At 44.4% G+C, this 144,179-nt stretch overlaps 1 protein-coding gene across 4 annotated transcripts; it reads left to right on the top strand.

Annotated features, from left to right (window-relative positions):
* Window positions 1-58,835: 58,835 nt before the first annotated feature.
* On the top strand, window positions 58,836-139,323 carry wipi1 (WD repeat domain, phosphoinositide interacting 1). 4 transcript variants are annotated; one of them, XM_078225623.1, is made up of 13 exons: window positions 58,836-59,082; window positions 68,473-68,555; window positions 98,510-98,679; window positions 102,417-102,513; window positions 105,117-105,214; window positions 106,572-106,664; window positions 110,295-110,365; window positions 112,755-112,862; window positions 117,373-117,540; window positions 125,986-126,093; window positions 130,561-130,682; window positions 131,042-131,142; window positions 139,131-139,323. In XM_078225623.1, the coding sequence occupies exons 1-13, from the start codon at window positions 59,009-59,011 to the stop codon at window positions 139,182-139,184; spliced, it is 1,347 nt and encodes a 448-aa protein (XP_078081749.1). In that variant the 5' UTR covers window positions 58,836-59,008; the 3' UTR covers window positions 139,185-139,323. The 4 variants fall into 4 exon arrangements, with proteins under 4 accessions (XP_078081749.1, XP_078081750.1, XP_078081751.1 ...); XM_078225624.1 differs by having other exon boundaries at window positions 58,869-59,082; window positions 98,513-98,679; XM_078225625.1 differs by having other exon boundaries at window positions 58,869-59,082; window positions 131,042-131,194; window positions 139,131-139,253.
* The last annotated feature ends 4,856 nt before the right edge of the window (window positions 139,324-144,179 follow it).

The raw sequence follows: 144,179 nt of genomic DNA, 5'->3' as shown, positions 1-144,179 counted from the left end.
AGCAGCACCCAGAGGAAACCCACATGGGGAGAATATGCAAACTCCAGACAGACACTGACCCAAGTCGGGAATCGAACCTGCGTCCCTGGTGCTGTGAGGCAGCAGTGCTAACCACTGTGCCACCATGCCACCCATCAAGTTAAGCCACAACATATTAACCTAAAATTATGGGGTAAAGTGAGATGAATGCTTCTGTTTCCCTCTACAAAACAGTGTCATTTTGCTGAGCTTGAGTCTATCATGTTGGATGGGAACATTGCAAGATCATGAGATAGATAGGGATGAGGAAGGCCATTCAGCCCATCCAGAAGGAATCAATAGGAAGGAATCAGTCCAAAGATGTGTGGGTTAGGTTGATTGGCCAAGCTAAATTGACCCTTTTGTCAGGGGATTAGCAGGGTAGATATGTGAGATTACAGGAATAGGGCCTGGGTGGGATTGTGGTCGGTGCAGACTCGATGGACTGAATGGCCTCCTTCTGCACTGTAGGGATTCTATGATTCTATGATAATATCCTTGTCACATCTTTAGGTTTTTGCCGCAACTAGCCTACCCAGGTGTGCATTCCCCAGATTCCGTAACCAACAGAGCAGGTGCATGTGATGATGAGCAGCACCTGACATTTAACAACTCTCCATATAAAGGGGCCACGTTCTGGGGCATCTTCCAGAGATGTCAGAAAAGAGAGAGCAAGCACAAGGCTCAATGAGGGAAGGCTGCCCCAGGCCTTTGGGGCACCACTAAAGATAATTCTACAGGCTGTGAGTATCCAGTAGAGAAACACGGTTCCCAGTAGACAGGAGGGAGGGGCCTGCCTCTGAAATTGAAGCAGGGATGGCTGGAAATAGCTGAAGTGGTGAGCTGCAGGCGTGTGGTCCCTCCCTCATGGATACAGTGCGAAAAGAATGCAAATGACCTCACCAGATTTGGAAATGTGAGTGACATCCTACATTCAAATGGAGACCCCCACAGATTGAAGTCTCCACCATCTTCCTGCACTGAATTGTGTAGGCCAATGCAACTTGCAGGTCTAGCTGCTTCACTCCCTCAAGGCACCTCCCAATATGTTGATCTGAACGGCTGACACTGACGCTCAACTCCATCTTATTGCAATCTCACACGAGACCACACCATCACCCTCCATAAATGTCGTTCACTCTTCCTCTTAAAAACCTTCCATTTCACACACTCCCTTTTCTCTCCTTGCAGGAGAGCGTGCAGAATCCCATGGAGAAACTGAACTGGGCATAACTGTCCAGTCATTGTCCCTTAACTGCTGTGGAGGAGACGATGGATACCCGCAAAATGCTTGACCATTGGAGATCGAAAGATGGGGCTCTTCAAGATATCTAGTGACAGAATTAGATATCATAAAAGTTTCATGGCACACAGCAATTGCTCACATTGACCTGATGTCACCAGCAACTGAAATCTGATCATCGTCACAATGATCACTCTGAACCCTTTCCCCTTATCAGTTCTAACTTATGTCTTTCATTTCCCACAGGCCATTCAGGTTTGACGCAGGAGATTGTGCAAGTTCGATGAGTTCCCCAGAGGAGGTTGTGCACTGTGAGGAAGCACCATCACATGACTCATACATACCCTCCACCAGCTTAGACACATCCCACTCAATAGCTAGTCTGTCACATGGTGAGCCAAACATCAAAAGTGTGCAGGAGAAGGTGCTGGAAACAGGCACAGCGATAATGGATTCAGGATGGTCCAAGCTCTCTCTGCTCCGCTGGAGACAGATGCTGAGCCTCCGGGGTGATTGGCCGTTCTGGAGGTGCAACAGAAAATGTGTGAGTTTTTGTCAGCATTTTCAGAGGCATTGCACACTCCTGGAGAAAGATTGGAGAAGTCTGTCTCTACCAAGACTACCATAATATCTCAGGCCTTTGCTGTGATTTCCATCTCCATGAAAAAGTGGTCACCTGCCTGAAACATGAGTCTTGGAGGCAACTGAGTGCATGCTTGCCCTAACCAATGGCCTGCATACTCAGTTTAAATAGGATGGAGCCTTGCCTTGCCCATTTAGTACCTCACTGAGGCGTAGCAAACTGATCTCCAACTTTGACTAGCAGGGAGGTGTTATATGGTGGCCATTAGGGGGAAGGTGGAGAAAGGGCATGTGGAAGTGTGTACTCTACTCAGGACATTCCACCCACCCCTCCCCTTGTCCTATCCCCTCAGTCAGTGCCCTGTTTGCTCCTATTGGTCTATCCTGGGCGGGTGGAGCAGTCCTTGACAGAATGAACATGGGTCCCATAATCCTGAGGAGATCAGATATGAGTTTCTCCGCAGTCAAAGCAGAGGAATAAGCAGCTGCTTCTTGCTCTGCTAAAGCCACAGGGATAGTTTTAGGTAGAAGTGATAAGAAACAAAAAAGACTTTGTAGTTTCAAAAAGAGAATCACTTTAGTGTTTATGAGAATGTGATGGTGTCGATTTTGTTACATATGTGAAAGAATCATGCACATTATTTCAAATTTCCATTGTCCAGTCACCTCCATTGTTACCTCCTGCTTGTCGAGTGACCATCAGCGTTAAGGAGAATGGAATGACCCGAGTAGAGGAAGAGCGATGGGTGTGAAGGAAGTGGCAGGGTTATTGGGGTGAAGGGTGGTAACGGTTCAGCATTGATGTGCCACATGACTGCACATGTAAGAGTGCATCGCAGGCACAGTGGATAGCTAAGTGGATGGTTGCAGCCGCCCTAACCACATCAGACTTTCCCAACTCCTGCCACACCTCATCTTCCTCCGCTCTTTCGAGGATGTAGAGGGGCCTTCACCTTTCACCTCCTGCAGCTCCATAACAGCCCAATGCTGTACAAGGTGTTTAATGGTTTGTTCATTATATTTTTAGGGTACACAGATGAAGGGCATTGTTCAGTTAGGTACTTTGAAGACATATAAAGAGAAGACCTTCTGCAACGTCTGGGCACTGCAAGGGGTTTGCAGTGATTCATCAGCCCCAAGAATGACATTTTGTTTTAGTTTAAGTTTCTTTTATATCCTTATCCTTTCAGCACAGTGCCCTCTAAGGGGCTGTCAATTTATTTAATTGGATTTATTAGCCTGGTTAATTTCACAGGTGCTCAAAAGGGTATAAATAAGAGGATATCTGGGATATTGGATGTGAGGGGAGGGCGACAAGACGGAACAAAGTCAATAAAGTCTCTCTCAGTAAAGAACAGCTTTGTGTATTGGTTTTGGCTTCACCAACTGGCTTAGATTCTATTAATACAAGGCAGCAAACCGTTACGATTTGGTGGTGTCATTACCTTGCATACTGAAGGACACCTTCAGCTTATAACCTGAATCACATCTCAGGCAAACCAATGGCTTTCTCAATGGCTGTTCTTGTGCTCGGACAGCGCCGGCTGCACCTTCCTTAGTGGGTAGGCCGGAAGCAATGGCTCTGCCATTTGGTCCGCTTATTCAAGGAGAGATAATTGGGTGAAATCTCACCTGCTGGATAAGCTGCTGAAGTGAAGGCCGGCAGGTTCAAAGAACAAAGAAAAGTACAGTAAAAAGCACCAGGTTAAAGAAAAGTGTTGTGAGACTTCTTACTGTGCCCACCCCAGTCCAACGCCGGAATCCCCACACCAAAGAAAAGTACAGCATAGGAACAGGCCCCCCAGGCCTCCAAGCCTGTGCCGATCATGATGCCCTAACTAAACTAAACAAAACCTTCTGCCCTTAGTCCCATATCTCTCTATTCCCTCCCTATTCATGTACCCATCCAAATGCCTCTTAAAGTGCAGGTCAAAGTCAGTAAAAGTCCATGATAGCAGCAATGACTTCTGCAGTTTTGGAAATCATCTCTAAAGCAGTGAAGGGACACTCTCTCAGAACAAGAACTTTCACTTAGGCAAGGAAACAGCGGTGCTGTTTCAGTACTTAAAGGCTTTCTAGCCTGTCAATTTCACAGAGCCACCAATCATTGCTGTGCTCTCGCCTTGTTGATCCTGATGTGCGTACTGCCGTTTGCAGCCAGAATGCAGTGTTAAATCTTCATTTGAATACCCCACTTTACATGTTATAATTGTTGACACAACAAACCTGCGCAACCTCCCCCCCCACCCCATCCCCTCCTTCAAACACATACCAGTTAAATGTCGAAATGAATGGGATGATGTCATGTCTGACATGCTAGCAGTTTTTGATGTTTTAACCATCTGCATTCAATAACTCCAACCCTCTCTGTCATGCAGCTAAAAGTTGCCCCCGTGAAGGGGAATTCTATAGTATTGGGTATGTCGAGACCTATGTCAAAAGAATAAGGAACGTCTTTTGCCACCTTTGAACCAAATGTAGTCTCAATGATGCATAGAGCTGAACAGGATCTCTCATGCATAAAAACTACAAGCTTATATATTTTTACAGAGTTAAGTTAAAGACTGAAAAATTCAGGCCAAGCAAAACAAGTACGTATGCTTTCAGAGCAGGTAAGCCTTTACTCGAAGCTGAGGCAACTCTGAGTATCTGAGACAATAGCGGAAAGGATAACATGTTGTACAAACAGTATTTACGTATACTTTAAAAAATGTGACCTGGGTTCATAGGGGTCAGGAAGCGGCTGAATCACAACAATATGTTTAGTCTAGAGAGAGTAAGGCGGAAAAGGAATTCAGAGAATAGTAAGGAACAGGAAGCACAAATCAAACGGGGTAATCGGTCACAAGGGTCAAAGGTTTGTAAGGGAACATGCCAAAGGAAGAACGCTTCTTATCCCAGAGGAGTTAAAGCTTCCTATGAGGATTACTGGTGAACAGTTGTTTTTCAGATTGAAAGGAAGCGTGGGGTGGTATCCCTCTGGGATTAGTGTTGGGGCCACAGTTCTTTTGATATATAGTAACATCCGGAATTTGGGTATACATAAGTTAGTCATAGAATCTTAGAAATATGCAGCACAGATGAAGGCCTTTCCACCCATTGTCTCCATGCTGGCCAGATAGAGCTATTCAGACTAATCCCACTTTGCAGCTCTTGGTCTATAGCCTTCTAATACAGTGCTTTGAATGCATTTCCAAATGCAGTAAGGGTTTCTGTCTCCACTGCCCTTTCACGCATGAGTCCCAGACTCCCACCATCTTCTGGATGAAAAATCTCTCCATTTCTTTTTATTCATTCGTGGGCCATGGGCATCACTGGCTGGCCAGCATTTATTGCCCATCCCTATTTGTCCTTGGAGGGTAGTTCAGAGTCAACCACACTGCTGTGGCTCTGGAGTCACATGTAGGCCAGACCAGGTAAGGACGGCAGATTCCCTTCCCTGAAGGACATTAGTGAACCAGATGAGTTTTTACGATAATCGACAATGGTTTCGTGGTCATCAGTAAATTCTTAATTCCAGATATTTTTTATTAAATTCAAATTCCATCATCTGCCGTGGCGGGATTCAAATCTGGGTCCCTAGGACATTAACAAGTTTCTGGATTAATAGTCCGGCAATAATACCACCAGGACACCGCCTCCCCCTATGCTATGTCTTCTATTAATTATTAAAAATCTGTGTTCCGGTTATTGATCTTTCTGCTAATAGAAACAGATCCATCCTATCCACTATGTCTAGACCCCCCTCATCATTTTATACACCTCAATTAAATCTTCCTGCAGCTCCCTCTGTCCAAAATAAAACATGATGTGGAGATGCCGACGTTGGACTGGGGTAAACACAGTAAGAAGTTTAACAACACCAGGTTAAAGTCCAACAGGTTTATTTGGTAGCAAAAGCCACAAGCTTTCGGAGCCTTAAGCTCCTTCTTCAGGTGAGTGGGAATTCTGTTCACAAACAGGGCATATAAAGGCACAAACTCAATTTACAGAATAATGGTTGGAATGCGAATACTTACAGCTAATCAAGTCTTAAAGGTACAAACAAGGTGAGAGGGGAGAGCATTAAGACAGGTTAAAGAGATGTGTATTGTCTCCAGATAGGACAGCCAGTGAAATTCTGCAAGTCCAGGCAAGCTGTGGGGATTACAGATAGTGTGACATGAACCCAATATCCCGGTTGAGGCCGTCCTCGTGTGTAGACCAGTTCTGGGATGGGTGGGACCTGTACAAGATGGATAGGTTGCATCTTAGCAAAACTGGGGCTAACAGCTTTGCTGGGAGATGTGTTACTGCTGTTGGGGAGGGTTTAAAATAGATTGGCAGAAGAATGGGAACCTCAGAGAGAGCCCAGATTTGAGGGAAGAAAAACCGGGAAAAGGAAGTAGAAAAGAAAAATAGAAGACAGGCAAAGCATAGGCAAGCATCAAATAGGATCAGAATAGAGCATAAAGTTAAAAAGGCAGAATTGAAGGCACTCACAAAAATGTTGGTGATTTGAATGCACAAATTGAGATAAATGGATATGATTTAATTGCCATTAAGGAGAGATAGCTACTGGGTGACCAAAATGGAAAACTGAATATCCAAGGATATTCGAGATTTAGGAGGGATCGGAAATCAGGAAAAAGAGGTCCGGTGGTGCTCTCGGTAAGGGGTGAGATCAGTACATTAGTGAGAGAGGATCTTAGATCCAAGGATCGAGATGTAGGCCGGAACTTTACCACCCCGCCCACCATGGGAATCGGAGCAGATGAGGGTCGGGCAATGGAAAGGTCCATTGAACTTGAGTGGGATTGTCCGGTTTTGGAGCGAGCATGGCTGGAAAATCCCACCCATAGGATCAGTTTTAATGGAGCTAAGAAACTGCAAGGGGCAGCAAACATTGGTGGGAGTTGTTTATAGGCCACCAAACTGTAGTGTTAATGCTGTAGTGCTAATCAGAAAATTAGAGGCTATCTAATTTGATGCTACTGTGCCTTTAAGAAATGTATTTGTGTCATGTATCTTGTGCAGGATTTGTTTTAGTAATCTGTTCTTTTATCGGTGCCGCTTTGTCTGTAACCGGCAGCCCCTGTTGTTACTGCAGCAGCATAATTGTTTGTTTTAATCTGGATTAATGCAGTGTTTTTTTTCGTGTTTTGCCCTGAGGCTTTTCAGAATGGGGTTAATTAGGTTGATTAATAAGTAAGATTATATGACCGGTCATCACAGAGATAATGAAACAAGCTCAGATGGGAGTTATTGAAAGAAGTAGTTCTCTTTCTCTCTCCGGAGATTGGAGACTGGGATTTGCCAGAAAATAGGTCTCTTTCTCTGAAGTTCTTCAGTTCGAAGGTAACTCTTTCACTGGAGACTGTATGGGAGTCAGAAGACAGGTCCCATTCCAGGTATCAGTTTATGTAAACCTCCTCTGAACTGCCTCCAGCACATTTACATCCTTCCTTAAATAAAGAGCCCTAAACTGCACATGGTATTTGAGATGTGGTTTCAATCATATCAAATATAGCGACCTCATCGACCCTCATCAACTGTGCCCCCCCCCTTGTTATGTCGTTGCAAAGTTCAATCAAGTTCGTCATATACAACCTTTTCTTAACAAATCCACACTGACTGTCCTTGATTAATCTGTGCCTTCCTAAAATACTGAATTATGCTGTTCCTCAGAACCTTTATCAGTAATTTTCCCTCTGCCAAAGGTTCAGCTGAGTGGCCTGTATTTCCTTGTTCTATCTTCATTTCTATTTTTAAACAACAGAAGAAGGTTAGCAGTCCTCCAGTCTTCTGGAATCATGCCTCCGGTCAGGAAAATGATGATCAGAGCATCTGCTCTTCTGCCCCTTTCTTATCTTAACAGCCTGTCATACAGGTTCTGGCGACTCCTCTGAAAATGTCTGTCCACTAGATATTTCCTGAATCACTTGCTTTATCCCATCCAATACTTCACAATTCACCCTACTTACAATGTGAGCAATGTTCCCTCTTTTGTTAAGGCAGGCACAAGGTATTCATTAATAACTGTGCAGACATCTTCCACCTTCACACACAAGTTGACTGCTACTAAACCCTATTCTTTCCTACAGCACCTGCAGGATTTTTCTCCTAGTCTTTCCTTTGTTACCCCTTTCCTCTTTATTCATCAAATATTTTTTGTTTTTCTTGATTTTCTTTGGTATTTTTTTCACCCCTGTATTTTTAATATTCCTCTGGGCTTTTTGCTGTCTTGAGCTCCTGGCATCTGATTTTAGCTTTCGATTTTTGCCTTAATTCTACTCTGTATGCTGCTTGACATCCAAGGCGATCTAGATTTCGGGGTTCCACCCTTTCCTTTGTGGGGACAAATTTGTTCTGTACGTTCGCTTTTCCCAGCTGAGGGCTTTTACTCCTGGTCTATCTTTGTCCTTTTCTTTAACTACACCAAATCTAATGGAGTCGTGATGACTACCGTCAGCCTCTCACTGCTCTCCCATCCACGTTCCCAGCTTCATTTCCTAAAACAAAGTCCAAAACTGTGCCTTATCTTATTTGGCTTGCAATGTACTGGCTAAAAAAATCTCCTGGATAGATTTTAAGAATTCTGTGTCTTTTATTCCTGTGCTTCTTTAAACCAGGTTTCAGGAATATTGTCTCCCCGGGTCTTTAGTTCCTTATTCACCCGACTCCTTATATTGAAGTATATAGCATCCAGCATTTGCTAACATCTTTGTTGTCTATTTTCTATCCTTTCTCTCCTCTGCCTTCCGCACTCGCTGACTAATTTTCCGCCTCCTATTTCCAGCTTTGCTTCTCTCCCACCTGAATCCCCTCCCGGGCTCCCATCCCCCTGTCCAGCTGCTTTAAACCCTCCCAAGCAGCATGAGCAATGTCTAGCAATGGATTTTCCATAGAACAGTAAGAAGTCTCATAACACCAAGGTAAAGTCCAACAGGTTTATTTGGTAGCACAAGCCACATGCTTTCGGAGCGCTGCCCCTTCATCAAGTGACTTTTACTATGCTTACCCCAGTCCAATGCCGGCATCTCCACATCATGTTTTCCGTAGAATCCCGATAGTGCAGAAGGATGCCATTCGGCCCATCGAATCTGCACCGACCACAATCCTACCCAGGCCCAATCCCCATGACCCAATGTATTTACCCTGCTAACCCCCAGACACTAAGGGGCAATTTACCGTGGCCAATCAACTAAACCCGCACATTTTCTCCCAGCCTTGTTCAGCTGCACCCTATAAGACTCGAACTGGACTCTGAACTTGTCCCGGTTCCATAGGAGTCTAAAGCCCTCCCTCCTGCACCATCCCTCCAGCCACATAATCATTTGTATCACCTTCCACTTTCCGTATGTGCTAGCATATGGCACCATGAGCAATTCGGAGATTACTGCTTTTGAGATCCTGCTAGCTGGTCTCCTATCATCCTACTGCTCATTGTGTAAGGACATAAGAACTAGGAGTAGGTGTAGGCCATCTGGCCTCTCGAGCCTGCTCCGCCATTCAATAAGATCATGGCTGATCTTTTAGTGGACTCAGCTTCACTTACCCGCCCGCTCACCATAACCCTTAATTCTTTTACTGTTCAAAAATTTATCAGTCCTTGCCTTAAAAACATTCACTGAGGTAGCCTGAACTGCTTCACTGGGCAGGGAATTCCACAGATTCACAACCCTTTGTGTGAAGAAGTTCCTCCTCAACTCAGTCCTAAATCTGTTTCTCCTTATTTTGAGGCTATGCTGCCTAGTTTTAGTTTCACCTGCCAGTGGAAACAACTTCCCTGCTTCTATCTTATCTATTCCCTTCATAATCTTATATGTTTCTATAAGATCTCCCCCCCATTCTTCTGAATTCCAATGAGTATAGCCCCAGTCTACTCAGTCTCTCCTCATAAGCCAACAATCTCAAATCCGGAATCAACCTAGTGAATCTCCTCTGCACCCCCTCCCATGCCAGTATATCCTTTCTCAAGTAAGGAGACCAAAACTGTACACACTACTCCAGGTGTGTCCTCACCAGCACTTTATACAGCTGCAACATAACCTCGCTGTTTTTAAACTCCATCCCTCTAGCAATGAAGGACAAAATTCCATTTGCCGCCTTAATTACCTGCTGCATCTGCAAACCAACTCCTTGAGATTCCTGCACAAGGCCACCCAGGTCTCTCTGCACATCAGCATGCTGCAATTTTTTACCATTTAAATAATAGTCCGTTTTGCTGCTATTCCGACCAAAATGGATGACCTCACATTTACCAACATTGTACTCCATCTGCCAGACCCTCGCCCACTCACTTAAACTATCCATATCCCTTTGCAGACTTTCAGCATCCTCTGCACACTTTGTTCTGCCACTCATCTTAGTGTCATCTACGAAATTTGACACACTACACTTGGTCCCCAACTCCAAATCATCTATGTAAATCGTAAACAATTGCGGTCCCAACACTGATCCCTGAGGCACACCACTGGTCACTGATCGCCAACCAGAAAAACACCCATTTACCCCCACTCTTTGCTTTCTGTTAGTTAACCAATCCTCTATCCATGCTAATACATTACCTGTAACACCGTGCACCTTTATCTTATGGAGCAGTCTTTGGTGCGGCACCTTGTCAATGCCTTCTGGAAATCCAGATACACCACATCCACAGGTTCCCCATTGTCCACTGCACATGTAATGTTCTCAAAGAATTCCACCAAATTAGTCAAACATGACCTTCCCTTCATGAACCCATGCTGCGTCTTCCCATTGGGACAATTTATATCCAGATGCCTCGCTATTTCTTCCTATGATGATAGATTCAAGCATTTTCCCTACTACAGAAGTTAAGCTAACCGGCCTATAGTTACCTGCCTTTTGTCTACCTCCTTTTTTGTATTCCCTTGTCTTGTTAGTCTTCTCAAAATGCACCGCCTTTTTTTCTATACACTCGTGGGATAAGGGTGTCGCTGGCTGGCCAGCATTTATTGCCCATCCCTAGTTGCCCTTGGAGGGCAGTTGAGAATTAACCAAATTGCTGTGGTGCTGGAGTCACATGTAGGCCAGACCAGGCAAGGATGGCAGATTTCCTTCCCTAAAGGACATTACCCTCACACTTTCCAGTTGCTTTCTTTTTCTGAGGTGCCTTGCCGTGCCACTATTTAAACTTAGAGAAATAAACTTAATAGATGTCTCAGATGTGGGTAAAAGAAACACACACACACTGGTTACTCAATTGGCTCCTTAATTTTAATGTGTTGAGGTAACTTGCTCCAGGCCAGGGTGTCAGTGCCAGGGGGCAGTGTATTGTTGGCACTGCCAAAGTGCTTGGCCTGAAGGGAAGCTGAATGAGAGTGTCTGAGGGGGAAAGGGGCCTGAGTTGGGTGTCAGGTCTGATGAGCCTCACGCCTGCGTTATGTGGGGGAGGGGATGCCTCTGAGGGGCTGGTGGTGCTTCCTCGACCCTCAGGGTCCAACACATCAGGTACTCTCTTGTGAGGGCCTGTACCAAAGCCCCCCAGTGCAGAACCTGTGGGGGAGGTGGGTGAATAGCGAGAGCTATTTGACTCAGGCTGCAAGTATGGGTTTGAATGTGCACCGGGTTCCCGCCGCTCTGGCCAGAACCGAATCGGTGGCAAAAAAATTTGAAGTTTATTTATCAGTCACAAGTAAGGCTTACATGAACATTGCAATGAAGTTCCCCTAGTCGCCACACTCCGGCGCCTGTTTGAGTCAATGCACCGAACTAGCATGGGCGGCACGGTAGCACAGTGGTTAGCACTGCTGCTTCACAGCTCCAGGGACCTGGGTTCGATTCCCGGCTCGGGTCACTGTCTGTGTGGAGTTTGCACATTCTCCTCGTGTCTGCGTGGGTTTCCTCCGGGTACTCCGGTTTCCTCCCACAGTCCAAAGATGTGCGGGTTAGGTTGATTGGCCATGCTAAAATTGCCCCTTAGTGTCCTGGGATGCGTCGGTTAGAGGGATTAGTGGGTAAAATATGCAGGGATATGGGGGTAGGGCCTGGGTGGGATTGTGGTCGGTGCAGACTTGATGGGCCGAATGGCCTCTTTCTGTACTGTAGGGATTCTATCATTCTATCAACACGTCTTTCAGACCGTGGGAGGAAACCGGAGCACCTGGAGGAAGCCCACGCAACCATGGGGAGAATGTGCAGACTCTGCACAGACAGTGACCCAAGCTGGGAATTGAACCCAGGTCCCTGGCGCTGTGAGGCAGCCGTGCTAACCACTGTGCAGCCGGGGCTAGTTGCAGCGGATTTGGCGATCGGTGTAAAACTTTCCCACCGAATCCCGATTTTCCGGCGCATCACAATTTGCGATCAGAGCCAGAGGGCCCCGAGAATCCTCCCCGTAGTGAAGAGTGAGCAGGTCAGTGACAAACTCCACAAGGACAAGACAGACTTGTGAAATGGGCAAAGGCATGGCAAATTAAATTTAACACAAGGAAGTTTGAATTGATGCAGTTTGGTGGAAGGGACTAACAGGCAATATAAACTAAATTGTCAAATTTCTGAGGGGATGTAGAAACAGAGACACCTGGTGGTGAACATGGGCAAGTTGAGTGGACAGTTTCAAAAGTATTTTAAAAATGCATTTAAAAAGCATTCTTGGTTTTGTCTCTAGCAACTTGAGGAGAATTCAGTTCATTTTAGATGTTAAAAGTTTTTAAAATCTGAAGCCTGCCTCCCAAACTTTCTCCCATCCTCCCCCCCCCCTCCCCCGCCAACCCCACCCCTGCACATCTGGGTTTGACAGAGGTGAGGCCAATGGGCCCCAATCTGATCCTGGGGGGTGGGTTGGCAATTTGAGTGTTTTGATGCGGCTGGCAGTCTCGGGCTTAACCTGCTTTAAAGGTTTTACAGCGGGCAGCCAGGTTTCCCAGGCACCTGGGCTGGAATGGGCCAGCTTCAGAGAGAAGACAATTGACTTTGCAGCACTGCTTGTGGGCCAGGAGGAGCAGCGTGCTTCTTCCAGACCCTGTAAGTACGCACTATCATGCGGCCTCTCTCCTCCTGCCCACACAAAGGACCTCGAGGTCGAGGATCAGACCTCCAACCCACCACCTCCAGGATTGGATCCCACCCCATTTGGCTAGAAATAAGACTTCACTTCCCAAGGGACTGAACTCCCCTCTCCTTCACATCCCAGGACGGACCTACCTGGTCGTCTGACCTCCCCCAGTGTTTTCGGTGCATGACTGGAAGCCAAGCTTGTCAATCAGACCGAAGTCCAATCAGGGATCTGTTCAGGTTTCCCATTCAAAACAAACACCCGTCACTCCCCCCCACCCCCCCCCCACCCCCCCCCCCCCCCCCCCCCCCCCCCCCCCCACCCCGAGGGAAATGATGAAAATAAATTTTACACCGTGAATTGTAATGATCTGGAATGTATTTTAGGAAGGGTGGTGAAAGCAGATTCAATAACAACACTTAGTAGAGAATTGGGTACATCAGTGAAGGAGGCCGATTTGTCAGGCTATCGGACTCATCGGACAACTCTTTCCAAGAAACAGCACAGGCATGTCCCTATCCTTCCATTCTGTCCCACCCGCCTCTCCATCCATATAATTCATTATATTTCAGGATCATAAGACCATAAGACATAGGAGCAGAATTAGGCCATTTGGCCCATCGAGTCTGCTCCGCCATTCAATCAAGGCTGATATGATGCTCATTCTCCTGCCTTCTCTCCATCACCCTTGATCCCCTTATTGCTCAAGAACCTATCTATCTCTGTCTTAAAGACACTCGATGACCTGGCCTCCACAGCCTTCTGTGGCAATGAGTTCCACAGATTAACAACCCTCTGGCTGAAGGAATTCTTCCTCATCTCTGTTTAAAAAATGGCCTCCCTCTGTGCTGTATCATTCTAAGATTCTGTGGTCACAAAGAGTAAACGTGCACAAAAAGTGAATGATTTCAGCAAACTCATGTATGATGCTGACAACTACATTGATACAAAAAAACCTTAGTGAAATGGTCTGACTGATGCCAGCAACAACAGACGCAGCCAAGGACACGTACAACCTCAACAATTCACTGAGAGGGTAGAGAGTCAATGTAAACTTTACACTGATTGAAAAAATGTTTATGAGCCTTGCGGCAACAATCTAGCATTTCCCATCACTCAATGTAACCAGTTAGTTCAAATACCATCATGATCTTGTTAAAATAGAATTGTACAATTGCACGCACATGTATTGACTCATTAGCCACGCTCAATCCATACATAGTCTAATGATCTAATACAGGAAAGTAAAACAGCACCACCCACACAGCTATTTCTGAATGCAAAAGGGGAAAAAAACGGTTCTGTAGGAATTCATGATGCATCAGTAAATCATCAAAGTTTTGTAATAAAATCAAAATAAAACACTGCCGGTGCTGGGAATCTGAAATAAAAACAGAAAATGCTGGATAAACTCAGCAGATCTGGCAGCAACTGTGGAGAGAGAAACACAGTTAATGTTAATGAAGGGTTTGTCCTATGAGGAGCGGTTGAGGAGTCTGGGTCTATACTCGATGGAGTTGAGAAGGATGAGGGGGGGGGATCTAATTGAAACTTACAGAATACGGAGAGGCCTAGATAGAGTGGACGTGGAGAGGATGTTTCCACTTTAGTGAGAGAGGCTAGAACTCAGTGTGAAGGTACGCTCCTTTAAAACTGACATGAGGAGGAATTTCTTCAGCCAGAGGGTGGTGAATCTGTGGGACTCATTGCCACAGAGGCCTGTGGAGGACAGGTCATTGGGTGTCTTCAAGATAGAGATAGATAGGTTCTTGATCAATAAGGAGATCAAGAGTTATGGGGAGAAGGCAGGAGAATGGGGATGAGAATCATATCAGCTTTGATTGAATGGCGAAGCAGACTCAATGGGCTAAATGGCCTAATTCTGCTTCTGTATCTAATGGTCTTATGATCCTGAAATGTAATGAATTATACAGTTGGAGAGGCAGGTGGGGCAGAGTGGAAGGACAGGGATATGTCGGAGGAAAGGAGTGGTTGACAAAGATGTCATGGACATAAGGCAAAGGGAGTGTTAATGGTGCCATTAGGGACTGAAGAGTGCTAATAGTGGCAAAAATACCAGATAGCAGAATGTGTTCATAGGAGAACAAATGTCTCAGTGGGAGCAGAGCTGAACAACACAGGACAGGTGGCCATGTGGGGGCAGAGTGGGATTATATTGGGGCAAGCCAAGCAAATCGAAAAACAAATGGGGGGGTCAAGGTGGAGGGAAAGTTCACAGTCTAAGGTTGTTGAACTCAATGTTGAGTCCAGAAGGTTGTAATGTGCTGAATCAGAAGATGTTCCTCTTGTTGCGTTGGGCTTCACTGGAGCATCGCAGCAGGCCGAGGGTGGACATGTGGGCATGAGAGCAAGATGCTGAGTTAAGATGGCAAATGATCGGAAGGTTGGGGTCAGTTTTGTAAGTCAATTGATGAAGACGGGATCCTATACAACACCAGTAAAAGAACAAGAGTCACTGGCCATTCCAGAGGAAAGCTTGTCATCATCTTCTCAACAAAGCTAAAGACTGGTGATAGATTTGGCTTTGCACCAACCTTTCCCGCATTGCAATAATAAATAAAAGGAAAAGCTGTTAGAGATGCTGTGAAGAGGTTTAACATACTTATTGGTGCCAAATGAAACTAGCCAGGGAGCTACAGTGATCGCTCAAGGCGGCTACCTTCACATCAGCTTCATTTGGCTAATGGTGGCAATCAGCATAAGGAATACGGATGAAAGGGATGTTGGTCTCTGAAACCAAGATGGCAAAGTTTCTTGGTTTTTGCACTAACAAAACGAAGGGCGAAGTTGCAAGATACCCGAGTTGTACAAGCAACTCAGAACACAGCAGTTAATTCTTTGGCACACGCTCCTTTTTAAGAATGCGCATGTGATCCGGCTCCCACTGGCTTGAGCTGGAGAAACACAAACAAAGAAGGACACCAAGAGTTAAAAAGAGGTTAGATAGTCTTGTCTGGAATGACAGCATGAAGATGTTCCTTCTCCCACCACTTGCTGAAGATTGCGGTGAAAGCCCCAATGATTCCAGCCTCGTTTCCACCATCTTCCCAAATGTGAAACAAAACAAACACCTTGGCCGGAATTTTACCGACCCACACGCCACGGGGATCGGAACGGGCGAGGGGGGGAGCATGGGAAGGCCCGTTGACCTCGGGCAGGATTTTACGGTTTTGGGATGAGTGAGGCTGGGAAAATCTCACGCTTGGTCTTCATTACAAATCAGTACATTTGAAAAATGTACCTCTCCAAACATTCTGAACCCTGCGGCAGAGAAATCCAGTTCGTAATGGTCATTTTTAAACATTAGTTCCTGTTCTATTACTCATGGAGGGGGGGGGGGGGGATTGGGGAGGGGGTGGGAGATCGGGGCTGGGGGCTAGGGGGTTGAGGCTGGCCCGGACATGTCCAGGAGACCAGCAATCGGGCCGTGGGGGGGTGTTGATTAGGCCAACATTGCAGGGGCCACAGTGTGGTCAGTGATTGAGCTGGCCGACAATCAGGAGGCCAGCAGACAGGGGCCACTGCGCACGCGCCGATCTCGGCACTGACAGATCTGTGCATGCGCAATGGCCCGCTCAGCGCTATGCTGCCGGCCTCTCCAGCGTCAATAGGCCCCAACGGGATTTACGCTGAGGCAGTCTGCAGTGAATAGAGTGTGGGAGATTCATTTTTAAACTCCCGCTGAAAGAAACAGCGTGATTTACTCTAGTTTCTATACAAATTCGACACTTCTTTTTGGAGATTCACCCCCGAGGGCTTTGATTTTTAATAGACAGCAAACAGGGCGTTTACATTTTTATAATCTCTCCCAGAAATGTCCTTCTCCTTTAATATCCAACAGAGATTTAACAGTCAATCCTTTATGATTGACAAGAGATTTGTTTATGTCTGTGACGCACTGCTGGTCTTCATCAGCACAATCTGAGATTAAAATCCTCTGTGGATTGAGAAAACAATTGTAGCGTTTAGGATCTGTTAGATTTCTTGGTCTGTTTCAGTTGCTGAATTAGCCAGTGACAGTCTGAGTCAGCTGTTCTTGGCACCAGAATTAAAATGAATGTTGCACAAACTTCCCCTCACGCACTGTACTCCAGCACTCACCGATGATTTACAAAGATCTCTGAGACAACTGAACCTATTTTCGTGTCCAATTTTCAGCCAGTCAGCCAGCATCAAAGTTGGACTAATAGAAAAGGGACTGAAAGACAATTTGTTGTCCTACAGGGTGGCACAGTGGTTAGCATTGCTGCCTCACAGCGCCAGGGACACGGGTTCAATTCCGGCCTTGGGTCACTGTCTGTGTGGAGTTTGCACATTCTCCCCTTGTCTGTGTGGGTTTCCTCCGGGTGCTCCAGTTTCCTCCCACAGTCCAAAGATGTGCTGGTTAGGTGGATTGGCCATGCACCTTAGTATCAACTAGTCAGGTAAATACGTGGGGTTATGGGGATAGAGCCTGAGTGGGATCGTTGTTGGTGCAGACTCGATGGGCCAAATGGCCTCTTCGATTTGATTTATTATTGTCATATGTATTAGTATACAGTGAAAAGTTTTGTTTCTTGCGTGCTATACAGACAAAGCATACTGTTCATAGAGAAGGAAAGGAGAGAGTACAGAATATAGTGTTACAATCTTAGCTAGGGTATAAAGATCAACTTAGTGCAAGATAGGTCCATTCAAAAGTCTGATGGTAGCAGGGAAGAAGCTGTTTTTGAGTCAGTTGGTACGTGTCCTCAGACTTTTGTACCTTTTTCCCGGTGGAAAAGAGAATATCCAGGTTGCGTGGGGTCCTTGATTATGCTGGCTGCTTTTCCGAGGCAGCGGGAATTGTGAACAGTGTCAATGGATGAAAGGCTGGTTTGAGTGATAGACTGGGCTTCGTTCATGACGCTTTGTAGTTTATTGAGGTCTTGGACAGAGCAGGAGCTACACCAAGCTGTGATACAACCAGAATCTGTGCATCTGTAAAAGTTGGTGAGAGTCGTAGCTGACATGCCAAATTTCCTACGTCTTCTGAGAAAGTAGAGGCTTTGGTGGGCTTTCTTAACTATAGTGTTGGCATGGAGGGACCAGGACAGGTTGTTGGTGATCTGAACACCTAAAAACCTGAAGCTCTCGACTCTTTCTACTTTGTCCCCGTTGATGTAGACAGGGGCATGTTCTCCTCTACGCTTCCTGAAGCCGATGACAATCTCCTTGATTTTGTTAACATTGAGGGAGAAATTATTGTCGCTGCACCAGTTCACCAGATTCTCTATCTCATTCCTGTACTCTGTCTTGTCATTGTTTGAGATCTGACCCACTACGGTGGTGTCATCAGCAAACTTGAAAATCAAGTCTGAAAATCCTTCTGCATTGTAGAGATCCTATCATATCTTCTATGATTCTATGGTGTGCATGATGGCGTTGGCTGCATACTAAGGTGGAATCTTGGCCCTATTAAGAATAATTGAGGAGTAGGACCACTTCCAGGTCCTAACCCTGCATTTGCTGTCACTGCGTCTGCCTGGGGGGGGAATCTTCCTGGAGGTGGCCAATTAAGAGGTCCTACCACCCAAAAAGGAAAGGTGATTGGCGGGTTCCTGAGTCTGCAGGCCCAATCAGATAGCCTGCAGCCTTGGAAGGACAGCAGCTCCCACTGGAAGAGTTGGATGCTGTTGCTGTGAGGTGATCATCCTGAGAGTACCCTGCCAGCAGATTAGAATATTTAAAATTGAGCAGCTGCCAGGCCACCCGGTGGAGAGGAAACCAGCCAACAAGATGGCCTCCAACCTATGGCCTGTGGGGGAGGGGGGAGGCATGGTTAGAATGGGGCCACTCTACCAGCCTCTGGCAAGCTGCCTCTGAGAAATCCCATAGGCAGCAGTGGGACCAGAAGATCCCACAGCCAGTGAATGGTCCGCTGCCTCCCGCCACGAGAAACGCACAGCGGGGAGGCCAGAGAAACCACCCAGAGTCCCAGGACTGCCAATTAGCTTTCAACAAAAGAATAAAACATTTATTAAACATGAAAAGACCGACTATAACACAATACTCCTTCAGCCCACACAGATCTTCACAGATTATAAAGGATTACACAATTTACCTAGCTCCAACCGCCTTAGGTCAAGCTTAAAGAAGATTCAAAAATTCTTTCTATCGTAACGTGGTCCCTAGTCGCTAAGCAACAACCTCATCCTTCTTTAAGCTCTATTTGCTTTCACGCTGTAAACCCTCTCTATCACAATGCCGGCACATTATGAAATGAAACTAAAATCCCTTTACATGAAAGCGCCTTTGTTTAACGCAAATAAAACTTAAGTTTTAACTCTTTCTTACGCAGAAACACACAATTAACACTCCTCGATCTATACCCTGTTTCCAAAACCCAAAAATACAAATATAGACCATTTAAAACCACCTCTGTTTCTTGATAATAATCCCAGCCAGCTGATGACAATGGAGAGGTGTTGGAGGACAGTGAGGTTAACCATGAAAAAGGCTGCAGACAGCTGGAACGGGATGAGGAGGAATAGATTATCTTTGTCAAGGTTATATAAAATATAATTTGTGACTGATAAGAGCTGTTTTTGGCACTGTGACATGGGAGGAAACCTGATTCGAGGAATGCAACATGGACTTCTGGGGAAAATGGGAATGCATTTGGGAGGTGACAGCATTCCAAGGACTCCAGAGAGGGAAGGGAAGTTGGAATCTATATATCCTTGATAACTCACTTTTCCTCTTGTCTACAGGGCGGCACGGTGGCACAGTGGTTAGCACTGCTGCCTCACAGAGCCAGCAACCTGGGTTCGATTCCCGGCTTGGGTCACTCTCTGTGCAGAGTCTGCACGTTCTCCTCGTGACTGCGTGGGTTTCCTTCTCCAGTTTCCTTCCACAGTCCGAAAGACGTGCTGGTTAGGTGCATAGGCCATGCTAAATTCTCCCTTCAGTTGTACCCGAATAGGCGCCGGAGTGTGGTGACTAGGGAATTTTCACAGTAACTTCATTGCAGTGTTAATGTAAGCCTGCTTGTGACATTAATAAATTAAAACATATAGTATCCCCCGATTGCTCTTTGGACCTGATTCCAGTTGTCGGTACATTCCTCTCTCTCTTTTGCTCACACCATTTGTTATGGAGCTTTCATCCATCTTGATGCTACAGTCTGAAATGCCCTTTCCAAATTATTCCACCTCTCTTTTCACCTTTAAAAATCTTGTTGAAACCGACTTCTTCGACCAAGTTTTCAGTTATCCCAACTCATTCCTCTCTTGCAGACTCAGTGCCTGTTTTCTCACATTTATGTGTAATGCCTTTGACACATCACCAAGGGAGTACATACACTTCTTGAGGTATTGCATAAGAAATCCAATATCTAATAATCAGCTGTGCTTCAAAGGGGCAGAAATTATAATTTGTCTGTAAAATTTTTAAACTTAAAAAATGTTTGCAAATGTATCTTTTTTTTCATTTACGTGATATTTGATTTGATTTATTATTGTCACATGTATTACGTACAGCGAAAAGTATTGTTTCTTGCGCGCTATACAGACAAAGCATACCGTTCATAGAGAAGGAAAGGAGAGAGTGCAGAATGTAGTGTAACAGTCACAGCTAGGGTGTAGAGAAAGATCAACTTAATGCAAGGTAAGTCCATTCAAAAGTCTGATGGTAGCAGGGAAGAAGCTGTTCTTGAGTCGGTTGGCACATGACATCAGACTTTTGCCTCTTTTTCCCGATGGAAGAAGGTGGAAGAGAGAATGTTCGGAGTCCTTGATTATGCTGGGGGCTTTTCCGAGGCAGCGGGAAGTGTAGACAGAGTCAATGGATGGGAGGCTGGATTGCGTGGTGGATTGGGCTACATTCACGACCTTTTGTAGTTTCTGGTGGTCTTGGGCAGAGCAAGAGCCATACCAAGCTGTATATATAGTGAGCAATTTCAATCTAACACACCCATCAGGCTGTCAGGATCGTGTACTGATTTTATATATTGTACCCAATCTTCTCTCCATTGAAATGGATGGGTAGTATTACTATCAACTTCCTGCTGGATAGGTAAGGTTAAAATTATACCCTCATAGAGCTGGCCTGGAAAGCCAGGGTGGACCCCGCCCCTGCCATTTGGGAGACTCCCAGATGAAATTTGGACCCACCCAACAGCTAATTTCCTGTCCCTTTAAAGACAGGAGAGAGTCTCCAAGAGCTGCCGGCCAATTGGAAGACTGGCGTTTCTTCAGCCTCAGTGGCACCACCCACAGGGATTTGGCAGCTGCTGGGATAGCACACAGCTGAGAGACCCAGGGATGGAGGCCACACTTAGAATAAGCTGAGTGGGGTCAGGTATCATTAGGGCCAGTCAGGCTGACCCTAGTGGGGTAATGGTGGGGGGGGGGGAACTTGATAAGGGTGGGGTGGGCGGTGCCCCTCAGCAGCCATTGCCACTGGTGGAGCCCTCCATGTAACACAGAGTGCGCAAATGGGAGAGTACCCCCTCTGAATATGTAGCACCTGAAGGAGGGCCCACCCACCACTGATAAAACACTGTTGTCTGCAGGGAAAGGCCCCACTGGTATGGGAGACTGACTTCTACCTTTCCCTGTCACTGACATAATGCCATAGTGATGGGAAGGTGACAAACACTCCCCACAAACACCAGCAACCCATCCACCACACCCCCCGTCCACCCACACTCCTTACTTGCTTTCCATCACCAGTTTATAGGTATCCCACCCACCACCCCCCCTACCCCACGACATTCCAGTGCATCCCAAGAGTGCTGCTAAACTCCCACTTATTGCTTTTCATGAGCTAACTGAGCACAAAGGATTCTCAACCTCTGTCATATATGCACATAACAATCTGAACTTTAACTCCAACTCAAGATCGCTCACGGGATAGCATGGTGATCACCTGACCCAGTGCCCCAAACTATGAAGATAACTAAAGTCCAGGCAACTGTGCTGAATCATATGTTGCCAAAATGCATTGTGGTGGCGGGTTACAGCCTCAGAAAGTCAAAGCTGCTGTGGCAACGTGTACTTTGGAGCTTTAGAATGTGTTGGGAGAGACTCGAACTTGCTTTCCATCACATGGCTGACCAGGAATCTTTCCCGCTCTTACCACCTGCTATTGGCGTGTGTCGGAAGGTTGATACTCAACTGTTTGGCTACGTGATTATAAGACTATCAGACAGGAGCGGAAATAGACCATTCAGCCCATCGAGTCTACTTCAGCATTCAATGAAATCAAGACTGATCTGATGTGATAATCCTCAACTCTGCTTTCCTGCTTAATCCCCATAACCCTGGATTCCCTTACTGAATATAAGACCATGGTGAACACCACTCCCATGGCAATCAAGTCCCAGGGTGGGATACAAATCAGAAGCTTCAGGCTCAGAAGATGGAATGCTACCCGCCATGCCACAAGACCTCCAAATACATTGTACTTGAATCAATAAACATTCTTTCCCACTCATCTGAAGGTTGAGAAGTGATTAAATTGAATGTTATAACTCCATAACACTCTCGACCCACCTTCAAAAGCTTGACATCATCCAGGACAAAGCAGCCTGCTTGATTGGCACAACATCTACAAACATCCATTCCCTCCACCACCAACGCTCAGTAGCAGCAGTGTGCACTATCTACAAGATGCACTGTAGCAATTCACCAAAGATCCTTAGCCAGCACCTTCCAAACCCACAACCACTTCCATCTAGAGAGACAAGGGCAGCAGACACTTGGGAACACCACCACCTGCAAGTTTCCCTCCGAGCCACTCGCCAACCTGACTTGGAACCATATCGCCGTTCCTTTGCAGTCACTGGGTCAAAATCCTGGAAATTCCCCCCTACTGGCTTTGTGGGTCAACCCACAGCCCATGGACTGCAGCGATTCAAGAAGGCGGCTCACCACCACCTTCTCAAGGGCAGCTAGGGATGGGCAATAAACGCTGGCCTACAGCCAGTGACGCCCATGTCCCATGAATGAATTTTTAAAAATGCAACCAAATTAATATTCATCCCTTTTTAATCCATCACCAAGGCTATTGACATCCATCTCCATGTTATTGGCTCCCTTGACCTTACCTCACCCATACCACTCCATTTTTCATGTCTTCATTACCTCCAGACTTAACTTGTACAAAATACTCCTCCCCCATCTCCTGGACTCCATAGCACATAAAATCAACACATCCAAATCTCCACCACTTCCATCTTATGCTGGCTAAATCCCTCTTTTCCGTTGCCTGTGGTCTTTGCCAGTGTTCACTGATTCCCTATCCCCCAGTACAATTACATTCAAATCCTCAACATCATTTGCAAATTGCTCCCTTGCTTCATTTTTTTTTCAACTTTCAATCTGGCCTCTTGTGTAGCTTCTCATACCCTCTGCACCATCACCATGGTGTCAGAACCTCAGCTGTCTTGATCTTACTCTCTGGAACTGCCTCCCTACACTCTGGACCCACCTTGAAGTTTATTTATTAATCACAAGTAAGCTTACATTAACACTGCAATAAAGTTACTGTGAAAATCCCCTAGTCGCCACACTACCGCACCTGTTTGGGTACACTGAGGGAGAATTTAACATGGCCAATGTACCTAACCACCACATCTTTGGAGTATGGGAGGCAACTGGAGCACCCGGAAGAAACCCACGCAGACACGGGGAGAAAGTGCGAACTCCACACAGACCAGTGACCCAAGGCTGGAATCGTACCCTGGTCCCTGGCGCTGTGAGGCAGCAGTGCTAACCACTGTTCAAAGGCTTTCTCAATAATCTACTTTTTGATGATATTTTTGGTCAACTATCCTAAATCTTCTGTTCTTTGTCTCTACTCTTGAACTGTCTAAGGATATTCATTATGTTAAAGGCATCATTTGTCTCTTCTCAATTCAACGTCAATTATTTCAAATTATCCGACAATTAAGAAAGGTCATCACTAAATTTTCACTTTGCCATATGATTTATGTTGCTGAATTTAAATAATCGGATAGTTCAATTTTTTTCACTTTAAAAATTACCTTTAAATGATCAGAAATAAACAGTAAATGCAAGTCATGGTTCCAACTAAATGCAACTGACGTGCACAATACTGAATATATATGCTATAGAACTGTTATCATTTAGGAACAGGTTCTATTGAACCCAGGAAGAAGCAAGGCTGTGAAAACACCCGACTGATACGAGGGCATAGCTCTACTATCTCTGTATAACCAGCTGGTTATTTAATTTCACCTGGAAATACAAAGGTTTTCTCACAAGGCTTTGACAAGATGGGGAGATGGTGGCGCATTGGTAATGAGTGGAGCAGTAATCCAGAGGCCCAGGCTACCTCCTTGGGGACATGGATTCACACCCCACCAACGCAGCTGGTGGAATTTAAATTCAATTGATAAAATCTGGAATTGAAGGTAAGTCTGAGTAATGACGGCCATGAGAATTATCATTGGCTTTTGTTGTAAAAACCCATCTGGTTCACTAATGCGCTTTCGAGAAGGAAATCAGCCGTCCTTACCTGTTCTGGCCTGCATGTGACTCCAGACCCACAGCGATGTGGTTGACTTTTAACTGCCTTTGAAATGGCTGAGAAAACCATTCAACTGAAGAGCAGATAAAGATGGGGAATAAATGCTGGCCTTGCCAGTGATGTCCATGTTCCATGAAAGAATAAAGAAAAAAAGTTCTTCATGAAATGCTCTTGTTCAAATTTCACTTCTATGGAACTAGGAACACACCATTAAATTGGATCCAGCACTAACTAACCAAACAGAAGACAAAGAGCAGTCTATAATTGGGAATCTCCTGCGGATGTCCTCTCTGGAATTCCTTCAGGGAACTGTGTTGGGATCCTTACCCTTCTTGGCATACATAAACGACCTCCTTAACAAATTAAAAAACAGGGCATGACTATTTGCAGATGATTTCCAAAAACCAAGATGATATCAATTTATGGCAAGATGATCTTCAGGAATTGCTAAAGTGACAGGACCAATGGGAGATGGCATTCGCTGCCGAAACGTGTTATGTCAAGTGCATCACCAACAAAACTAGTCCACCAACAGATAGTGCTAAGTTTGGAATCAAATTCTTCATCTGGAGGTTCATCCTAGAAACACTCTTCAATGGGTATTCCACAGTTAGCAGATAATATACAAAGCAAGCAGGGTTTTTGGATTTCTGAGGAAGAATCAGAGTTATAGCTTACCAAACATTTATTTGTCCATTCCTGACATACACAAGTTATGTGTGGGATCTTTATATGGTGAGAGGTATAAATATGATTGGAGCAATCCTTGCTGTATGATTTTGCACAAATCAGTATGGGAAATACACCAGAGTCACATTCTGGGTCAAAGAATTGGAGTGGGATTCAGCACAGCAAAAGAAGGAGAAAAATAGACTGACGCTGAAAATGTGGAATGGACTGGTGGCAACTGATAGAAACAGTTACCTTGTGCCCTACCTGGCAATGACAAAACATCCACACCAATGACAAAGATCATTTGTTTCCAAGACAGTGACACAACAATCTTTCTTCCCAAGGACAATCCCACATGGGAACAAGTTGCCAGATGAAATAATCACGAGTCCCATCATTGGAAATCTTCAAGACTCATCTTTTGATCATCTCCATTTATTTGTTTCTCATTATCATGACCACCATATCATAAAGTTTTTAAATTTATTTATTAGTCACAAGTAAGGCTTACATTAACACTGCAATTAAGTTACTGTGAAATTCCCCTAGTCACCACTGTCCACCGCCTGCTGGGGTCGACGCACCTAACCAGCACAACTTCCAGAATGTGGGAGGAAACCGGAGCACCCAGAGGAAACCCACGCAGACACGGGGAGCACGTGCAGACTGCGCACAGACAGTGACCCAAGCTGGGAATCGAATCCGGGTCCCTGGCGCTGTGAAGCAGCAGTGCTAACCACTGTGCTACCATGCCGCCCCATGCATCAGGTCATGTCTGGTACAACAGGCACTAATCACATTAATAAACACCGGTTGAGTATGAACAGTAGTCTGTGATGCTGAAACAACAAAATCAAAAGCACAATTTGTCTTAGGAGTGTGACCCTTTAGATTGCCGAATACCATTTATACCAATAAACCCTGTTTTTAATTCCTGAACATAATTGTCTCTGTGATGTTTGATGTGACAACATAATCAGCCATTGCCGAGAGTGAATTACTTTGTTTGTGGTGTGCATCCTAGATCAGTCACATTCTCCACACCCACCTCGTCTTCAATCCTGCTTTCTGCTTGTCAAACCACAAGTGATATGAGACGGTGTGATTCTTCCATGGATAGCAACAGCTTTCTGACACCCTTTGCAACTGCTCATGCATCATGTGTCCAAACCAGATAGTGTCAGCAGCATTGCACACCAAGGGTGAACACATCTGAACATGATCCCGTTGCTGTCACTGCTTAGAGGTCAGGTGTTTCCCCTCTCTAACCCAGCAGTGCTGAAGTAATTTGGAAAGCCCCTGGCTGCTGCCTTGGCTGAGTTTCGGGCATCCCAGACATTAGGGATATTGAATATCGGACATTCTGTTCCCACTGCTCAGCTGTGCACTAGAAAACCTCACTGGCCCACAGGAAGGAAGCCAACATAGTAAGACTTCTTAGGTCAATTGCTAAACTTATCCTTAAAATATATTCCAAAAGTTGGAAATCTCAGAGTAAGTGGTAAAGCTCCGAGAAGGTCAAAAGTATTAAAATGTATGACTCATTCCTGCTTCAGAACCATAAACTGTGAAGGCAGGAAATCAGGTCATCCAAACATCTGCGTCAGCCAGTGTGTGATTTAATTTGACTTGATTTCTCTCTAATCTTGTCTGGAAACTGATGGTATTAGTTATGAGGTCTGCCTGTGGAAGGCAAGATGCTAATAATGAAGATCTCTTCCTCTTGTCTGGCCCTCAATAAAGAACTGATGGAGGTTCTGGACCTGAACTCTGCATGAACTCTGGCCTTTGGGTTGTAACTTCTTTGCAGTGTGAATTTAAGCCGACTTGCGACTAATAAATAAACTTTTACTTTACGTTTTCTCACAGAGTCTTTGGGCGACACGGTGGCACAATGGCTAGCACTGGTGCTTCACAACGCCAGGGGACCCGGGTTCAATTCCAATCTTGGGTCACCGTGTGGAGTCGGCACCTTCTCCCCGTGTCTGCGTGGGTTTCCTCCGGGTGCTCCGGTTTCCTCCCACAGTCCGAAAGACGTGCTGGTTAGGTGCATTGGCCGTGCTAAATTCTCCCTCAGTGTACCCGAACAGGCGCCGGAGTGTGGCGACTAGGGGAGTTTCACAGTAACTTCATTGCAGTGTTAATGTAAGCCTACTTGTGACCCTAATAGATAAACGTAACCTTATGGGGCTTTGGTGAAACCAGGCCAGCAGGATCATTGATATTTGCATTGGTGGGAGTGGGGGGGGGGAAGGGGCGGGTTCGTTGGGTAGGGTGGTCAAGCCAACAGGAATTCTGTCAAAATGAGGGCAACTACTTGCCCATCAGGGCGATGGAGTGCAGTTGGTTGGATCGAAATACAGGTGAAGGCTCTGCTGTCTGAGCTACACACAAAAGAGAAGCACCTCGACCATGTTTCCTACAATATGCACACATTCACATTATACTTCCGCTATTTTGATTTTTAATAAATTTAATTGTTCTTGTCTAAACAATGCTGGGACCGTACCAGTGCACGCTCGAAAGAGCAATGTCTGTGAGCCCTTCCGTATCATGTTGCAAGTTCAAATACATCCTTTTAAATTGTGCGCAAGTAGTTTTATTTCTGAACTCTCTGAGCATTCAGAATGAATATAAACATCAAATAAATGTCTCCTCTGCTCATTTCCAGCAGTGTGCTACTCAAAGAGAAAGCAGAGTGCTGTGGGGACGCTGACCACAGGCCAGCTCCCCTCTGAGTTAAGCACTGACCCTGATATTATGCTATCGTGTGAATAAACCATCCTTTCAGTGGGCAGATTGATTGTGCTTTTAGTTACTGGAAAAGACACATAAACGTGACTTTGGTAAACACTCCCTGAGCCTTTCCTCTAAAAAGTTAAATATTAACCCGTCCAAAATTTATTTCAATGTGCTACATTCTAGAATCAATAACGTGTGGTGTATTATAAAGTGGAATTAGAAAGGAGCAAACCGAAACTCTTCAAAGTGCACATTCTTTCTTAAATTATAAATGTAAAAACATGATTTTTGATATTCTTATTTTAACTAAAGTCTAAAATTATATATGAAGTTAAACTCACCCTAGAACCATTTGTCTTTTGCAACTATCTTCCCATCTCTAACTGTCCTTTTCCAACCAATGTCCTCAAACATTAATCTCACTATCCAGCTTTGTGCCTGTCTCTCCCTAAGTTTCCTGTTCGAGTCCCTTCAGTCTTCCTTTTCATCGCATCAAAAAAGCCCTCACCAAAATGATGAATGACTTCCCCTGTGACCGTGTCCATGGTGCAATATTCCACTTTGGCCTTTTCTCACTCTCTGCTTCATCCAATGTAATTGACCTGCCCTCACCCTCCATTGTTTTTGCTCAGTTGTTAGCTCAGCGGACTGCTCTTCTTGGTTCAGTTCAAACTTGTCCGAGTGCAGTACATCCATTTCCAGAACTGACTTCTCTTCCCATCCCCTCATCTCCGGAATTCCTCGATGATTTTACCTGTGAATCATTCCTCTTCCCTACCAGCAAGCTGTTCTCAATGGTATAACGTTCAGGCAGACTATCAGTATCTACACGTGTGCCGTTTATACTCTACTGCCGGAATTCTACTGCCTATCCCGCCCCGAGACCCGTAAGATCCCGCCTGAGGCCAACGGAGAATGCCGTTCTGCGAGCCTTGCCCGCCCCGATTCTGGGGAGGGCGAGGCAGTAAACGTCCGGCCTGCTTCACCATTTGTCATGACCTAATGACCATCATGATGTTTGTCAGACAATCTGCCCAACATCAGCCTGTGGATCAGTCAAAGTTTGCCCTGACTTAATTTTGGAAAGACCAAAGCAACTGTTTGATTTGATTTGATTTATTATTGGCACATGTATTGGGATACAGTGAAAAGTACTTTTTCTTGCGTGCTATACATATAACGCATACCGTACATAGAGTACATGGGACAGGACATATCTGTGAAAGTTTCCACATTGTCCAGTCGATGCCAGTGTTGTAATTGCACTGGAATACCTTCGCTAAAAAAATGCGTAGCTAGTTCTGGAGCAGAGCTTTTCAGCAATACTGCCGGGATGTTGCCAGGGCCCATATCCAGTCTGTTCAATTGTTCCTTGATATTGGCCACAATCTTGTTGAGGCTTTTGGAGAGCTGGCAAGGGACTGCACTGCCTCTTTTCTGGAAGGCTCGCCAAACCACGTGCCAATTAAGCAGTGGCCAGGTCAAGAGTGGAGCCTTCCTCCAGACTCAAGTCCCTGAGGAGAAGACAGTGGCTGCTGCCGACAAATAACACCCTGGAGTCGCAGGATCGCAGGGCAGCCCAGAGTAAAGATAAGGGCCGGAATTTTCTGACCGTTCATGCCCCACTGCCGCTTCAAGCAAGGACGGAGAATTTGGCGCTCAGCCTCTCTTTCCACCGCAGTGGGACCAGAAAATCCCATTGGAAGGAACAGCCGGAAAAGTCCTCACATGAAGTTGTGTTGCATGGCGGCGGAGTGGCGGGGGGGGGGGGGGGGCGGGGGGGAGTGGGATTGGGGGCTTGTGGGGCAGGGATTGTGGTGAGAGAGGTGCAAAGGGTTCAGAAGTAAGGGCAGGGCATGATTCTCAGTCGGGCACTCCCTTCCCAAAGTCCAACACCTCGTTCAGGCAACCACCCGCCCTGGATAGCAGCCATCTTGCAAGCCACATAGTGACATGCCTGGCAGCAGCTAGGTTAATCCCAGCAGCAATGGGATGAGGCCTTTATTGGCCATTCAAAGACCTCAATTGGTGGCGGGGCAGGTAGGTCCACCAGGGGCCGTCCTGACCAGAAATTAATTCGGACGGAGGCGGGAAGGCAATGGGGTTCTGGAATGACACCATCCCCTAAGTCCATGCCCTGTCTGCCTCCAAGCTCGCCACCAATGAGAGCACAGGACTCTGGAGTGCTTTTTCTTTAACCAATTCTTTATAAAGAGTGCAGCTCCCCTTTAAGAGAAGCTGCAGTTTTTAAGGGTTGGCTGGGACAAGGGGAAGCTGCTGGGATTTTCTGCTGAGTGTTCCACCAGGCGGCAGCGAGCGTCACCTTCACCACAACGCTCCAATGGAATGAGCAAGCTGCACGATGTCTGAAGGCTGCCTGCCCCCTCTGGGTGGAGGCTGATATCCAATCACAGAACCCCCCCTCCTGAAAACCGGGGCAAGTCGGTTGTCAGGCCGATATCTTTTCATTGCTGTGGACGTTGGGTTAAAAACAGTTCCCCCAAAATGCTCCTCAGGCTGCCAGCAATCACTATCTCTGCAGCACATGAAGGGTGATCCTGGGTGTGGTACTAAAGGGTTGCTGTGAGTCTGCGCATTCAGCCAAGGAGTGGAAAGAATTAAGAAAATGAATCGAAGCCAAAATAAGTAATATCTATTTTACCAAAGTATTTGTTCAATGACTAATACATTTAATTAAATTTTTAAAGTTTACTTATTAGTGCCACAAGTAGGTTTACATTAACACTGTAATGAAGTTACTGTGAAAATCCCCTAGTCGCCACACTCTGGCACCTATTCAGGTACACTGAGGGAGAATTTAGCATGGATAATGCACCTAACCAGCACATCTTTCAGACTATGGGAGGAAACCGGAGCACCCGGAGAAAACCTATGCAATCACGGGGAGAACGTGCAGACTCTGCACAGATAGTGAGCCAAGCTGGGAATCGAACCCGGGTTCCTGGCACTGTGAGGCAGCAGTGCTAACAACTAAATATGTTAATAAACAGGCAACAAGGAGTGCATTTTCCTTCACTGTTCGATACTGGTGGATCATGTTGGAAACCATGAGGATTAAGTCTATTGATCTTTTTGCCCCTATTGAGATTTAACCTGCACATGCCCCTGAACCAACTATTTCCCACCTATCTTGTGCAAATAGCAGTCCAGGGACAGGGCCCAGATTTTCTGCCCCTGTTAATGCTGGTAGCCAACCCCTCCATATGAAATGCAGTGAGCAAGGCCCAGAATTACCCCACCAGAGAAAGATAACCTGATAGTGGCTGTCGCTCCCTCCAGTTGGCTCTGAGATTGACCTGCTGATGGCCTAGCCCAATGACGCCCAAATCCCATGAAAGAATAAAAACAAAATCCTCCTTGTCACTGTCTTAAATGGAAGTACCCTTACTTTGAAACTCTTAGTTCTAAGTGTTACATTGTGCACACTAAGAAGCTCTTCATTGACATTGGGAAATGTAATGGGAGCTTCCTTTGCACTTGCACTGTCCCCGATCCATGAAAATAGGAGGGGATGTTAATTGTATCTCAAATATGTTTACAGGTGGAGGATATTAATTGAGGTTTCATTTTGCCTCATGTGCCTGCTGCTCTTGTCCTTCTTGGTGGCAAAGTTCACAGGGTTTGGAAGGTGCTGCCAATGAAGCCATGGCAGGTTGTTGTAGTGCATCTTGCAGACAACGCACAATGCTGCCGCGAGTGAATGATTATTGTTGTGGATGGGGTGCCAATTAAACAAGCTGCTTTATCTTGGGTGGTGGTTGGGCTTTCTGAGTGACTCATCTTGTCAAGCAAAACATATTACAGCTGACCCCTGACTTGTACCTTGTAAATGGTGCTTAGGCTTTGGGGAGATAGAAGCCGAGACCCTCGCTGTAGAATACCCAGCCTCTGACCCGTCAGTATTTATATGTTTGTACTTGTGGGTGGAGGATATTAATTGGAGTTTTACTTAGTGACAAATGAAGAGGTACTTACTGAGACTGTGTGGGGTTGAGTTAGGAGGTACATGTTTGCAATGTTTCGCTTTGTAATTAAATATAAGACTAATTAAAGATTGGCTCCAGTATCATGTATCACCAACTGGTTTTCTGGATGAGATTAGTGGAAGTTGTTTCTGGTCAATGTGGACCTTCAGGAAGTTGATGGTGGGGGTTCAGTGGTGGTAATCCCATTGAAAATCAAGGGTAGGTGGTTAGACTCTGTTATTTTGCGTCATTATCTGGAACTGGTGTAACATAAACGTTATTTGCTACTTATCAGCTCAAGCCTGAATATTGTCCAGGTTTTCCTGCAAGCAGGCACAGATGGCTTCAGTATCTAAGGAGTTGTGAATGGAACTGAACACTGTGCAGTCACCGGTGAACATTATCACTCTGAACTCATGATGGACATAAAGTCATTCATGACGCAGCTGAAGATGGTTGCACCAGGTTGGGCCCTGCTGAACTCCTGCAGTGATGTCGTGGAGCTGAAATGATTGATACCCAACAACCACACAAGAGATTAATGAGCAAAATTAAAGCTCATAGTATTGGGGGTAATGTGTTGATGTGGAAAGAGAACTGCTTGGCAGACAGGAAGCAGAGAATGGGAATAAATGGGTTATTTTCAGAGTGGCAGGCAGTGACTAGTGGAGTGCTGCAGGGTTCAGTGCTGGGACCCCAGCTGTTCACAATATACATTAATGATTTGGATGAAGGAATTGAGTGCAATATCTCCAAATTTGCAGACGACACTAAGTTGGGTGGCAGTGTGTGCCGTGAGGAGGATGCCAGGAGGCAGCAGGGTGACTTGAACAGGCTGACTGAGTGAGAAAATACTTGGCAAATGCAATATAATGTGGATAAATGTGAGGTTATCCACTTTGGTGGCAAAAACAGGGAGGAAGATTATTATTTGAATGGTGGCAGTTTAGGAAAAAGGGAAGTGCAACGTGACCTGGGTGTCATGGGGGAACAGTCGCTGAGGGTTGGCATGCAGGTACAGCAGGCGGTGAGGAAAGCTAATGGCATGCTGGCCTTCATAGCAAGAGGATGTGAATATAGGAGTAAGGATGTCTTGTTGCAGTTATACAGGGCCTTGGTGAGGCTACACCATGAGTATTGGGTGCAGTTTTGGTCTCTTAGTCTGAGGAAGGATATTCTTGCTATTGAAGGAGTCCAGCGAAGGTTCACCAGACTGATTCCCAGAATGGCAGGACTGGCATATGAAAAGACACTGGATCAACTGGGCTTGTACTGACTGGAATTTAGAAGAACGAGAGGGGATCTCATAGAAACATAAAATCCTGATGGGACTGAACAGGCTAGATGCGGGAAGAATGTTCCTGATGTTGGGGAAGTGCAGAACTAGAGGTCACAGTCTAAGAATAAGGGGTAAGCCATTCAGGACTGAGATGAGGAAGAACTTCACTCAGAGAGTTGTGAACCTGTGGAATTCTCTACCACAGAAAGCTGTTCGGGCCAGTTCGTTAGATACGTTCAAGAGGGAGCTGGACATGGCCCTTGCGGCTAAAGGGATCAAGGGGTATGGAGAGAAAGCGGGAGTGGGATACTGAAAGTGCATGGCATGATCAGTCATGATCATATTGAATGGTGGTGCAGGCTTGAAGACCTGAATGGCCTAATCCTGCACCTAATTTTTATGTTTCTAATCACATCCTTTGTACTAAGTATGACTCCAGGTGGTGGAGAGTTTTACCCCAGTTCCCATTGACTTCATTTTCATAAGTATTCCTAGATGCCACAAATGCTGTCCAGATGTCAAGGGTTGTCACTCTCACCTCACTGCTTGAGTTCAGCTCTTTTGTCCATCTTTGGACAAAGGGTGTAATGAGGTCTAGAGCCAAGTGGTCTTGGTACTTGAAATATCATAACATTCAAGGATTTGGCACAAGTGCAGAAAATGGGATTAATGCGCCTTTAGTGGTAGTTATCGTTGGTGCAGACTCGATGGGCCAAAGGGCCTTTTCTGCGCTGTAAGACTCTATGGTGGTACTCACACTGAGCATTGGTGAGCAACTTTATTGCTGAGTTAGTGACAATGGTGGCTCTGGCAATGACATAGAACATAGAACATAGAAAAACTACAGCACAAAACAGGCCCTTCGGCCCCACAAGTTGTGCTGAACATATCCCTACCTTTTAGGCTTACCTATAACCCTCCATCCTATTAAGTCCCATGTAGTCATCCAGGAGTCTCTTAAAAGACCCTATTGAGTTTGCCTCCACCACCACTGACGGCAGCCGATTCCACTCGCCCACCACCCTCTATGTGAAAAACTTCCCCCTAACATTTCCCCTGTACCTACCCCCCAGCACCTTAAACCTGTGTCCTCTTGTAGCAGCCATTTCCACCCTGGGAAAAAGCCTCTGAGAGTCCACCCGATCTATGCCTCTCAACATCTTAGATACCTCTATTAGGTCTCCTCTCATCCTACGTCTCTCCCAGGAGAAAAGACCGAGCTCCCTCAGCCTATCCTCATAAGGCATGCCACTCAATCCAGGCAACATCCTTGTAAATCTCCTCTGCACCCTTTCAATCTTTTCCACATCCTTCCTGTAATGAGGCGACCAGAACTGAGCATAGTACTCCAAGTGGGATCATTATCCCCGGACTCCTAAACTCAATCCCTCGATTGATAAAGGCCAGCACACCATACGCCTTCTTAACCACCTCCTCCACCTGCGGGGCCGATTTTAGAGTCCTATGGACCCGGACCCCAAGGTCCTTCTGATCCTCTACAGTACTAAGAGTCTTTCCCTATATATTGTACTCCTTCATCCCATTTGACCTGCCAAAATGGACCACTACGCATTTATCTGGGTTGAAGTCCATCTGCCATTTCTCTGCCCAGTCTTGCATCCTATCTATGTCCCTCTGTAACTTCTGACATCCCTCCAGACTATCCACAACCCCACCAACCTTCGTGTCGTCGGCAAACTTACCAACCCATCCCTCCACTTCCTCATCCAGGTCATTTATGAAAATGACAAACAGCAAGGGTCCCAGAACAGATCCCTGGGGCACACCACTGGTGACTGACCTCCATTTAGAAAAAGACCCATCTATACCCACTCTCTGCCTCCTTTGGGCAAGCCAGTTCTGGATCCACAGGGCAGCAGCCCCTTGGATCCCATGCCCTCTCACTTTTTCTAGAAGCCTTGCATGGGGGACCTTATCGAACGCCTTGCTAATATCCATATAAACCACATCCACCGCTTTCCCTTCGTCAATGTGTTTAGTCACATTTTTGAAGAACTCCACCAGGCTCGTAAGGCACGATCTGCCTTTGACAAAGCCATGCTGAGTATTCTTGAGCATACTAAACCTCTCTAAATGCTCATAAATCTTGTCCCTCAGGATCTTCTCCATCAGCTTACCAACTACTGAGGTTAGACTCATCGGTTGGTAATTTCCTGGGCTATCCCTGTTCCCCTTCTTGAAAATAGGAACCACATCCGCAATCCGCAGCATGTCCAAGATGCATCAAGTTCAGTAAGACGAAGAACTGTTATTAAAAATTAGGGCTATCATCTCTCAGTCCTTTAAATAAACATGCATTAATCTAAAACACGTGACATTTTGACATCATATGATTCATTTCAGACATGCCTCCCAAATGGGCTGTGTATTAAATGTTTATTTATTAGTCACAAGTAGGCTAACATTAACACTGCAATGAAGTTACTGTAAAAATCCCCTCGTCATCACACTCCGGCGCCTGTTCGGGTAACACTGAGGGAGAATTCAGCATGGCCAACGCACCCTAACCAGCACGTCTTTTGGACTGTGGGAGGAAACTGGAGCACCCGGAGGAAACCCACGCAGACATGGGGAGAACATGCAGACTCCACACAGACAGTGACCCAAATCGGGAATCGAACCCAGGTCCCAGCATGACACCATTCACCTGCACTTTGCCAAGCTGAGCCCAATAGAGGGTGATGAGCCACTGCATTGCTTAACCTCATAAATAATGAATCTGCACTTTTAAATTAATGTATCAGTTGAATAGAAATTTTGCATCCGTGGAAACGATTAAAATATTACAAAATCAGTAAATCTGCTGAATAATTTAGTTTTTACTTTTTGCTATTGCATATATGGGTATATAAGTAAAATACAGGCACAAATTGAGACCATTGGAAGGAATGTTTAGGTCGATAGGCCTAGAGTTAAAATAATCCTACAAACTAAAATATAATGAAAAATAATAATTTTGTTCAGCACCACTGCTTTGTTTCATACTCAAACACACCAAGAAAGGCAGACAAGCGGTTCACACTTCATTAAATGTGAGAAATAGGTCAGAAATTTTAATTACATTAAAATCCCAAAGGTATTCATCCTGAGGCAGGAGAGCTGATTTCTCCAAAACTATTTTACATTTTCAGTCAGGAAGAAGGAATTATTAATGTTGCACTGGAGATGCAACTCTGGAAACTCCTTGCTCAGTTCGACAAATAACTACATAAAATACAAAGAGCTATTTATATTGTAAGAAGAGGTTGCATTATGTGAGTCTGAATGGTCACTTGATTCGCTCTTATTTGAGAACAAGACACACAAAGTCTCAGGCAAATTCTAAGTCAAAAGATTACAAATTAGGTACTTGATTTCTAAAAGCACTTTGTGTTATTGTGCCACTGGAATTATAAATCCTAGTTTTTGCATGTCCTTTCCCTGCACATGTTTGAAGTGTGTATGGGCGGGTGGAGCGGGGAGCAACATTTGAATCACTCAGACAGTTTCAGTGCAGTTCCACTCTAGGAGAGAGATAGAGAGGGAGATTTGTGTGCAACTGTGTAAGGGGGTCGGAATTTATTTTATGGAAATACCACTTGCTCTTTTCTCTGATAGCTTTAGGTATTTCATGTTCAAAGGCTCACTATGAACTCACAGCCCCTGTTTAACCCAAGAGGATTTGCTCAAGATGTTTCCCAGGGATAGCCAAGTGGGCAGTCAAAGTTTATAATCGTGTTTAAAGGTAATAAAAATTTTATAAAAGCTTTAAAAAGCTTTTAAAAATGTATAAGTTTCTTTTACAAGTGTTTCAAATGTCTAAAATTGTTTGAAATCATAATAAGGCACTCATAGAATCCGACAGTGCAGAAAGAGGCCATTTGGCCCATCAAGTCTGCACCAACCACAATCCCACCCAGGCCCTTTTCCCATAGCCCTACATATTTACCTTGCTAATCCCCCTGACATTTGGGTCAATTTAGCGTGGTCAATCATCCTAACCCGCACATCTTTGGAGTGTGGGAGGAAACCCATGCAGGCATGGGGAGAATGTGCAGACTCCGCACAGTCACCCAAGGCTGGAATTGAACCCGGGTCCCTGGTGCTGTGAGGCAGCAGTGCTAACTGCTGAGCCACACTCACCTGTCATTGAGCAGAAGACTTGACTTCAAGGGGTCATGGCGTTGCTGGGAATGGGCCTCACAGTTATCCCTCGCTAATCCTTTTGCTGGTGGTCATGCTGCAGCAAGTAGTGGAAATCCTCACCGAAGACAACGTATTAGGCAAATTCATGTTTCTCTGCGCAGTCTGCAGAGATTACCGCCATCTCTGGGATAATTGATCTATGCATCTCTGACCAGTATCCAGTCCAGTCACAGTATTAGGCCAGGTCATTGAGTGTCTTTAAGCCAGAGATAGATAGGTTCTTGCTTAATAAGGGATCAAGGGTTATGGGGAAAAGACAGGAGAATAGGGATGAGAAAAATACCAGCGATGATTGAATGGTGGAGCAGACTCAATGGGCAGAGTGGCCTAATTCAGCTCCCATGTCTTATGGTCTTATTATATTGCCACGTGGTTCCCTGTGTCTGCAACTCACCAACCTTATTTATCACACTGTGCATTCACACACATGCACAGGGGTAAACCAAATTTAGATCTTTATTTACACTCTTACACATACTCCATCCATGATGTGTAAGTGTGAACGTGGGGAAGATGTTTCCATTAGTAGGAGAGACTAGGATCTGAGGGCACAGCCTCAGTAAAGGGTTGGCCCTTTCGAATTGAGATTAGGACGAATTTCTTCAGCCAGAGAGTGGCGAATCTCTGGAATTTATTGTCCCTTTGGAGTTCAGGTCATTCTGTGTATTTAAGATGGAGATAGATTCTTGATTGATAAGGGGATCAAGGTTACGGGGAAAAGGTGGGCGAATGGGGTTGAGAAATTTATCAGCCATAGTTAAATAGCGGAGCAGACTCAATGGGCCCAAATGACCTAATTCTGCTCCTATATCTCACGGTCTTATACACCAACTAATACCTTTGTTTTTCCTCTCTAATGTTACCTTATCATCCCCATTCCCTTGCCAAGTTCATTGAACCTGCTCCAACAGCACTAGCAAAACACATTATAAGGACATTGATCCTGGATCCTTGTAACCCCTCTGGCCTTTACTGGCTCCCTCATCGCCAGAATCAATTCTAATGTCCCAGAAATCTAAAGCCCTCCCTCCTGGATCATGTCTCCAGCCATGCATTCATCTGCTTCATCCTCTTGTAAACTCATTAGCGCATGTCACTGGAGAGGACTATCTCTGAAGTCTTGCTTGCTAGTTTATTCCCTGGCTTCAAAAGGTCTGCCTGCAGGACCTCGGCCCTCTTTCTATCTATGTCTATGGTACCAATGTCAACCACAATGTGGCTGTTCACCTTCTCTCCCTCAAAGTATGCTGTAGCTGTTCAGAGACATCATGGACTCTAGCACCATGGAGGCAACATATCATTGTGAATTCACTCTGTGGCTACAGAAACACCAGCGTGCATCCCAAACTTTGAAATCCCCAATTACTGTTGCCTTCCTACTCTTCTTCCTGCTGCGCAGCTGAGCTACCCTTGATGCTGTGGACTTGACCTTGGCTGCACACCTTAAGGGAAGCATCAATGTCATTAACATTTAGAACTGAATATCAGGTGGAGTGAGGGGGTTCCTTTCATTACCTATCTGGTCCTCCTTGAAGGCCCTGGCAGTTATCCATGCCGTCTCTGGTGGTATATCCTTCAGTGAGGAGGCTCCGTTCAGGAATGTGCTATGAAACTCTCAACCTTGTGATACACCACAGTGATGCCAATTACCACTGATTCGATTTATTATTGTCACAGGTATTGGGATACAGTGAAAAGTATTGTTTCTTGCACGCTATACAAAGCATAGGGGAGGAAAGGAGAGAGTGCAGAACGTAATGTTACAGTCATAGCTAGGGTGTAGAGAAAGATCAGCTTAATGCAAAAGTAGGTCCATTCAAAAGTCTGATGGCAGCAGGGAAGAAACTGTTCTTGAGTTGGTTGGTACATTACCTCTGGCTTTTGTATCTTTTTCCCGATGGAAGAAGGTGGAAGAGTGTATGTCCGGGGTGCGTGGGGTCCTTGATTATGCTGGCTGCTTTTCTGAGGCAGCGGAAGTGTAGACAGAGTCAATGGATGGGAGGCTGGTTTAAGTGATGGACTGGGCTTCGTTCATGACGCTTTGTAGTTTCTTGCGGTCTTGGGCAGAGCAGGAGCCATACCAAGCTGTGATACAACCGGAAAGAATGCTTTCTATGGTGCATCTGTTGAAGTTGAAGTTGGAGAGAGGTGTACCTGACATGCCAAATTTCCTTAGTCTTCTGAGAAAGTAGAGGTGTTGATGGGCTTTCTTAACTATAACATCCATATGGAGGGACCAGGACAGCTGGTTGGTGATCTAAACACCTAAAAACTTGAAGCTCTCGACCATTAAGTTTCAAAGTCTGGAGCTTGAGCTTCTCTAGTTGAAGACTCATGAGGAACGTGCTGGAGTTCCCACATGGAAGAGGACATGTACTCCATGCCTGTGTTTATTAGACTATTAACTGACGTAACAGAAATGAACTTAAAACTTAATTAAATAAAATCTCAACAGCTACTCACCAATCAGGCTCTTCCTTTTATCGTGGTACATACAGGAGTGGAATTAATTTAAACAACCCCAATTTCTCCTCTCATCACTCATCTGTAAACAGAAAGATCTTTTTGATTTTTGGTGGCACATTTTCCCCAGCCCTTCATTTGGAGTGGCCCAATCCTCTATTAATAACCCCACAGTAAACCGAGATGCGATAACATACGAGTGATGGACTGTGACACGCACGCACCAAAACATTGTCCGTGTATACCACCACTTTGGGGATTCCTTCTAACAGGCTCCCCATAGTGCTTTGACAAATAGCACAGGCTAACAAGACACCAAATGGCAATCGGATGTATTGATATAACCCCTTGTGGGTATCTATTGTAACTAACTTTCTGGAATCTTCTTAGTTCCAGTTGTTGATAAGCATGACTTAGGTCTAGCTTGGTAGAGTTGAGGGCCCCTACTAACTTAGCATAGAGGTCCTCTATCCATAAGATGTAGGAGCAGAATTAGGCCACTCGGCCCATCGAGTCTGCTCAGCCATTCAATCATGGCTGATTTTTTTCTCATCCCCATAACCCCTGATTAATCAGGAACCTATCAATCTCTGTCTTAAAGACACTCAATGACCTGACCTCCGCAGCCTTCTGCGGCAAAGTGTTCCACAGATTCACCACCCTCTGGCTGAAGAAATTCTTCCTCATCTCTGTTTTAAAGGATCGTCCCTTTAGCCTGTGGTTGTGCCCTCTGGTTCTAGTTTTTCCTACTAGTGGAAACATCCTCTCCACGTTCACTCTATCCAGACCTCGCAGTATCCTGTAAGTTTCATTAAGATCCCCCCTCATCCTTCTAAACTCCAACGAGTACAGACCCAGAGTCCTCAACCGTTCCTCATACAACAAGCTCTTCATTCCAGTGATCAAGCTTGTGAACCTCCTCTGGACCCTTTTCAAGGCCAGCACATCCTTCCTTAGATATGGGGCCCAAAACTGCTCATAATACTCCAAATGGGGTCTGACCAGAGCCTTATACAACCTCAGAAGTACATCCCTGCTCTTGTATTCTAGCCCTCTCGACATGAATGCTAACATTGCATTTGCCTTCCTAACTGCCGACTGAACCTACATGTTAACCTTAATCTTGAACAATGACTCCCAAGTCCCTTTGTGTTTCTGATTTCCTAAGCATTTCCAATTTAGAAAATAGCCTATGCCTCCATTCTTCCTTCCAAAGTGCATAACCTCACAATTTCCACATTCCATCTGCCACTTCTTTGCCCACCCTCCTAAGCTGTCCAAGTCCTTCTGCAGCCCCCCGCTTCCTCATTACTACCTGTCCCTCTACATATCTTTGTATCATCTGCAAACTTAGCAACAGTGCCTTCAGTTCCTTCCTCCAAATCGTTAATGTATATTGTGAAAGGTTGTGGTTCCAGCACTGACCCGTGAGGCACACCACTAGTCACCGGCTGCATCCTGAAAAAGACTCCTTTATCCCCACTCTCTGCCTTCTGCCAGTCAGCCAATCCTCTATCCATGCCAGGATCTCACCCTTAACACCATGGGTACTTCACTTATTTAACAATCTCTATGCAGTACCTTGTCAAAGGCCTTCTGGAAATCTAAATAAATCACGTCCACTGGTTCTCCTTTATCTAACTTCCTTGTTACCTCCTCAAAGAACTCTAACAGATTTGTCAGACATGACTTCACCTTGACAAAGCAGTGCTGACTTAGTCCTACTTTATCATGCACTTCCAAGTACTCTGCGATCTCATCTTTAATAATGGACTCTAAAATCTTGCCAACAACTGAAGTCAGGCTAACCGGCCTATAATTTCCCGTCTGCTGCCTCCCTCCTTAAACAGCGGTGTTACATTAGCTACTTTCCAGTCCTCTGGTACCCTCCTTGCCTCCAGTGATTCCTGAAAGGTCACCATCAATGCCTCCACAATTTCCTCAGCTATATCTTTTAGAACGCTGGGGTGTAATCCATGTGGTCCAGGTGATTTATCCTCCTTCAGACCTTTCAGTTTCCCCAGAACCTTCTCCTTGGTGATGGCCACTACACTCACCTGGAGCTCTGGCATCCCACTGGTGTCTTCCATCGTGAAGACTGATGCAAAGTAACTATTCAGTTCCTCTGCCATTGCTATCCACGGAATGGGGCAACGATCCAGCTATGCTCCTTTCTTTACCATTATTTAGTAGTCTTCGCAGATCCTCAGTGTCGTCTGGCTTCAGGACAGGGACGATGGATGTAGCCCATTCGGAAAACTGCACAGGTTTTGTGATGCCCAGATCTTTTAACTCTTCTACCCCTTCTTTCTGGTGTAACGCATATGGCACTGGGCGATCTCAGAAGAACCTAGGTGTAACTTCAGGGTTTAAGTAAATTTTATCTTTAACCCATTTATCCAACCCAGTTCTCGCTGGGATACCTCCCGATATTTACATAGGAGCTCTATGAATCCCCCATCCTGGACATTGAATATTTCCGGACAGTTCAGTTTTATTTGTTTTAACCTGTCCCATCCCATGAGACTGGGCCTCTGTCCTTCAATCAGCATGATGTGTAGCTGAGTTGACTGGTTCCTATTGGATATAGGCATGGAGATTGTCCATACAATTTTAGTGTCTCTCCAATGTACGTCACCAAAATAGCCTCAGAATGGCTAAGACGTAAGGGTTGCAGTCCTGTCTGGAGATGTTGGAATATTTTTTTACCTATAACAGTGGCTGCAGTGCCAGTGTTTACCATTAAAAAAATCTCAGTGGGAGATATCTTGCTAAATTGGACCTGACTGCATGTGTAAGCCTCGGATTCCTCTTTTGGTTCTTCTGCCAGCTTATTCAAAGGGGTTGCCTTCATCACTTCCTTCTTTAGTTTGGAACATTCCGTGCAACCTGCTTCACTTTACACCTAGCTTGCTGGTGGCCCTTCTTTTTGCATCAGAAGCAGATAAAATTCTTGCACCAGCATGTCTCTTGGGGGTGGTTCCGAAAACATGCTTCAGACCCTGGTGCTGAATGGCTCCTCTGCGCCCTCATTCGGGCTGTTCCTAGCAGCAGTCGGTTCCCGCCACAGCTCATTCACCTCATTCCGCATGCCTTGCAGCTCTCACACGCCTTGCTCAGTGCACCCAGTTGCGTGGGCCGTCCTGATGCTTTATCGAGTGAAATCGTAGTTCCAGCCAGCAGTTTCTTTTGGATATTGAGGTTATTGATTCCACAAACCAAACGGTCCCTCAACATGTCTCCCAACAAAGGCCCAAACACACCGTGCTCAGCCAGTCCCCTCAGACGACCACAAAAACTGTCTCTCCTGGCTCCCTAGTAGCAGAGTGGAATTTTTTAGTTTATTTATTAGTGTCACAAGTAGGCTTACATTAACACTGCAATGAAGTTACTGTGAAAATCCCCTAGTCGCCACACTCTGGCGCCTGTTCGGATACACTGAGGGAGAATTTGGAATGCCAATACACCTAACCAACACGTCTTTCAGACTGTGGGGGAAAACAGGAGCACCTGGAGGAAACTCCCACAGACACGGGGAGAACATGCAGACTCCGCACAGACAGTGACCCAAGCCCTGGCGCTGTGAGGCAGCAGTGCTAACCACTATGCCACTGTACCTTTGCATGATGGTGGAAGGTTGGGGGTTATCGTGATCCTCAACTAAAATGACTGGTCGAAGGTTTGTGTGTCTGGAGCTTCAGGTGATGTCAAACTCCTCTCCAGGTTGTAAGTCTATGGGCACAGACTGAACAGAATCACTTTCTGCTTCTCCTTGGCCATTAGTTCATTTGCCACAAAGAAATAATGCAGTCTCCAAATTTACTGCCCCAAACTCACGGCTTCAGGATCAAATCGCTCTATTTTCCTGAAGAGTGACATCTTTAAAACTGAGTCTGTACCTTTCCTTCTTTGAACTTCAAGTCACCACTCTCTTCCCCCTCTGAGTCTGTACTGCGGGCTTTCAACAACTGATCTGGTTTACCTCATCACCAGTGTAATAACGCGAGGCGACTCGATGTGGCAAGTAAAAAGACCAAAAGATTTATTGACTGAGAAGAACTAAGTACAGACTAAGGGTTTAACAGCACAACTATACAGATCCACTCCAACAATGCCCGTACTCCAACTGTAGCCTTCCAGCTTCAGAAATATGTGCCCTTGCTCCCCTTCACGTGCATCGCGTTCCATTGGTTCTGGCCGGTCACATGCCCTGCGATGAATCACCCATTAAAGGGGCCACGCAACCTCACCTTTCCAAATAGCACTCTGGGTACATCAACATCAGGTAGACTGCAGCTGTCCAGAAGATGGCTCGCCATCACCTTCTCAAGGGCAATTAGGGATGGGCAATAAATGCTGGTCTTCCCAGCGATGCCCACACTCCACAAAATATATTTTTAAAAAGTGGTGCCAGTTAATGGGTATCTTGTCCAAGTGGCTGTGTGGATGCACCTGCTGGTGTATTTTACTGAGATTGCTTCTTTCACTGACCCCAGTTGATAGAGCAGCTGATGACTGAGCAGAATATTAAGACTTGTGAGTATAATTAGCTGCATTGGTGCTATTTCTGATTCCACCTACTCTATCTATGCTTACTGATGCAAATGTAAGCACAGGGTTGCCACCCATCTGTTTTACATTGGCAAGAATCTATTTTTGAGCAGGTTGTCCATTTTATGTCTTAATCGGAACCAGGTGATAAAAGTCTAACTTTCTTGAAGTGTTGTCTGGGTTTTTGTCGACAGCAGCCATTGTTTTTTGGCAAAATCAGCAGATGATTTAAACTCCCCATGATGACTCAAGGAAGCACCACGTCAGATGGCTCCTGTGCCTCATAACTTACTCATTAGCAAACATGAGACTACCCACAGCTTTCCAATAGTGAGACTCTGCAACTGCACTGCAAACATCTGTTGTTCTCTTTGTTGCTGGCTAAATGCCAGTGTTCTGGCCGGCAGCCAGCTACAACATCTTGTTATGATGGTGCCTTTAACTGGATAATCTTGCCGTGTTCCTGCACAGATGAGCAAAGTGTTAAGACCCAGGCCAGAAACTCCAAGGTAGTTTATGAAGTTAGCCTAGACCCTAAGTTTTACATTTGAATTTGGCTTCCGTGTTCCACTCCAGGTATGATTCAAGTGACCCACGAGGAAATTTTCATCAAACAAAGATTATTTAAGATCACAGTTAGAATATAACCAAAAAAATAATATAACCGTTACCAATTACAAGATTTAAACATGATACAGTATAATCTTTAACAGCTAGCTATCTCTGTTGTTCCAAGTCAAACACCATCCCTCAGACATACACCCTTCTCCAGACTTAGCACAATAAGCAAGTATACTCACATGATGCTGGATCTTCAGCTTTTTAACACCTACTGTGATTTGGTCCTTTTAATGGTGGATCCAATCTCTGAGGCTACCTAGTCCTGGAACATTCAGGAAGCCCCTGGAGAGAGAGAGGACAAGAAAGAGACACTGCCTTCTTCCACTAACTTCGAACAGCAACTAAAACTGGACTTTCTTTGAAGCATAGCTGTCCCGAGCCACATAATATAATTAGCCCTAATCAAACTCCACTCTGCAATCCTAAGGGGCCATTAAAACCACTGGACACTGCATTAGTCCTGATTAAAATCAACAAGATGTCAATTATACTGCCTCGGCAGCACTAAAGTACACCGGCTACAGACAACACAGTGCTGACAAATTGCCAAGGACTGCAGAAACATTCTGCAAAGAAATATGATTAAAATACATTTCTTAAAGGCACAGTATTGACACAAAAGCATAACAAGGAATAACATGAGAGCTTGGGAAGATGACCAAAAGCATGTTTGAAGAACTAGTCTTTGGGGATGATTTTGTAGATATGAAGACCAGAAAAAAGCAGAGAGGTTTAAGGGTAGAACTTCAAGGCAGCATGGCTGAGACCGCGGCTATGGATGATGGAACATACTTCGGATTTGCACAGGAATCCAGAGTCAGCACATTATGGGCATTTAGAAAGGAATAAATTCATTAACGATAGTCAGCATGGTTTTGTGAGAGGGAGGTCATGCGTCACTAACCTGGTGGAGTTTTTTGAAGAAGTGACTAGAATGGTTGATGAGGGAAGGGCCGTGGATGTTGTCTATATGGACTTTAGTAAAGCGATTGACAAAGTCCCTCATGGTAGGTTGGTGCAAAAGGTTGGATCTCATGGGATAAAGGGGGAGGTGGCTAGATGGGTGGAGAACTGGCTTGGTCACAGAAGACAGAGGGTGGTAGTGGAAGGGTCTTTTTCCAGCTGGATGCCTGTGACTAGTGGTGTTCCACAGGGCTCTGTATTGGGACCTCTGCTGTTTGTGATTTATATAAACGATCTGGAAGAAGGTGTAACTGGGATGATCAGTAAGTTTGCAGACGACACGAAAATGGCTGGACTTGTAGATAGTGAGGAACATTGTCAGAGGCTACAGAAGGATATAGATAGGCTGGAAATTTGGGCAAAGAAATGGCAGATGGAGTTCAATCCAGATAAATGCGAAGTGATGCATTTTGGTAGAACTAACATAGGGGGGAGCTATCTGATAAATGGCAGAACCATAAAGGGTGTAGATACGTAGAGGGACCTGGGTGTGCAAGTCCACAGATCCTTGAAGGTGATGTCACAGGTGGAGAAGGTAGTGAATAAGGCATATGGCATGCTTGCCTTTATAGGACGGGGCATAGAGTATAAAAGTTGGGGTCTGATGTTGCAGTTGTATAGAACGTTGGTTCGGCCGCATTTGGAATACTGCGCCCAGTTCTGGTCGCCACACTACCAGAAGGACGTGGAGGCTTTAGAGAGAGTGCAGAGGAGGTTTACCAGGATGTTGCCTGGTATGGAAGGGCTTAGTTATGAGGAGAGATTGGGTAAACTGGGGTTGTTCTCACTGGAAAGACGGAGGATGAGGGGTGACCTAATAGAGATGTATAAAATTATGAAAGGCATAGATAGGGTGAACGGTGGGAAGCTTTCTCCCAGGTTGGTGGTGACGTTCACGAGGGGTCATAGGTTCAAGGTGAGGGGGGGGAGGTTTAACACGGATATCAGAAGGACGTATTTTACACAGAGGGTGGTGGGGGCCTGGAATGCGCTGCCGGGCAAGGTGGTGGAGGCGGACACACTGGGAACGTTTGAGACTTATCTAGATAGCCACATGAACGGAGTGGGAATGGAGGGATACAAAAGAATGGTCTAGTTTGGACCAGGGAGCGGTGCGGGCTTGGAGGGCCGAAGGGCCTGTTCCTGTGCTGTATTGTTCTTTGTTCTTTGTTCTTATTAAAGAGCAAAGGTGGAGTTTGCGCATTTTCCCTGGGTTTCCTTTGGGTGATCTGGCTTCCCCCCCACAGTCCAAAGATGTGCGGATTAGATTGATTGGTCATGATAAATTGACCCAAGTGTCAGGGGATTAGCAGGGTAAATATGTGGGGTTATGGGAATAGGGTCTGGGTGGGATTCTGGTCGGTGCAGACTCGATGGGCCAAATGGCCTCCTTCTGCACTGTAGGGATTCTATGATTCTATGAATATCTGGGACACGGCTGGAGGAAGTCACATGTGTAGAATTAAACAGATAAGTGCATTTTTAAACAAGGAACAGGATTTTAAGTTTAGTGTATTGGGGGATGCAACCAATGCGCATTGGCGAGAATAGCAATGATGGTCCAGCAGGATTTCATTTCTTTCATGTTCATAGGATGTGGACTACAGACCATTCATAATTGCCCTTGAGAGAGTGATGGTGAACCGTGTCCTTGAGCCGCTGCAGTCCATGTTGTGCGGATAGACCCTCAGTGCTGGGAGTTCCAGGATTCGGCCTAAGCAGGATGTGGGCAGCACAGTTCCAGAAAGTTTAGAGCCTGAGAACCTGACAAAGTGTGTGGTGGAGAAGTTGAGTACGAGGCTCATAAAACAGGGGAAAAGTTTCAAAGGTATTGGTGGTGAGGTAAGGACGAGGGCAAACCATGTGTTGGTGATGGATAGACTCAGTTTAATTCATCTCTCTGACGAACAGGAAGAACACCAAGGTTGTGCATTTGTTGGAGTCAGCTTGAAGAATGAAAGCTGTTGAACAATGGTTGAGATGCACTTAACTTTTTCAATATATGAACAGAACAGATCTCTATTCACTCTCATACTTGTGTTCACTCAATCAGGTGAATTCATCTGAAAGAACCTGCCCCCTACCATGTCAAAATTTGTTACATCCAAACAAAAAGCAACGATAAGAACAATACAGCACAGGAAACAGGCCCTTCGGCCCTCCAAGCCTGTGCCGCTCCTTGGTCCAACTAGACCAATCGTTTGTATCCCTCCATTCCCAGGCTGCTCATGTGACTATCCAGGTAAGTCTTAAATGATGTCAGCGTGCCTGCCTCCTCCACCCTACTTGGCAGCGCATTCCAGGCCCCCACCACCCTCTGTGTAAAAAACGTCCCTCTGATATCTGAGTTATACTTCGCCCCTCTCACCTTGAGCCCGTGACCCCTCGTGATCGTCACCTCCGACGTGGGAAAAAGCTTCCCACTGTTCACCCTATCTATACCCTTCATAATCTTGTACACCTCTATTAGATCTCCCCTCATTCTCCGTCTTTCCAAGGAGAACTACCCCAGTCTACCCAATCTCTCCTCATAGCTAAGACCCTCCATACCAGGCAATATCCTGGTAAACCTTCTCTGCACTCTCTCTAACGCCTCCACGTCCTTCTGGTAGTGCGGCGACCAGAACTGGACGCAGTACTCCAAATGTGGCCTAACCAGCGTTCTATACAGCTGCATCATCAGACTCCAGCTTTTATACTCTATACCCCGTCCTATAAAGGCAAGCATACCATATGCCTTCTTCACCACCTTCTCCACCTGTGTTGCCACCTTCAAGGATTTGTGGACTTGCACACCTAGGTCCCTCTGTGTTTCTATACTCCTGATGACTCTGCCATTTATTGTATAACTCCTCCCTACATTATTTCTTCCAAAATGCATCACTTCGCATTTATCCGGATTAAACTCCATCTGCCACCTCTCCGCCCAATTTTCCAGCCTATCTACATCCTGCTGTATTGCCCGACAATGCTCTTCGCTATCCGCAAGTCCAGCCATCTTCGTGTCATCCGCAAACTTGCTGATTACACCAGTTACACCTTCTTCCAAATCATTTATATATATCACAAATAGCAGAGGTCCCAGTACAGAGCCCTGCGGAACACCACTGGTCACCGACCTCCAGCCGGAAAAAGACCCTTCGACCACTACCCTCTGTCTCCTACGGCCAAGCCAGTTCTCCACCCATCTAGCCACTTCTCCTTGTATCCCATGAGCCTTAACCTTCTTAACCAACCTGCCATGTGGGACTTTGTCAAATGCCTTACTGAAATCCATATAGACGACATTCACGGCCCTTCCTTCATCAACCGTTTTTGTCACTTCCTCAAAAAACTCCACCAAATTTGTAAGGCACGACCTCCCTCTTACAAAACCATGCTGTCTGTCACTAATGAGATTGTTCCGTTCTAAATGCACATACATCCTGTCTCTAAGAATCCTCTCCAACAACTTCCCTACCACGGACGTCAAGCTCACCGGCCTATAATTTCCTGGGTTATCCCTGCTACCCTTCTTAAACAATGGGACCACATTCGCTATCCTCCAATCCTCAGGGACCTCACCCGTGTCCAAAGAAGCGACAAAGATTTCCGTCAGAGGCCCAGTAATTTCATCTCTCGTCTCCCTGAGCAGTCGAGGATAGATGCCATCAGGCCCTGGGGATTTGTCAGTTTTAATGTTCCCTAAAAAACCTAACACTTCCTCTCTTGTAATGGAGATTTTCTCTAACGGGTCAACACCTCCCTTCGAGACACTCCCGGTTAACTCGCCCCTCTCCTTCGTGAATACCGATGCAAAGTATTCATTTAGGATCTCCCCTATTCCCTTGGGTTCTAAGCATAATTCCCCTCCTTTGTCCCTGAGAGGTCCGATTTTCTCCCTGACAACTCTTTTGTTCCTAACATATGAATAGAATGCCTTAGGATTCTCCTTAATCCTGCCTGCCAAGAACATCTCGTGACCTCTTTTTGCCCTTCTAACTCCCCGTTTGAGTTCTTTCCTACTCTCTCTGTATTCCTCCAGAGCTCCATCTGTTTTCAGTTGCCTGGACTTAATGTACGCCTCCCTTTTCATTTTAATCAGATCCTCAATTTCCCTGGTTATCCACGGCTCTCGAATCCTACCTTTCCTATCTTTCCTTTTTACAGGCACATGCCTATCCTGCAGCCTTATCAATAGTTCCTTAAAAGACTCCCACATGCCAGACGCGGATTTACCCTCGAACATCCTCTCCCAATCAACATCCACCAATTCCTGCCTAATCCGGCTATAGTTAGCCTTCCCCCAATTTAGCACCCTGCCCGTAGGACAGCACTCATCCTTGTCCATTACTATCCTAAAGTTAACAGAGTTGTGGTCACTATTTGCCACATGTTCCCCTACCGAAACTTTGACGACCTGACCGGGCTCATTTCCCAGAACTAGGTCCAGTATAGCCCCCTCTCTAGTCGGGCTATCTACATACTGTTCCAAAGAACCTTCCAGTACGCATTTTACAAATTCCTCCTCGTCCGGACCCCCAGCTCTAAGCACTTTCCAGTCTGTGCCAGGGAAATTAAAGTCCCCCACTACAACAACCCTATTTTTTCTGCACCTATCCAGAATCTCCTGACATATCCTTTCCTCCACTTCCCGTGGGCTGTTGGGTGGTCTGTAGTACACCCTACTACAGTCAAGAGTAAGCAATTCATTCAATAAGGATACACTTAAATAAATTCACCGAGAAAACAATTAATAGTTAAGGTTGGCAAATTGTTGATTTTAAGACTCCAACATTTAAAGAAGGAAAGGCGATGCTGGACAAGCTAAAAAGATAAAGACCAAAAAACCCAACCAGGCCAGGGAATGGTCCCTGGTGATTGAGCTGGGAGAGAGATCCTGTGATAGGGAGGGCTGGAGAGGAAGTCAACAATCGAGGTGGGGGCAGGAGAGAGGTTGGCAATTGGAAGGCCTGGGTGTAGGACATCAATCAGAAAGGTTGTTGCGGGTGGTGGGCACGGTGGAGGCTGGTGATTGGGGACAGGGGAAGCCAAATGCTTTCTTGAAGAGTTGGGAGTACCTCTGAAGCTCCCGCCTCCCTTTCACTGCCGAGCTTTCACTGGCTGCTGAGTCTAAATCAGACTATCGATTTCACTGTGGGAACTCTAAATTATGCCGATGAAATGTCCCACCCCTCCAGGGCAAGGCACTTAGACAGATTGATATCTGCTGCCGTAAAAAGGTGATGGGACATGTGCAGACATCAGTAGTCTATGATTAGGGTGGCACGGTGGCACAGTGCTGCCTCACAGTGCCAGGGACCCAGGTTCGATTCTTGGCTTGGGTCACTGTCTGTGTGGAGTCTGCACGTTCTCCCTGTGCCTGTGTGGGTTTCCTCCAGATGCTCTGGTTTCCTCCCACAGTCCAAAGATGTGTAGGTTAGGTGCATTGGCCATTGCTAAATTCTCCCTCAGTGTACCCGAACAGGTGCCGGAGTGTGGCGACTAGGGGATTTTCACAGTAACTTCATTGCAGTGTTAATGTAAGTCCACTTGTGACACTAATACTTAAGTTTAAACTTACTAGTAAAAGTATAACATCCAATACATAGCTCCCTAATGAAATATTTCTAATATGTAGCCAGAACTCTCTTTTTAAACTTGTACCAATTAAAAATATTTCACATGAACATAGAACATATGAACTTGGAGCAGAGTAGGCCATTTGGCCCCTTAAGCCTGCTCCTCCATTCAGTAAGACCATGGCTGATCTGACTGTAACTTCAACCCCACATTTCTGCCTACTGATAATCTTTCACAAGAATCTATTTAGCTCGACCATAAAAATATTCAAAGACTTTGCTTTCACTGTCTTTGGAGGAAGACAGTTCCAGAGCTCATGACCTTCTGAGAGAAAGATTTTCTCCTCATCTCTGTCTTAAATGAGCGACCCCTTATTTTTAAACAGTGACCTCTAGTTCCAGTTTCGATCTAATTCTGCCCATTATGAGGATAAGTCCCATTTTCAGAGAAGGATGATGAATTATTTGCAAAGGTGGTTTATGTTTAAGCCCATAGCTGATACTTGAAATATTTCCTGTACGTTAATTTTGTGGTTATACCACTGAACCAGTAATGATCTTCCTCTACACCCTATCTGTGATTGCGACACTCTATTCTGCACCCTCTCCTTTCCTTCTCCCCTATGTATTCTATGAAAGGCATGTTTTGTCTGTATAGCTAGCAAGAAACAATACTTTTCACTGTATCCCAATACAAGTGACAATAATAAATCAAATCAAAATCAAATCCAGATGCCCGAACTAATGATTTGGAGCCACAATTTCAATTCTCACCATAGTAACGAGGCAATTTAAATTCAACGTATTAAATACATCTGGAATAAAAAGTTAATATCAGTAATGGTGAAACTGCTGAATTGTCATATCTGGTTCACTAATTTTTATTCTAACAAAACAAGAGAACATTCCATCTTTAGCAAGTGATTCCTGCCTCACATCAATGTAGTTGACTTAATTGTCCTCTGAAATGGCCTGGCAAGACTCTCAGTTGTATCAAGCCACAACAAAAAGATCTATTAAATAAAATGCAACGACCACGCAGCATTGATCCAGACACCAGAAATGACAAAGGCACACTTGCCCCAGTCAACCCTATGAAGTTCTGCTTTGCGAACATTTGGAGGTTTGTGCCAAAATAGGAAGATCTGTCTCCAACAAACTAGTCAAGCAACAGCCTGACATAGTCATACTTACCAAATCATACCTTTCAGCTAACGTCCCACGCTCCTCCATCACCATCTCTGGGCATATCCGGTTCCGCTAGCATAACAAACTAACCAAGGGTGGTGACAGAAAGGTTCAGTCAGTTGGGAGTGTCCCTGGGGAGTCCTCAGCAATGACCCCAAACACCACAAAGTCTCATGATATCAGGTCAAACATGGGCAAAAAAGCTTCAGATTGATTGTCACTTACTTCCCTCCCTCCCTCAATTGATAAATCAGTACTCCTCCACATTGAACGCCACTTGGAAGAAGCACTGAGGGTAGCAAAGACAGAGAATGTAGTCTGGGTGAGGGATTTTAATGGAAGAACTAATGCGGGGGGGAGTTATACAATAAATGGCAGAGCCATCAAGAGTATAGAAACACAGAGGGACCTAGGTGTGCAAGTCCACAAATCCTTGAAGGTGGCAGCACAGGTGGAGAAGGTGGTGAAGAAGGCATATGGTATGCTTGCCTTTATAGGACGGGGTATAGAGTATAAAAGCTGGAGTCTGATGTTGCAGCTGTATAGAACGCTGGTTAGGCCCCATTTGGAGTACTGCGTCCAGTTCTGGTCGCCGCACTACCAGAAGGACGTGGAGGCGTTAGAGAGAGTGCAGAGAAGGTTTACCAGGATATTGCCTGGTATGGAGGGTCTTAGCTATGAGGAGAGATTGGGTAAACTGGGGTTGTTCTCCCTGGAAAGACGGAGAATGAGGGGAGACCTAATAGAGGTGTACAAAATTATGAAGGGTATAGATAGGGTGAACAGTGGGAAGCTTTTTCCCAGGTCGGAGGTGACGATCACGAGGGATCACGGGCTCAAGGTGAGAGGGGCGAGGTATAACTCAGATATCAGAGGGACGTTTTTTACACAGGGAGTGGTGGGGGCCTGGAATGCGCTGCCAAGTAGGGTGGTGGAGGCAGGCACGCTGACATCGTTTAAGACTTACCTGGATAGTCACATGAGCAGTCTGGAAATGGAGGGATACAAACGAGTGGTCTAGTTGGACCAAGGAGCGGCACAGGCCTGGAGGGCCGAAGTGCCTGTTTCCTGTGCTGTACTGTTCTTTGTTCTTTGTTCTTTGTCCATCACCAAGATTAACTCAGTAGCATCACTACTGACCAAACAGCCTGAGTCCTGAGGGACATAGCTTCTAGACTGGGTCCATGGTAGGTGGTGAGAAAGGGAAGAACCTACTTGACCTCACCCTCACCAATCTACACGTCTAAGTTGTATCTATCCATGACAATATTGGTAGAACACAGTGAGGACAAATCACAAAGTTACGTCACAACAGGAGGAGTCATGTGGGTGATTATACTAGTATACTTCTAATTTAATTTAAACCAATCAACCAGAAAGTAAGATTAGATCAATTAATTAGAATAAAAACAAAAGCTAATTTGATCATTTATGTTTACAGTCATTGTTCTATTAATTGAACACATTTATGGGGATAAAGTTTAAAAATAATAACAAAGGACGGTAACACTAAAGGGTTCTGAATAGAGAATAGGTCAAAATCTGAGGTATTTAGATAATAAGTGTTAAGAAAAAACATTTAACATAACCTTCGTATTGTCTCATCTAGAAGATAGAAAATGAATATATATATATGTCAAATATAAAAGCAAAATAGTGCAGATGCTTGAATCTGAAACAAAACAGTAAATGCTGGAAAATCTCAGCAGGTCTGACAGCATCTCTGGGGACAGAATAGAGCCAACGTTTCGAGTCTGGATGAAGCTCTGATGAAAGGTTAGCCTGACTCGAAATGTTGGCTCTATTCTCACTCCACAGATGCTGTCAGACCTGCTGAGATTTTCCAGCATTTTCTGTTGCGTGATATATATATATATATGTCAGCCTGGCTACTTTATGAAACTATTTTTAAAAACTGGACAAATGGCTGGATTGATTAAATGGCTGCTGCTGGTCACAAGATGGTAATTCTGGAAGTTACTGAACAGTTTAAAAATGACAAAAGTCAACATATAAACCCCCTGGGATGTAACACTCCATGCATTGTACAAACATTCCAGCCAAGATAATACAAAGGATAGTAGATGAGATGTCTGTACCAGCCAGCTTAGGACAGAGGCAGAGCTATTTGTGACACCTCATCACCAAATTGGTTCTGAAGCTACCTGCTCAAAACACAATGGGGGGATTTTCCGCTCCCGTTTTCAGAGGGGGACAGGATCGGCAGTGGGAATGGGAAGTTCCATGGAAGTCCCAAAACATGGTTTACGTTGGCGGGATTTCCCGTTCCAATGGTAACCCCCCCCCACCCCCCCCCCCCCCCACCCCATGGTGTAACAGGAATCCTGACATGGAATGTCAGATTCCCCATTTGAATGCTTTTAAATAAATCCAATAAGAGTTTTAACAACACCAGGTTAAAGTCCAACAGGTTTATTTGGTAGCAACTGCCATTAGCGTTCGGAGCGCTGCTCCTTCGTCAGGAGGAAGGAGCAGCGCTCCGAAAGCTAATGGCAGTTGCTACCAAATAAACCTGTTGGACTTTAACCTGGTGTTGTGAGACATCTTACTGTGTTTACCCCAGTCCAACGCCGGCATCTCCACATCATTTTAAATAAATCAGCAGGTCTGACAGTGTTGACTCCTCTCCCCAACCCCCCAATTCACGTTGGTGAATCATGGCAGGTCCTCTGCAATGTGCACCTGGCGAGCAGAACGTGCTTGGGGTGCGCGCATTAGTACTGCTTCCAGGGGGGTTAGGGTCATGCCCAGGTAGGACCCTGGCACTGCCCAGGCATTATCCCTAGCACAAATCTGCTGTTTAAATGTTAAACTGTATTGAGAAGGTTAGCCAGAAAAGAAGCTATTTCCTCTGGTCAGGAATTTGGGGCCAAGAGGTCACAATCTGAACGGTAGTGTTAGGCCATTCGGGTGTGAAATCAGGAAGGATCTTTTCATAAGAAGAGACATGGAAATGCGAATTATCTTCCTTAAGCGGCTGTGGATTCGGAGCTCATTGAAATGTTTAAGATTTAAATTTTTATCAGGCAATAGTATCAAAAGATATGGATCAAAGTTAGACAAATGGAGTTCAAATACAGAACATTGATGATCTAAGCGACCAAACTCAAGGATTTGAATGGCCCACTGTTGTTCCTTTGTTCAAAAAAAAGGTTAATTATTTATATGGGTGCCTGAACTTTGAGTGTCAATAGGTCAGTAAGTAAAGGAATGTAACCCAAGCTTGTCAAGTCTCAGCATAACATGGAGCATTAAACTGAGGTATCAAGCTGAATGGGCTTTCTCCTAGATCAATATATCCTTCTAAATGCTAAATCAGATATTTAAATTATGGTCTGATTTAGATTTGATAAAGGTATTCAAAATCATGAAGAGTCTGGACAAAGTAGTAAGGGAGAAACTTCTTATTGGTGGAAGGATTGAGAACCAGAGGTAACAGGCAAAATGAAGGCTTTTAAGTTTATTTATTAGTGTCACAAATAGACTTACATTTTTTAAAAGTTTATTTATTAGTTACAAATAAGGCTTAGATGAACACTGCAATGAAGTTAGTGTGGAAATCCCCTAGTTGCCACACTCTGGTGCCTGTTCGGGTACACTGAGGGAGAATTTAGCACGGCCAATGCACCTAACCAGTACATCTTTCGGAAGAAACCGGACACCCGGAGGAAACCCACGCAGACGCGGGGTGAACGTGCAGACTCCACACAGACAGTGACCCAAGCTGGGAATCGAACCAGGGTCCCTGGCGACGTGAGGCAGCAGTGCTAACCACTGTGCCACTGTGCCGCCCACAAAAGAGGCAATGGTGACAAGGTGGAAAACTTTTTCACACACAGACCTGGTATGGTCAGCCTCAGTTGGTGGAGGCAGGTTTAATTGAGGCATTCAAAAGGGAATTAGGTTATTATCTGAAAAGGAAAAATGTGCAGGGCAATGGAGAAAAACAGGGGAATGGCACTAGGTGAATTGCTCCTTCAGAGGGCCAGCACGTACATAATAATCTATGATTCTAATCGGTCAGTAGCAATGATGTAGCCAGGCCCAACATTCCTTATCAAACATGCACATAGGTAATTTTAGTTCAAGAGGAAGGATGCTCAACTGTTTTAACACATTGACAGCCCAGGTGTTTTGAGGTCAAATTTGGTTCAGATCGGTATTTATAGAGACAGGAGGTCAAACCTAGGATCTTCATGGTCTGTCTTGCTGAGTTTGTCAATGGTTAGTAGCCCTACCCAATGAACAAAGACATTTCTCCAGAAGGCAAAAGCAGAAAATGCTGGAAAATCTCAGCAGTTCTGACAGCACCTGTGGAGAGAGAATAAGAGCCAACGTTTCGAATCAGGATGACCCATCGCCATTTCTCCGGAATGCTGTTCTGGTGGAGTTCAATGTGAAATCTGAGTCAAGCTATTGTGAACATAGCCCAGTCCATCACGCAAACCAGCCTCCCATCTACTGACTCTGTCTACACTTCCTGCTGCCTCGAAAATGCAGCCAGCATAATCAAGGACCTCACGCACCCGAGGCATATTCTCTTCCACCTTCTCCCGTCGTGAAAAAGATACAGAAGTCTGAGATCACGTACCAACTGACTCAAGAACAGCTTCTTCCCTGCTGCCATCAGACTTTTGAATGGACCTACCTTATATTAAGCTGATCTTTCTCTACGCCCTAGCTATGACTGTAACATTACATTCTTCTTTCCTTCTCCCCAATGTACTCTATGAGTGGTATGTTTTGTCTGTATAGCGTGCAAGAAACAATACTTTTCACTGTATACCAATACATGTGACAATAATAAATCAAATCAAAGGTACATGAAGAAATTTCTTCTCTACAAATTTTGTTCCCAAAAGTTATAAACAGTGGTTAATTACTTTTTAGAGGCAACATAATTAGAACCATTGAGTTTTTTAGTTTCCATTATTCTTACGAAACTCACCTCCAAACTCTGTGGCCTGAGCCTCGGCTCCTCCCTTTGCGACTTCTCTGAACTTCCTAACCCACAGTTCATAATCAGTAAGGATAGGCAACAACACCTCCTCCACGATCATCCTCAACACTGGTGCCCCACAAGGCTGTGTTCTCAGCCCATTACTATACTCCTTATACACCTATGACTGTGTAGCTAAATTCCCCTCCAACTCGATTTTCAAGTTTGCTGACGACACCACCGTAGTGGGTTGGATCTCAAACAATGACGAGACAGAGCACAGGAATGAGATAGACAATCTGGTGAACTGGCGCAGTGACAATAATCTCTCCCTCAATGTCAACAAAACAAACGAGATTGTCATCGACTTCAGGAAGCGTAGAAGAGAACATGCCCTTATCCATATCAATGGGGATGAAGTAGAAATGGTTGAGAGCTTCAAGTTTTTAGGAATCCAGATCACCAACAACCTGTCCTGGTTCCCTACATGCCGACACCATAGTTAAGAAAGCTCACCAATGCCTCTACTTTCTCAGAAGGCGAAGGAAATTTGGCATGTCAGCTACAGCTCTCACCAACTTTTACTGATGCACTATAGAAGGCATTCTTTCTGGTTGTATCACAGCTTGGTATGGCTCCTGCTCTGCCCAAGACCACAAGAAACTACATAAGGTTGTGAATGTAGTCCAATCCAACACACACACCAGCCTCCCATCCATTGACTCTGTTTACATGTCCTGGCAAAGCAGCCAGCATAATTAAGGACCCCACGCACCCCGGATATTCTCTCTACCACCTTCTTCCATTGTGGAAAAGGTACAAAAGTCTGAGGTCACATTCCAACCGACTCAAGAACAGCTTCTTCCCTGCTGCCATCAGACTTTTGAATGGACCTACCTTGCATTAAGTTGATCTTTCTCTACAGCCTGGCTATGACTGTAACAGTACATTCTGCACTGTCTCATTTCCTTCTCTATGAAGAGTATGTTTTGTCTGTATAGCGCGCAAAAAAACAATTTTTTCACTGTATACTAATACATGTGACAATAATAAATCAAATCAATAAAGGAGTTGGGGAGGGGCAGAGCTATGTGAATGGAGTAAGACAATAGACCTTTGATGGACATAGGACTGGACCAATGGCCAAGCTCTCATTCTGCAATAGGGAAAAGGCCGGTGAGGAAAGTAGCCAAGGGACTGCAGCCAATCAGATTCAGCCCTGCTGGAGGGAGGCGGGGCTACGTGGAGGCTGGCTCACCACGTGACAGTCGGCATTGGCCAATGGGAGTGGAAGGTGAGGGCGGCCGCTGACAGCTGTATTGATTGGGGAGCGGCGGGCGGAGGGCGGAGGGGCCGCTGGATGGCGAGTGATCGGCGAGAGCGAGTTGCCGCCGCTTAGAGCGGGCGCAGAGCCAGGGCTCGGATGCGGAGTGCCGACAATGAGCTACAGTGATGCCGGCGGGGAGGGAGCCAGCATCGCCCCTCTGTGCGCCTCCTTCAATCAGGACTGCACGTAAGGAAACGGGCCGCCTCCCGCTGATCGGCTTTTGTTTTTGAGAATTGTTTACAAACAGCTTGGAGAGCTTTCTCCTCAGCAATGTCCTGCTGGGATTAAGCTGCACCCAGTTTATCCAGGGAAAAGATCCATACAGATGTTGGTGGGGAAACAGTGGCCCTGGGTGTTTATGTCTGCAGGGTTAACTTTCTTGTTTTCACCGTTAAGTGTCAGATTTTACACTCCATAAACATCCAGGTGATGAAATATTGTTGGAGGAACCCAATATCAATGCAACAACTTCCAATGCCTCACTAACTGACCTTCTGAAAGGCGTCCCATCCAGTCAAATAACCATTGTTGCTTTTGCACTTTTGTTTTTCTTTTGGCATGGACCCCACATTGTGTCAAACCTGAAAGTTTAGTCAAGGAATGAGGTTTTTTTTTACTGCTAAAGGTGCTAATAAAATATGCCTTCTTTCATTTCTTTAATGTGGAGGTGCTGGCGTTGGACTGGGGTAGGCACAGTAAGAAGTCTCACAACAGTAAGAAGTCTCACAACACCAGGTTAAAGTCCAACAGGTTTATTTAGTAGCACCAGCTTTCGGAGCGCTGCCCCTTCATCAGCTTTCGGAGCGCTGCCCCTTCATCAGCTTGTGCTACCAAATAAACCTGTTGGACTTTAACCTGGTGTTGAGAGACTTCCTACTGTTCATTTCTTTAAAACAAGCATTTCAGTTGTCACACTTGGTTTGTTGAAGGAATCTCAGCTGGTATTGTGTCCTCAGACAACATTCATATTGGCACACTAATTGCACTCTGAGAAGCCATGTTGGTGACATCAAATCCATCATATCTGACAGTTGTTTGCAGGATGTTGCTGTCCTGTGTCCCTCTTACCTTTCAATGCAATAACTTCTTACCCTCTGTTTCAGGTTTTTTTACAGGTTTGGACCGTCGTTGAGGAAAGTTCCACGTTCATTTGGGGCCCTTGGTTCCTTGCAGAATGGCAATTATCTTTTTACCTTTTAGCCAAATGAATGTTGGCGAGCTGTTCAACCATGAGTTTTATGGGCTGGTCTTGTCCTTGCCTAACAACCACTTGTACTGTCCAGCAGCAACCAAAAAATAATGATCAGGAACGGTATCTAGGCTGATGTATTCTCCGCCATTCCAGGTGCAGAGACACAGTTGTTAGCATCTTAGTGGCACAGTGGTTAGCAGTGCTGCCTCACTGTGCCAGGGACCTGGGTTCGATTCCCAGCTTGGGTCACTGTCTGTGTGGAGTCTGCACATTCTCCCCATGTCTGCGTGGGTTTCCTCCCGTAGTCCAAAAGATGTGCTGGATAGGTGGATTGGCTGTACTAAATTCTCCCTCAGTGTACCTGGACAGATGCTGGAACGTGGCGACTAGGGGATTTGCACAGAAACTTCATTGCAGTGTTAATGTAAGCCTACTTGTGACACTAATAAATAAACTTTAAACTTTACACTTTGTTGATAACAGTTAGATGCAACTTATTGGATTGAACCTGGGGCCTTCTGACATTTTCTCAGAACGTAAGAAGTCGGCCAAACGGCTGCACAAGTCTCTTGCAGCATTCTATGAAATCATGACTGATTATGCCCAAGAATTTATCAATCCCATTCTTGAATATGCTCAATGGCTGAGCAACCACAGCCTCCAGGCTAGAGAATTTCAACGGTTCACAATCCTCTGAGTGAAGAACTTCCTCACCATCATAGTTCCTAATTCCAGATCTTCAGCCAAGGGAAGAATCAGCCTCTAGCATCTCCCCAATTGAGCACCTCAAAGAATTTTACATATTTCAGTGAGTGGATCTCTCATTCTTCTGAACTTCAGAGAACAAAGGCCTCTTCTACTCAATCTGTCCTCATGGTACAGCCCTCTCTTCCTGGGCGTCGGCCTTTGTCCAGACTTGACAATTCCAACACATTCCTGACTGGCGCCTCGCGTTGTAATCTCTAATTTGAGGTCATCCAAAACTTTGCCGTCCAAGTCCTAACTCATACCAATCCCATTTACCTACTACCCTTGTGTTTGGCCTACACATCCTTCCGATTAAGGAAAATCTCTTTGAATCTTTTTCCGTGGCCTTGTCCCCTCCTATCTCTGTAATTTTCTCCGGCCCTACAGTCCCCCGAGACAGCTGCACTCCTCTAATTCTGCCTTTACTTGCTCTATCATTGATAATCCTGCCTTCAGCTGCCTGGGCCCTACAGTCTGGAATTGCTTCCCTAAACCTCTCCACATCACTTTCTTCCTTTTGAGACTGTCTTAAAAACAACCTCTGTGCTCAAGATTTTAGTAATTTGCCTCAATATTTACTTGCGTGACTTTAGTTCATATCTTGTTTTATAATAAAACACAATGGGAAATTTTAATAGGTTAAATGCGTTATATAAATGCAAGTTGTTGCAGTAACTTGAAGACCAGTATATCCTTCCACAGGGAAGGAGACTGAAGAGTATTTCAGGTGTGATCTCTGGCCATATATTGGATTTCCTTATATCCTAGCTTCAAACTGGTCCAGGATAAATCTACCACGTAATCATACAGAGTTTAAGAGCGACAAGTTGAAAGAGCATTGGGAGTTGAACATCAATTTCTGCAGGATTTTACAAGTTGAATAAAAACGGTTTCTGTCAATTGCTCATCTGATCTGCCTTGCACCCATGTGCATTCTGCAAATATGATGAGCATAGTCATCAACATAGGGCAGATGTATTGCAGTTCCTTGCAATGGCTGGTGCACCATAACATTCATCTTAAATAGCCACACTGACATTGGGTGGTGGCTGATAAACCAGCATTGACAATTCCTTTGGTGCTGCAAAACTTGCCAAATTTCATGGCATCCTTTGGAATGATACTTTCTTGAGCTGTGGATAAGTGTTTAATGGTAATCAGGAATGTGTTTGGAAGTGTTAAGTATTTTACCTATCTTTGTCCACCTAACCAGCACTTAAAGTGGGTTTAAAGACAGTCCTGTACACTGCACAGGTTTTTGCCTAGCTAGTTACTTGTAGTACCAATTTGTATTGAGATTTTTTTCAACTGCCTGCTGTTATTGGATCTTCAAAATCTTTTTTAAAAAAAAACTACTTCACACCTGTACTTCATTTGTTTTTCTTGCTGATTATTTGACTAATTGAGCGAAGTTAAGAACATAAGAACTAGGAGCAGGAGTAGGCCATCTGGCCTCTCAAGCCTGCTCCGCTATTCATCGCTAATCTTTTTGTGGACTCAGCTCCACTTACCCACCCGCTCACCATAACCCTTAATTCCTTTACTGTTCAAAAAATGTATCTGTTATTAATCTCAGCTTTACACTCCTCAGAGCAGCACTGATCCTCCCTTTGCAATCCCACCTCTTGTTGCGGGCTTTGATGTCAGCCTTTTAATTGATCACAACTTTATCCTTCAAATAACTAGACCAAGTCACAGAGTTCTCTTAAACAGCTGTTTCGATTACAAATGATATCAAGGAACTGTAAAGCTACAGCTCAGGTTCTGTAGCTAGCCAGAGTGCCGTATTCCGCGATACGTAAGCAATTCAAGTTTTAAGATTTGATTACGAGTAATTAGCATATACCAATCACAATCGCTTTATGCTTGCTTCATTATAATATCCAATCATGCGTGATTGTTTTCATCATAGTCCAGCTCGTTCCTGTGTCTGTAGGTCAGTCCCTTTTTCTAGTACAGATGTCTGATTTAATGAGCTTTGCCCAGACAAATGGCCTTGGTGCCTATCTGTGAAAGCTCTTATAAGAAGACCTTTTTTTCATTGCCACTTGTGTGATTTTTAAACTTGTGTGATTATTAATCCTTTCAGCTCTCGTGGAAGCTTTGATGCTTTTCTGCTTTCTTGTCACTTGCCTTCACTACTGATTCCTGTTCCTCCCAATTTGAGTGGTGCAAGAGGGCTCTTGAGGCATCACCCTTGTCTACATTTTAGAAACATGAACAAGAAGCTACATTAGTAACATCCAAGACAGTCTTCAATGAGGATAGCATGTCTGCATGTTTGGGAGGAGTGGGATATGTGGTGGTGGGAGGAAGGAGGGGAGATTGGCAAACACAGCTAAAAAAAAGCCCAAGATTGGTGCCATATGTACCATATTGGATTGGATGTGAAGGAAGTAGCAAGTGGTTCTATTTAAAGCATTTTGCTGCAATCAGGTGAAGAGAGGAGAGACTTTTTTTCCCATCTTCACGAGCACAACAGGTTTTTTAAAAAGAGGATATGCTTGCCAATTCAGAGTTTAACTGTTTACATACAGTGATGGTAAAATCCTTAGAATCCTTAGTGCAGAAGTAGGCCTTTTGGCCCGTTGAGTCCGCACTGACTCTCCGAGAGAGCACTCTACCTAGGCCCACACCCCTGCCGTATTTCCGTAACCCCATGCATTGATCGTGGCCAATCCCCCTATCCTGCACATCTTTAGACCCTAAAGGGCAATTTAGCATGGCCAATCCACCTAACCTGCACATCTTTGGACTGTGGGAGGAAACTGGAGCACCTGGGGGAAACCCATACAGACACGGAGAGAACGTGCAAACTCCACAAAGACAGTCAGCCAGAATTGAACTGGGTTCCTGGCCCTGTGAGGCAGCAGTGCTAATCACTGTACCACCCAAAAGGCACAAACAGGTTTCCTTGCATATTTTTGAAAAGAGAAGAGGATAGTTTTCTTTGTACTTGAGCAGGTCTAAGAAAAATAATAAAAATACTCCAACTTTCATGCACATACATGCACACGTGTTCAAGTTCACACAAACAAAATTAGATTACAAAGTGGGAGGAATGATTGAGAGCATTTTCAAGTCCAGTAAAGATTAACATTATATGGGTTCTAATAGGTTGATGACTTGGGTGGATCCGGGCAAGCTCGGTGGTCATTCTGGTTTTGATGTTGAGACGGTTTAAAGATGTAGATGGACAATTTATCTGTTCCTGTGGAATCAGCAGCTGCTGAGTTGACTCCTTTAAAAATATCTCTGCTGCAGCTTATGCATTGTCAAAATCAGCAGGCTGGGTTCGAGCTTTTATAAATAGGTAGAGAGGGAGAGGCCCACACAAAGATCTTCTCTCCTGCTCATTTCTAGACTGGCTTCTTTCTTTCTCTGGTGCTTGGAGTATGAAAAATTGGTTATCTGAAGTCAGTTTTGATAGGTGACGTCGGCACTCGCAAACACACACTTGACAAAAGTGCCATTGAATGGAGGGGCTGATTGCGAGATATTTGCTGCAACATTGCATCCTGAATTAAAAATCACATCGCCAAATTGTTTGGTCCAATCATAAATACCCATCCCATGATCGGATGCCCAATTTAGATAATTTGCAAATATGCATTTTAACAAGAACCACTTAATGACTACATTCTGATCAAATGTTATTACCTGTAAACAATGTGGCCATTGGAGTTACAGTACTAAGGGGATATTCCTTCTCTGGGTTTCAGAAGGGTCTTGAACCTGTGCTTACTTTTGTAACCCAGTAGCTAAGAATTGTTATGGCTTTTGACAGGAGGCTCCCAAAATTTGAGGTCAGGTCATGTTTTTAAAGCTAATAGGTATTTAGAATCTTGCAGTGTAACTAATTAGCTGTCAGATTCCTTTTTTCCACTTCATGGACAAGGAGATCCCAAAGCAGACAGTGTTGTCAGAGTTTATTATGGGCTTCAGATGCTTGCTGTTATTACTAAAACCACATGGAGTTAGTTTAGTTCAGTGCTTTTTCTCTGTGTACCCTGACAGGCCTGCCTGGAAAATAGTAGTTTCCTCTGAGCCTGCACCAGATGAATTGATGTCATGTGATTATAGTCATTCTGCTGTAAAGGTATAATAAGAGTTTATCTTTAATCAAAATATTTGGATGGCTTAGCAACCACACTGAATTGTTCAACTGTGTAATAGTAATGTAGACTCTATAATGATAGATGATATGTGCAAGTAGTTGTGACTAAGACTGTATATTTTTATTGCAGATTATGCATCTGTTTCACATTCAGCAATGCTAGCATGAACCGTGGTTCATGAATGGATCATCCATAATGCTGATTTTTGATTTGATTTATTATTGTCACATGTATACAGTGAAAAGTATTGTTTCTTCAAGCTATACAGACAAAGCATACAGTTCATAGAGAAGTAAACGAGACAGTGCAGAATGTAGTCTTACACTCATAGCTAGGGTGTAAAGAAAGATCAGCTTAATGCAAGGTAAACCCATTCAAAAGTTTGACAGCAGCAGGGAACAAGCTGTTCTTGAGTCGGTTAGTACATGACCTCAGACTTTTGTATATTTTTCCCGACAGAAGAAGGTGGAAGAGAGAATGTCCGGGGTGCGTGAGGTCCTGAATTATGCTGGCTGCTTTACCGAGGCAGTGGGAAGTGTAGACAGAGTCAATGGATGGGAGGCTGGTTTACATGATGGATTGGGCTACATTCACAACCTTTGTAGTTCCTTGCGGTCTTGGGCAGAGCAGGAACCATACCAAGCTGTGATACAACCAGAAAGAATGCTTTCTATAGTGCATCAGTAAAAGTTGGTGAGAGTCGTAGCTGACATGCTAAATATCCTTAGTCTTCTGAGGAAGTAGAGGCGTTGGTGGGCTTTCTTAACTATAGTGTCAGCATGAGGGTACCAGGACAGGTTGTTGGTGATCTGGACTCCTAAAAACTTGAAGCTCTCAACCCTTTCTACTTCGTCCCCGTTGATGTAGACAAGGGCATGTTCTCCTTTATGCTTCCTGAAGTTGATGACAATCTGCTTCATTTTGTTGACATTGAGGGAGAGATTATTGTTGCCGCACCAGTTCACCAGATTCTCCATCTCATTCCTGTACTCTGTCTCGTCAATCGTTGCTGCTTGTGGATGATTGTAATATTTGGCTGCTAAATTGACCTGTCACTTAACAGCCACTGCTCAAATATCTCCCTCGCAGAATTCAAATAATTGCACTGCTTGTGAATTCATAAATTGGCTTAAAAGTTCAGAAAATTATATGCAAGTTTTAGATGGAAGACTGGAATGTTGTTTTGTAATGAAGTGCCATTGCAAAATATGCCAAATGTGAAATACATTTTTGTACTTTACCTATTGCTAATATAAAAGGACAAAAATGACACACACTGGGTTTGACTCAACTGCAAACGTGTGGTTTACTTTTTTTTAAAACCCTCCTAATGCCCATCTACAAAGAGCTTTAAGCTAGTGTAAATAACACTACACAACACCTATTCTCTGTATGGACTGCCATTAGCAACTCTCAGCCTTTCCCCTTGTTTTTGTGGCTATGACTCATCTTTCATTCCCTCACCCTGCAGTATAAATGTCTCCCACTTTCTCTGCCTTTTAGCTTTGACAAAGAGTCATCTGGACTCGAAACTTCAGCTCTTTTCTCTCCTTACAGATACTGCCAGACCTGCTGAAATTTTTCAGCATTTTCTCTTTTGGTTTTCTACGCACTAGCTCAATTGGTTAGTCCAATTTAAATCCCTGCCTAATTTAACCTCCGCTCCCACCTAAACACACAGTCGCCTTGACTTACCGGAAAAGCCTTGACCAAAAAACCACAGGCAAAACCCCAAATTGCTGCCTGATTTGGGTGTTTGTACCCCGTGCATTTGGCTGATAACTTGCAATCACCATGCAGTTGGTTTTTACGGTGTGAGTTGTAGGTCTGTGAATGAGGTTGACTGTTCCGGACCCCCCCTCCTTGATTGCAGTGCCAGACCCTACGATATTGTTCTTTTTATGATTGGAATATCATCAACACGTTTCCTGAAGCCATCCTGCTGGATGATCAGTGGTTATCACCTTTCAATCTTTTCAGTCTGTTACATGCCTTGGTGCAGACAGATTCACTCAGTGCTGATATTATTTCCATAACTGAAAACAATGGTCTTCATTATGATGAGGTATTCCTAGCTCCAAAGCCAATATGTGTGTAAAAAGTGTCTCTGTTCCTTGCTTGTGAATACTGTTGTGTGATGGCAGTTGGCTCGAGCCGTTTGGTTGTAACAATGGCCTCCTCAGCTTCTTAGGTTATCTTGATAGTTAACTTGCGCTAACTGTTGTGATAACACCCCCATTTCTGGTTCTGCTACAATTTTTGAATGTTCGAAATTAACTTACTGTTTTTTATCATTGCCTTTCAATTGTGGACAAATTTGAGTCATATGAATTCCTCCTTTTAGGAAGAAAGAAAACCAGCCATATAGAGAGTAACAACAGCCACTTGGTGGTACTGAACTTAAATATGACTGAACAAAGAGACATGTTGCCAAAGTTTTTCATTTTGCACTCATCAGAGCAACATAAGAATGCCAAATTTCAAATGATTGCAGTAACTTTTATGCTACAGGGGAAAAGGGTGCCGATTGGTTGGAAAGTCTACTCTGGTTGCAGCATTGCCATGGAGAAAGCGGCAAAGAACTATAGGCTTCCCAAATTTCCAAGGAATTCAGTAAGGCACTTTTGTTCGTAGAGAATAGGTCCCGGCAAGGGAACAAATGTTACTTCTGGCAAGAGTAAATGAGCCAAGTACAAGTATGGCTGATCATCTGAAATTGGTTGTTAGAGTAATGATCAACACACTCAGGATTGTTCAGTGGGTGCTGCCCAATTGGGGAATCGCATCTAACGGTAGATGTTTTGGTTTGGGTTTTGCAAGTGCAAGCTGATTGAGCATGGACTATACTCTTACAAACAAACAAAGTCCAAAGGTGTGCAGGTTAAGTTGATTGGCCATGCTAAAATTGACCCTAGTGTCAGGGATTGGTGGGGTAAATGGGTAGGGTTGTGGGATGGGGCCTGGGTGGGATTGTGGTCGGTGCACTGTAGGGATTCTACGATGAAGGGACGTGCTGTTTGATTCGATCAGCCAATTGTTGTGATGTACGTCCTGCATACCTGGCATCGCCAGGATGGACAACAAATGTTGGCCTTGTCAACGCCGCCCACATCTCTCAAAATAATTTTAAAAATTAACCTCAATATCAGGAGTATAAACAATGGATCTGCCTTAATCAAATTATATATTAATTTTGGTTTTGAGTGTTACTGATTCAGAACTGATAATTGTGGTGGTATTAGAACCAGGTATATAAGACTGGTTGGTTTGAGTAGGAACAGCAGTACAGCTAACATGAACTGTTTTGTAGCAAAAATGCTATGAGGCAAGTGAGTAAGGAGTTTGCCTACCTGTTATCTGCATTCTTAGAATGTAAAGGACATTTGGTCTTTAATAAAGGTGCCAATGAAAAAGTCAGCACTTCAGATGGGTAACAAAGTCTATGACAAGACATCGAATGAGATGTCTGCCTCAAGTTATGTATGATATTGATTCATTTTTCTGCTCTTTGTTCCTCAGATCTCTGGCAGTTGGTACAAACTCTGGTTATAAACTTTTCTCTCTGTCATCAGTGGACAGGTTGGAGGAAATCTACAAATGCAGTGAGTCATAGCTTTTTCAACCTTGGGAAAACTGAAGAGGATTGCCTTTTCTAAAAAAATATAATTTTATTGAAGATTTTTTTGTACAAACTCAAAGATTGGTACAGTATAGCAAAATAATTTTCAAACAAGTACATGCAGGAAGAGAGAGAGAAAATAAAATTACCAACACAGTTGGATCAGATTATTCATCGTATCCAGTGCCTTCCACCACACAAGTAATAAAAGGAGATATTGAAGGATGGGGGTCTATCAGGATACAGCCACAATTGCCTCAGCACTGCACAACCAAGCTCACAGGATAATGGCGATAGAGCCATAGAATTTATGAAAAATCTTGTAAGAGTAAACTAGACAATGTGGAGCCCAGAATCTTAAGATAAGGGTCCCAAACTTTACGGAATCTATCCGATTTAGCTTAAAGTAAACAAGTCAAATATTCCATTGGTATACATTCCAGATTTTATGCCAATTCCGAATTGGAGGGGACTTACCACTAATCCACAAGCAAAGAATATTCCTTCATTCTGCAAATGTTAGTATGTTGTGCAGCCTTTTACCATTTATGCTACTGATCTTTTTGACTGGGAGACCCAGTATCAGAGGCAAGGGATTGAACTGTGGGAGGGTGAACAGTGACGAGGACGCAGAGATCCTTCAGAATGATCTGAACAGGTTGGGTGAGTGGGCAAATCTATACACTGTATAAAAAGGTGGACTGCATTTGGATACCTTTAAACATGTATAATGTTTGAAATGATATTTGAAACTTGTACATCTGATATGCTAAGCATAATTTTACAAGAGGTAAATTTTAAATTTAAACTTTAATTTAAAACTTAATTTAATTTATCCAATTTATACTGCAGATGCAGTAAAATTTGGATAAATGTGAGGTTATTCACTTTGGAAGCAAAAACAAGAAGGCAGATTACTACCTGAATGACTGTAAATTGAGAGAAGAGAGTGTGTAGCAGGACCTGGGTGTCCTTGTGCACCAGTCACTGAAGGTAAGCATACAGGTGCAGCAGGCGGTAAAGAAGGCAAATGGTATCTTGGCCTTAATTGTGAGAGGTTTCGAGTACAGGAGCAGGGATGTGTTGGTGCAATTATACAGGGCTTTGGTGAGGCCACACCGAGAGTGATGTGTGCAGTTTTGATCTCCTTTTCTGAGGAAGGATGTTCTTTCTAGGGGATGGCAGGGCTGATATATGAGGAGAGATTGACTAGGTTAGGATTGTTTTCACTGGAGTTCAGACAAATGAGGGGGGATCTCAGACACTTATAAAATTCTAACAGGACTAGACAGGGTAGATGCAGGGAGGATGTTTCCAGTGGTGGGGGAGTCCAGAATCAGGGGTCACAGTCTGAGGATTCAGGGTAGACCATTTAGGACAGAGGTGAGGAGACATTTCTTCACCCAAAGAGTGATGAGCCTATGGAATTCATTTTCACAGGAAGTAGTTGATGCCAAAACATTGAATGTGTTCAAGAGGCGGCTAGATATAGCACTTGGGGAGAATGGGATCAAAGGTTATGGGGGGAAAAAGCAGAATTAAGTTATTGAGTTGGACGATCAGCCATGATCATAACGAATGGGGGAGCAGGCTCGAAGGGCCAAATGGCCGCCTCCTGCTTCTATATTCTATGTTTCTATGAACTGTAAGGTCATATCAAAGATTCTCTTAGGCCTTGTGAGAAGATGAAACCAATAAACTCGCATCTTGCCACAGGACCAAAAAACAATGCAGGTAATCTCCCACGTCCACTTTGCACTTCTGGGACAAGAGGACATGGTGGGGTTGAATCTGTGCTGCTTGGAGTAATGTGTCGCCGGTGCAATATCTTAAGCTGAGTTTCTCTTGTTCTATTACAAATTGAAATTTTATTCGCACATTTCTGGATGTCAGTATTTACTGTGAGGTCTCTTTCCCAAGACCACAGTGTGCCCAATATATTATCACAAGATCCAGAGCATGGAGTGTTGCAGAATTTACTAACTGAATGCCTGAGCTCCACAGATAGCTCCACCTCTAGCAAGGCCTTGCTGGTCTCGCTTGGAATAGAGGGGCTCACGTCAGAAAGAGCAAGAACCAAATAAGCAATAAAATCGGTCCTGAAGTATGAAATGAAATTATGCGTCGGGATTCTCCCCCAAAAAATTCTAAGTGCCGAAAAGTTGGAGTAAATCCCGCAGGTTTTTTTTTTTAAGCGGGATTTTCAAAATGTATCTCCCACACTCTGTGCACTGCAGAGTTCCCTCGCATGATTCTCAATAAAAATCAGTGTGTGGGGCTTATTCCCGCTGGAGAGGCCAGCAACATAGCGCTAAGCGGGCCACTGAGCATGCGCCAATCTTTTATAGCGGAGATCAGCGCATTGCAGTAGCCCCGCTCTGCACTGGCCTCCCGATCGTTGGTCAGCTCAGTCGCTGACCGACCCCGCAAAGCTGCCTTTGCCGACCCCACCTTGATGGCCAGCCCCGATCAGCCCTCCCCTCCCTCTGTCACCGATCCCAAGTGCAGAGTGGTAGCGGGACCCTCCATCCCCACCAATCTCCCTCCCACATGCTCCGCCTTCAAACAGCCCCTCCCCCTTGACACTGCCTGATGCCTGGTGGGCATTACCACTTTGCCTCTCGGGCAGTGCCAGGGGCTGAGGCTGGTACTGTCAAGCTGGCAATGCCTAGGGGGCATCCCATCTTACCCCGACCACCTGTGGGGCCTCCGGTGCCTCCCTTCACTCCAGCGGGGCTGTGCTGCCAGCTCCCTGGTAGTGGGGAGCTGTTGTAAACCCCATTAGAGTGAAACACTCCTGACGGGGATGGGAGAGGGGAGGTAGAGGGCCCGGAGACTTCAGTCCTGGACCCGCTAATGCCATTTAAGTTTGAATTTACATATTTTAATCAGCTCCACTCCGATTTCGGGCATGGAGCTGATGATGCTGTAATTCTGGCAGCCGGAGTCATGCGGAGGCCATGGTGCCCAATGGGAAGCCCGCTAAACAGCCTCCTCAGCTCAGCGGACTGGGAGAATCGCCCCCTTGATTTTTAAGTAAAGATGCATCAAATCTCCAGAACCTGGGTCCATGGTGGGCCCCTTGAGACGAAATTCTAAAAAGACTGGAGCCTGGTCAGAGATCACAATGCTGCCAAGAGTACAAGAGGCAACCGACTGCAGAATCATCTATGGCACAAAAAGGTAGTCAATGGTGCTGTGACACAGATCAGAGCCGAAAGAACGTGAACGCTTTATCCTTGGGGTACGTAGTTCTCTCCATATCCGGATAACCCACCTCTTGACAAGCCAATGCCCTAGCTTGCTGCATAGGGCGGTTCCTTTTAACGGAGTTTGTCAATTAATGGGTTACAATGCCAATTAAAATCACCACCAATAAAGGAATAATCGGAGGCCAGTTCAGCAACGTCCATAAAGGCCTTAGTGATAAAGGCAGTGAGAAGGTAGATTTTTATTAACCAACACTGCTACCCCTTGGCTGCTGGTCGAGGAAAAAAAAAACAAAAGACACCTGCCCCACCAAGTTCCTCTTGTGTTTGAGATGCTCCCTGTTACCGAGATGAGTTTCTTGCAACAGAGCCACGTCAACTTTATCCTGGTGAAGAAAAGACAGGATCTTCATAATTGAAATGAAGGATATCGGGTGAAAAAGTCCATCGCTATATGTACCCGGATTACAAGACAAGAAAACGGATGAAAATTGCACAGCTCTAATACCATACAACCTACACAACACACTCCTCAAGAACAAGAAGTACAATGCACGATGCATTCCATTAAAGATAGATGAATGTTCCTGGGTATATCAGGATAATTTGCTATCATGCTCACTCATGGGATTTCCTCTATCAATTTGAGTAATCACTTAACAGGATCAATTAAAAGATGGAATTACAGGGGGTAGGACATAAGGATAACCAGCAAGGATTCACTAGCATGTTCACTCATTTCCTCTATCACCGTGATATATCAACAGGATCAATTAAGAAATGAAATTACAGGGGATATATTCAATGATTAATGAGGATTAAGGAAGAACTGCAAAATATGTCTTTAAACAGGGTAGTCAACGAATTTGCCTCATGGCTCAGTCAGAGCTCCCTTTGGAAAACCAATCACAGGGGTGTTCTTTCTCCGGCCCCGATTATTCCCGATTCCATCGGGATATCCGACATACCATGCAGTTGATTCCCTAAGGATTGCAGCTGAGCTTCCACCGAAGAAGAGGCACCTTGACATTGAGGATCCTATCTTCCTCCTCATTGAGCCTCTTGCCGGTATTCTGCAATTCATCTGAGTGAGCATTAATGTTCTCCGTCAAAACACTGAGTTTGCCATCTATAACCCTGACAATGTTTGCAGTCACCACCTGCAATGCCTTCGAGAGCATCGAGCCCAGAGCCTGCTCCCAGTCAGGCCACAATGTTGAGGGCCTAGCACCACCCTCGGTGCCTCTGACTGCTCCTATCTATGGGATTTTCCTGACCCTTTGGAATTCTGTCATCAATACCGTCCAAAAATGTCCCAAGGACATAGCGTGGAGTATATGCTCCAGGATAAAGTGACTATGAGCTGTGCATCAGGATTTTTTTTTAAAATTGAAAAATGAGCAGAACGCTTGCAGAAACATGACAATTCCCACATTCACATCACGTGACCCCCCCCCCCCCCCCCCACCCCACCACCCCCCACCCCACCACGATTGCCATTTTAATCAGGCTTTTCTATGGAGGGATTTTCTGCAAATGTCTAATATTTGTGGTATATGAAATAGCACAATTCTAGATTTATATGTGGTACAATATTAATGTTTTGTACGTTGGTCAGACTCGCATGAAACATAGGGAAAGAAGTGGAAACGTAATTTTATTTTCCTTGCTTTCATTATACAATAGCAAAGTGCCTAAAAGTATTCTGTGCGTGCGAGAAGAGAATGTTGTGTGTTAATTTGTTTGGGGTATTCAATTGTGGCACAAAGCTATGGAATGGAACAGTTTCTGTTTTAGAACCTTAATATCAAATCTTACAAGGCAATCTTTAACATGTCCAGGAGTAGTGTACACCTTTTCTCAGCTCTACTTCCAAAGATGTATCAAATTGTGAACTCTAGAAGATCACCAGTGCAAATATTTACGAGAAAAAATATTATCCTTATCGCTAACTTAAATGTGGGATCCCTAATCTTTAAACTCTGTCCACTGGTTCTAGAACCCCAGCATCCCCCACAAAGGGAACATCTTTCTCAGCATCCACCTTGTCAAATCCTATTATAGAAAGGATATTATTAAACTAGAAAGAGTGCAGAAATGATTTACTAGGATGCCACCGGGACTTGATGGTTTGAGTTATAAGGAGAAGCTGGATAGACTGGGACATTTTTCCATGGAGCAAAGGAGGATTAGGGCTGATTTTAGAGGTCTATAAAATAATGAGGGCGTAGATGAGGTAGATGGTCAACATCTTTTCTCAAAGGTAGGGGAGTCTAAAACTACAGGGCATAGGTTTAAGATGAGAGGGGAGAGATACAAAAGGGTCCAGAGGAGCAATTTTTTCAGAGGGTGGTGAGTGTCTGGAACAAGCTGCCAGAGGTAAGCATTTAGACAATTACATGGATAAGGTTGGTATAGAGGGATATCAGCCAATTGCAGGCAATTGAGCCTAGCATAGTGGTTAAAAAAGGGCAGCATGGACAAGTTGGGCCAAAGGGCCTGTTTCCATGCTGTAAACGTCTCTGACTCTATACATCCCCTCAGGATCTTCTATGTTTCAATAAGGTCACATCTCATTCTTCTAAACTCCTGAAGCCCTACTTGCTCAACTTTCTTCGTAAGATAACCCTTCCACTCCAAGATTCAGTCAGGCGAACATTCACTGAACTGCTTCTGACGCAATGATATCCTTTCTGAGGTAAGGAGACCAAAACTGTACATGGTACAGCTGATGTGGCCTTGCCAACATCCTGTGCAACTGTAGCATAACTTTGCTACTTTTTGTACTTGATTTCCCCTTGCAATAAATGCCAACATTCCAGTTGGCCTTCTCATCACTTGCTGCACTCACCCACAAGCACACACGCCAGAAAATTCTGTCCAAAATGCATCTCAATGGTACAATAACCAGGCTCTCTGCCTATTTTCAGGACCAATCCAGGCTATGTTTCTGCTAACCCAGGACTCCCTTCTGAGACAGCTAATGGTGCTTAGGTTTTTTTCAGCGGTTGGGTGCATAATACATTGACTGTAAATCTGGAAGGAGTGCATGCCCGATCCACGTTGATCATTTCAAATGGCTCCTCGCACACGCCAAACTGTTGATTTCACTTATCTGCTACCATTTACGTATGTTCGTATTCCAGTTGGTTAGCCTGAGCTGAGTCAGAGCAGCAACCAAAAATGTCGCCATACCATGAAGAAATATTTAACATCGTACAATTCAGAATTTTAGCATCATTTTACAGAGATGTAATCGAAGCAAATTGGACTCTGAGCCAAAGGAAGTGATTTCGGGGGAGAGAACACTTGGTCGCTGACAGCTTAGAATAAGTACTTTGTTCATCTTTATTTGACGACTGACAAGTTCAGTTTAATCAGAATTACTCAGCATCAGTGGAGGGAACAGTAAGTGCCTATTCCGATGCCAAGTACGCCCTGAGACGCACAGGAATCCATTGTAGCTTAATTTATGCAGCCAAGTGTGCACTTACAAGGGGAACACTTCCAATCGCCATCAATAAGAAAGTCACAGAACCAGACATCAACGTTTGCCAGTTCTCCTGAGTTACCATACCTTTTCTTTTTTTCTCCTTCATTCTCACCGAGTTGAAGAATATCTTGTATTTATTTAGTCCTTATCATGTCCCCCACGAAATTTCCCAAACTTCATCTGAATTACTTCTGAAATGCATTCACTGTTATTTTACATAAATAACCAGGGTTCAAATTATGACTTTTAATAGTTTTTTTTTTACGCTCAGCTATTCGCGGTTTCAAAATGTGGAACTCTTATGTCTCTCTATCTTTCCTGCCTTCTGCAAGCTCCAGGTTTTTCAAAGTGAAGCTTGGCATTACCTGATCACTGATGGACATATTCAGAATTGGGCTCTGGTGCCGATAGTTCCACGTTAAGGGAGTCAGTCGAGCAAACAAATGGCTGGGGAGCCACCTCCGGTGACCACTGCATGGTTTGCACTGACTGGCACATGAGCAAGGTGATAGCATGAGTGTCATTTGTAAGTGCCAGGTGTGTGGAGCAGGCAAATTGTGACTCCAGTCAGCATATAATGCCAGTCTGATGCCTGACCGCCCACTTTGGATCCTACCATCCTTGCTGATGTTGTCCTTTCAACACGCACAACCAAACATAAGGGCATCTGTCATGTAGCTGAACAGATCAGCACTATACAAAGGGATCACCATTTAACTTGCAGGTAAGGTGCTTTTGCATTATCTTCTTGCTACTGCAGAAGTTGAAGAAGTTGGATAAGTCCAGAAGGAGGTGTGCTGGAGCTTTGGAAGCAGTTGTGTGTGTTTGAAAGGCCTCTAAATTGTACCACTTGGCTCCCTGTCTTAGGGGTTATTGTTTCAGTTCCCCTTGAACTGCAGCATCATAGGGAGGTTGAGCAGAGGAAGCCGAGAAGATCAGCTTCTCACAAAGGAAGGAGGAAGACTCGCAGCAGGAAGCTGTATTCACCGAGGGTCTTCAGCGAGCGTTTGTCCAGCTGCACCTCGGCCGGAAGCAGTGCATTCAGCTGCTGTACTTCAACTGGAGGATATCACAGCACCATGTCAACACCTGGTCCTGGAGTGTTTAAGCATGGCAAGGCTCATGCCTCCAATGGCTATCAAGCTCACCATCGCCATTGATTTCTACACCAGCGGATCCTTGTTGGCCGGAAAAGCGGACTTTGCCAATATGTTGCCGTTTGTTGTCCATTACTGGGAGGTCAGAGAGATTCTGTGCACCAGGAGACGCCCTTCAGTGTCATTTCTCTAGGCAGAAGGAAGCAGCAGGAACCGGCACAGGGTTTCACCAGGATATCAGATTTCCCCGTGGTGCAAGGAACCATCGTCTGCCCACATATAGTTTTGTGGGCACCACATCTCAAAGATGAAATGTACAGCAACCTCGGGTGTATTGCTCACCTGACGTTCATTTGACGTGCAGCCATTTCCAGCACATCTTGTTGAGAGTGCCTGCTATCCCGGCAGTAGTCAGGATGTGTTCATCATGCGTTATCCCATTGTTCCAACCGTCTTTAAGCCACCATGTCAAACCAGGAATTGGCTGTTTGACACACACAGCTAATGACAACCTTTCACCACCTGACCACACGTGGACATTCCTTCTACAGCCATGCTCCAACTAGGGACATTATGAAGCAGACCATCAATTTCCTGAAGCAACAGTTCTGCTGCCTGGTCCACTCGCAGGGAGTCCTCCAGTACTTGCTGCTCCGTGTCTCCTGACTTGTGATGGTTTACTGCATCCTACAAAACCTGATCATTGTGAGGATGCAGTCCTTGTCATTGGGGTTTTGAACATGTCCGGGTGAAGGAGTAGAAGAGAAGGAAGGGAGGAGGCAACCAGCACATCTGTAGTCTGGACATGCTGTTTGTGAGCATCTCATCAGACTATGGTTCCCCTGAATAAATTCCCAGATGCTCTCCAGACCATCCCTCTGTTCCAGACCATCCCTCTGTTCCAGACCATTTCCCCATCCTGTTTGCCACAATCCTAAAATAAAAGGCATCCCAAAGCAACCATTCTGTATCAACTTTATTCAACAACTCGTCCAGTACTCCACACAATACTTGATTATTCATCCTTGTGCTTTTCCATAGTTGCTGTCCTCCAGGTGCCTTTACCTGGCCTTGTGTTCCTATATGAATGCTGCTCTGAGGGGGGACAGAAGAGTGGTGCTTCAAGGAGCCTCTGATATTACCCCAGGGTGATGCCTTAGCAATCCTAGTAATCTGTTGGAGCAGAGATTGCTGGAAGATTGTGGGACCCTGCAAGCCCCTTTGGACACTGCTCTCCGCAGTCATGATGGCAGCAGTTTGGTTTCAAGATGTTCTTGCCTGGCAACAAGCAGAGATCTCATAACCTCAGCATGAACATCCACTCTGACATTGCATAGCTTCTGTCTGTGTAGCAATGGTAGTTGACGTGTTGGCCATCAGACACTGCATGAGGGCTGGTTCCAGAAGTATTTGAACAAAGTTGGCCACCACTTCCATGTTGGAAAGGATCTGCTCCAAGCTCTGCACGAAGCCTTTTGCCAAGTTGGAACTGGACTTCACCAGGATCATTGACAATGACAGAAGGTCATTGTGGTAGGCCTGCCATTATACACCAAGCATTCCCATCAACCTCATGAAAGTCCTTTTCTGAGTCCTTTGTAGCAGAGTTGGTCTGCAAACTTGCTCTCCGGGGATCTGATGCTCACCTTTCCCTTTTTCATGCCCATGACTCATCTTGCGCCTCTATATCATCCTCTAAGATCTACATGGTGCCAGTATCTGAGCTTGTGTCTATGACTGTCCAGTCAAGCGATATTGTTTCTTCCTCTGGTATCTGTTTTCCTCCGGCTGCACTTGGGTATCTGAAAGTATAAATGCACAGTGTTCGGATGAAGAAGGAGGTGTAGGGGGAAAACAAATAGTATATGGTTACCAGGGAACACAACTTGCAACTTGGGATTGAAGGATCATCAGATTTGAGAAGGTGCTTAAAGCGGGATCATTTCATTATCCTGGATAGTTTCAGTGGTGCTGGTTACCATGGCCTTTCTAGCTGTGACAATAATGCTGAGCATGATCTCCTCTGAAGGGTTAAGGACATGCAATTGTGCCTGTCTCTTCTCACCATCCCCACCCCCACCAAGCCTCTTGTTATATGCCAGCTCATCAAGAAACGAGGATGTTGCAATATGCTTGGGTGATGTGCCTGTCATAGCTGAATAGCTGGTGGTGTGTGGGACCTGTGAGCTGTAAATGTGATTGTTTCAGCAGTGGGAAGTGTGTGACGATGAGCTGGAGCATGTGAATATTGGGCATGAGTCGAGCTACTGGAGATTGTTTATGGCTGTGTTGCATCGAGCAATATGTGAGGTTGGTGGCACAAGTTGATAGGCAATGGGTTTTGAAATACATTGATGACTTGTGTGAGGTCATTGGACTCCTTCTGTCACTTTATCCAGGTTCTCATGTTCCTGGCATTGACCTCTCTGTTACCACTGCTCTGCAGTATCTATCTAGAGGGCCTCCTGGGACCTCTGGGGGCAGGTTGTCCTTTCCTCTTTGTAATCCCCTGTACCAAGACCACCAGCACGACATCTGAGAACCCAGGAGCCCTATTTGCTGCGTCTTTGCTTGGGTTCCTTCAGCTGTTCCTAATTTGTTTTCCTGCTAATTAAAACAGCAAAAGTGTATCTCCTTTAAGTATGGCAGGCCAACTTTAAGCCTCACGCAAATCTCGGTCGACATTCTAGCACGCAGCCACTCAGCAAAGTGTTTACTTCTGGGCTGCATTACAGAATCTTCAAGTTTTCCTGCAATATGATCTTTGTTCCATTGCACACATTTCTTAATTAAAAGAAGATGGACCAAAGTCTCATCAAAGTGTGTTGCCCATACTGGGTCCTGTCGCTCTCTGAATGAAGTTCTTGAACTTCTGTTCATCAGACCACAGAGGTCAGAAATTCAATACGTGTTAGATTGTAGAAGTGAGATGCTCTCCTACCACTTGATGCCACAACACGTCACCTTTGTGACTCTTCAAATAGATTATGGTGCTTCCCGAGACAGAAACACTGGTCTCATTTATCTTGCATTGAAACAGAAAATGGTGGTTGCCATTGGCAGCAATGCTGTAAGGTAACAGTAGAGATGTACTATAAGATTCTATCTTGTTCCCTACATCTCAATTAAACATACAGCTACCTGTTTGTAAATGGTGTGTCTGCGTTTTCCATATCAATGGACTTGTATAAAATGGAAACATTGCATCAGGTTACATGATTATTCATAGGAAACTCTGAAAATATACTAGATAAAAGTAACAATTTCAAGCATAGCACTTGTGATAGACAGAGATGTACTCACTCGACTCAGTTGCCTTAGAAGGTGGACAGAACCAACTGCCGATTTCTGGGATCCATGCTGGAGTTAATATCACAGGTACAGTAGAGGGAATGCTATGCACTTCATAGAATCATAGAATCCCTACATACAGAAGGAGGCCATTTGGCCTATCAAGTCTGTACCGACCACAATCCCACCCAGGCCCTATTCCCGTAACCCCGCACATTTACCCTGCTAATCCCCCTGACACTAGGGTCAATTTACCATGACCAATCCACCTAACACGCACAGCTTTGGACTGTGGAAGGAAACCGCAGCAACCGGAGGAAACCCACGCAGACACGGGGAGAAAGTGCAAACTCCGCACAGACAGTGACCCGAGGTTGGAATTGAACCTGGGTCCCTGATGCTGAGAGGCAGCAATGCTAACCACTGTGCCACCGTGCCACCACTTGTGTCAATTTAAATACCTACGGTGCAAAGCTGGGAGATGAATATGACTGATGTTGAAAAATTTGAAGGTGGAGAACCTGAGGGAGAAAATATGCAGAGAGTCTTGATGGGGGAAAAAAGCGCTGGTGAAAAATATTGAGAAGCTGCAGAAGGAGAATGCAACTGATAGTAATCTGACCATGAAGTGTGACTGTCCATGAGGAACTGCAGGCAGTGTGTGACTGATGGTGATAAACTTCAGGAGGCGAGTGCACAACAGTGTGATTCGCAGTGGCTGAATAGAGTGTGATGAAAGTGTGCAAATGCTATGTATGTGTAAGTCTGTAAGAAGAATGTTGCTTATTTGGAACTGAGATAGTGCAAAGTTAGAAATTATGGTTTCTTTCCATGTTTAAAGATTGTCCATCTTTTAACAGTTAAGCTGGTTCATTTTATACTTAAACTGTGTTATGAATAAAGCTTGTTTTGATAAAGGATCCCTAATTTGTCAGTGGAATTACTCCTGCAACAAAGCATCCTTTTCTAACATTTATGCCAACATAGAGAAATTGTTGGGGTCTAGTAGGCTTCATAAAATACCTTGGGGTTCTGGTCTAGGACCCTAACAAAAGTGAGCTATGAGGTAAAGCTGGAGAACTTGACCACTGGCAGGAAACTGTCTGTCATTTTCATACTCTACCCTGTACCAGCCTGACCGCCCTTGTCAGCCTTACATAATGTTTCAATGAAATTCAGCACCTCATCTTTTTGTGCATTTTAACTAGTATCAAAGGTAGTTTTAAGGGATTTATATTTGTATGGGTAAACATTAGAAATAAGGTATAGTTTTACGTAGATTTAATGTTTCTATGTCTGGAAGAGAGTTGTCTGGAGGTAGTTTCAGTTCTAGCTGAGATACTATTGTGTTTGGAGAGTTACGGCGTGAAGTTGCTTAGCAACTAGAGGGGCTCTGTATGGGGAGCAGAAGTTTTCTTTGTTCTTTAGCTGAAAGCGAGGGATAGTAGGAGACAGATAATGAAGCAGTAAACAATTCTCTCTCAGCTCTGCTAGTGGAAGCTGAAGAGGAACCAGCCTTTTTAGCTTTGCTGAAAGAAAAACCCTACAATGGAGTAATGGTTCCAACAGCCGGTGCCAAAGAGTTAAAGAACAACCAGTTAAGAAGCTAGAGAAATGAAGAAAAGCTTCTAAAAGGTCTGGAGTTAAAGGGAACAAAGAAGAAACTGGGAAAGAGAACAAGATTCTGTTCATGGGCATCAGACAAAGTTGAGAAGAAATCGATTGGCGAGGATACTAGAGAAAGGTTTCCTAAAAGTAATTTTAAAGTTTGAAATGTCTTGCCGTCTTCTAAAGATAAATTGTAAAGTATTGACTAGATATCAGAATTGGTGTCGCGGTGAAAACTTGAAATCCTGGCCTGGATTTGCTGCTAAAAGTGGAGTGGAAACTCTGGTCAAATGGGTCTTTTGGAAAATGTGAACTGGAGTTTGGAATGCAGTTTGCGAAGTAAATCTATTGCAACGAGAGACTATTTTAAAGTGTGTTTTTGGGAACGGCATTTAGAAACTCTCTTATGACAATTATCTGACGGGATTCTGAGGAGAAATCCGCAAACAGTAACTTTTTGTGCTAATGAGACCATTTTAGCTTCAAATGGGCTGTTGGCATCCATGTTAATCTTGAAATCTGCTTTTTGGTTAAGCTAAAAGAGGAGTAAAGGAGTATTGTATTATAATCCATTTTTCATGTTTAATAAATGTTTTTGGTTAAAACTAATTAGTGGTCCTATGGTGGCACAGTGGTTAGCATTGCTGCCTCACAATGCCAGGGATCTGGGTTCAATTCCGGCCTCTAGTCAATGTCTGTGTGGAGTTTGCACATTCTCCCTGTGTCTGCGTGGGTTTCCTCCAGGTGCTCCAGTGTCCTCCCACAGTCTAAAGATGTGTGGGTTAGGCTGATTGGCCATGCTAAATTGACCCTAGTGTCGGGGGATTAGCAGGTTAAATCTATGGGGTTACGGGAATAGGGCCTGGGTGGGATTGTGGTCGGTGCAGGCTCGGTGGGCTGAATAGCCTCCTTCTGTACTATAGGGATTCTATTCTATGACTCTGTTCCTCCACAAAAAAAGTAAAAATTAAGGTCTTTTGAACCAGGGTTCCATTCTGGGATCTTCCCATCCAGTTATAACATCAACTGGGATTGTAACAATACAGCTTTCTAATTCAACATTTGAGTTCAACAATTCCAGACCATAACCTCCACCCCCATTTTGTTTTTGTTTCCTTGCTAGTTTTGGTTTTTCGTGTCTTTTGTTTTTGGATGGCAGTTATACATGATTCTGCCACTCGCACCTCCCTTAGACACATGACTTATTTCTTTGCTTGATCTATTACCACTAACATTAGCCTTGCATCTTCAAATCTGCTGTCATTTAATCTCTCCTGCCCTCACCCGATCACAGATCTTCCCTCTTTGTTCCTTTTTCTTTTTCACTTTTTTCAATGAAGTTCCATTCAATGACTCAGTTCTTGCTTCTAACCTATTTCATTGAAACATAGAAGATAGAAGCAAGAGTAGAGTAGGCCTTTGAGCCTGCTCTGCCATTCATTTTGATCATGGCTGATTATCCGTTTCAATATCCTGATCCTTCTTTCCGCCAATGTCCCTTGATCCCAGGAGCAATATCTAATTTCTTCTTGAAGTCTCACAACATTTTGGCCTCAACTACTTTCTGTGGTAGTGAATTCCATAGATTCACCACCCTCTGGGTGAAGAAATTTCTCCTCACCTCGGTTCTAAAAGGTTTACCCCTTATCCTCAAACTATGACCCCTAGTTTCAGACTGCCCCACCATCAGGAACATTCTTTCTGAATCTACCCTGTCTAATCCTGATAAAATTTTATAAGTTTCTATGAGATCCACTCTCACTCTTCTAAATTCCAGTGAATACAATCCTGCCTTCCCGTGAATCAACCTGGTAAAACTTTGCTGCGCTCCCTCTATAGCAAGGACATCCTTCCCCAGGTAAGGACAGCAAAGCTGCACGCAATACTCCAGGTGTGGCCTCACCAACACCCTGTACAATTGCAGTAAAACATCCCTATCCCTATACTCAGATCCTTTTGCTATGAAGGCCAACATACCCTTTGTCGTCTTTACTGCCTGCTGTGCCTCCGCGCTTTCAGCAACTGATGCATGAGGACACCAAGGTCTCGTTGAGTATCCACCTCTCTCAATTTACACCCATCCAAATAACCTGCCTTCCTATTTTTGCAACCGAATTGGATAACCTCCCATTTATCCATATTGTACTGCATCTGCCATGCATATGCCCACTCACTCAGCCTGTCCAAATCACAGTGAAGCATCTCTGCATCCTCCTCACAGCTTATCCTCCCACCCAACTTTGTATCATCTGCAAATTTGGAGGACCCTCTTCCAAGTCATTAATATATGATGTGAACAGTTGGGGTTCTAGCACAGATCCCTGGAGTACCCCATTAGTCACTGCCTGCCAATTGGGAAAAATACCCATTTGTGCCATTTATTTGCTTCCTATCTGCTAACCAGCTTTCGATCCGTCTCAAGACCCTACCTGCAATCCCATGTGCTTTAACTTTACATAGTAGTCTGCTTTGTGAGACTTTGTCGAAAACCTTTTGAAAGTTTAAATAAACCACATCCACCAGTTCTCCTTGGTCAACTCTACTGGTTGTATTCTCAAAGAATTTCAATAGGTTTGTCGAGTATGATTTCCCTTTTGTAAATCCATGCTGACTTTGTCTGATTATACCACTGCCTTCCAAATGCTGAGCTATGAAATCCTTGATAATGGACTCTAGCAATTTCTTCAATACTGATGTTGGGCTCACTGGTCTATAGTTTCATCTCAAACTCTTCCAGCTTCTGGTGAAGGGTCATCAACTTGAAATGTCACCTCTTGTTTTTCTCTTTCCAATAATGCTAATGGACCTACTGAGTATTCCAGCGTTTTCTGTTTTTTTTTTCAGATTTTCAGCATCCATAGTGTTTTGCTCTTGTAGCTTAATGTCGGCAGTGGGAAGTTATTGGGACTAATGCATGTAGGAATTATACAGTAAATGGTAGAACCCTTAGGAGTATTGGCAGAGAGATCTGGACGTACATGTCCACCGATCACTAAAGTGGCATCGCAGGTGGATAAGGTAGTCAAGAAAGCATAGGGCATGCTTGCCTTCATCAGTCGGGGCATTGAGTATACAAATTGGCAGGTCATGCTGCAGCTGTACAGAACCTTAGTTAGGCCTCATTTAGAATATTGTGTACAATTCTGGTCGCCACACTACCAGAAGGATGTGGATGCTTTGGAGAGGGTACAGAAGAGGTTTACCAGGATGTTGCCTGATTGGGGGGTATTAGTTATGAGGAGAGGTTGGAGAAACTTAGTTTGTTCTCACTGGAACGACGGAAGTTGAGGGGTGACCTGATAGAGGTCTACAAGATTATGAGTGGCATGAACAGAGTGGATAGTCTGCTCTTTTCTAGGGTAGAAAAGTCAAGTACTAGGGGACATAGGTTTAAGGTGCGTGGGGAAAAGTTTAGAGGAGATGTGCGAGGCAAGTTTTTTACACAGAGGGTGGTGAATGTCTGGAACGCGCTGCCTGGGGAGATGGTGGGAACAGATACGATAGCGGCATTTAAGGGGCAACTTGACAAATACATGAATAGGATTGGAAAGGAAGGATATAGACTCCATAAGTGCTTACGGTTTTAGTTTAGGCAGGCATCATGATTGGCGCAAGCTTGGAGGGCCGAAGGGCCTGTTCCTGTGCTGTACTTTTCTTTGTTCTTTGTTATTATCAGGGATGAAACGGACTTCTATCTGGGGAGGTACGGGTTAATCAAGGAGAGCCAGCATGGATTCATTAAAGGAAAATCATGTTTGACAAATTTGATTGAAATCTGAGTTAACAGAGGAGGTTGATCAAAATACTTCAGTAGAAGTTGTTTATATGGATTTTCAAGAGGCATTCAACAAGGTCATTGATACTGTCATTGGCTGTCATTAAATACCCATCTGCTTCATTGATGTAAGTTATCCTTACGTGGTCTGGCCTACATGTAATCAACAGCAATGTGGTTGATCCTTAACTGCCCCCTGAAAAGGCCTAGCAAGCCACTCAGTTCAAAGGCAATTAGGGATGGCAGCAAATGCTGGTTTGCCATTGATGCCCATGTTCCAAGAAAGCTACCATTTCTCAGGAAAGATTTTAAAGGCCTTTGAAAGGGTACAGAGGAGGTTTAGCAGGATGTCCATAGAATCATAGAATCCCTACAGTGCAGAAGGAAGCCATTCAGCCCAGGGAACCTGCATCGAATTCCTGAATTATTAATGAATTTATCTATTGTACATTTAGTCTATGTCTATTCAGTCTAAAACTGTATTTAGTTTTGGACTTGCACTATGGTGATGATTGCTTTCCTGTTCTAGTTTGTTTTGTTACTTTAAACGCTGACACCAGTTGTAACAACCAAGGATTCAGATCCATGTCTTTAACAGGCCCATGTTATACAATCCATCATGAGTGCCTAGTCAAGCCACACATATGATTCTTTATTATTGTGTTCACCATCCTCTGTGAAAACTCAAGAACTTCACAATTGCAGCACAACAATCTAAACACTATTTTATTCAAAACACATACAATTCTACCTTTGGATCTCTACATGCAATGAATACTGATACTAACTTACAGTACATTAAAATACACCTCCGATAATAGGGAGCTAAGAAGATGCACTTGTGTAGTCAATCTCAATGATTCTATTCCCATGGTTACATGGTTCACTTAAGCTCTGCAATAAACTATAAACAGTGACCAAGCCAACATGCCCCAGACCCTCAAGACATGGATGAATGACCTTCCCATTCCTTCAGTCCTTCAATGTTGCGTTCACAAAGCATTCCTCTTCAGCAGAACTGAAAGCTGTTTCACATTCACCTGCTGATTCCACAATTCATGAGGTACGTGGGCAATGTGAATTCACAACCCCAGTGGAAGCATATTCTCTATTTCTGCTCCATCAAATTGTAATGATAAAGGCCACTATTAGGTCACCCCTCAGCCTCCTCTTTGCTAGAGAAGAGAGATCCAGTTTTTTTTTCAGTCTTTCTTGTTATCATTCTTGTAAACCTTTTACATGCCTTCTCCCGTTGTGGGAAAGTTTAACTGACTTGGAGTTTGAGATCTGAGTTCTTGGAAATCTGATCATGTACTCTGGATCCTGTATGAGCACCTCCCCTGTATTAACAGCTCACCACCTGCAGTAACATTCTTGGTAGCTTGTAGCACAACCTCCTTGTACTCTGTTTCGGAATGGTATTGTGTGCTTTCTGGAACATAACCGGTAACTAGGATTAGAGCCTTAAAGGGAATCAAAAGAATTTAAAACTGGGGTATTAAACAACACGGGAGGCATCAGTATTCTGGGCTGCATTCATAAACCAGCATGTTGTGACTTGAAGAGCTAAGGGGATGGAATTTGTACCTTGAATTCTGATATTTCACCCTGAGCAATCTCAGATTACTATCAACAGGGGATGCAAGAGCCTGTCGCCCTTCTTGTACACAGGAGGTCTGAAAGAAAGAGATATGCGAGAACACTTTAGATCCAAATGAAAACAGCAGATCATTGCTTTCACAGGGCTCAGCTATCTGTAGTTACATTTGATAGCTTGTTCGTTATGTTACTGGACTAGTAATCCAGAGACCTGAAATAACTGATGCAGGGGCATGAGTTCAGATTCCACCGTGACAGCGAGGGAATTTAAATTCAGTTAATTAAATACACATGGAATAGAATGCTAGCAATAAAAAAGGACAAAGAAAATTGCAGCACAGGAACAGGCCAATATCGGTAACCATGAAACTACTAGATTATTGTGAAAATGTGTTGGATTCACCAATGGCCTTTAGGGAAGGACATTTGCCACCCTTACCCAGTTTGGCCTATGTGTAGCTCCAGGACCACTACAATGGGGCTGACTCTCAAATGTCCTCTGATGTAGCTATGCAAAACTGCTACGAACAGGTCTAAGAAGAATAAAACCAGACAGACCACATGGCATCAACCCAAACACCAGACAAGTCAAAGGCACATCCACACCCAGTCAATGCTGCAAAGTCTTGCTCTCTAATGTTTTGGAGTTTGCGCTGGCATTGGGAGAGCTGACCCATCGGTCAGTCAAGCAACAGCCCGACACAGTCAAATTCACAATCATACCTTTCTGCCAATGCCCCAGGCTTCTCATCCATCATGTCTATATATATCCTACCTCACCGATAGGGTGACCTACCAGATGTGGCGACACAGTGGTGTACAGTTGGGAGGATGTAGCAATTGAAGTCCAGCACTGACTCCAGACCCCATGCAGTAATCAGGTCAAACATAGGAAAGGAAATGCCTTGCTGATTACTCCTGCAACACTCTCCCAGCTGAATAATCAATACGTTTTCAAGCTAAGCAATGGCTTTGAATTTACTTTGGGTTAACACTTCAGTGTTCATCACCAGAATTAGCTCAGTAGCACCACTACTGATGGAGTTGGCTAAATCCTGAAGACCATCCACCATACTGGTCTGTGGCAGGTGATGAAAGAATCAACGCAAGGCTAAAACAACCATCTGAGTTCCTATCCACCAATATACCTGTCAGAAATTAATCTGTTCAAGACAGGATGCCTTGTGGAGATGAAGTCCTATCTTCACACTGAGGATGCCCTCCGTCATGCTGTGTGCCATCATCACCACACTAAATGGGATAGATTGAGAACAGATCTAGCTGTTCAAAACTGGGTACCACAAGGCACAGTGGGCTTTCAACAGCAGCAGAATTATATTCCAGCACAGTCCCTAAACTCGTGTCAGCATATTCCTCCCTCTGCAGCTACCAACAAGCCAGGAGACTAACCCTGGTTCAATGAGGAGTATAGAAGAGCATGCAGCAAACAGCACTAAAAATGAGGTGCCACCTTGGTCTGATGATAGGGGCCTCCGGCATGATAACGTGCATGCTAAACAGTGGAAGCAGCATGTTATAGATAGAGCTAAGCAGTCTCATGACAAGTGGATTTGATCTGATATTGGCTGTCCTGCACGTGGTCATGAATGGTGACTGAACGACAGGAGGAGACGAAAGCTTCATGGCCATCCCCATACTCACTGGTAGAGAAAAAGAAAAGACTGAAGTATTTGCAACCATCTTGAGTCAGAAGTGTCAAGTGGATGTCTTGCCTCGGTCTCCCCTTGAGGGCTCTATCATCGGATACCAGACTTCTGCCAATTCTATTCGCTTTACGTGATATCAAGAAACGGCTGAAGGGTACAGCAAGGGTATGGACCCCAACAACATCCTGACTAGTGCTGAAGACCTTAGCTCTAGAATTAGACCTACGCCTTGCCAAGCTGTCCCAAGACAGCTACAATACTGGCATCTACGCAACAATGTGGAAAATTGCCCAAGTACATCCTGTCCATAAAAAGCAGGACAAATCTAATCTAGCCAGTTACTAATCCTTCAGTCGACTCTCAATCATTAGTAGAGCAGAGAGGGAATTATTACTTGTGCTGTCAAGTGGTACTCCCTTAGCAATAACCTGCTTATTGAAGCTAAGTTTGGGTTTTGCCAGGATTATTTGGTTCCAATCCTCTTTACAGCCTTCATTCAAAATGGAGAAAAGAGCTGAAATCCAGAGGTGAGTAAGCATTTAACTGTGTGGCATCAAGGAGTCCTAGTAAATTTGGAGTCCACAAATGCGGATGTGGCTGTTGGAACTGATCTCTGTTGCAGGTACAAGTCAGGAATATAATAGTATGCTCCTCACTTGCTTGGATGAGTGCAGTCGCAACAGCACTCGAGAAGCTCTCACCATCTAGGACAGAGCAGCCTTCTTATTGTCACCTCATCTACCACCTCAAACATTCACTCCCTCAACATTGGTGCATGGTGGCAGTTAAACTGCAAGGCTGCCCAGCTATCTTCAGCTTCTGTATCATTGACCTTCCTTACATCAGAAGATCAGAAGTGGGGATGTTCATTGATAATTGCACTGTGTTCTGCTCAATTCACAACTCCTCATTCTGAAGGAGTCTGTGCCTGCATGCAGCAAGACCTGAATAAATTCAGGACTAGATTGGTAGTGGCAAGTAACATTCATGTCACACAAGTGCCAGGTAATGACCAGCACCAAGAGAGAGTCTAACTATCTTTTCTTGAGCTTCAATAGTATTATCTGTTCAGCTGAATCCCTTGCAATCAACATCTTGAAGATTACCATTGACCAGAAACATACCTGAATTATGATGTCGAGATGACTCACCTGATGAAGGAGCAGTGCTCCGAAAGCTTGTAACACCAAAGAAACCTGTTGGACTTTAACTTGGTGTTGTGAGACTTCTTACTGTGCTTACCTGAATTAATAAGAGCATGCAGAGGTTAGGTATTCCACAGTGAGTAACTTGCTTCCTGACTTCCCAAAGCCTTTCCACCATCTACAAGGTACAAGTCAGGAATATAATAGTATGCTCCTCACTTGCTTGGATGAGTGCAGTCGCAACAGCACTCGAGAAGCTCTCCCCATCTAGGACAGAGCAGCCTTCTTATTGTCACCTCATCGACCACCTCAAACATTCACTCCCTCAACGTTGGCGCATGGTGGCAGAAGTGTGCACCTACCACAGGATGCATGGTAGCAAGTTGCTAGTGTTTCTTTGGCAGCACCTTCCAAACCCACAACCTTGACCATCTGCAAGAACATCAGATGCATGGAAACATCTACAAGCTCCCATCAAAATTGCCTACTATCCTGACTTGGAAATGCATCGCCATTCCTTCATCATCACGGAGTCAAAATATGGAAAGCCTTACCTAACAGCACAATGGGTGTATCTATGTAACTGGGCTGCAGAGATTCAAAAAGGCAGCTCACCACTACCTTCTCAAAGACAATAACTTCTGCCTTTGCTGGTGATGCCTACCTCCCACAAAAGAATAAAAAGAAAACCCTGATATACACTGGTCATGAATGACCACCTGAATAGGGCACCTGTAGTCTAACGGTGGTTTTGGGAGACAAGAAGGGATAAAAATCAGCTACAAATACAGCTTGGATGTGTGACAACAGGAAGCAGCAGGTAGTGCGCTAGCCAGCATTGTTCCTTTGTATTTGTAGTTGTGTTAAAAAGATATATGTGGGATGCAGCCCTGGCACCAACAGCCTGCTTCATGAATGACAGTGGGATTGGGCCTGCAGCCTCTGCAAGAGTTCGCGGCCTCATGCTGACATTTGGAAGAATCAAGTAGAAACCTGGCAATTTTATACTGGGAAGGAGAAAACTATCAAAGCAAAAGTCAACATTGGCCTGGCCTTTTGCTCCTAGTCATCCTTTCCTTCCTGTTAAAAATGATTTAAAAGGATAAAAATGTTGGGTGGAACTTTCCACGGTGCTGTGCCATGGGTGGGACCTTGCACGCAGTGGGCGATGTACCAGAAAATCAGTAAAACAGGGATGGTAGTAGCATAGATGGAGCTTTCTGTAGCGAAATGGTAGGTGATGCACCAATTGAGAAATCTTGTGTTACCTACTCAACCTTTTTTATACAGTCCCTATATTTCATTGTTGAAAGATTTATATCTGTATAAATGAATTCAATAGAATGTTATTAGTTATTTAAATCACTAACATGAAGGACTTCCAACAAAGGCCATTTATTCCTGAACTCAACAGCTATATACAGTGCTTGTGTTCTGCCCGCGCTCTCTGAGCATAAGACCCATGGGGCGGCACGGTAGCACAGTGGTTAGCACTGCTGCTTCACAGCTCCAGCGACCTGGGTTCGAATCCCGGCTTGGGTCACTGTCTGTGTGGAGTTTGCACATTCTCCTCGTGTCTGCGTGGGTTTCCTCCGGGTGCTCCGGTTTCCTCCCACAGACCAAAGATATGCGGGTTAGGTTGATTGGCCATGCTAAAAATTGCCCCTTAGTGTCCTGAGATGCGTAGGTTAGAGGGATTAGTGGGTAAATATGTAGGGATATGGGGGTAGGGCCTGGGTGGGATTGTGGTCGGTGCAGACTCGATGGGCCGAATGGCCTCTTTCTGTACTGTAGGGTTTCTGTGATTTCTATGATGATGCTGCCACATGACCACTCAATCTACACAGAGCACTATCAATTTTTCTAATGGACGATATTGACTATTACTTGGTTATGGTTACAAAGATTAAATTTCTATCAGAATGTAAATGTTCTTTACCACTATTAACTGTGCTGTAGTGTTTCAATTATTTCTTCAATTACACTGCTGTTAAGATATCTAATCAAATAGAATCCATCCTCTTTAGGGACCGACTCACATTGGAACATGCACCCATTGGGTGCTGGAAGCCCAACAGTACTCCGATGTTGTACAGATGTAAGTGTCTAAACCATGAGGTCTTGGGACCCTGGGGTCTGGGAAGAGCAAATATCAAGCCAATTGTTGGTGGATGGGCTGCAATTTGGGTGAAACCCAAACCCTGTGGGATTCTGTCCCATCTAAAGAATGACCCAAATTCCAAAGAGGCTGGTGGGTCATTTACAAGTCACCTCTCCTTACCCATGGACAGTTCTTGGTTGCCCCAGGAATCCTTTCCAATTGCACCCTCCAGTTGAGAGTTGCATTGGGTTCTGCAGTGGATCATGAAGGCCACAAAGGATTCTCTAAAAATATGATTGAATCAAATATATTACAATCGGGGCTCATATTTCCCTTTTGAAGAATTTAATAAAGTTTACGACTAGTTGTTTGACACTCTCATTCCCTCGTTGGAATGCATGATGAGGCCTGATGTTCCCACTGACAAACCGGCAGGAGCCTCTGCTGTGTTTGAAGTACAGTAAGAAGTCTCACAACACCAGGTTAATGTTCAACAGGTTTATTTGGCAGCACAAGCTTTCAGAGTCTCAGGCTCCTTCACTCACCTAATGAAGGAGCCTGAGACTCTGAAAGCTAGTGCTGCCAAATAAACCCGTTGAACATTAACCTGGTGTTGTGAGACTTCTTACTCTGCTTACCCCAGTCCAACGCCGGCATCTCCACATCGTGTTTGAACTAGGCAGCGGTTGCCAGCCCCAGATGTTCAAATGACCCTGATACTGAGATTTGGTACAGGATCCATGTTCTCTACTTGTGGTGGTGGAACCTAGACCCTTTTCAATCTTGATTGCTAATATGGTAGTAAAGCCATTGACTGCATGAACAGCTGATCCAATTCCTGTTTCCAGTCAAACGTTCAGCCATTTGAAGAATTGCAAAGTATTTCCAACACTGAAACTGACCCATTCAGCACAAATAGACTAAGCTGCCATTAATGCTGCAGCACCAGCCTCTTCCCTTCATCTAACTCCATCAACATATCCTTCTAATTCTACCTCCCTCGTCTGCTTATCAAGCTTTGCCTTAAATGCATTGGTGCCACAACTCTTCCTCATGCTGGTGAGTTCCATATTCTAACAACTCTCTGCACAAAGAAACTCTGAGCAAGAACTCTGGTTGATTCATTCTCCCCACTTGCGTGGCCAAGGCTGCTGCAGCCAATTATAGTGTCTCATATCTACTCCATTGAAACCTAATAACTCCCAGACTTGGCATCTGGAACCCACTAGCCTCCATGATTTAGTGACATAAATGGCAGTACCTGTGGTCTCGTTTATTTTCTCTCTCTTCAGACCTTCCTTCCACTGGTATCAAATTCCCTCTGTGTGATCATGGATAAAGATTCTCAATGTCTTAGAGCTCACTGGTGAAGAAAAGATAATGGGGGTGATTCTGCCAGACTGCTGCGCTGCTCAAGTAGTGCAGCAGGCCGGGAGACATCGGGGCAGCCCATTCACAGGCTCCCCGCTGGACATCACGGCCTCTGCGTGTTTCCCAGGCAAAGATTTCTGACCTAATCAGCTCTGCGCCGATTTCCAGTGTGGAGATGATTATCATGTGGAAGTGTCATGGTAACTGACATTTCCATAAGATTAGCGGACCGGGGACGGAATTCTCCGGGCCTGCCAGCATCTTGTCACCCCTCCCTCCCACCAGTGTTTCCCTCCAGCAGTGTTTACGACTGCTCCCCACTAATGGGGAACACGCGGCCTGACCCCGCTGGAGGGAAGAGAGGCCATTGTGCCCCCCCCCCCCCCGGATGTCGGCAGTAAGGGGGGTACCCCTTGAGGCAAATTGGCACTGCCCAAGAGGCACCATGGCACTGCCCACTGGGCACCAGTCAGTGCCAAGGGGGGGCAGGGCCAGAGAGGTTAGGAGCCTATTGGGAGGTGATGGGTGGAAGGGGAGAGGGGATCCTGCTGCCGCTCTGCAAGTGGGACCGCTGGGAGAGAAGCATAGAAACCCTACAGTGCAGAAAGAAGCCATTTGGGCCATCGAGTTTGCACCGACCACAGTCCCACCCACGCCCTACCCCCATATCCCTACATATTTTACCCACTAACCCCTCTAATCTACGCATCTCAGGATACTTGGGCAATTTTAGCATGGCCAATCAACCTAACCCGCACATCTTTGGACTGTGGGAGGAAACCGGAGCACCCGGAGGAAACCCACGCAGACACGAGGAGAATGTGCAAACTCCACACAGACAGTGACCCAAGCCGGGAATCGAACCCAGGTCCCTGGAGTTGTGAAGCAGCAGTGCTAACCACTGTGCTACCATGCCGCCCAGAGAGAGGGAGGGAGTGAGGGCATTCGGGGCTGGCCATCTGGGGGGGGGGGGAGGGGTTGGGACTGTCGGGGGGAGATCAGGGCTGTCCAGGGGGAACAGAACTTGGGACTGGTCATTGGGATCGGTTGCGCGGGGGGGGCGGTCAGCGAGATTGGGGGGGGGGGGGGTGGTGCAACGAAATAGGGGCTGGCCTGGGGAGGCCCAGGAGACCAGCGATTGGGGGGGGGGGGTGGTCAAAAGGCCAGCAAATGGGGGGGTTGCGGGGTTGGCCAGCAATCAGGTTAGCCAGTAACCTGGAGGTCTGCAATGGGGAGGCCACTCCGTGTACGCCGATCTCTGCTCTGACAGATAAGTGCATGCTCAGTGGTATGCTGCCAGTCCAGCAGAATAAGCCCCACCCCCTACTTTTCAGAGGGAATCCTGCTAAGGTTGTCTGTGATGCAGTGTCGGAGATTCATTCTGGAGATCACTGTTTTTTTAAGAAAACAGCGGGATTTACTCCCATCATCCCGCACTTTGGGAACTTTGAATTTTTTTGGGAGAATCCCAGCCAAGAAGTCTTGAAGGCCAAAAATCTGTTCTGGGCTAATGAGAAGCCTCCCTGAATTCTAGTTGAAAGCAGTTAAATCCAGGTTCAGTTTTGACATCTCCTGTCTTCTCTTACATCTGCCCTTTCTTCAATATTTTCTCCAAATTTTTTGTCTTCTCCCATTCTGCATTTACACATAATCGTTCAATGTTTTATTTATTGCACTCATTGTGCATCTCAACTCAAATGTACTCCAATATTCTCTCTCTTTTTCTACAGTGCTTGTTCTCCAAATGTCCAATAACATCAATTCCCTGGATGATTATTTTTCCCTTCCTTGTCAACTGTCTTTCATCCCACATCAATTCTTTCCCTTCTTCAGTAGCTCAGAGCAAGACCTAAACCGTTTCTAAATCTGTATAAATTTCGAGGTGAGGGAGATCCATGATAAAACTACTGTATGGTTGGTGGGGCTTTTGAGGTATTTCCTGCTTGAGAAATCTATATATAAATAAACCCTTGCATCGACCATGGAGATAGGATCGAGCTTTTTTGTGTGTGTTGCAAATACGCAAAACAAGCTGCTTTTGCTTGCACGCAGTTCTTAGTAAAATATCTATCTGTAATATATTAGGAATCTAACATTCCTGTGTGATTCTTGTCAACATTGCTTATGTAAATCTGTCACTCTCTAAGGACAGCCTTCCTTAGTGCAGACCGCCCCCAGGCAGGAGGTTTCATTAAAGCGTGGCCATGGATATTGTCCATTATAATTGCGGGTATGGCAGTATATGTGATATAAAAATGTAAGGATGTGTGACATTAAAATGGGGTCCAAATTTAGTCTGCATGCACTGGCCCCAGTTCTCCTGCTCTTTATTTAACCGCACTCACTTCAGCTGAAGTTATTACCTGATCTTGATATATCGTATGCAACCACACAAGCAAGTGGCGGGTGATTTATCATTATAATTTTTTCAATAATAATGCAGTTTCCGCTTGTCTGCATTTTTCTGATTTGGTCGGTGGGTGGGTTAATTTGGTGGCGGGGGCCAGGGCACATGGAGGATTGGAGAATGTGTGAGGTTGCCAGCGGGGAGAGGAGGAGGAGGAGGAGGAGGAGGGGGGGCCGCGCGGGGGGTGGTGTATGTCGATAGACTGCTGTATATGCACAGGAACCAATGAGCAGAAATAAATACTTGTCCACAGAACATTGGTAAAAGAGAAATAAATCCGAGGAGGAGAGAGTCTGGCTGCAATCACACACTCCCATCACTAGATGTAGTCATTTGAAATATAAAGACAAAGGCTGAATGTGTAGCCTTAAAATCAGGACTGAAGTACATCTATGTGCCTTGAACCTCAATTATGGTCTTGACTGTGTCCATAAACAAGACTATACTATAAACTATAACTTCAAAACCATTCAGGCACTGATAGTACAAGCTTAATTTGCAGGAGGTTAAGTTGATATTACAATAAAGGGAAAGAGTTTCATCTGAGCAGCATTAGCAGATAGGAATTACCATACCCAATGCATTACTCCCTTCCTCCCCTCATCTTGTTTGCAGTTTAAATTTTTCAAAAGTGTCCCCAATGTTCATATAGCATCACCAAAGCCACAAGCGGATCAAGAATATATTTTTTTAAATCCCTGATAACTGGACCAACTACAAAAACTTGAGTTTGACAATGCAAAACAACGGCTTCAGAAACGCACCCAGCTACAGCCTAAAATATTTGTTTTTACAAGACAACCACAGCCCAGATTGTATTTAAAATGTGGCTGTATATTAAAAAAACCTTGAGGCAGAGTGCAGCAGCTTCCTGCCACATTTACAATCAGTCACATGGATGGTAAATGCTGTTACTCAGCTCCACTGTTCAGCCCGTGGGCCACTGACTGCCTGACAATCAGTCCCTGACCCAAAACAGCCCCAGCAGGTCTTGACCCAACTTCATTCCCAGAATTTAAATGGATACTTTATAAACATAACACAGACAAAACAGTGGAAAAGTGATTGTGTGCCCATTAAGGCCAATAAGAAAGTGGCAGACTTGTTCAATGATTACTCTGTCTTAAGTCAGATCTCCTTCACATAATGGTTTCCATCCATAAGTGTGAAGTAAGTGAGGAAAATTGCAAGTGCATTAATCATAATTTTCCTTCAGGAGTTATGCCTTTGGATTATAAAATTACATATGACACTCTGTTATTTAAGGGAGAGTTATATATCCTGCACCGCATTATGCACTTGGGCAAATATGAACCCTTCAAAGGGATTTATGAAAGAAAGGCCTTGTCTAACTATTCTAATTGAATGTTTTAAGGCCGTCACTAGCATGTTGGGCAGGGGAGAGTCTATGGATGTTGTCTTTGTTCGCGAGAAATTATTAGCGAGAAGTGAAAGTTCACCAAATTGTTCGTAGAGCTGGGAGACCAGGAATAGGGGAAGAAGGAACCTTCTAAGTGGTGATCCCCAGGGATCTGTACTGGGGCGTCATCAGTATGTTACCATGTATATTATTAATCTGGATGAAGGAATTAGGTACTTTATATTCAAACTTGTAGATGATGCTAAATTAAGAGTGCTGATCTATATTTTAAGCCGTCTGCTGCTCCCATTTCTTGGATATAACATTCACATAGGCTGCATTTCTACTGCTTTTTAAATAATGAATGGCATGTCTCTGAGGCCACCCTGTAATATAACTGTAATATATTGGTTCCTGCATGGCAGTATTCTAAAATTTGATAACAGCATGATTGAAAATAGAAGGAAAATGAAGATTATATCAAAAAAACACTAATAGCAGTCATTTTTTATTCGTTCTTGGGTTGTGAGTGTTACAGGCAAGGCCAGCACTCATTATCTATCCCAAAATGCTTGTGATAAGGTCAAGAGCCTCTACCCTGAAGAGCTGGAGTCCATATGATGTAGATACACCCTCAGTGATTTGAGGTGGGAAGTTCCTGGATATAGATGTAGGAGCAGTGGAGGAATGGCGATATAATTCCAAGTCAAGATAGCATGTAACTTACAAGTGCTGGTGTTTCCATGAGACTGCTGCCCTTATTCTTCTAGGTAGTAGAAGTTGCAGGTTTGGAAGGTGAGATCGAAGCAGGCTTGGCAAGTTGCAATGGTGCATCAGATGTTTCACACTGCAGCCTCTGTGTATTGATGGTGGAGGGATTGAATGTTTAAGGTGGTAGATAGGGACACTGATCAAATGGGCTGCTTTGTCCAGGATAGTGTCAGTTGGACAAGCACAATCATCAACTGTCAACCAATTACCAATTCAATACAGAATTGGCTTATTATTTTATATCATTGCAAATAATCTACTCTAAAAAGCAATGCAAAAAAAAAGCTATTTTACCTGATTAGCACCCAGTCCTCTCCAGTAGAATTGAAAAATGCATAGAGATAAAATGCTTGACTCTCTGAAACCAAAGATTGTGGGTTAACGTCCTACTCCACTATTTGAGTTCATAATCTTGGTATACATTTCAATGCAGTACCAAGGGAGAACTGGACTGTTGGAGTTGCAATGTGATGTCTTAATTTCCAATGACTAAGGTTCTGCTGACTCGTGTAGTTAGACATTGTGACACTATTAAAAGAGAATGGGAAGATTGCCTGAACCAATATTTATCGCTGAATCAAATACACCAGAGCAGATTACCAGTTCTTTTTATCTCACTTCTGCTTGTGGGACCATGCTTTATGTAATAGTTGGACACTGCATTTTTACCTCGTATAGCAACTAAACTCTTAAAGTCGTTAATTGATTGTGATACTCTCTGGGACATCCTGAAAAGGATGTGAAAGGCACTGTATAAATGCAAGTTGTTCTTTTCTTATTCCCAACAGATTTTTCCCTTCCCTAATGTAGAAATGTTTGATGCTAGTGCTAAACTCTGGGTTGAATCGGGAGTCCTTTTTTTGCATGGTTCAGCTATTCACTGTCTTAACGCACTGAGCTATGGGGGAATCTTCAGTCCAACATAGTTAATAGGAACAACACAGTCGTTTTCCATATGTGTAACGATCTTGCTTTGTTCCTCTTTCTCTCTCTCTCTCTCTCTCTCACTATCCCCCCCCCAACTTCACTTTCTCCCCTTGCAGCAGATGCGCCTGATGTGTACATTGTGGAACGGCTGTTTTCCAGCAGCCTGGTGGTCATTGTCAGCCTCTCGACACCACAGAGGATGAACGTATATCATTTCAAGAAAGGGACTGAGATTTGCAACTACAGCTATTCCAATACCATCCTCACCGTTAGGCTGAACAGACAGGTAAGGGCGCTCACAGCCCAGCAAGCAGTACGCTTAACTTCAGCTAGGTCACCCATAGGCAATAAAAAACATCAGAGAATGAGATCATGGGGACCACATTCCAATAATATACAGAATATACTTTATAACGTTTATGCTGCAGGTCAGAAGCACCCAGTATTAAGTGGCTGTCTTTCTTCCTCAATTGCAAGATTATTTTGCATATGCAACAGTATTTGGTCAAACAAAATTAAATTGCAACTTTTGGATAATTTAGTACCAGGTTTGGGAGAGACCTTTCCAACACTCTTTCCCCGTTCACATATCTACCTGGCACTGTTCCCTAACAATCAAAACATTTTATTTCTAACTACAACTAAGAACAAGGGAACCGAACCTTATGCTCACCCTTGACTGCATGTTTCAAAGGTAAAGACAAGTGGCTTAAAAGTTCAAGGGCCGTAACAATTAGAGCTCCATGCTGTAAATATCGTCCATAAGACCATAACACCCACTAATGCAAGTATACAATGCAGGAAGGCCATCAGTGTGACTTCTGACATGAATTACTGAGATCTGTTTTCTTGAAAGCAGGATTGTGCAATGTTGCACTTCTCTTTTACCCTGTCCCCACAATTTGCTGTGTGTAGCATTCTCGCCTCTGACTCAACTCCACTCCAGGACATGAGCATAAATCTAGAATGACACTTCAGTGCAGTACTGGAAGAGTACTGCATTGTCATTGGCGCCATTTTCAGTTGAGGCATTTAAGTTTGGGCCTTGTCTATCCTCTCGGGTGGATTGGAACATGTATTTGACAAAGAGCAGGGGAGGGCTTCCTGTGACCCGGAAAACATTTGTCCTATTGCACTATTCCACTGTCCATGAACATACTTCAGAAGTAATTAATTGGCTTGGAAACACTTTGGGGAATTGTGAGGTCATATAGAGCAATATTTAAATGCAAGTTCGTTCTTTCTCTCTTCTTTCATTCTCCCCACCCCCTTCAGTTATCAGCAGCATTTAATTAGTTTTGTAAACATGAAGCAGTCACTGCATTCCAGGTAACAACAGGAGAATTTGAGTATTGCTGAAAAAGGATGCATTATTTGTCGAAGCCCTTTGTTTTGCACTCATCAGGGCATCTGCAAGAATAGAAATTCAAGGGGAACAGCAAATTGATACTGGTTGAGAAGAGAGATTGGTTGGCAAATAGATTCTGATTGGTAGAGCTGTTGCCATGGAGAATGCACCATTTGATGGTGACTGACAGTTAACTGCCTAGCATTGTTTTAAATTTAAACCAGTGGACAAGGCATTGACTTGACAGAAGGATTTTAAAAAATATTTTAAAGGATTCCTTTATGCTGTAAGAGCAGGGTACACACTGCAAGTCCATGCTGGTGCTACATCTGAGGCTGTTCCCCATTTGCCTCTTGGTAATTCCAGAGCGAGTTCTGAGTCACGTGTGACCTACAGTTGTCAATCCCCAACATAACTAATGTTTTGTTTGATCAAACTAATGTTTGATCGAAGACAGAGGGTGGTGGTGGATGGAAAATTTTCGGATTGGAGGCAGGTTGCTAGCGGAGTGCCACAGGGATCAGTGCTTGGTCCTCTGCTCTTTGTGATTTTTATTAACGACTTAGAGGAGGGGGCTGAAGGGTGGATCAGTAAATTTGCTGATGACACCAAGATTGGTGGAGTACTGGATGAGGTGGAGGGCTGTTGTAGGCTGCAAAGAGATATAGATAGGATGCAAAGCTGGGCTGAAAAATGGCAAATGGAGTTTAACACTGATAAATGTGAGGTGACTCATTTTGGTAGGACTAATTTAAATGTGGATTACAGGGTCAAAGGTAGGGTTCTGAAGACTGTGGAGGAACAGAGAGATCTTGGGGTCCATATCCACAGATCTCTAAAGGTTGCCACTCAAGTGGATAGAGCTGTGAAGAAGGCCTATAGTGTGTTAGCTTTTATTAACAGGGGGTTAGAGTTTAAGAGCCGTGGGGTTATGCTGCAACTGTACAGGATCTTGGTGAGTCAAGATTTGGAATATTGTGTGCAGTTCTGGTCACCTCACTATAAGAAGGATGTGGAAGCGCTGGAAAGAGTGCAGAGGAGATTTACCGGGATGCTGCCTGGTTTGGAGGGTAGGTCTTATGAGGAAAGGTTGAGGGAGCTACGGCTGTTCTCTCTGGAGCGGAGGAGGCTGAGGGGAGACTTAATAGAGGTTTATAAAATGATGAAGGGGATAGATAGAGTGAACGTTGAAAGACTATTTCCTCGGGTGGATGGAGCTATTACAAGGGGGCATAACTATAGGGTTCATGGTGGGAGATATAGGAAGGATATCAGGGTAGGTTCTTTACGCAGAGAGTGGTTGGGGTGTGGAATGGACTGCCTGCAGTGATAGTGGAGTCAGACACTTTAGGAACATTTAAGCGGTTATTGGATAGGCACATGGAGCACACCAGGATGATAGGGAGTGGGATAGCTTGATCTTCGTTTCAGACAAAGCTCGGCACAACATCGTGGGCCAAAGGGCCTGTTCTGTGCTGTACTGTTCTATGTTCTATGTTTTCCAGCTAAGTGTTATGTAGATTATTTTGAGATTTAACTCATGATATGTTAGCGATGGGCTGATCAGAATTGAGGGAAGTATGGCTGTGATTGTATCCGGTTGTAATATTCTGCATCTCTCGGAAATTAGATAATCTTACATAGAAATTACAATACAGAAAACATAGCAACAGGGCATTCATCCCAAGCAATCTGTGTTGGTGTTTATTTTTCACACAAGCATCTTGTATTGTAACTGAATGCATAGCATCAGCTGCACACCAGCAGAATCATAGAATCCCTACAGTGCAGAAGGAGGCCATTTGGCCCATCGAGTCTGCACTGACTCTCCGATAGAGCTTACCACCCAGGCCCACCCCTTGTCTTATCCTCTTAGCCCCGCACACCTATCTCAGTAATCCCCCTAACCTGCACATCTTTGGACACTGCGGGAGAATTTAGCATGGCCAATCCACCTAATCTGCACACGTTTGGACTGTGGGAGGGACAGTAAGAAGTCTCACAACAGCAGGTTAAAGTCCAACAGGTTTATTTGGTAGCAAATACCATAAGCTTTCGGAGCACAGCTCCTTCGTCAGATGGAGTGGATATCTGTTCTCAAACAGTGCAAACAGACACAGAAATCAAATTACAGAATACTGATTAGAATGCAAATCTCTACATTCTAATCAGTATTCTGTAATTTGATTTCTGTGTCTGTTTGCACTGTTTGAGAACAGATATCCACTCCATCTGACGAAGGAGCTATGCTCCGAAAGCTTATGGTATTTGCTACCAAATAAACCTGTTGGACTTTAACCTGCTGTTGTGAGACTTCTTACTGTGTTTACCCCAGTCCAACGCCGGCATCTCCACATCATGACTACCTGTGGGAGGGAACCAGAGCACCCGGAGGAAACCCATGCCGCGGGGCCGGGGGGGGTGGGGGGTGCGGAGAGAGAGACAACGTGCAAACACCTCACAGACAGTCACCCGAGGCTGGAACTGAACCCGGGTCCCCGGCACTGTGAAGCAGCAGTGCTAATTACTGTGCCGCCCGTAATGTGATCTAGTTGACTACTCTTTTAAAGCACAAGAAAAAATGTTGCTTTTCAGTCTTTACAGGTACACTGCTGATCGAGACCAAATATTATCGATGTCCCCGGGTTATATTTAACTCTATTTTCTCACCGCAGAGGCTGATTGTTTGTCTGGAGGAAGCCATTTACATTCACAACATCAAAGATTTGAAGTTATTGAAAACTATTCAAGATATACCGCCAAATCGCACAGGTGGGTGAAATTGTTTGAAATCAGTAACTAAATATCTGGACTCAAGATTCTGGAAGGTTCCTTTGTGTCACTACAACCATACTATGACGCAATAGCATGAAAATGTCAGAATGACACAAAATATACAACATAGAAACATGCCATTTAACTCAATTGGTCTCTGCTGGTGTTTATGCTCCATTCAAATCACCTTATGTGACCTCATCAACATTTCCTTCGATGCCATTCTGCAACTTCCCCTAAAACGGATCTAGTTTGGTCCATGTGATGGTGAGTTCCACATTCTAGTTATTCTCTGGGTAAAACCGTTCTTCCCTGGTCTCCAAGCTGACTCCATGTACTCTGACCTTCATCATTTACTAAGTGCAAAGGATCAATCACAGAATCCCTACAGTGCAGAAGGAGGCCATTCGGCCCATCAAGCCTGCACCGACCACAATCCCAGCCAGTCCCTGTTCCCGTAACCCCTCATATTTACCCAGCCAATCCCCCTGACACTAAGGGTTAATTTAGCATGGCCAATCAACCTAACCCGCACAGCTTTGGACCGTGGGAGGAAACCAGAGCACTCGGGGTCCAAAAAGCCCACACAGACACTGGGAGGATGTGCAAACTCCACACACACTGACACGAGGCTGGAATTGAACCTGGCTCTCTGGCGTTGTGAGGCAGCAGTGCTAACCACTGTGCCACCCACCACAACCAGTTGACAGGTTGTTTTGAATTGGAGTCACAATGTTTTGATTTAAAAAAAAATTTACTTCAATGAAGAGAGATAGCAAATGTTAAAAAGTTCTCTCATTTTTTGGTATTACTCTTTAAAGAAGTAAATTGTAGCAACTTCCTGTAAATAGTTTTCACCAAGGCAAAACTACCGATGTGTTTAAAGCAAAGTAGTTTCCAACAGCCACAACTGTGTTCAATTTAATGCAACAATAGGACAGTGCATTGCTTTATACCTTCTTATAATTAGACTTGAGCTATCTGGGTGAAGATCTGTGTTATTATTGTAGCCTAAAGATGGATGTAAAAGGTAAAGGAAAGAGAATTTTGAAGTAGAAATGATCAGGATGATGTTTAATCCAAATTCAGAGCTGTTTTCCATAGTATTATGGCAGCGGTTATTCACATTCTTATGGCGTTCTCCTGACCCCACAAGAATAATTTTAATTCTTACCCTTCCTGGCCCCTCTCCTCCCATGACGCATGCCCCTACAGTATCTCCTTTGTCAGAATCTAGAGCCCCCCCCCTCCTAGATATATCAGCTGGCAACCATTTTCTTTTATGTGAGGGAAGTGGCTGAAGGAAAGAAGATGAAGGTAGATGCCCGTTATAATACATGCACAGAAACCAACGAGCAGAAATAAATACTTGTCAACAGAAAGAGAGACACCCGCCAAGAGAGAAAAATGCTCACCGAGTACAAATGAGAAAGATCGAATATTCACCGACAAACACGTGTACAAATTACAGATTCACCAATGAACGGGAGTCCTCGGCTTGGTCTTATAGTCCCATCCATTTGAATGACCATCATCTGTGATGAAATATCTATCATTTAGTGAAAGTGGGAAACAGAAGTGCAATTTCAGCTAAATTTTGAGTGAAGTTACAGAGGTGGAGTAGGAGTGGTTCTGAGAAAATTCCCAACCATAACCTAGGCTGACACTTCACCGTGTGAAGGCAGCATTGTTGGCGTTTCTTTCAGAGGGATGTGAAACTGGCCCGGTCTGCCTGTGTGGATGAATGTAAAACATCCCATGACACTAGTTGAAGATTTTCAGTGATATTCTCCTGGTATTATTGCTCGACTAATACAACCAAAACAGATGAATTAGCTGTTTTCCCCACTCTTATTGTGTGACCTTGCTATGCAGGAATTGGTTCCCATGTTTGTCTACAACACATCATTGATTGCACTTTGGAAGTAATTGGCTGCAAAGCAATTTGATGAAATCCCGAGTAGATAGAGGGTGCTATGCTGGTGCAAATTCTTTCTTTTTACTTGCATTCTGCTCCACTCTGATGGTAAGACTTTGATTGGGCAGCACAGTGGTTAGCACTGCTGCCTCGCAACGCCAGGGACCCGGGTTCGATTCCCGCCTTGGGTTACTGTCTGTGTGGAGTTTGCACGTTCTCCCCATGTCTGCGTGGGTTTCCTCCGGGTGCTCCGGTTTCCTCCCACAGTCTGAAAGACGTGCTGATTAGATGCAGTGACCCGAACAGGCGTCTGAGTGTGGCGACTAGGGGAATTTCACAGTAACTTCATTGCAGTGTTCATGTCAGCCTTACTTGTGACTAATAAATAAACTTGATTGTTTCACACCCCACTCTGATATGATTGTTCACTATTAGATATTTGTCTGTGACACATTGATGCCGTGCAGTGTTCACTTTTGCACTGCCTTATCCCAGAGAACAATTTAGAAGATATTCATGTACCACTGTGAATGAGCCTGGTGCTTTTGTGTTCTGACTTAATTCTGTTGGAGTCATACTTTATTCAGTTCACTACTGAGTGTATGAAGGACAGTGATACAGCATCACTAATTCATATCACATACTGAGCATTGTAACACTCTGTTTTGTCTGTTCCTCCCAGGTCTCTGTGCACTTTCCATCAATCATTCCAATTCTTATTTGGCATATCCTGGCAATGCCACAATAGGGGAGATATTGATTTATGATGCAAATAACTTGGTGAGTCTATACTTCCTGGGTAAGTGAGTGACAGTAAGGGTTGTATAACAACTTAACTGAGCATTTTACACCTTGCAGAGAGAAAGAATGAGAATCCCTTTTTTCACCTTCAGTTGGCACAGTGGTTTAAGTATTGACTTTCCCATTGCAACCATGGGCAGTTAAGGTGGATTGGATGGGTCTGATGTTTCCTCTTGACTTTGAAGTCTGACACAGATGGCAAGGAGTGCTCCATACAAAAGCCCAGCTGAAAAGGATAATAAAAACAGAAAATGCTGGAAAATCTCAGCAGGTCTGGCAGCATCTGTGGGGAGAGAATAGAGCCAACGTTTTGAGTCCAGATGACCCTTAGTCAGAGCCAAAGATAATAAAAACTTTGCCCGTTGAATGGAGTCGAGTTCCAGTGACGTTTGAGACAACGATTCAAATTTGTGTCACCCAAACGACAATCCAGTCTTATAGCATGAGCTGGCGATCTGTTTGGGATTAAAAATGAAATGATGTAAAGTTCAGCTATGGCTCAGTGGGTAGCACTGCTGTCGCTGAGAGTCACACACCACCGTCTTGAGCGCATAATTTATGTTGATAACTCAATTCATTAAACGAGAGCTTCAACTACCCTCTAAGACGGATGTAAAACAAAATTGATTAATTCAGAGAAGAGCAGGGAAATTTCAAATACTCGTCCCTCAAGCACAATTATTCCGACAGATTACCCGTCATTTAACTCATTTATCATTTGTGTGACAAAAAGCCTGCCATGTTTTCATACATTACAAATATGACTACACTTGAAAGTAATTAGTGCTTTGGGGCATCCTGCGATCACAAAAGGTGCTACATAAATGCACAATTCTTGTTTACTGCAAACCTGCATCTAGGATGGCACGGTGGCACGATGGTTATTACTGCTGCCTCACAGCTCCAGAGAGCTGGGTTCGATTCCCGGCTTGGGTCACTGTCTGTGTGAAGTCTGCACGTTCTCCCCATGTCTGCGTGGGTTTCCTCCGGGTACTCCCACAGTCCAAAGATGTACGGGTTCGGTGCAATGGCCATGCTAAATTTCCCCTTAGTGTCCCGGGAAGCGTAGGTTAGAGGGATTGGTGGGGTAATTATGTGGAGTTACGGGGATAGGGCTGAGGTGGGATTGTTGTCAGTGCAGACTCGATGGGCCAAATGGCCTCCTGCACTGCAGGTTTTCTATGGTTTCTAACCTTGCAATAGTAACTTCACTTACTAAATTCCCTGCTCTAAACTGTCCACCTCCAGCCATCTTACTTTAATTAGCTGTCACTTGTGGCTTTTTGATGTGAATGTTTTATATGACAGTTGATTTATGCTTATTTTCATCCATCAGCACAGTGTTTCCGTAATCCCTGCACATGATGGTCCACTTGCTGCACTGGCCTTCAACTTCGCAGGTTCAAAACTGGCAAGTGCCTCAGAAAAGGTATTATAGAATCATAGAATGGTTATGGCACAGGAGGAGGCCATTTGGCCTATCGTGTACGCATCAGCGATCTACAAATGGCCGCCTTCCAATTATGTGTTTTTCCCCTCAAATTTTTGACCTGTTCCATGTTAGCCTAAATGTTATGGTACCATGATCACCGTTCCAGAAATATTCCTCTATTAGTTCCATTTTATGTTTTATATATTTATTAGTCACAAGTAAGGCTTACGTTAACACTGCAATGAAGTTACTGTGAAAATCCCCTAGTCGCCACATTCCAGCGCCTGTTCGGGTCAATGCACCTAACCAGCACATCTTTAGCAATTTAGCACATCTATAAGCAATTGATCTGCTTGGATTACCTCAATCCCCAGTTCCAGACCTAACAATGCACCCTTTCTTGTTGGGCCAGAAACATAACTCATTAAAAAGATTCTCCTGAATACATTTCAGAGGCTCTGTCCCCCTCTTCCCTTTACAAGATTATTATTCTATATTAGGATATTTAACATTTCCCCGTTATCACTACTCTGCAGTTTTTGCCCCTTCTCTAATGACCTGCATGTATGCTCCTCTGTGTTGTTCCCATTAAGTGATAGCACTCAGCATTCTGGCAGTAAGAAACTCGATTGTTTCATAACTCTCTCCAAATAGATTCTGTCAATGACCTCTCCAAGACATCCTCTTTTTCCTTAGTCAATAGGTGCTCCCCTCCTCCTTTTTACCCTTCCTATCTTTCATATATACCTGCTACTGGGTACACGTAGTATCTAGTACTGTCCTTTCTTGAGCCCAGGTTCTCCATTATCACCATGTTGCTTGTGATCTGTGCATACTACTCACCAAGGATGACACAGTGGTTAGCACTGCTGCCTCACAGCACCAGGGACCCGGGTTCGATTCCCAGCTTGGGTCACTGCCTGTGTGGAGTTTGCACATTCTTCCCATGTCTGCATGGATTTCCTCTGAGTGCTCCGGTTTCCTCCCACAGTCCAAAGATGTGCAGGTTAGGTGGATTGGCCAGACTAAATTGCCCCTTACTGTCAGGGGGACTAGCTACGGTAAATGCATGGGGTTATGGGGATAGGGCCTGGGTAGGATTGTGGTCTGTGCAGACCCAATGGGCTGAATGGCCTCCTTCTGCACTGTAGAATTCTGTGAACCTTATTTATCACACTCATATTGAGTCATATGTACGACTACATGAATAGGCAGAGAATAGAGGGATTGGTGTAGAGGCAAAAGGTCTTTAGTTTAGAAAGGCATCATGTTTTGGTGCAGGCTTGGTGGGCCGAATGGCCTGTTCCTGTGCTGTACTGTTCTTTGTTCACAATAAACCTAATTTTGACCCTGGGCAGAATTTTATGGCCTCTCCCATTCCGAAACCATCAAATCCCGCCTGAGGTCAACGGACTGTCCCGTTGTCCACCCCTTGCCTGCTCCAATTCCTGTGGCGGGCAGGGAGGTAAAATTCCGGTGTCTATTGCATTCCCTCTTATTCAAACCCCATTATTGCTTTCCCTGTTTCTTATTTGCAGTGCTATTTGTCTCTGCCAATCCTTGGTGCACCTTGTTTCTCCTGTTAAATGCTGCATCCTGGTCCGTACCCCTTTGCCAAATCTGTTTAAACCCAACAGCATTATCAAACTGTCCCACAAGGACTTGAGTCCCAGCCCCTATTGAGGTGTAACCCATCTGATCTCAATGGGTCCTATCTTCACCAGAACTGGTCCCTATATCCCAGAAATCTAAAACCTTCTTCCTGCATTCTCTCGCCCCACATTTATGTGCTCTGTGTTGCATGTTTCAATAAATAACTAGCACATGGCACTGGGATTAATCCCAAGATCTTAGAGGTTCTGATTGCTATCGTCCTTCCTGCCTCCTTGAACTTATTCTTAATTGCTCAACCATCTAATTGTATGTTCCTTGGCTCCGTTGGGATTTTATTTTTCTTTGATGCGTCAGCACAACAATCATCAGGTTGTTCGAGTATATCAAACAACCACCTCTCAAATCAATAGACCAAAATCATAATTTAGATTGGATAAAAACATTTTCCTTTATTTTAAGGTAGTTTCCACCCTCTGAGATAGTTTCAGAAATATTTTCCCCTCCTTATCTGTTGTAGTTTTCACTATATCCCTGACTGCTGAATGTGTGGCAATGGGCTGAGTGAACAGACTGTTATAAGTCTCTGATAGATCTCAGAAACCAATCACAGGCCTACCTAGAGTTAGATCCTACTCTTGATTATGGGGGAAGAGAGTTCCCCTGTGAATGTCGGGGAGGGGGTGGGGGCCGCCAGTGTTCTATTGAGTATTGAGGGAGAGAATCTCCTGGGGGAGGGGGATTGATTCTACCTGTTAAAATGTCAGTGTGGAGAAAGTCCCCTTGAGAATGTGGGGGGGAAGCGGGTCTTCTGGTGAGTATTGAGGGAGAGAAGTCTCTTGGCGAGTGTCGGTGGTGGAGAGGTGGGCGTTCAATCCTACCCGTTAAAATGTAAGTAGGGAGAGAGTCTCCCCGTGAATGTCGGTGGGTGGGGGAACAGTATGTTCTTGCACCATTATTTTTAACCCACTTGTTATTGACAGAATGTTTACCTAAGGGTGTTTATAGGTTTGATTATAAGTCCCAGCTTCCCATTCTGCAGCAGGATTTAATTAGCCCTGTGGTGCCACACAGCTTAGCATTTAGTATGTTAGGTGCTGAGTAAACTCTTCTATGATATTATAAGATTTAATCTTTTTTATATTTTATTCTGCTTCTGGGCTGCCTTCCAGCCTGTACATCTACTGCTGTGGAGCTAATTGCTGAAAGCACATAAAAATAGCAGAGGGTGGTTAACTCTCATTTCCCATTCTTTATGGAAACATTTGAACCGGGTTCAGCAACTCGCAATGTTCGCTTTTTGCTAATTTGGCATTTCACTTCACACAGTCAGACTTTCGTGTTAATAACAACCTCAGCATTTTTTTCTGCTCTCACATTTTTGATTACGTTCACCCTCCGTTTTAGACGCTCGTGTGAATGTCTGACTGATCTATCACAAATGATGCTGAGAGGACTGTTATTTTGTTAGTGTTATCCAACTGGAAAGGTTTCTTTATTCATTCACGGGACATGGGGGGTCACTGGCTGGCCAGCATTTATTTCCCATCCCTAGTTGCCCTTGACTTTGTAGCGATTGATACAGCTGAGTGGCTTGCTCAGCCGTTTTCAGAGGGCAGTTGACTGCAGATTTCCTTCCCTAAAGGGCATGAGTGAACCAGATGGGTTTTCCCGACAATCGACAATGGTTTCATAGTCATCAGTAGATTCTTAACTCCAGATTTTGTTTTTTTTTACTGAATTCAAATTTCAACATCTGCTGTGGTGGGATTTGAACCCAGGTCCCCAGAACATTAGCTGAGTTTCTGGATTAACAGTCTAGCGATAATACCACCAGGCCATTCCCTCTGTAATGTAATGTTGCAGTGAAAAGACTTGCAGGAGGGTTTGGAATAGTCAAGTTTCTGATAAAAGGTTTTGACTGTTTTGAAGAATGAATGAGATAGTTGCTTTTGTGCCCTTTGCGTGGTAGTAAATTGTGAAGGTTCACTCAGTCACTCACTGAATGTTCTGCAGGGTACTGTTATTCGTGTCTTTTCTACACCTGAGGGACAGAAGCTCTATGAATTCAGGAGAGGAATGAAAAGGTAATTTCTGACATGGGTTTGAAAAGTAAAGTGACCACAGGTTTGATGTTATTTTCCTTGTATACTTTTTGTTCCACTCATAGAAGTATTTTCCATTTTGCGTTCTGGTTTAGTCCCCTCACAGTATACTTGGCCTGAAGAGCTGCACAGTCAGCCCTCAGGCCTCTGGCATTGCTACTTTGTGCTGACTGTGGATGTTGTATCTCTCCCTTCACGGGGAACAGTCTGAACTGGGTTCCAGCAGCTTCCCCGAGGTGAGGAACTTTTGACCTGGGACAGTCCTGGCCTTGAACCTTCTTCCAGCTGTTCAAGGAGCAGCGTGCTTTTAACAGCATGAAAGAGATTGCTTTTTGTTTCCATGAGGTGGAGATGCCGGCGCTGGACTGGGGTGGGCACAGTAAGAAGTTTCACAACACCAGGTTAAAGTCCAACAGGTTTATTTGGTATCACGAGCTTTCGGAGCGCTGCTCCTTCATCAGGTGAGTCTTCTTCACTCACCTGATGAAGGAGCAGCGCTCCGAAAGCTCACGATACCAAATAAACCTGTCGGACTTTAACCTGGTGATGTGAGACTTCTTTCTGTGCTTTTTGTTTCATTCAAGGTTCTTCTGGTGCCTGCTTCCCAGATGGCAAGGACTGAATGCTATCCATATCCCATATCAGATTTTGGGTAAGTAGGAAGTAATTGTTTGCTATGCAATGGGTCAGACTCCTTCAGTGGCTCAGAAAATCATTCAGTCAGTAACTGAAAACAGACAAACCAGTGAAATTATAGTTTTGATTCATGGTTTGTGCTGAATTAGCTTATCTCATCTGAAGGTCACGGTAGGGTTACCACTGTTGACCTCAGTGCCCTGGTTTGGGGTGTGGTAAATCTGCCAAGCCTGATTGTCTAGTGATCATCCTCACTTTCTAGAGAAGCCCGTCGGTGACATGTGGCAGATGTTGGTGCAACACCCACCCACTGGCACCGCGAGGCACACTCAGTCTGATCTCAAAGTTTGATCCCAATACTTATTTTAAAAAACGGGTTGTTAAAAACAAGGAGGTAAATTTGCTGCTAAGAGAACAACCTGGGGACGTTTCAAAGGTAATCAACGACCAGAACCATTGGAGGTTCTGGGACCTCTGCTGTGCCCCAGCGGATTGTGCGCAAAACGTTCCATTCTCGGCACAGAGTGCTGGGTCAGGTGAGAAAACTGGCGTGTAGCTCACAGCTAGGTCTCCTCTCCAGATAACTAGCATTCTGAGCAACAGAATTCTGGAGGTGTGGCCTACCCTGTCACCCTGGCAGGTTGGGGCCAGAAAGAGACAGTGATCAAGAGAAAAGGGCGTTTTGATCTCTGATAGAAAAACCCCCCCCTCCCCCCTCCCCAAACCTATGGAAGAACCCCCACTCTCTCCACAGCTGATGAGGGGAACCCCTCCCCCAATACAGCTCCCCAGAGATTCCTCCCTCCCCCCAGCACTGCCAGGATGCCAGGGGATTTGTCAGGGTGCAGTCCCAGGGTGCTGGGGCAGCGCCAGGGTACTGCCCAGGTATGCGCCTCTCGCCCCGAGGGCAATATTTACCTGCGCATCTCCAGTGGCCTCTTTCCGCCGGGTTCCCAGATTGTGAAAACCATTTGTACACCTCGCCAATGAGGGAATTGTATGTGTGTGCGTGCGTCATTATTGAACCATAGAAACTCTACAGGAGGCAATTCAGCCCATCGAGTCTGCACCGACAACAATCCCACCCAGGCCCTATCCCCATAATCCCACATATTTATCCTTTAATCCCTCTAAACGACGCATCCCAGGACATTAAGGGACAATTTAGCATGGCCAGTGCACCTAACCCGCACATCTTTGGACTCTGGGAGGAAACTAGAGCATCCGGATAAACCCACGCAGACACAGGGAGAATGTGCAGACTCCGCACAGACAGTGACCCTGGAGCTTTGAGGCAGCAGTGCTAACCACTGTGTCACTGTGCCATGCACGGGGAACCCGGGCACAAAACTGTGGCACATGTGCCAGCTCTCACCAGCTATAGATCAAGAGAGTTTTATAAAGGTGGAATGGGTAAATATTTCCCATGGAATCTGTGGAATGTCCAAAGACAGCCCACTCTTTACCCTCGAGGGATTCACAGGAGATTCATTATGGCCTCAATACCAGAATTCAGAAAGGTATTACTAAAGCATGCCAACCACAGATTGTACCCTAGTTTTAGAGCTTGTTCAGGAATCACAGCCCTTTCCCTTTCTGCCCCAGGTATTTTGGGGAAGGGTTAGTTTGAAGCTGGCCTCATCGAAAGGAGTAATTTCGCTCAGCACCATTTTCATGCCCTTTATCTGCACCGTGCTATGGTTCTGATAACGCTTTAATTTTTCTTCTGCAACAGGTACGTAAATATTGGCTCCCTGGCTTTCAGCCGAGACTCTCAGTTCCTGTCAGCATCAAGCAATACAGAAACTATTCACATCTTCAAACTTGAACAGCCCAGCCAGAGGTATGGTAGTCCCTCAATATGTTCCCTGCTAAGAATGGACTAAACATTCGCGTTACTTCCTGTTGGGCAGTTTGACTGCTGGTGAGGGCCAAGCCCAGACTGCGACAAGTTGTTCTTTCAGCATAGGCTTTGCTACATAAATTCAGATATCTTATCCCTGACTCACTCATTCTGTCATCTTGTTTACACCATGTCTCCAGATTCCCCGCCTCTCAATCTTAGTACAAAAACAGAGTTGCATCAGACTGTAAAACTAGTCAATCAGGGTATCTGGCTACTTTAATCAAGAAAGTACTAGCATATGTATTCTGGGAATTAACATGAGATTACTTAATAGAAAGATTAAGCAAAAATGAACTCTTGGCAACACCATCTGAGCCTAAAGTTTTTTTCCCTGCATTCTGCAAGAGTAACTGTTTAAGCACTGACTGTATATGCTAGTTATCTTGCTCAATACTGGCAATATAAGTGAGGGAGATCCGTATTGTACATCTGTGAAGATATAGGTGGGGTGAAGGAGTATTGTATTATGGTCAATCTTTTCATTTTTAATAAATGTTTTATTCTTTTGTTAAAAGTTAATTGGCAGTCCTGTCACTGTTCATCCATCTCTAAACAAGTGGATCAGTTGTCATGAGGGGAGCATTCAAGGAACATTGATTATAGTATCATACAAACATATGAATTAGGAGCTGGAATAGGCCATTTGGCCCTTCAAGTCTGCTCTGCCATTTGTTCAAATCATGGCTAACCTGGTACTCTCGACTCATTCCTGGGATGGTTGAAAGGCTTATCCTGTGAAGAAAGGGTGAAAGGTTGAACCTGCCCACATTGAGGTTCGGAAGAATGGGAGGTGATCATATTGAAATGCATAAGATCCTGAAGGGACTTGACAGGGCAGGTTTCTTGAAATGGATAGAAAGCTGGTTAGCAGATCGGAAGCAAAAAGTTTGATTTATTATTGTCACATTTATTAGTGTACACTGAAAAGTATTGTTTCTTGCGCGCTATACAGACAAAGCATACCATTCATAGAGAAGGAAAGGAGGGAGTGCAGAATGTAGTGTTACAGTCATAGCTAGAGTGTAGAGAAAGATCAACTTAATGTGAGGTAGGTCCATTCAAAAGTCTGATGGCAAAAGGGAAGAAGCTGTTCTTGAGTCGGTTGGTACGTGACCTGACAGAAGAAGGTGGAGGAGAGGGTGTGTGGGGTCCTTAATTATGCTGGCTGCTTTTCCGAGGCAGCAGGAAGTGTAGACAGAGTCAGTGGATGAGGGGCTGGTTTGCGTGATGGACTGTGCTTCATTCATGACCCTTCATAGTTTCTTGCAGTCTTGGGCAGAGCAGGAGCCATACCAAGCTGTGATACAACCAGAAAGAATGCTTTCTATAGTGCATCTGTAAAAGTTGGTGAGAGTCGTAGCTGACATGCCAAATTTCCGTAGTCTTTTGAGAAAGTAGAGGCGTTCGTGGGCTTTCTTAACTATAGTGGCGGCATGGGGGGACCAGGGCAGGTTGTTGGCGATCTAGACACCTAAAAACTTGAAGCTCGCGACCATTTCTACTTCGTCCCCATTGATGTAGACAGGGGCATGTTCTCCACTGCGCTTCCTGAAGTCGATGACTAACTCGTTCGTTTTGTTGACATTGAGGGAGAGATTATGGTCGCCGCATCAGTTCTCAGATTCTCTATCTCATTCTTGTACTTGGTCTTGTCATTGTTTGAGATCCGACCCACTACAGTGGTGTCGTCAGCAAACTTGAAAATTGAGTTGATGGGTAATTTGGCCACACAGTCATAGGTGTATAAGGAGTACAGTAGGGGGTTAAGGACACAGCCTTTTGGGGCACCGGTGTTGAGGATGATTGTGGAGGAGGTGTTGTTGCCTATCCTTACTGATTGTGGTCTGTGGGTTAGGAAGTTCAGGATGTATGTACTGGATATGTTGCTCAATACTGGCTATGTAAGTGAGAGAGATTATGAAGAAAGGATGAACAGGTTGAACCTATCCATATTGAGGTTTGGAAGAATGAGAGGTGATCATATTGAAATGCATAAGGTCCTGATGGGAGTTGACAGGGCAAGTGTCTTCAGATGGATAGAAAGCTGGTTAGCAGATAGGAATCAAAGAGTTGGCATAAATGGGTCTTTTTCTGATTGCCAGGCAGTGACTAGTGGGGTACTATGGGGATCTGTCCTAGGATCCTAACTGTTCACATTATATATGAATGATTTTGAAGAGGGAACTAAATATATTATCTCCAGATTTGCAGACGATACAAAGTTAGGTGGGAGGGTGAGCTGTGAGGGGGATGCAGAGATGCTTCAGCATGATTTGGACAGGCTGAGTGAGTGGGCATATAAACATGGCAGATGCAATTTAAGTGGATAAATGTGAGGTTATCCACTTTGGTAGCAAAATATTGTATAGGATATAAGCCAGAATATTAGCAAGACTCCGCATGCTGATTGGTCAGAAAAGCAAAAGCCCAAAGTGATCCAAGAGCAAATACCAAGTTGGATTCAAAATTGGTTCATTGGTGCAACACAAGGGAAATGATTGACTGCTGTTTTTGTGACTGGACGACTGTTTCCAGTGAGAATCCGCAGGGCTCAGTATTGGGTTCCTTTCTTTTTGTGGGTATAAATCAATAATTTAGACTTGAAAGTAGGGAGCATCGTTAGGAAGTTTGCAGATGATACACACATTGGCCATGTTGTTGAGTGTGAGGGGAAAAAAGCTGCAGATTGCAGGAAGATCCGGTCAGGTGGGCAGGAAAATGGTGAATGGAATTCAGTCTGGAGAAATGCTGGGTGGGTTAGGTTCAGGTCTGACGTTTTTAAACATTTCAAATATCAGCGCTGTGTTTTTGAGGGGTTAAAATTCCCCCCACCCTAAACTGAGAGACATGAGAATATCTTGAGTGTTTGAAATGTGTAATATTCCAAAGAAATCATGCACAGTGCTCTCCCCCCACCCTTCTTGCTACCATTTTAAAAAAAACATTATTCAATGACAGTGTGTACATTTTCCACACGGGATTTCAATCCCAGATCAGGCACTTACGAGATTTCAAGCTAAAAAATTCAGTTGTTCAGCTGCAAGGGACAGACAGTTCCTAATAGCAGGACCATTTTTTTTTGCTGCAGTGCATTTTTCCACCACATAGAGACACTATATAACCTTTTTTATTTTATCTGTTATCCTGCGTAAAACTGGGACCAATCAAAATGAGCCACACATCTGGTAACGGTGCTGATTTTTTTGAATCGATTGTGCGGTCGTGCACACAATTATAAACTTCCCCGAAACTAGCAACTTCCTCTCTCAACCCATCCTTGTTCGCTATATAGCAAAGAAAGCAAATCAGTACGGCTCAACTCTGTTCTCAAAGAAAATATGAACATTTGTTTATCAGTTTGGTTGCCTGGTAATTTTTAATCCATATTGTGCACTCCTAACATAGAAGCTTGTAATTTGTTTTAGCCAGGCTCCTTCCACTGTGCCGACCAAACCACGACCATTACCACAAAGTTTATTGATTTATTAGTCCCAAGTAAGGCTTACATTAACACTGCAATGGAGTTACTGTGAAATTCCCCATGTCGCCACATTCTGGCGCCTATTCGGGTCAATGCACCTAACCAGCACGTCTTTAGGACTGTGGGGGGAAACCGGAGCACCCAGACACAGGGAGAACGTGCAGACTCCGCACAGATAGTGACCTAAGCTGGCAATCGAACCCGGGTCCCTGGCGCTGTGAGGCAGCAGTGCTTGCCACTGTGGCACTCCACCTGGAAGGACCAGAGCAACACATGGCATGGCAGCACCACCACCTCCAAGTCACATACCATCCTGACTTGAAAATATATCAGTGTCCCGCCACTGTTGCTGGGTCAAAATCCTGGAACTCCCTCATGTTAACAGGCTATTGGTTTCAAGAAGGTGTCTCACCAGCACTCTGTTCTTAAGGGTAATTCGGGATGGATAATTGATGCTGGCCTTGTAAATGACACCTATATCCTGTCAATGGATAAAAGAAATTCTAGTTTCCCTCTGTGCAGATTGGGCGCAACCATTGAGCGGGTTCCCTGTACACTCAGGTCTGCTGGTTAAACAATCTGTAACCAAACACCTTCCTTGACTCAAAGCTATATTGGTTCCTTTGACTGAGGCAAGTGATTATACATTCTACAAAGAGTGCTGCAAAATCATTGGACAACTGAAATATGCAAATTAAACAGAGAAGTGAACATTTAATCCTGTGCCTTGATAATGGCTATTTTTGATGTTATAGGTGGAATTGTTTCTTTACAATGTTATTCACTAGCATGTGAAAGATGCCAAGTAGTATTAACTTACACAGGTGTGACCTATCACAGTCTCCAAAATAGCTTTGACCTCATATTCGTTTGCATTGAGCCGAAAAGAAAATTAATACTCGGGTAGTACACACTGACATCCACAATGTTGAGTTTCTGATCTCTGAAATGTGATCTTGATTATAGCAGACCCCAGGAGGAGTCTCCAACATGGAGTGGATATATGGGGAAGATGTTTATGGCAGCCACTAACTACCTCCCTACCCAAGTATCGGGCATAATAAACCAGGATCGAGCATTTGCCACAGTACGTCTCAACTTCTCTGGGCAAAGGAGCATCTGTATGCTTACAATGTGAGTAGACATGCCAAAACATAACTGGAGCTGCCTGCTAAAGCTGGTAGTTTCTGTAACTGTAGCTGATTAACATTTTAAGTCCAAGCTAATTGTGACAAGTAGTTCAATCCATCAAAGGGGCAAGTGCTCACTGTTTCTTATATATTTTACCTGACACTAAAAATATTTTTTCCTGCGATTTCCACTACAATCCCTCCTGAAATTGGGTAGCATAACTGAGACAAATGCCCATCCCCATGGCGTGGCACCGTGTGGGGCTGAAATTCCTTTACGATTCAGTCGTGCTGGGTGGCCAACGTTTCTGGCTGATTATTTTTGGCCTTAATTCCATTTTCCTGATTGCTCCCACAATAACCCTTGACTCCTTCAGCCAAGAATATATTCAACTATCCGGCCTCCACTACTCTGGCATAAAGAATTCCAAAGATTAACAACCCTCAGAGAGGAATAAAATCCTCATCTGTATTTATTGGAAGACTCCTTATTTTTCAACTGTGCCTCTTATTCCTAGATTCTCCCGTGAAGGGAAACATCCTTTCAGCATCTACCCTGTCAAACTCCATTCAGAATCTTATATGCTTCAATATGAAATCGCCTCTCATTCTTCTAAACTCCCCTGGTTGTATTGCTCAACCTGTAGTTATCTAGATGTGGTCTCAACTCACTGTACAACTGTAGCAAGGCTTCTCTGCTTCCATCCTCCATCCCTCTTTCAATACAAGTTAGCATTCCATTTGCCTTCCTCATCACTTGCAGTATCTGCAGGCTAATGTTTTGGTGAGTTATGTTTGAGAATATCCAGATTCCTTTGTACCTCAGCATTCTGCGGTTTCTCAATAAGATCTTTTTTTCCCCTCTCTTTGAGAACTCTGCAGTTTCGACCCACACCCTGAATACTTGCTGTAATTTCTCCCTCCCCCTGTCCCCATTAACCACCTATTTTGAACTGCATGATCACACACACCTTCAGTCGACAACAAGTCCTGACTGGGACTTGAAGTTGGCATCTTCTAGCTCAGAAGTAGGAGCGCTACTGACTGAGCTACTCAGACTCGGGTGGTTGAAAGTTGGCCCTGCCAGTGGTATCCAGACCAGGGAAGCAGCAAGGAGGTGAGGGGGGGGGGGGGGGGTGGTTTAAGAACAATTTATAATCTCCCCCCCTTCCCCTTTCACAAGAAGGAAATCATTGGGAGAGGTTGGTCCTGTGCAATCCTTCATTTTCTCTAATGCAATATCCCCAACACTGTGGAGGGGAGAGGGGGGTTACGGAGGTGGTTCCCAGTCTGAACATACTGACAGCACGAAACAGACAGTCATCAGCAATGTACCTCAAGTGGCGTTTGCTATTGCCTGCCTCACACAAATTTGTGTCTACTAGTGACTCTGCATCTTCAATCTTGTCTAGCGATATTTCCTGGTGACATTTTTTGCTATAGGCTGGAGACAAGTTTCTCAGGAGCTTCCTGGTATTGTGGTGTGATTTAAGTATAATTGTTCTGGTTGTCTTTCTCTGTCCTTGAGTTAAATGGAGGAGAGAATGTGTTTTTTTTTATAGCAGTTTGAACAGCTCAGCCAACAGAAAATTATCAGTAGGTCTGAATCTATATGCTCAGCTCCTGAGAAACCCCACAACAGGTAGAGTATCAATTTACTGGAAATGGAATGCATGCTCTCTTCCGTCGGGGCTCACTACACTCCAGAGAGTTTGGACACCGATTTCAGCAGTCAAGGCTTAGGGACCCCTTCAATTTGTGGGTTCAAACTCCACTCTAGGACTGCCTGTTTTACAGTTCAGATGGATGTTGAGGACCCCATGGCATTGTTTGAAAAGCAGTAAGTGTTCTTGGGTATCGGTCGCATTGCCAACAACTGATTACTCATCGCTGTTTGTGGGATTTTGCTGTGCGCACAATAAGAAAGACTAAGGAAAAAGTAGGGTCGATTGGAAACCACAGATGTAAGTTCTGTGAGGAGTTAGACGATGTGGGTATGGCTCTTAATGAATGCTTTGTCTGTCTTCTCAAAAAAAAAAGGGGAACAGTGCAAACATCCATTGAAGCTGAGTGTGAAATGTTCAATGTATAAATGTAGTAAGGAATAATTAAGGGGCTGAACATCTTTGAAAGTGGATAAATTGTCAGGCTTGCAGGAAATGCAAGCCCTAGCTACCAAGAGAAGCCAGGGAAGAAAGAACAGAGGCTCTAACCATCATTTTCCAAATGTCTACATGACTGGGGACTGCTAACATAGTACCATTGTTTAAAAAAGGAAGAAGGGTAGTTCAAGGAATTGTAGGCCCATTTGCCTAATCCCACTGACGGGCCAATTACTGGAAAAAATATTCAAGGGAAAGTATAAATTGTCACTTGGGCACAGATTAATCTCAGACAGTCAGCCTGGATTTTTAAGGACAGAACGTGTCTCGCACAATTGAGTTTTTTTGAGGATGTACCAAGGAAGGTTGATGAGGGTGCTGCATTTGATTAAGTCTGCCCTGAAATTAGCAAGGTTTTTGACAAGGTACCGCATGCTGATTGGTCAGAAAAGCAAAAGCCCAAGTGATCCAAGAGCAAGTACCAAGTTGGATCCAAAATTGGTTCATTGATGCAACGCAAGGGAAATGGTTGACTGCTGTTTTTGTGACTGGACGACTGTTTCCAGTGAGAATCTGCAGGGCTCAATATTGGGTTCCTTGCTTTTTGTGGGTATATATCAATAATTTAGACTTGAAAGTAGGGAGCATCGTTTAGAAGTTTGCAGATAATACACACATTGGTCATGTTGTTGTGAGGAGAAAAAGCTGCAGATTGCAGGAAGATCTGATCAGGTGGGCAGGAAAATGGCAAAATGGAATTCAGTCTGGAGAAATATGAATTTGGGGAGGGCAAAAAGGCAAGGGGGATACACAATAAGCAGTCAGATACTAAGAACAGAAGCACATTTTGGTGTACACATTTTCACAGTAACTTCATTGTAGTGCTAATGTATGCCTACTTGTGACACTAATAAATAAACTTAAATTTAAACTTAAACAGATCTCTGAAGCTAACAGGACAGATAAATAAGGTGATAAGACATATGATATACTAGCTGAGACATATATATGAGCTTAGGGGGGTTTATGCTAGAACTATGTTAAACACCAGTAAAACACCAGCTAGAGGGCTGTGTATAGTTCTGGTCACCAAAAGCACAGGAAGGATGTGACCGTAGTAGAGGTTTACAAATTGAGAATATTAACTATGAAGAAAGATTGGATAGACTGTGATTGTGATCTTTGGAACAGAGGAGGCTGAGGGGAAATTATTGGAAAATCACAAATGGTGGCATAATGGTTAGCACTGCTACCTCACAGCGCCAGGGATCTGGGTTCGATTCCCAGCTTAGGTCACTGTCTGTGTGGAGTTGCCAGCGTTGGACTGGGATGGGCACAGTAAGAAGTCTCACAACACCAGGTTAAAGTCCAACAGGTTTATTTGGTAGCACAGCTTTTGGAGTGTCGCTCCTTCAGGTGAGTGAAGAGTTGTGTTCACAAACAGGGCATACGTAGACACAGACTCAATTTACAAAATAATAGTTGGAATGCAAGTCTTTACAGTCTTTACAAGTCTTAAAGGTACAGACAATGTGAGTGGAGAGACGGTTAAGCACAGGTTAAAGAAGTGTGTATTGTCTCCAGCCAGGACAGTTAGTGAGATTTTGCAAGCCCAGGCAAGTCGTGGGGGTTACAGATAGTGTGACATGAACCCAAGATTCAGGTTGAGGCCGTCCTCGTGTGCGGAACTTGGCTATCAGTTTCTGCTCGGCGATTCTGCATTGTCGTGTGTCGTGAAGGCCGCTTTGGAGAATGCTTACCCGAAGATCAGAGGCTGAATGCCCATGACTGCTGAAGTGTGTCCCGAGGCATGGTACATTGGGGAAACTATGCAGACGCTGCGACAACGGATGAATGAACACCGCTCGACAATCACCAGGCAAGGCTGTTCTCTTCCTGTTGGGGAGCACTTCAGCGGTCACGGGCATTCGGCCTCTGATATTCGGGTAAGCGTTCTCCAAGGCGGCCTTCGCGACACACGACGGCGCAGAGTCGCTGAGCAGAAACTGATAGCCAAGTTCCGCACACACGAGGACGGCCTCAACCGGGATATTGGGTTCATGTCACACTATTTGTAACCCTCACAGAGTTTCACTGGCTGTCTTGTCTGGAGACAATACACATCTTTTTAGCCTGTCTTGATGCTCTCTCCACTCACGTTATTTTGTTTCTTAAAGACTTGATTAGTTGTAAGTATTCGCATTCCAACCATTATTCATGTAAATTGAGTTTGTGTCTTTATATGCTCTGTTTGTGAACAGAATTCCCACTCACCTGAAGAAGGGGCTTGGAGCTTTGAAAGCTTGTGTGGCTTTTGCTACCAAATAAACCTGTTGGACTTTAACCTGGTGTTGTTAAACATCTTGAAGTGTTTTCCGACAGGAAGAGAACACCCCTGCCTAGTGATTGTCGAGCGATGTTCATTCATCCGTTGTTGTAGCGTCTACATGGTCTCACCAATGTATCATGCCTCGGGACATCCTTTCCTGCAGCATATCAGGTAGACACCATTGGCCGAGTCACAAGCGTATGTACCGTGTACCTGGTGGATGATGTTCTCAGGTGAGATGATGGCATCCGTGTCGATGATTTGGCACGTGTTGCAGAGGTTGCTGTGGCAGGGTTGTGTGGTATCGTGGTCACTGTTCTCCTGAAGGCTGGTAGCTTGCTGCGGACAATGGTCTGTTTGAGGTTGTGCGGTTGTTCGCAGGCAAGATGTGGGGGTGTGGGGATGGCCTTGGCGAGATGTTCATCTTCATCGATGACATGTTGAAGGCTCTGGAGAAGATGTCTTGGCTTTTCCACTCCAGGGAAGTACTGGATGGCGAAGGGTACTCTGTCTGCTGTGTCCCGTGTTTATCTTCTGAGGAAATCAGTGCGGTTTTTCGCTGTGGCGCGTCGGAACTGTCAATCAATGAGTCAAGCACCATATACTGTTCTTATGAGGGCGTCTTTCAGTGTCTGTAGCGATCCTCCTCATTTGAGCAGATCCTGTGTATACAGAGGGCTTGTCCGTAGGGGATGGCTTCTTTAACGTATTTAGGGTGGAAGCTGGAGAAGTGTAGCATCGTGAGGTATCTGTGGGCTTGCGGTACAGTGAAGTGCTGAGCTGACCGTTCTTGATGGAGATGCGCGTGTCCAAGAATGCAACCGATTCCGGAGAGTAGTCCATGTTGAGTCTGATGGTGGGATGGAACTTGTTGATGTCATCATATAGTTGTTTCAGTGATTGTTCACCATGACTCCAAAGGAAGAAAATGTCATCGATGTATCTAGTGTATAGCGTCGGTTGAAAGTCCTGTGCGGTGAAGAGGACTTGTTCGAACTTGTGCATGAAGATGTTGGCATATTGAGGTGCGAATTTGGTCCTCATGGCTGTTCCATGTGTCTGGATGAACTGGCTGTTGAACGTGAAGACGTTGTGGTCCAGGATGAAGCGGATGAGTTGTAGAATTGCATCTGGAGATTGGCAATTGTCGGCGTTGAGTATTGAGGCACTTACAGCAATGCCGTCGTCATGGGGGATGCTGGTGTAGAGTGCCGAGACATCCATTATGACGAGGAGTGCTCCTGGTTTAACTGAGTTTCTGTAGGAAGTCTGTAGTGTTGAGACAGAAGCTGGGGGTTCTTTGTACATTGGGTTTCAGGATGCCCTCGACGTAGCCCCGCGTTGGAGATCTCTACTGCCTCCTGAAGATACACAAGGCCAACACACCCGGCCGTCCCACCGTATCAGGCAATGGGACCCTGTGTGAGAACCTCTCTGGCTACATCAAGGACAACCGCACAATCTCAAACAGACCATTGTCCGCAGCCAACTACCCAGCCTCCAGGAGAACAGTGACCACGACATCACACAACCCTGCCACAGCAACCTCGGCAAGACGTGCCAGATCATCGACACGGATGCCATCATCTCACGTGAGAACACCATCCACCAGGTACACGGTACATATTCTTGCGACTCGGCCAACGTTGTCTACCTGATACGCTGCAGGAAAGGATGTCCCGAGGCATGGTACATTGGTGAGACCATGCAGACGCTACAACAATGGATGAATGAACACCGCTCGACAATCACCAGGCAGGAGTGTTTTCTTCCTGTCGGGGAACACTTCAGCAGTCTCTGATCTTCGGGTAAGCATTCTCCATGGCGGCCTTCACGACACACGACAACACAACCGCCGAGCAGAGACTGATAGCCAAGTTCCCCACACATGAGAACAGCCTCAACCGGGATCTTGGGTTCATGTCACACTATCTGTAACCCCCACGACTTGCCTGGGCTTGCAAAATCTCACTAACTGTCCTGGCTGGAGACAATACACATCTCTTTAATCTGTGCTTAACCCTCTCTCCACTCACATTGTCTGTACCTTTGAGACTTGATTACCTGTAAAGACTTGCATTCCAACCATTATCTTGTAAATTGAGTTTGTGTCTGTCTCTGCCCTGTTTGTGAACACAACTCTTCACTCACCTGAAGAAGGAGCGACACTCCGAAAGCTTGTGCTACCAAATAAACCTGTTGGACTTTAACCTGGTGTTGTGAGACTTCTTACTGTGTGGTGAGACTTCTTACTGTGTGGAGTTGTACATTCTCCCCATGTCTGCGTGAGTGTGCTCCGGTTTCCTCCCACAGTCTGAAAGACGTGCTGGTTAGGTGCATTGACCTGAACAGGTGCCGGAGTGTGGTAACTAGGGGAATTTCACAGTAACTTCATTGCAGTGTTAATGTAAGCCTTACTTGTGACTAATAAATAAACTTTAACTTTTTAACTTTAATTACGAGGGGCTTAGATATAATGTACAGGAAGAACCTATTTTCCTTAGTAGTGAGGTCAGTGACCAAGGGGACATAGACTTAAATTAACTGGCAGAAGGATTCTAGAAGTTGAGATGAGGAGAAATGTTTTCACTAGAAGCTGGGTAAGGGCTCTAAAACTCACCACCTGTTAAGAGTGGTAGAGGTAAAAACCCTCATCACATTTAGGTGCTGTAACCTACAGAGCTGAAGACAAGGCTAGCACAGATACAATGAGCTGAAATGCCGCCGCCTTTGCTCCAAATTGTCTGTTCCTGAGTGCTGCATTGATCTCCATAATGACAATGGTTGCTCTTCAAAGCAATTCATTAACCGTTGGGATATTTGAGATGCAATAAGGTCCTATAATTGCAGGTTCCTCTTGCTCAAAACTGTAAATGGGTCTAAATCCAAATTTATACTCTTATTACAGTTGATCTCTTGTGGTTTTGCAAATGTAAAGACCAAGATCAAATATAGTCTCCATATTAAACCGCCTTCAGGAGTGGGAGATAATAGGACCAGGGCGGCACAGTGGTTAGCACTGCTGCCTCACAGCACCAGGGACCTGGGTTTGAATCCGGCCTTGGGTGACTGTCTGTGTGGAGTTTGCACGTTCTCCCTGCGGCCGCATGGGGGTTGCTCTGGTTTCCTCCCACAGTCCAAAGATTTGTCGGTTAGGTGAATTGGCCATGCTAAGTTGTCCCTCAGCGTCCCAAGATGTGTAGTTTAGGGGGATTCGTGGGGTAAATATGTGGGATTACGGGGATAGGGCAGAGGGGGTAGCGGGGGGGGGGGGGGGGGGGGGTGGGGCCAGAGAAAGATACTCTGACGGAGAGTCAGTGCAGACTTAATGGGCCGAATGGTCTCCTTCTGCACTCTAGGGATTCTGTTCTATTCTCTGATTCATTGTCGATGCCCTACATTCCCTATTATGAAGTTATAGGAGGTACATTTCCTCACAACTGCTCCCGTTCTGCCAATGGGACTTCACTGGAAGGATGCCTAAAATGATAATCCCACACACACGTGTTTCCACCACATCTCTGGCCAAGTCGTCCGAGCAAGAGCAACTCTGAGGAAATTCCTGTCCAAACACACTGTCCTTATTTTTCTTATAATAATTTCATTTTATAGTCTTAGTTATAGTTGTATAGAAAAATGTGCACCAACTTTGTGTGCAGAGAAGTAGAATTGATTGGAGAAATTTACATCAATAAAACAGGTTTGATTATTTATTTCATTTGCTATTTTGTTTTTTCAAGAACCAGTGTGTGCAAATTGTTTGCCACGCTTAGACTTTCTGAAGACGTGAAGGATACCAGAATTTGATCTTTTTATTTTTCAGGAAGGTTTCCTTTCATGTACTGTTAATAATGAAATTATAAACATGTTCTTTGGAAAGCAATTATAATCAAGGAGGAGTAGGATGCTGAGAAAACCATCCCAGGCTGTATTTCAGACCTAACGTTGTTGTTAAATAGTGTTGAATATATTGCTATGTAATTCTGAGCTTTAATAAGTGCGTTGTTTTGGTGAACAGGATTCAGAAGTTACCGCGGCTTCTTGTTGCTGCCTCGGATGGATTTCTCTACATTTACAACTTAGACCCTCATGATGGTGGAGAATGTGTTCTCGTAAATAAACATAGGTGAGTGTAAGTTCCACATTTTCCAATGAATATTTAGAAAATTAAGGACTGCTGGTTTAGCTGCTGAGTGCCCAAAGATTCTGACTACAGACACTGCAGTGCAAAGTATAACTGTGCCATATCATTTCTATTGTACTTGCGTTTGAAAGTCTAATCAGTTATTTATTTTATATAGAGCCAAGAAAGAGCACAAGTTGATATGAAAACATGAACTTGCTTACTACTTATGGATTGTTTTCTGATTACAGGCAGCGCCAATGAACCTCAATTGGCGGGGGGGGGGGGGGGGGGGGGAATCTTCTAGCCTCCCCACTGCATGTTTCTCGCGGCGGGTGGCAGCTTGTTGTTTGCCAGTGGCAGGATATTCTGGTTCCGCCACTGTGGATGGGATTTCCCATGGTGAAGGTCCCCCCGTCAGTGAGACCAGAAGATCCTGCCAATGTGAACAGCTGGAAAACTTTGGCCAATGTCTTGGCTTCTTTCAATAAGACGGCCATTGAAAATATCTGTTCTGCGGCTGACTGGGGTAGTTAGTACTCTAAACATACATTATTATGTCGATCTAGTTGGGGATTTTGTGGCTTTGGATGGATGCCCCTTTCTTACTGATAGGAATGTCAACCTTTATTTAGACATTTCCCTCCTTATAATTTATTACTGCTTGGTTAACCTCCCATTATGTGTGAAGGTTGAAAACTGTACGAGAAACTAAAAGTTTGCCTATCGGTTGAGTTGTTGCCTTCCTTCAAAGGACTACCCTGCATTCCCCTTGATCCCTCCCCACCACCACACTCACCCTCACTGCTGCACTCACCCTCACTGCTGCACCACCCCCAGTGGCTTTGCAGAATTGTTTCCTTATTTGGCACAGTGGTTAGCACTGCTGCCTCACAGCGCCAGGGATCCAGGTTCAATTCTGGCCTCGGGTCACTGTCTGTGTGGAGTCTGCACATTCTCCTTGTGTCTGCATGGGTTTCCTCTGTGCTCCGGTTTCCTCCCACACTCCAAAGATGCGCGGGTTAGGTTGATTGGCCTTGCTAAATTGACCCTAGTGTCAAGGGGATTAGCAGGGTGAATGTGTAGGGTTATGGGAATAGGGCCTGGGTGGGATTGTGGTCAGTACATACTCGATGGGCTAACTGGCCTCCTTCTGTACTGTAGGGATTCTATAAATCTATAATTTTCTTGCTAGTCAGATGAACTAATGCTTTGGGGAAGAATTCGATTTTCTTCAGATGAAAGGGACAATGTAAGGGTCACCCTTCTTTATGACATCATAGTAGCCTTCAGTCATAAAGAAAGGGGTCACCCTTCACTTGATTGTTTCCACCAGGTACAAAGTCCAGTGCCAGCTCTGTCCAATGGTGTGTGGAAACTGGGAACTGTACAAGAAGAATTCTCTGCAAGGTAAGTAGCCTTAGCTTGTAACTTGGCAACAGTTACTGTCAAAACTTTCACATCACTCAAATGCAGGGTAAGGTCAAATATTACAAAGTTTAACTTGTGTTTATTGGGAATTTTCAGAGTGCACGAGATATTTTTTAACATGACTTTAACGTGAAGTACTAAAAAAATGGTAAATGTATTGCACCGTTATGTTGCCTGAAAACTTTGAACGGAGATTATATCCCATTATATTTACACCTTCATTGTAAATTTAATAAAGAGAGACATCTGGAAGTAAACATACTAATTTCTGAGTTGCAACTTGACTAATAGTGCACTTTATGTTCTATAAGTACTGGCTAGAGGGGATAGGCGATTGTGCGGTCATAAGAACTGTGCTCGTACTTACTTGCTTTAATAACCTTGTGAATGGGAACAAAATATCTCCACTCAAAATGCTGTTGCAGGAGAAATGCTTGACATCAAAACAGGCATAACATTGCACAAAATGGCTGTTCCTATTCTATCTAATCAGTGCTTTTAAGATGTGAGATGTCTGTCGATTGTGTTCTAGCGAGGGCAAATCTTAACTCAAGGTTCATAGGTGTAATTGTTGAGCCATTTCCTAGGAAGGACTGGGTATGGTAGTTATCTTTGGCCATTTTGATATATATTTTTTGGGTTTCCTTCTCCTGATTAGACACTAAGTCCAAAGAGCTTCATGTGCCCTTTATGGGGTCACCCACATCCATCAGATGCGAGTAGCCCCAGTGAACTTCAGTGCAGTAATCAGAGCCAGTGCACAGGTCTCCTCTGGTTGTGGGGGGGCGGAACCCAACCCTATTAACTTAGATGGAATACTACCATGGTCACTGTTGTATTATGTGCCTTCATGCGATTGTAATGAAAAGGTGCTTGACAGAGCAAGGGTTAACCTGGGACTGGAGAATAGCACTGCTCTACAGTATAGAGTGGCATGGTAATAGATTCAGAGAACACTCTAGATGTGGCATGCTTCAATGCAGTCTGCATTGAAGCAGCACCATGGATGACATTAATTAGATCTGCAAATAGTTAAAGATGAACAATAAACAGTTTATGCTTAAACATACAAGTCTCAAGCTCTTGATAACTGAGACACCACAGCCAACACCATATTACAACATGGTTGGCTGTAGTGGTCCCTTTTAAAATATATCACAATTAACCTACTACAGAACCCCAAGATATAAAAGACTAAAAGTAGCTGAAGCCTGACTGGGGAAATGTGTGCCTAAGCAGAACCAAATAAAGAAAAAGTTAAAAGACTCTTTGCCACAGGCTTGGAAGTTGAGGAGTCCACCAGAGTGAGTGGGAGTCTGCAGCAAGACCCTCGAGTGAGGCAGAGTAAAATAAAAACCTGGTCAAATCATAAAAGGCCTGAGTGAGCCAGAGTCAAAGCACCCGGTCCATTCACAACACAATCAGCAATAATTAGAAAAAAGAAGCTTTGCTCTCATTATAGAAAGGGGCGATCCCAGAGGCTCTGAAAATTGCAGCAGGAGTGAAGATGTTGCATTGAAATTTTAAAAAAAAGACATTAAATAAAAATCAGCTGGCAAAGTGAAGTGCAAACTTGCAGAGCATTGTTTTTTTTTAAAAAGGACAAAGCCTGCAGAATTTAAGAGAAAGAGATCCTTTTCAGTTGGATCAGGACTAAGTTTATTGCACTGGGAGATTACGAAGAGCAGCGAAATGAATTCAACATCATGTGGTAATAGACTCAGAGAACATTCTAGAAGCAGCCTGCATGGCAGCAGCACCATGTATCATATCAACTGGGATGTGTAAATAGTTGAAGGTTAATAATAAACCGTCCATGTTTATCATGCAAGTCTGAAGATCTCATTAATGAGACACTGGAGCTGAACCTGGACGCAACGTGATGTTTAGCAGTGACACAATAATACAACAGTCACCACACCAAACCTGACTACCCACATGATGCCAACCCAGCATTTAGTGACTCTTTTATTGTTTTCACACTTCAAGGCTATTTGGAGCAGGATTCAAACCCTTTTCCACCGAACAAAGTAAGAAGTCTCACAACACCAGGTTGAAGTCCAACAGGTTTATTTGGAATCATGAGCTTTCGGAGCACTGCTCCTTCATCAGGTGAGTCACCTGATGAAGGAGCAGCGCTCCGAAAGCTCGTGAATCCAAATAAACCTGTTGGACTTTAACCTGGTGTTGTGAGACTTCTTACTGTGCCTATCCCAGTCCATCGCCGGCATCTCCACATCATGGCCAGCTAACAAAAGCAGAAATGCCAGAGGGCTCACTCCAGATGAATGGAGCAAGTTGTAAATCTTTTGAGGCCTCTTTAAATGTGGCATTTAAGTATTTTGGCAGTCAAACCTGAATGTCTTATTTAATACTGAAGTTATTGATGTCCATGTTACTCCATGTTCTAGTAAAATCAATGGGAATGAAGGGTTCTAAATTGTAATGTGATGATACGTAATGATATGACAGCATGCCTGAACATCAAGACAGGCTGTCTTTCAGCAAACTACTGCTGAGACTGTTCAGCGTTTTTCTGAAAATGCAATATTTCTCCTTCCTTTTATATTTCTCCTTCCTTTTGAGGTTGTATAACTGGTGGTAGGTTTAAAAAAAAGATAAAGTCGCTGTAGCCCCGGATGACCATAGGCTTCTCTCTGCTTTGAGGGAGGTGGAGTGGTGACTTAACCTGAGTATCACCACACCTCAGGCGAGGGGCAAGTTTGAGAAGGCAGCCCCGCATGAATAACCTCAGCCAGTACGGGAATTGAACCCGCGCTGTTAGCATCTCTCCACATCACAAACCAGCTATCCAGCCAAGTGAGCTAAACCGACCCGCAAACCTCCCCCCCCTCCCCCCCACCCCCACCTCTGGTGGTAAGAGGGTATGTGAGAATAATTTTTAACTACCTCTGAGGACCAATAACACTAATGGTATGGGTATGATTAATAACTCATTGCAGGTGAGGATATAAATCTACATTCTATGTAGCTGATATTTTGACATTTTGGACGTCTGCTCTTTTTGTTCGGGTTTAGGCTACACAGTGAAGGTGACAACAATGACACTGCCAAATCTGACTTGACACCAGCCACCTCACCAACCTATGCAGCAACAGTTGCCAAAGCTAGCTCAGTGCCTTCGTCATCAACAGCACCAGGTATCAATTTAATCTTAGCCATTTGTTAGATTGTTTAGTGACTAACCAGATTAACATGCCCTATGTCTCAAGTATAACAGTACACAAGGGAACTCTGAACTGTACAGTACAGCAAACAATATATTTCAGTTGATTACTACACAGGAACTAGGTGTGCTCTGTAGTACAGTACACAGGAGCCAATGATCTGTGGCGTATATTAACTCTCAAATACCTAGGGAAATGTGTGTGCTGATCTCTACATTAGGTCATAAAACTGAACAAGTCGAGAGATGGCTAAGCAGTGCAATATACTTGTTTTGATTTAAATTATTATACCTATCCTCTAAACCTTGTTGTTATGCAATGCTCCCTTCCAGGGTATTCTGAGGACGGGGGGATTCTTCACGGAGAGATCATTCCTGAGCACGAGCTTGCTGCTGGACCATTACACCTGGATGATGAGACTGAGTTTCCACCTGTGAGCATACAGAATAACTAAAGCCTGAGCCAACGCTTTGTCACTCACCGGGGCAAGTGTTAATCAGAAACTGAGAAGAAAATATTCCAGTAGCAAACACACAAATTAATCCTGCAGTGAAGCAGACCTGTGCCATTCTGATTAACTTTCTAAGGAGTTCAGAAACACGTGGCATCCAAACGTGACATGTTTCAAACCACCTTTGCTTAGATTGTTAACTTTCCTCAGTCCTATTTTGTAGCATGTAGCATTACGAATAGACAGTTTGGAATAAACAAAGACAAACTGATGATGCACCTCAGCAGCCAGAGGGCTGAAACCTCAGAGTACTGAGGTGCACACTCAGTCTGGCTTCCATCACCCCTGCAAACAGTGCAGGACATGCATTGGATATTACTGTTGCTAAAAGTACCAAAGTTTGTACACAGACACCTTGGAAATTGTGTGGTTGTTTCGTTTCATAACACTCATGCACAACTGTAGTAAATGAGGGGGAGGCGGGGGGGGGAGAGTCAGCCACACACCCGAAGCATCCTGATTCCCACTCCTGCACAGGTCCTTGCAGATATTGTGAGGAAAAATGAAAAAGATAATTAATAACTTTTGAGTAATCAGTAGTTTAGAAGTTGGGTAATAGCCTTAAACGTTTGCAGAAAAAAATAATAATTCACTTGTTTGGAGCATTTATTTTTGTTTATATTCAGCAGTTTTCACGGTTTATTATACTGACATCTTGCATTGTAGTGCGTTGATCGCCACTCTGTATATTCACTTGGTTCTTTCAGTAACTGATGGGATATTTTAATGCAGACAGAATCTGATTTACTGACTGTTTAGCATCAAATTACTGAAGGACTGAACTCGGGATGAAAACCTCTGGCATGTGGAACATTGATGCTTTCATAACCTTGACGACTCAACTTTATATGAAGCAAGTTTTAAAAACTCAAAACATTTCTGTGAACAAAATGGAAGGTTTATATGTGCTCAGGTTTTGAGCATTTGTTTCCTTTTTCCAGAATCCATTTGTTCATGCAACACTATTATTCTCCGAATTCACCTGTCTTGTTCATGGTACTTGTATTGGCTATTGAAAGATGACGGTACATTTCCCCTTGGATTCTTCCAGCTCCTTAATTTTATGGAAATGTGGCCTTGTAACCAGGGCCATTATAAAAATCTTACATTTCAGCGGTCCAACTGCATAAATTTAGAAAATATGCCAACCCTAGGCATTTCATGCAAAGTATGTAGGTAGTTTAAAATTCTAGTACAGAAATAATTTCTAATACTTTTCCCCCAAAATTAGATGGGGAATTTTCCTCCTCAAATGTAAGGGTAGAACCTCGAACCTTCTTACAAAGCCTCTGCTGAAAGACCTTGTATGTTACACTGACATTGCAGCACTTAGGTTCTGCAGCAACACTGACATAGTTTTGACATTATCTGCAACAATAAAATGAGTGCTTGCATATGATAGATGTGCATAAATATACAAGTGATAAGTCAGCGCTTAATGCTAGACTCTGAGCTGTCTATTTTCTTAATCAAGAAATTGTGTTCTGCATTTCCATTCTTCTGTCCACATCATTTCCTAAAGACATGACTGAACTTTTATCCACATCACATGTACTCTATTAGTTCTATAACTGTTGACAGTGTCTGACACTGTTAATTCAAATACACAGAAGCTTTATAGTGGTGGTGCTGAATAGACAGAAGGGTCACTGAGTGACTTAGTTGCAGCCAGGAGCTAAGTTGAAAGTTTGCATGTTAAATGGCCTTCATTTGCGGTCTGTTCCGCCTATGCCATCAATTTGCTGTTGAATATCAGCACCTTTTAATCGCTTTGTGAAAACAGCCTCTCTTTTGGGGATCACAGCCGTAGACAAGGATCAGGAGTTGATAAGGTCAGACTTGCAGACTCTCAGTCGGTTGCTATGGCGCACTGCCAGGTTTCTGATTGAAGATAGTCCCATTGTTTTCAGGGGGTCACAAGGTGACTTTAGATTGGAGATGTATTGCAGCTCTGCTTTTTTGTCAACAATTGGGTTTTTTCAGCAACTCTTAAGGCTCACTTTCAGCATACTTTATTTTTTTGTTGCAGCCTGGGTCACCGAGTGCTGCTCAAACCAGTTTAGATCTGTCTTTGTGCAATACAGAGATCCGATTGCAGAGGAGTACAGACACTTTAGTTGCTCAGAGGCAAATTTGTAATCCCTTGTTTTCTGAGTTGTGTTATCTGTGCTGAGAATACAGCCGGTGGATGAACTGCACAACTGCTTCGAGTAATAACGCTCTTAAACTAACATTGAATCAATTCAACTTTATGTAGCTGCACAGAAATATTGATTCAGCTGGGATCCCTTTTGAACTCTTGATTCTCTTTGTGATTTGCAGCATGATCCTGTACAAATCATCAACATGATTTAGTCTATTTGTATTGATATTATAACGGGGTGGAGTAGGGTAGGGAAAGCTGCAGAACTCTGCGTCATTGCAAGAACAAGAAAACCTGTACTTTCTTGAGAAATGAACCCCTTCCACCCCCCAGAAATACTTATAATTATTCAAAATAAAAATAAAATGCTGAAAATACTCAGCAGGTCAGACAGCAGCTGTGGAGAGAAACGGGAGTCGAGATGACCTTTCATCAGTTTTTATGTTAACTGTGTTTCTCCCGTAGGTGTTGCCTGACATGCTGTGTTTCCAGCATATAGGAGAGGCAGTGGTGTAATGGTGTTAGTAATTCAGAGATCCAGAGTAATACTCTGGGGACAAGGGTTCAAATCCCACCATGGCAGATGGTGAAATTTGAATTCTGTAAAGTCTGGAATTAAAAGTGCAATGATGACCATTAAATCATTGCCAATTGTTGTTTGCTTTAGGGAAGCAAATCTGCCATCCTTACCTGGTCTACGGACATCGCTGTGGGTCTGGAATCACGTGTCTACATGTGGATGACTCTTAACTGTGAGACACTCAGTTCAAAGGGCAATTAGGGATGGGCAACAAATGCTGGCCCAGCCAGCGTCACCCACATCCCATGAATGAATATAAAAAAAGTTTATATTTCAAGATTTCCAGCATCCACGGTGCTTTTGTACCAGTACTCCAAATTATTTCCCTAATGACCTATTCCATAATTTAATTTCCTTTTGAGTGAAAAAGCTCCATCTGGATTCTGGAAATCTGGAAATGTTTGAAATGCTTGTCGGGTCTGGGGACATTTGTGGAGATGGAAACAAAGTTAATGGGTGGGATTTTACAGCCTCGCTCGAGCGAGACCGGAAATTCCTGCCCGAGGTCAACAGACATTTCTGTTGTCTGCCCCGCACCCGCTCCAATTACGTGGCGGGTAGAATTCCGGCGAATGATTCAGATTGTTACCTTTTCATATTTTTTGTCATTCCTTCTCCAACCCTCTCCAGGATTGTCTTATCATGAGGTCCACATCCTAATCGCTTGACCACATTCTCACTAAATTACTGACCAATAAACATCTCCCTGACCCCACCTCCCTATCCCCTGCTAGGCAACACAGTAAATATGTTCTCCTCTTAGGTTTTGGGAAGGCAGCAGTACAATATGCATGTCATCGACCCACATATCAAACTATCCAAACTCCATCCCTCTGCAATGCCCCATCACCGCAAGAACAACTTCTATTTATTATAGTACCTTTAATGTAATAAATCATCCAGAGATGCTTCATTGCAGCATTATAAAATAAAATGTGACACTTCCACGTATGGGGAGACGGGGGGGTGCTTCTCCCATTGTGCTGCGCTAATATTTTAGCACGGAGAGTGATTTGCGGGGTTCCTACGAGCGTCCGTGCCCTGCTAGCATCCCCCAGCACTAACAGTACCCCATTTCATTTCTTTTTTGAGGAGGGGGTGGTAAAGTCATTTTAAATGGCGGCCAGGTCTCAGAACAGCGGGGCTAGCCGGCGGGTTGTCCGCTATGAATAAATTAGTATCCATCAGTTGGGAGAATCCTATCTGATATTTTAAATATAAATGCTATTAATGGGCCTGCAGAATTCAGTCCCGCTCGCCTCTCCCACCCCGCCAGTGTGTTTCACTCAAGCGGGGTTTAGAGTGGCTCCCCACTTTTGGGATGCTAGCGGCACGACCCCGCTGGAGTGAAGAGGGGCAGTCGGGGTCCCCAGGGCTTTGGGCTGTTGGGGGTGGGGGGGCTCCATGGGCATGAGCACCCTGGCAGTGCCAGCCTGTGCCCCAGCACTGCCCAAGGGGCAAAGTACCCATGCCCAAGGGGCACCTTGGCACTGCTTATCAGGCAGTGGCGGGGGGGGGGGGGGGGGGGGGTCCAGCTACCACTCTGCATTGGGATCAATGGGGGCAGGGGGGAGGCCAGCGATCAGGGGCAGGTTCTACCTGCGGAAGTGTCTGCACTGTGGGGGGAGAGGTGGATTGGCACTGCAGGGGGGAGCCGGGAATGTTTGGGGGGGCCATGAGGGTGCAGCACTGCAGGGGTCACGAAGCAAAGGGGAGGCTGACAGTTTGGGGCCACTGTGAAGGCGCAGAGGCCTGCTGGTTCCAGGCTCCCAGGACGGAATAGGCCTCTGCAGTGCACAGGGTGTGGGAGATTCTAGTGTGAACTCCCACTGAAAAAACCAGCGTGAATTACTCCAGTTTTCCTGCGAAGTTAACACTTAGAATTTTTTTGGCAGAATTCCGCCCATGGAGATATTGTGGAAGATTCTCCGGGCCTGCTAGCCCCGATCGCAAATTGGGATGGCCTGGGGAATTGGAAGTCAGCGGGAAAGCAGGTTTTGCACCATTTGTGAATAATAAGCCTATTAATATTCAAATACACACGTTGTAGCCCAGGTCAAATGGCCCTCGCTATTCACCTACCTCCCCAGCAGGATCTGCACCAGACGGCCTTTGGTACAGGTCCTCACAAGCAAGGACTTGGCATGTTGAACCCTGAGGGTGGAGGAAGCACCACCAACCCCCCAGCAATGAGAGGCGCCTCCCCACCCTCACATAACGCAGGCATGATGTTTATTTGACTCCCCACTCGGCCCCCTTCCCCCATCAGACCCCCCCTCAACTCACCCCTCTCTCCCACCACCACTCAGCCTCCCTTCAGGCCAAGCACCTTGGCAGTGCCAACACTGCACTGCCCCTGACACCCTAGCCTGGCACCCTGGGTCTCAACAAAGTAAGTCCAGTGGCCATATGCCCCTCTACTGCTGCCTTAGAGGATGGGTCTCTCAAGGGCCCTGGGGGTTAGGTGGGCTTGGACTGGGGGCAAGGGGTTGACCTCGTCACTCCGCTGGGATAGGGGTATTATGCCTGGACTGTCCCTTCTAGCCCTGGCAGACCTGAAGATCACCCCTGGTATGGTGACTTCAGACAGCCCTCTACTCAGTTTCTGCATTCCTTCCTGTTAGCTGTGCAAATTCTGAAGAGGTCAGGCCCCTTTAGCCTCTATGCCTCCCGGTCTCCTGGCAGGATTTTAAATGATTGCAGCACTCCATTCTGCAGCAGAGATTTTCCTTTTTCCCTGTCGGGAGCTGCAGGTGAGAGCAGACCCCTCTTAATATCTTCTGACAAAGAGGTGATATCAATTTCACCTGGGTGGAGGGGGTTTCCAGGGGGCTTCCAGTCTGCCCAGCTGTGCCCCCAACCCCAATGTGTGCACACAGCTTCGATTTGAAGTTGCTGAGGCTTCCCAGCAAGCAGAAATCGTTGAAACCATCTTCATTGCACTTGAAGCCCCTGATCTGTAACAAGTTCAACTTGCAGGGCCTCATAAAAGATTCAGCTGTCAGGTCAAGCAACTTCTATTATCCTCCAGCCACCTGTGTTTGTTTTCATTTCCCTTCATGGGTGATTGCACCTCAAGTACCCCATTGATCCTGACAGCAATGTAGATGGAGTCCAATCCTGATTGACAAGGGAGGGGGGATAAGCAGGGAGGTCCGAGGGGAGGGGAGCTTAATGGAGTTGGGTCACCCTCATGCCTGTGTGGTGTCGGTGGTGTGGTCACCCATTATTTATGGGTGGCGTGTGTGCATGCGTGGTTGCTCCCCTTTGGTGAGGGGCTGGTGGTGCTCCATTAGTCAGTAGAGGGCCACCATTACATTTTTATTTGGTGGGGGGGGGGTAAAGTCATTTTAAATGGCGACCCAGTCTCAGAACAGCAAAGGCTGGCTGATGGGTTGTCCGCTCTGAATAAATTAGCATCCATTAGCTGGGAGAATCCTACCTGATAGACACTGCTAACACCAGTGGGAAACCCTTTAGGTTCCCGCTGCTAGGGGCACTCGATTCTCCCTATTAGGTCAGGTGACAAACCGCTTGGTCAAGGAGGTGGGTTTTAAGAGTTTTAATGGAAAGAACATCTCCAAACAGCCTTTACGCTACAAAGTTCTTGAATGTGTTGTTGTATCTCAATACCATGCTTATCTTATTGCTGGGCTTCCAATCCCATCACCTTATACCACCAATTTCAACCCCTAACAACACCCATCAACATCTTTCCCTTAGTCCATCTGCCACTGCAACGTTCATCCATGCTTTTATCACATCTAGACAGAACGATCCAATGCTTTCCCAGCTGATCTCTGTTCCTTACCTTCAATACTTATTCAAAATTGTGTTGTTTGTATCATCCTACATAAAGTCTTGCATGCCCATCACCTCTGATTTCCTGATCAATATTGACACCTGGGCACTGATGGCTCCAATTTAAAATTCCCGTTCTTCTATTAAATTCTTGCATAGTATCACTCTTCTCTATCGCTGTACAGGGTGTTATTCACCAACCCTACATACCCTCCTGACCCTAACCTTTCCATTTCTGTGGGGCCCTGGCCCTGGCCTGCTCCCATGCAAAGACAGTAATGTCACTCCCACCCATTTCAGGCAGGGGTCAGCATCAAATCATACTCATGAGGCCAGAAATTAAAAAATCTCCTGGGCCTCATGCTCTTGCAGATCTTTCTTGTCCAATCGTTAGTATTCTGAAATATTGCAGAAGAAATTATGAATTGGCTCTAACTCAAACTCGCATGTAAATTAAGTAGGTGTGGTGGGAAAGATTTTACCACTGGTATTGCATCACAAGGCAAAGTGAAATCATAAAGTAGTTGGATTAGTTGAAGCAGTTTGGCATCAAAATCTCTGTACGGGTACATTTTTGAATATGACCTACACTTCTTGTAATGCAATAGTGATTTGCTTGTGTAATTATCATAATAGTAGCTGATTCCTACAAAACATGGAGCATCCAACTATGCTTTCAGTTGTGCAATGTAAATGGCCTGTTAAGACAATGAGAGGGAACCATGTTGGCTATTAACAATGCGTTATCACTATTCTTTCACAGGTAAAAACCTTTCACAGGCTTGAAAATGTTTCACCTAAGCCAAATTGCTAATGTCATCATGATTGACAGTGATCCCACCGTCACCGTCCACTAATGAAATAGCATTAACATAAATCAGCATTATGATACCCCACAGCTTTTAAATGAATGACTGAAGTAAAAATATTCTGTTAACATTTCCGGTCAGTGACCTTTCTTCATGAAGAATGATCACAGGCCTGAAACGTTAACTCCTTTTTTTTCCCTCTCAACAGATGCTGCCAGATCTGCTGAGTACTTCCAGCTTTCTCTGTTGCTATTTCAGGTTTCCAGCATCCACTGTATTTTGTTTTTGAAAATATTCTGTATCATACTAACATCACATTCTTCAGAACAATACATGTGAATCAATAATTCATAATCTAAAATTACATTGAGTTTGTTTTAATTACTGTTTGCACCCCTAAAATATTTACATATTTTGATTCACTTGAGTGATTTTAACAATAATAGGACTGCTACTGATTAATCCCAGCCAGGGCACAGTGCATGTTGTGGCCTTCGACTGTGCATGTGCAACAGCCTGTTATAACATACCCTGTCATTCCCTTGTAGAAATTAAGAATCTGTTTTGGTTTTGGTAGATTTATTCATGCCGAGGAAGCCACAGTGAGAAGAAGAAGAAGTTGAGAGACTGAAAAAAAAAAGGATTAGTATCGTGAGTGAAGATAGTAATTATAGACAACACAATTTGAAGAAGAGGGTCTGAAATCGGTACATGCAAGATGGAATATTCCAAATGTTTTTTTTTTAAAAAGAGCAATATAAAATCCCAATTATTCAACAGTCTATGTTGGCCATCAGCTCTAGTTGTTTTCAGGGAACCAAAATGGGTATGTTATTAGGAAAAATACATGACCAAACCTAATCAAATTAGCACTGCCACACTGAACAGAAAAAAAATGACCAGTTTTCTTAGTGTGGTTATTTAATCCTATTATTTTTGAAAGGTTCTATTATATTACTTTGAAAATGTTGTCCAACTCTGTATTTTATGCTCTATATATAATATATATATATATATCTTAAACATATATAAATGTCAGCAGTTTATCACCTCGAGCAATGTCCTCAGCTAAGCGGGCTGCCTGAAGTGCCTGTCCAAGTATTTTACCATGTCAGAGTATTGTGAATGAAACTGCACAAAACTGTCATGTTCACCAAATAATGTAGCAATAGAAATAAAATGTTGCAATACATGTTGTGTAATTATTTAATCAACTTTATGCAATGTTATGGTATGAATGTGTTTACATTTCAGACACTACAAGTAAAGGTTTCATGCTGTGGGTATTTTCTATTTCATAGATGATCTATTTTAACCACAACAAGCAAATGTAGCTTGCAGCTCCAGAACACGAGTTAAACTGAGTCGAATATATTTGTTTCAGTCAGAGGCAGCTGGAGGACTATAAGTATACAAATGTAGGTAAAATAAAATGAACAAAGAAGGTAAGATGACGAACGTTCTCCCCTACCACCTCCATCTCCACCTTTCAGATTTTATTTTATTACAGGGGTAGAGATCACTATGGAAGGGGTTCACTCGGCACTAAGCTGCCCATTTTGCACACTGCTTGATTATCTTTTGCATTGGCGTCAGTGGGCAACGTATGGCTGTCACCCATTTTATGCCCCTACTTGAGGTTAATTTTACCCCTTACATTTAATAGGCTTCTTCTTTGCCCTTCTAATATTTTAAGAATGGATGGGGTAGCTGTTGACTTTTAGGTGGCCGAAACAGAGCCTGAATGAGTGAGCAACCCCGTGGAAAGAAGTGGTGGCCTTTTGCAATCAGATATCCTTTGTCAGTGCAATATTGGGTAAACCAGAGATCATCATTGAGTGGGATAGGTGGTAATGGCAGGGAAGTAAGCCTGGATGAACTGCAGTTGGGACGTCTTGTTGAAGTTGTACAAGACATTAGTAAGGCCACACTTGGAATATTGTGTACAGTTCTGGTCACCCTATTATAGGATATTATTAAACTAGAAAGAGTTCAGAAAAGATTTACTAGGATGCTATCGGGACTTGATGGTTTGAGTTATAAGGAGAGGCTGGATAGACTGGGACATTTTTCCCGATCTTTCTGTCTGTTCCTGAAATAGCAATCTGAGAACCTATATACGTTGTATGATAGACTGGGGGGAGATGCTGGTGTAGTGGTTATGCCATTGGATCAGTAATCCAGAGTCCTGGCTAATGCTGTGGGGACCCAGGTTCAAATCCCCTCGCAGCAACTGGTGGAGTTTAAATTCAATTGAAAGCTAGTCTCAGTAGTGGTGACCATGAAATTATCATTGACTGTCATTAAAACCCATCTGGTTCACTAGTGTCTGAAATATCTGCCATTCTTATCTGGTCTGGCCTTCATGTGACTCCAGATCCACGGAATGAGTCTTTACCTGCTTAGTTCAACGTGTTAACAAATGCTGGCCTTGTCAGTGACATCCACAACCCAAAAAAGAATAAATAGCAATAGTAAAACCCTTTCATAATGGGTGGCTGGATTGCAGCAAGTCTATTGCGACTATTATCACCTGATCAATACTATTTAAAGTCAGTCCCGATGTTTCTTGCAGACCGTTCTCTAAATCTCTTTGGCCACACAAGCATGTTTAGAAGATCCTTTTACAGAGAATGTACAGCACAAAAATCATTCAGATCAGGCTGTCGGGATGCCACAATTTACCCTCTGTTTGAGTCCCTCCCAAACTCTCCTGTCTAATTTTATCAGCACAATTCTCTATTACCTTCTCCCTTGTATGCATTTCTAGCTTCCACTTAGGTGCACCTATGTTATGCACCTTGACTATTCTAATAGCGAGTTCCACATTCTCACCATGCTGTGAGTAAAGACGTTTCTTCTGGATATATATTTAATTTAGAAACTTAGAAAGCAGGAGTAGGCCATTTATCCCTTCGAGCCGGCTCCACCATTAATTTTGATCATATCCTAATCCCTTTAGCCCCAAGAGCTATATCCAATTTCTTCAAACCACAAAATGTTTTGACCTCAACTATTTTCTGTGGTCGTGAATTTCACAGATTCACCATCCTCTGGGTGAATAAATTTCTCCTCACCTCAGTCCGAAAATGTTTACCCCCTTATCCTCAAACTCTAACCCCTAGTTCTGGACTCCCCCACCATTGGGAACGTTCTTTCTGAATCTACCCTGTCTAATCCTGTTAGAATTTTATAAGTTTCTATGAGATCCCCTCACTCTTCTAAACTCCAATGAATACAATGTTAACCGACTTAGTCTTTCCTCATATGATCGACCTGCCATCCTAGAAATCAGCCTGGCAAACGTTCGCTGTACTCTGTCGCAAGGACACCCTTTCTCAGATATGGACACCAAAACTGCACACAATCCTCCAGGTGTAGCCTCACCAACACCCTAATAAATTGCAGTGACTTTCTTATATTGACAGCCTGTTGTTTTTCCGAATTGATAGAAACATTGGGCTGAATTTTCCTGGCCTATTAGCAATGGACTGTTGGAAGTGCTGGCAATATGACAGTGGGGGAAAGATTCCATATTGCCAATGGCAGGAAACGTGGCGTGTATTTGACATTATTTAAGGTTTAAAAAACATTTTCCAAATACGTTGTAACATCAGTTTGCCTCTGGCACTATATAAAATTAAAATGCATAGTTGTCATTTACAGAATGGTACCATGACAATGGACTTTAATGTGCACAACTGTCACATGTAGCATTTAGATGTCTTGGATTATTATATTGTCATGGATGCTAACATTCTTCCTTAACCTCATGATCCATTTGTGCAAAATGTTCTATTTAAGGCTGCTGACCCCAGAAAGAAGATTTTCAAGATGAAAAACTGAACTATTGGGTGGGATTTTATGGCCTCACTTGTCCCGAAACCCGTAAAATCCCACCTGAGGTCAATGGACCTTTCCATGGTCTGCTCCCTCGCCCACTTCGATTCTCATGGAGGGCGGAACAGGAAAATTCCTACCATTATGTTTTGTTCCATCTACTTAAACTTACTCACGTGAATGTGAATACAATCGCAAACATGTATAGTTAATCATTTCCATTTGGGAATTATTGTACTATTCACCTTTAATTCCCAATAGCCATGACCAACAGCTACGCTGTACAGGATAGTACCAAGAGAGGCTTATACTGACAGCTGGCCAAAACCTGAAAGACACAGCTGCCTGGCTGGCTCTGTGACAGGTGATGAAATAACTTACAAGACCTTGCTCTCACCAATCTACCTGTTGCAGATGCACCTGTCCATGGCATCAATGATAGGAGTTGTCCTGTACTGCCCTGATGGATGCATGGTCCTGAGTGTACCCTCAAGTTATTGTGTGGCACTAGCACTGTACTAAATGGGGTACAATTAGAACTCAAAACTGAGCATTCAGGAGACATTGTAAACCATCAGTAGCAGCAGTATGTATTCAACCAGAATCCATATTCTCAGCATCACTCTACCGTTTACTATCAAGCCAAGGATCAATCCTGGTTTAATGAGGATTGCAGAAGAACGCATCTGAAGCAGAACCAGGCACGTTTATGAGGTGCCAATCGAGTGAAGCTACAATCTAGGACCACTGCATGCTAAACAGTGGAGGCAGCATACAATAGAACTAAGTGATTAAAAACCAACAGATTGGATCAAAACTCTAGTCCTGCTAAGTCGTCATGAATGGTGCTTGACAATTAAAAAAACCAACAGGTGGAGGCTCCACAAATCCTCAGTAATGGGGAAGCTCCACATCCGTCCAAATGACCAGGCTGAAGATTTTCAGCAAGATCAGCCAGAAGTACCAAATGGCTGATCGATTTCAACCTCCTCCTGAGGTCCCCGGCATCACGCATACCAGTCTTCAATCAATTTTGATTCACACCATATGAAGTCAAGAAATAACTAAAGACACTGGATACAGCAAAGACTATGGGCCCTGACAACACCCTAGCAGTAGTACTGAAAATTTGTGCTCCAGGACTAGTTGCATAGCTAGCCAAGACAGTGAAAGATAAAGTCTCCATAGTCCCAGATGACCATAGGCTGCTCTCCCCTTTGAGAGGGGAGAGCTGATGGGTGGCGATTTAACCCAAGGGTCACCACACCTCAACCGTTGAGGTTGAGGTGTGGAATACAGAACAATGGTTCTCAACCTCAGCAAGGTTGAGAAGACACGGTCTTCATGAATAACCTTGGCCGGTACGGGAATTGAACCCATGCTATTGGTGACACTGTGTATCACGAACCAGCTAGTCCAGCAAACTGAGCTAACCGAAACCAAAACAGCTACAACACTAGCATCTCTCAGGAAGCATTTGCCTGGAAATGTTGATCCCACAGCTCCTAATTTTCCATTAATCGACTTGAAATGTAATGATCACTTCTCACCAGGAATACATGATGAGCTTTCAGCAATAATAAGTAAATTATGACAGCAAAATCATTGTAGATGAATTACAACAACAGTCATTATAAATAGTTGTTTGGTAGTGCAAAACTTGAGTATTGTTGTTGAAGCTTTTTGTCCTGCACTCATCAGGACAATTTGCAAGAATACCAATTGTAAATTGAACAACAATTTATACTGCATGAGAAGAGAGTGCTGATTGGTGAGCAAATGGACT

This window comes from Mustelus asterias, chromosome 12 (genome assembly GCF_964213995.1).
Source record: "Mustelus asterias chromosome 12, sMusAst1.hap1.1, whole genome shotgun sequence".
Classification (NCBI taxonomy): Eukaryota; Metazoa; Chordata; class Chondrichthyes; order Carcharhiniformes; family Triakidae; genus Mustelus; species Mustelus asterias.
The sequence above is the reverse complement of the archived record's forward strand: the minus strand, read 5'-3'. Positions and strand labels throughout refer to the sequence as shown.

What these genes read in the sequence shown, in the direction of transcription:
- wipi1 (XM_078225623.1), top strand. Translation starts at nt 59,009, where the DNA reads ATGAGCTACAGTGATGCCGGCGGGGAGGGAGCCAGCATCGCCCCTCTG. An exon ending in AGCATCTGTATGCTTACAAT is followed by an intron (nt 117,541 to 125,985) that starts GTGAGTAGACAT and finishes TTTGGTGAACAG; the next exon opens with GATTCAGAAGTTACCGCGGC. An exon ending in TTCGTCATCAACAGCACCAG is followed by an intron (nt 130,683 to 131,041) that starts GTATCAATTTAA and finishes GCTCCCTTCCAG; the next exon opens with GGTATTCTGAGGACGGGGGG.